Source organism: Sus scrofa, chromosome 6 (assembly GCF_054392235.1).
Source record: "Sus scrofa isolate SSC_HxYL_T2T_F1_AM1 chromosome 6, Sscrofa_HxYL_maternal_Yorkshire_Landrace_v2.0, whole genome shotgun sequence".
NCBI classification, from domain to species: Eukaryota; Metazoa; Chordata; class Mammalia; order Artiodactyla; family Suidae; genus Sus; species Sus scrofa.
The window spans coordinates 96,365,256-96,479,459 of NC_139388.1; the positions used below are offsets into that span (position 1 = coordinate 96,365,256).

Here is a 114,204-nt window from a genome sequence, read left to right on the forward strand (position 1 = left end):
AATGTCCTTCAGGTTTCCAGCCTGAGTGACTGGGTAGGTGGAGGTACCTTTTACTGAAATGGGAAACACAGGAGGAAGAGCAGATTTTTAGGGAAACCTAAAACCACCTTTTGGAGTTCCCTTGTGGCTCAGGTTGCTGCTATAGTGCAGGTTCAACCCTTAGCCTGGGAATTTTCACATGCTGTGGGCGCAGCCCCCCAGATATATATATATAAATTAAACCACCTTTTTAAAGATGTTGAGTTTGAGATGCTTATGAGACAACAGGCCTTTAAGGACTGGTCACAAAACATGATGCAGTTGTGGAGTTCCCATTGTGGCTCAGTGGTAGAGACTCTAACCTGACTAAGATTCATGAGGAGGCAGGTTTGACCCCTGACCTAGCTCAGTGGCTTAAGAATCCAGTGTTGCCATGAGCTGTGGTGTAGGTTGCAGACGTGGCTCAGATTTGGCATTGCTGTGGCTATGGCGTGGGCCGGCAGCTGCAGCTCTGATTTGACCCCTAGCCTAGGAACTTCCATATGCCTCGGGTGCAGCCCTCAAAAAAACAAACAAACAAAAAAACATGATGCACTTGTGATACTGATGAATCCATATGCTTGCAGAGTAGCACTCGACATAATACAGCCACATACATCTTCCAACAAGCCTCACAGTGACTCAGAGACAGACAGGAATGACTATCTTCATTTTATAGATATTAATGAAGGCTCTGAACGGTGTGATAATTTTCATTCAAACTTTAACAGGCAATACTACATGCCAGGCCTGGACACAAAGGTAGAAGACAATACCGTCCCAGCAATGATATAATCAGATAGTATCATGACAATATTCCTCCCAGAAATACTCTCTCCTATTCTTAGGTATATAAGCCTCAGGAAGACCTAAGAGTTATCAGATATTACTCTGGGAGATAAAGCCTTGAAATACTCACTCAGCCATTAGAAATTCTCAAAGTAGGGTAGTTTGTAGAGAAGCAGTCAAGAAGTTGCACAGGGAGCAGAGCACCTTGCCTCTACAGTGCTTTGGTGAGTATAACCTGATGTTTCATGGAAGAGACCCTAGTATGGCTTGTGCAGCTGTGGAGTGAATTAGCGAGGTCAGAGGCCTGTTTCAATCAAGTAAATATGGTTTGTCCCTATCCATCTCCAACACGAGGAGATGAAAGGACTGACGCTGAGCACCCTCATCCCAGACTCACGGGCTCTCATCCCTCCAAGTATGTGATTCCAAGCTGGTGAACCTGAGTCCTAGAAGGAGCCACAGCACAGGGCCTGGAGCTTCAGTTTCCTGATGGCTCAGGGCTTTGGGCACAGGGCTTAAGTCACGTCATGATTCTCCATGCCAGTTACAAAGATCAAGGCTTAGCTTGCCTCCTGACCACTATATTGACATGGGAAAAAGTGACCCAGAGCTTAAGACTCAACTTTTATTTCTCCAAAGAGTGCTTCCTTTCTGGAATCTAGAACAGAAATCATTTGCTCCTAGATTTCTCAGGCACAGATTTTCTTTTTTTTAATTATAGTTGATTTGCAATGTTGGCCAATTTCTGCCGTACAGCAGTAGCTCAGTCATACATATATATATACATTCTTTTTTTATATTATTTTCTATCATGGTTTATCCAAGGAGACTGGATATAGTTCCCTGTGCTATACAGTAGGATTTTGTGGTTTATCCATTCTAAATGTAATAGCTTGCATCTGCTAACCCCAAACTCTCTCCCCCTTGACACCCACAAGTCTGTTCTCCATGTCTTTGAGTTTGTTTCTTTTTCTTTTTGCTTTTTTGCTTTTTAGGGCTGCATCCATGGCATATGGAGGTTCCCAGGCTAGGGGTCAAATGGGAACTGTAGCTGCTGGCCTATGCCACAGCCACAGCAACGCAGAATCTGAGCCACATATGTGACCTACATCACATCTCAGGGCAATGCTGGATCCTTAACCCACTGAGCGAGGCCAGGGATTGAACCCGAAACCTCATGGTTCCTAGTCGGATTCATTTCTACTGCGCCATGACGGGAACTCCTCTGTGAGTCTGTTTCTGTTTTGCAGATAGGTTTATTTGTGCCATACTTTAGATTCTACATATACATGGTATCACATGGTATTTGTCTTTCTTTCTTCACAATAATGTCTAGCTGCATCCAGCTTGCTGCAAATGGCAGTGTTTCATTCTTTTGTACTGCCAAGTAGTATTCCATTGATATATGTATCACATCATTGTAATCCATTCATCTGTCAATGGACATTTAAGTTGTTTCCATGTTTTGGCTACTGTGAGTAGTGCTTCTATGTACATAGGGGTGCATGTATCTTTTTGAATTATAGTTTTGTCCAAATATATGCCCAGGATTGGGATTGTTGGATCATATAGTAAGTCTATTTTCACTTTTCTGTGGAAACTCCATACTGTTTTCCAGAGTAGTTGTACCAATTTATATTCCCACCAACAGGGTAGGAGGGTTCTCTTTTCTCCACATCCTCGCCAGCTCTTGTTATTTGTAGACTTGTGATAGTGGCCATTCTGACTGGTGTGAGGTGGCACCTCACTGTAGTTTTGATTTGCATTTCTCTAATAATTAGCAATATTGAGCATCTTTTCATGTGCCTACCAGCCATTTGTGTGTCTTCTTTGGAGAAATGTGTATTTAGAGCTTCTGCTTATTTTTCAATTGGGTTGTTTTTTTGTTGTTGAGTTGTATGAGTTGTTTATATATTTTGGAGATCAAGCCCTTGTCAGCTGCATTGTTTGCAAATATTTTCACCCATTCTGTAGGTTGTCTTTTTTTATGGTTGTTGTTGCTGTTTTTGCTTTTTACAGCCAGACCTGCAGCATATGGAAGTTCCCAGGCTAGGGATTGAATCAGAGCTGCAGCTGCTGGCCTATACCACAGCTCATGGCAATGCCGGATCCCGAACTCACTGAACACAGCCAGGGGTCAAACCTGCATCCTCATGGGTACTAGTCAGGTTTGTAACCTGCTGAGCCACAAAGGGAACTCCCTTGTTTTGTTTATGATTTCCTTTGCTGCATAAAAGCTTGTAAGTTTGATTAGGTCCTATTTGTTTATTGTTTTTATTTCTACTGTCAGGCACTAACTTTCTTATCCTCAGCAGTCAATTCCAATCCTTTTCTCTATCCCGCCCCCACCTTATAAAAGGATATGGGAAAGCAAGAGGGGAGAAACATCTAGCCCGCCTCCCTAGTTTTCTATTGACCAGCAAGGGCTGCCTAGCCTTGGGCACTGTTTAGAGTGCTAAAAGGGAAGGGCAATAATGCTCACCTTGGACCCAAGGCTGCCAATCGAAGGGCTTTAACAACAAAGGGTATCATTTTCTTTCTATTTTTTAAAGTGCCATACCCATGGCATATGGAGGTTCCCAGGCTAGGGGTTGAATCGGAGCTGTAGCCACCGGCCTTTGCCAGAGCCACAGCAACGCGGGATCCGAGCCACGTCTGCAACCTACACCACAGCTCATGGCAACACAGGATCCTTAACCCACTGAGCAAGATCAGGGATTGAACCTGCATCCTCATGGATGCTAGTCAGACTTGCTAACTGCTGAGCCACAACTAGAACCCCAATGGGTATCATTTCAATAGATTCTCCTCACCTGCACTGAACCCAAACTACTTGGTTAAGTTAATGCAATCAATTCACTGGAGCTGAGAAGCCAGTGAGGGGACAACAGCAATAGTCTCTCATTCCTGGCTTTCCCTGAGAGAGAGATACCCTGAAAACAAAATGCTCAACATCTGACCTAAGAATGGGCATTTAATCTGGACAGCAAATCCAGCCTTAAGGCATTGGGATTTATTGAAAAACTACATACATATTAAAACATCTTTATGTACATTTTCACCATTACAAGATTACAAATGTACAAATATAAATTCCATCAAAGTCAGCATCTTGCATATTAGAAACAACTGTAGAAAACCTATATCCTAATTCCATCAGTTAAACTGGTATTTCTTGTCTGCCAATAAAAAACTGGCACAATTTATCCAGCTTCCCAAGTCCAGCTTCTGACAGTGAATCCACAGTATTTACATGGAATGTTTTTCCAAAGCAGCAGTGGCACTTGGTTCTGAGGGGGGAAAATATCTGTATAAAATCCCGAGAGTCTCATGGAAGTTTGGGGGAAACTGGGATTCGTGGCAATCCTCCTAAAAATACTCTGATGAAACTCCATGATGGTCTTCTCTCAAAATAAGTAATGACGTATTAAATTGTCCTCCGACTGGTTGGAGCAATGTACTCAACCCAGTTGAATGCAATAAATAATGGTTATATAAGTAATTCTTCTAGTCAGAATGAGAAGGGAAGTCCTTAAGCAACGGTGTTTCACATCAAAAATTTAGTCCTAGGAGAGTGCTCTCTGTCCCATGGACAATCTAATGTGGACAGACACCAGGTATAACCTTTTATCTTCATCCTCACACTCCAGAAAGTTAGCTCTTTCTAACTTGGGTACAAGTTTGAGTCCATATATAAAGGAAGCAAAGGCTAACTGGAAATTTGAGACTGCCTTGGGAAGAGGCATAAAGAAAATTAAGGGGCAAGACTAATATAACAGCCCCTCTGTCAATCCCTAGGTCCTGTAAGAAGTCTTTCACTGAGTCCTGGTCACCACGGTGCAGATCTGAGGGGTGTGAAGGAGTCGTCCTGGTTTTGACATTCACTGCTTTCTGTAATTTTCTGTCACGCCGCACTTTTTCTTCCTCCAGCCACCCCTTTCACCAAAAGGTATCAACCCAGGAAGCTGCTAGGATAAAATGCCAAATATTTAATGGAGGATACCCAAGTATGCCAGAAGCTGATGTTTTAAACTACAGAATTAAGTTAGTAGTCAACCCAGGAAATAATAGAGGCCAGAGCCCATGCAGTGGAAAGAGCTGGAATCTCTGTCCTCAATCTTAATGCATTGATTATGAAGGACGGGGCCACGCGGGCATCAATTTCAACCTTCAAGCCCAGATACTTCTCAACAAAGTCTTAACATAGGTGCTGCCATCCGTGTGGTGTTAGCTTTCCAAATATCTGAAGATGCTCTGCTTCGATCCTGAAGTGCTATCATCTGTTTTGAGGCGCTTAGGTGAAGGGGATGTCATTAAAGATGGACCCATTCTCCTTACCTAGAGAGCAGAGGAAGAGATAGGACCAACTCAAGACTCTCATACAAGTACTTAGCTTCAATTAGCTCTTAAGCAGCTCATAGTTAAATCATGGATGATTAGGAAAAAAAAGAAATAGAAAATTTCCAGGCAAGTTTCAAAGCAGATTACTTAATGGGGATAGCAATCCCCTTGTACCTTATTGGGAGTGCAAGATATAACAGTGCAGCAGAAGCCTTTAAGTTATAAATATGCATATATTTTAAACTCAACTCAATTCATTCACTCACTCACTCTGCTTTGGAGAGTCACCCTATCAGTTCTCAAATTCCTTACCCGAGGCTTAGACAATTCCTTTGCTGCCTCAGCCTTGACAGGAGAAAGTGTGTGGAAGACAAAATTTCTTGAATTTCGGGGAGCACTGGGGTTGAGGTCAGAGAGGGCGGCCAGTTTCTGAAGCACAGCTTTGGGCTGGTTTAGCAGTGAGCCTGTCTTCCACTGAGGAAAGAAGAGTCATCTAGCATCAGATTCCAAGTGCCAAGGGAAGAAGAGAAGTCAGTTCCTCCCTGACTCTGCCAAGTATTGAGGGGACACACTCCCACCCAGCTCAAGCAGAAGAGAAACAGCAGGCTCCTCTGACATCTACTGCCATTTCCTGCAGCCACCTCCCTCCACTAATGACAGAGCTTCCCTTAACTTGACCTTTATGACTGCAAGATCATGACATCAGGTCCCCAACCAACCTGGCTGTCACTTCCTGGTCTGATGGCTTCAAAAGGATTTCTAAATAATGACTTTGAATCTTCAGTAACCACAGTGTGACTGACTGAAAAAAAGAAAAGACAGAGAGGTTTGTTATAGGCTAAGCTGGGGTAAAATCACTTTTTTTTTTTTTGGTCTTTTGTCTTTTTTTTTTTTTTTAAGGCTGCACCCACGGCATATGGAGGTTCCCAGGCTAGGGGTCTAATAGGAGCTGTAGCCGCCAGCCTACACCACAGCCACAGCAACGCCAGATCTGAGCCGAGTCTGCAACCTACACCACAGCTTACGGCAATGCCGGATCCTTAACCCACTGAGCGAGGCCGGGATAGAACCCACAACTTTATGGTTCCTAGTCAGATTCGTTTCCGATGTACCATGATGGGAACTCCCAGAATTACTTTTATTTTATTTTTTATTTTTTATTTTTTTGGTCTTTTTGCTTTTTCTTGGGTTGCTCCCGCAGCATATGGAGGTTCCCAGGCTAGGGGTCTAATGGGACCTGTAGCCGCTGGCCTACACCAGAGCCACAGTAACGCGGGATCCGAGCCTCGTCTGCAACCTACACCACAGCTCATGGCAACGCCGGATCCTTAACCCACTGAGCAAGGCCAGAGATCGAATCCGAAACCTCATGGTTCCTAGTCGGATTTGTTAACCACTGAGCCACGATGGGAACACCCTCTCAGAATTATTTTAAATCTTAACCAGCTAACAAGCTTTTAATAAGACCAATAAACTAGACCCACAGGAACTCTGATTACTTTTATTTATTTATTTATTTATTTATTTAGTCTTTTTGCCTTTTTCTAGGGCCGCACCATGGCATATGGAGGTTCCCAGGCTAGGGGTCGAATCGGAGCTGTAGCTGCCAGCCTATGCCAGAGCCACAGCAACGCAGGATCTGAGCCGCGTCTGCGACCTACACCACAGCTCACGGCAACGCCGGAACCTTGACCCACTGAGCAAGCGCAGGGATCGAACCCGCAACCTCATGGTTCCTAGTCGGATTCGTTAACCACTGCGCCACGACGGGAACTCCTGATTACTTTTTTTTTTTTTTTTTTTTTTTTTGTCTTTTGTCTTTTTTGTTGTTGTTGTTATTGTTGCTATTTCTTGGGCCGCTCCCGCGGCATATGGAGGTTCCCAGGCTAGGGGTCCAATCGGAGCTGTAGCCACCGGCCTACGCCAGAGCCACAGCAATGCGGGATCTGAGCCGCGTCTGCAACCTACACCACAGCTCACGGCAACGCCGGATCGTTAACCCACTGAGCAAGGGCAGGGACCGAACCCTCAACCTCATGGTTCCTAGTCGGATTCGTTAACCACTGCGCCACGACGGGAACTCCCTCCTGATTACTTTTAAACTGTAACTTGAAAATACAGTAAATGGCTATGAGATGACAGACAACTCAGTTGAACTTACTGACTAATTAACAGTAATAATAAAAAAAATAAGAGTGATAAGAGTGCTGAGAAGTGTTTAAGGGCTTCAGTTATGGGGTTAGATACATCTGAGTTCAGATTCCAGATCTAACACTTAAATATATAAGCCTGAGCAACTAAATAAAGAAGCCAGATTTCACGCCTCTGAGCTGCCTTAGAACATAAAGCAAAACCAGATACACACACACACAAGTACAATGTCCACTGCCCAACAGTCTAAAATCAAAAGAACACTGTCTCTCCCCATCTCCGAGGGGTCTCTTTAAGACAATATTAGACACAGGCCCGTGACTAAGCTGCAACAGCTCCTGAGGGCTGGAGTCACCTCCAAGGCTCCAGCACTAACAATCCAGGGAGCTAGATGCTGAGGAGGACTAAGAGCTCACCATTCTTCTGCAGAGCTTTGGCTGTAACTTTCTTGGCCAGCATCATAAACTGACTGTCTTCTCCAATTTCTTCTTCTTCTTCTTCAGCTGCAATTTTCCCCTGCTGTGCCTGAAAATAAAAATCAGACAGCATTAACAGAAGCCTACAGCTCTCCCAAATAATTAGCATAGCCTGGAAGCTAGAGTACTTGAGATATCATTTGTTTTCCTTCTTGCAACCCTTTATTGCTTTAGACCAAAAAAAAAGGGGGGGAGGGATTTCAGACAAAATTGCCCAAGGTAACCTTCTCAAAGCATAGAAGAAAATTCAAGGATTAAAAGGGACCATGATAGGAGTTCCCACTGTGGCGCAACAGGATCTCTGGAGCTCTGGGATCTAGGTTCAATCCCTGGCCTGGCACAGTGGGTTAAGGATCCAGCATTGCTGCAGCTGTGGATCCTGTAGGTTGCAACTGTGGCTTGGATATGATCCCTAGCCCGGGAACTCCATACACCACAGTGTGGCCAAAAAAAAGGGACTGCAATTTATTGCCAAAGATTTTAAAACTGTCATGACAAGCTGGGTGACTGAAGTGACCCTCATAACTGTGGTCGGAATAGGAGAATCTTTTGCAGGCTTCTTACCTGGTCTCGAAGCCACTGCTCTCGTTCAATTCGCTCCTTTCTCCATCTGGCTTCTGTCTCATCAAGCTGTTCTTCAATCTGATCATCATCAGAGTCTCTGTGAAACAAGTCCATCTGGGAAGCATCATCTAAAGCAAAGAGTTAAGGCTATTAGCATTCTGCAATCCCCAGGAGAGGGTGCCTGCAGACACAGGTGAACCCTTTCCATGTACAATATACTAACACAAAATTCTCCTATCCATTAATAGATAATAATGGTCACAACCAAGCCCTCCACAACCACTTGCTATAGTTGTGATTTCTTCTTTCTGTCTTAAATTACAGAAACATGTACCTTGTAGCATTTGCTTTTGAAGGCAACAATCAAGATACCTATGTTTTTCCATCGGAATTTCCTCATTCGTCCAGGACCATCACTGTGCAGGTCCCCATCAGCAAGGTACCTTTCTTGGTACAAACGGAGCTGTCGCTTATCATCATCCAACATTGTTTTCCTACAACACAAGAAACATGGTATTAAAAACCAGGACCATTCCTAGTTATAGGGGTTATAGGGCCTGCCTTAAAGCACATCCTATTACTTAGAAGGGCTTTTGGGGATACTGACATATGTATTTTCTTGATTTGATTCTGCAGTTCCTCATCAGAGGGAAGTACTTCGTCCATTACATCCTCTTCATATTCATCAAGCTCTTCTCCATCATACTCATCTTCACTCCCCACATCACTTCCTGACACTTCTGCTTCATCCTCCAGGTATTTCTTTAATCTCCTGGAAAACAATTTTTGAAGATTAGAAAATGCAACAATGAATATACACATAGAGCCATCTCTAATAACAATGAGATGGAAGCAATGAGAAAAACAGAAAGAACACTGAGCCATCTCTAATAACAAGAAGCTTAAATTGACGATAATAACATATTTTGATAATACTTAAAAGTCTTATTTAACATGTAGCTGTGCCAATAACTGCTTTGAAGCATTATTGCATTATCGAAGGGATTAATGCAATATTAATCCCTTCGATTCACAGTTGAAGGAACTGAGACTCAGAGAGTAAACAACTTACCAATGGTCACACAGCTAGGAGGAAGCAGAGCCTGGCTTCAACCCAGGTTGGTAACTAATAGAGCCAAAACTCTCAATCTTCTCTATGTATTTCAGACATACCTGCCAGAAGGTTCAAACTCTTTTGTTTTGTATTTAAGCTTACCAGCTTCAGGAGACAGACCTGGGATAGCATAATATAGAAAGACTGAGCCCACCAAATCTTGACCCTCAAGTTAGAGGTATGACTGAGGCTCAGAGTCAGTGGTAATCAAAACCACTACTAGTTGGTGAGTTCCTGTTGTGGCTCAGTGGCAACAAACCCAACTAGTATCCATGAGGATGCAGGTTTGATCCCTGGCCTCACTCAGTGGGTTAAGGAACCAGTGTTGCTATGAGCTGTGGTAGGTCAAAGACGCAGCTTCAATTCAACCCTAGCCTAGAAACTTCCATATGCCACAGGTGTGGCCCTAAAAAAGCAAAAAAAAACCCCCAAAACAAAAAACCCCAAAACACTACTAGTTAGTTTTATTGACTTCAGTTCACTTTGAGAACAAATCTGTTGTTAGCCTAAATTCAAAGTCCTGTTATGGTCATGAGTGGCAGAAGCTGATGGTTTTCTGAAAGCTGATTTTTTTTTTTTTAAGCTAGGCCTGCAGCATATAAAAATTCCTAGGCCAGGGGTTGAACCTGCACCACAGCAGTGATCACAGCCACAGCAGTGACAAAACTGGATCCTTAATCCTCTGCACCATAAGGTACTCCTGAAAACTGATTTTTACCAAAGACTTACATTTTTTTTTTTTTACAGATGAGTTACTCTAAATCCTAGGATTCCTGAAGAATCCCTTTAGGGGCCAATAACCACTAAGCTTTCCAATCTTCTTAAAGAGGGTACTCTTTGAACTTTGTGTGTGTGTCTATTTTTTTTTTTTTTTTTTTAGGGCTGCACACTTGGCATATGGAAGTTCGCAGGCTAGGGGATGAATCGGAGCTATAGATGCCAGCTTATGCCACAGCCATAGCAACGCCAGATTCAAGCCGCCTCTGCAACCTACACCACAGCTCATGGCAACGCTGGATCCTTAACCCACTGAGTGAGGCCAGGGATCAAACTCGCATCCTTATGGACTAATCGAGTTCGTTACTGCTGAGCCACAATGGGAACTCCTAGAGCAGTTCAACTTTTAGCTGTAATTCTTCATAACATTTCATTTGAACAAAGGACTCTGTAGTTAAATAAGGTTTAAGAACCATTGCCTTAGAAAAATTTATAGATGATCCAAAATTGTATGATACAGTAAACCTGATAGGTGACAAATTAGAACCCCAAACTGATCTTAATAGAATGAAATGATGGGCTAAAAACAACAAAATAAATATAATAGGGATCAATATGATGTCTTATATTTGAATTCTAAAAGTAATTCACACATAAAAACCTATTAAAATGGTTTTTATAAAACTTTCAGTATCATGGAAAAATGCTCACAGATGCGGTAAATGGGAAAAAAAAAAGCAACATGCAAAATTGCATATACGAAAAAACTACAGATCTCAACTAAATAAACATATATGCCTTTGGGAGTTCCCATTGTGGCTCAGTGGTTAGAGAACCTGACTAGCATCCATTAGGACATGGGTTTGAGCCCTAGCCCCTCTCAATGGGTTAAGGATCTGGTGTTGCCGTGAGCTGTGGTATAGGTTGTAGACACAGCTTGGATCCCACGTTGCTGTGGCTCTGGCGTAAGCTGGCAGCTACAGCTCCAACTGGCCCCTAGCCTGGGAACCTCCATAAGCCATGGGTATAGCCCTAAAAGACCAAAAAAAAAAAAAAAAAAAAAAAAATATATATATATATATATATGCCTTTGGTTATGAGATGATAACCACCACTTTCACAAATATTCTGGATGGTGGATATAGATGACTTTTTATTTATATCTTTTTGTATTCTTTCAATTATCCAAAATAAATGGTTTACTTTCATGATCAAAACAAAAACACGGAGTTCCCGTCATGGCGCAGTGGTTAACGAATCCAACTAGGAACCATGAGGTTACAGGTTCCATCTCTGCCCTTGCTCAGTGGGTTAACGATCCGGGGTTGCCGTGAGCTGTGGTGTAGGTTGCAGAGGCGGCTCAGATCCCGCGTTGCTGTGGCTCTGGCGTAGGCTGGTGGCTGCAGCTCCGATTCGACCCCTAGCCTGGGAACCTCCATATGCCATGGGAGCAGCCCAAGAAATAGCAAAAAGACAAAAAAAAAAAAAAAAAAAAAAAAAAAAAAAAAAAAAAAAAAACCCACAACATTAAAAAAAAAAATAAAGGAGGGTCATTTGCCCAAGACTAGGATGAGGAAACCTGAGATGACAGTAATTCACAAGAAAAGAGACAAGGGGAACTTTAGTTGTCTATGAGATCCTCAGGATCTACAGTGACCCCTTCTTAAGATCTTTGGTTACTTTAGAAGTGGTATGCATCCAGAACAAGGCATGTGGTTGTACCACAACATAGAGCAGTGGGGTCAGACCACACCTGAGGATAAAGAGAACATACATATGTGAAGAGTCTGGAAGCAACCTCACATGAGAAAGAGCTGAAGAGGTAGGGGTGTTTAGTATAGAAATCACTTGGGGAGGACACAGCCATCTTTGAATACTCAAGAGATAGCAACTAAATGAATCTCATTCAATCTGTGTTAACCACAAAAAGCAAATACAGAACCAGCAAATGTAGGTAAAATGTTGGCAAGCTACAATTCAACTGTTAGGAGAACTTGCTTGCAATGGAAGGAAGGGACATAACACCTACATTTGCCTTTTCAACTTCTCGGATTGCCGCAGGAGCTCTTCCTCATCCTCCTCCTCCTCATGGTCTTCTAGGTCTTCATGGGTCTTCATAGGGTCTTCATGGTCAGAGTCACTATGTTCATCCTGCAAAATCACATGCAGTTAAAGGAATAAAATATGTCCTCCACTGAGACAGGATTTACAAACTTCGACCCAAACATTTCATTCTAAGAAATTGCTTCTGAAAATATGACAAACAGAATTCTTAAGGACTCACTCTACCAAAAAACAAAAACAAAAATAAAAACAAAAAACCAAAAAACCATACAGCAGCAATACATGGAGTTCAGTCACGACTACTTTGTTCCCTCCAAACTCACCTCATTGCTATCAAACTCATCATCATTTGGGACAAGCCGGAAGTCTCCAAATTCCTCCTCTTCACCTTCTTCTTCCTCTCTAAAATGCAAACCAACAAATCAATAAATAAGCTGTTGAAAGCAAATTACAAGCAGTCAGCCAACTTAGGACTTGAACAGTACCACAATCCCTTAAGAAACAAGATATCTAGCCTTTAAATTTTTTTTTTAAATTGTGATGAAATACACACAACATAAAGTTTACTATCTTAACCACTTTAAGTGTACAGTTCACTAGCATTAAGTACATGTGCACTGTTATGCAATCAACCTCCAAGAACGCATTTCATCTTACAAAACCAAAACTCTACACCCTCTAAATAGCAACTCCCCATTCTTTCCTCCTCACAGCCCCTGGCTACTTTCTATCACTATGAATGTGACTACTCGAAGTACCTCATATAAGTGGAATCATACAGTATTTGTATTTTTTTTTTTCTTTTTCTTTTTATGGCTGCATCTGCAGCACATGGAAGTTCCCAGGTGAGGGGTCAAATCTGAGCTACAGCTGGGGCCTACCCCACAGCCATGGCCACACCAAATCCAAGCCATATCTGCAAGCTATACAGCAGCTTTTGGCAACACCAGATCCTTAACCCACTGAGCAAGTCTGGGGATCAAACCTGCATCCTCACAGAGATAATGTCAGGTCCTTAACCTGCTGAGCCACAATGAGAACTCCAGTATTTGTATTTTTTGTGATTGGCTTATTTCCTTCAACACACTTAATCCATGTTGTAGCATATATCAGAATTTTCTTCTTTTTTAAAGGCTGAATAATATTCTGTGTATGTATCCACCTGGGATGCTTCTACCTTTCAACTGTTATGAGTAACGCTGCTATGAACATGGGTGTTCAAATACCCATTAGAGATCCTGTTTTCATTTCTATTGTGTATATACCCCAAAGTGGAGTAACTGCTGGATCATATTCTACTGTTAATTTTTGGGGGAATTGCAATTCTATTTTCTTTTCTTTTTTTTTTCTTTTTTTTTTAAGGACTGCACCCGTGGCATTTGGAGGTTCCCAGGCTAGGGGTCGAATCAGAGCTGCAGTTGCCGGCCTACACCATAGGCACAGCAATGCCAGATCTGAGATGCTTCTTCAATCCACACCACAGCTCACGGCAGCTCCAGATCCTCAACCCACTGATTGAGGCCAGAGATTGAATCCGCAACCTCATGGTTGTCAGATGCGTTTCCGCTGTGCCACGAAGGGAAATCCTGCAATTCTATTTTCTGTAGCAGTGTTACCATTTCACATTCCCACCAGCAAAAGAAAGGGATTCCAATGTTTCCATATCCTCAGCAACACCTGTTATTTTCTGGGTTTTTTTTTGACAGTAGCCATCCTAATGAGTATGAGGTAGTATCTTATTATGGTATATTTCCTTAATTATTAGTGATGTTGAGCACTTTCACATTCTTATTCTTGCCTTTTTTACCTTGTTCCCTACCAATCAATTAAAGCATTATCATTTCCTTACTATGGAAACATGAGACTCAAACCCACTGCAAGACTCTCAGACAGAACCACAGGTATAGTGAAACATGAAGCCCCTAAGATGACCAGTTACTGCTAAGCCCAGAGAACCTACCCCAGAATTTTATCAGAAGGCCAGGCCTCCCAAATTCCCTCCAAGCACTTTGACTTACCTGTCTGTTGGGAAAGAGCCTGAGCAAAGAGCAAGTGCTTCCTCCATTGGATCACCCATGCTGCTCTCCTTCTCCTGCTTATTTAAATCTGATGGAGCCAGAGTGGAGACATCTACATCACAACAAAGAAAAAGATTTGTCACCAAGAAATGACAGCTTTATCCTCTTTCCCCAGCCATCTGAGGACATGCCAGCTCAACACAGTTTTAAGGTAAGCTTGCCAAAAAGAGCTCATCCTCCATTCATTCGACAAATCCTTATTTAGTGCTTACTATGTGCCAGGCAACAGGGAAACAGCAGTGAACAAAACAAAAATCCCAGCTCCCAGTTTACATTCTAGCAGGGATGTGAGGGGGTTAAAGGCATGTGCAGGTGGAAGTAATATGTTAGCATTTATATGAAATTTACTATATAGCAGGTACTGCTCCAGGCTTTGCACATATATTAGCCATAAATGACAAGTCATATGGCCCAAGTGAAAGCAGACTTAGATTGTTATTTCACCATTCTAAGAAAGTAAGAGCTCTAAATATCAGGAGCTAAGCAATGAATGCAATGTACACCCAAGAATCCACCACAGGTCTGTTTTCTGTGAACTCCTTTTTCCTTCTTTCTTTCTTTCTTTCTTTTTTTTTTTTTCTGTGAACTTTAAACCTGAGAGTAAGGAGCTTTTTTTTCAAGGATACTGACGTAAGATATTTGGCTGTGGTGAGCCTGATGCTCTCTTGGTTGATACTTACCTTGAGAAGTAAATTTTCCTGAACAAAGATCCAGAAGTTCCTCCATGTTCTCTTTCTTGTCGTTCTTCCTGGGCAGAGGTTTTTCACCCTGAGATGTGAACTTTCCAGTACACAAATCCAGCAGCTCATCCATGTTGGCATCCATGGCGTTCTCATCCATACTGGCCAATGGCAATCGAGGCTTCAAAGCTTGGTACTGATTCCTGTGGTTTCTGACATTTAGGAACCTACAAGCCCAATGAAGAGTGTCAAAAATACTCTAGGAAGAAAACAGAGTGGTGGATGAAAAAGTCTGAACTCATTTCCAATACCAAAGTTAGAAGCTGAATTCCGAACCAGAAGACAAAAGAGTCAGACTTTAGCCTCTTGATAATCTAAAGAGGAAGGGGAAGTTTATGAAAGAATAAAGGCTATTCAAAAGCTAAAGGGGAAGTTCCCGTCATGGCTCAGCAGAAACAAATCTGACTGGTATCCATGAGGACACAGGTTCCACCCCTGGGCTCGCTCAAGTGGGTTAAGGATCTGGCATTGGTGTGGCTGTGGCGTAGGACAGCGGCTACAGCTCCAATTCGATCCCTTGCCTGGGAATCTCCATATGCTGCAAGTGTGGCCCTAAAATTAAAATAAATAAATAAATAAATAAGGGTAAAGGATAATTTTTGGCTTTGGATGGTGCTAGGAGTTCCCATCATGGCACAGTGAAAATTAATCCGACTAGGAACCATGAGGTTGCGGGTTCGATCCCTGGCCTCACTCAGTGGGTTAAGGATCCAGCGTTGCCATGAGCTGTGGTGTAGGTCACAGATGCAGCTCGGATCTAGTGTTGCTGTGGCCGTGGTGTAGGCCGGCAGCTGTAGCTCCAATTAGACCCCTAGCCTGGGAACCTCCATATGCCTCAGGTGTGGCCCTAAAAAGCAAGAAAGCCGATGGTGCTAGAATAAGGCTTGGTGTTCTGGCCATGCAATGTGCCACAGATGTGTCGATTCTCAATCCCATCCAACAATCCTAATATAGTAGGATGGATACAGGGAAATTTGATTCCTTTATGAGAGCTATACATTTCAAACAAGACAGAAATTGAAGGATCAGAATGCCAGGAAGGCTATTTACCTTTTATTTTCTAGGGAGACTTTATTCAAACTTGTAGAATGCAATACTAATGATCTGTACACCTCTCTTTCTCAGAAGAAAAAGCACAGATGGAGTGACAGAAGCTCTCTTTATTTTTAAACAAAATTAAGCAGTACCCAGCGCTATTCCACCCACAGAAACATAAAACTACCTACCCATCTGCATCCAACAGTTGGCTCTGAGTGTCATCTTCTAAACAGAATTGGAAGTCTCCTGCTCCGAGGAAAAGTGTCTTAGGCTCTGGGGAGGCGTTATACAGATCCTGGGAATCCTCTATGGGAAGTGAAGGCTCTGACAGCTTTCCTGAACTCTGGCACCAAAACAAGACCAAACAAAAACAAAACGTTTTACAAATGTCATTCACTGTCATGACAACAACAGAAGTTGCTATTTGTAAAATTTAATCTATTCTCAGGCAACTGCAGTTGAGGAGGACAATGCATAGCCAAGAGAAGCATAAAGAATAATACCTTCAAGAAAGTAAGAACCTTGGGTGAGGCTTGTTTTTAATACACAAAGGGGGTGGATTTTTTAAAAATGAACATACATAACATGGTGGGAGTTGTTGGCTTGGACACACTTTATTTAGCAATGTGGGAAGCAAAAGGGAGAGATTAGAAAACTATTACCATCTTACCTTAGATGCTGAGCTGACCAAACTGGCTCTAAATAGCCCAGGGGAAGGAGATCTGAATCCTCCTGCTGTCGGGAAAAGACTGGTCCCACGGCCTGTTTGCCTGTTGCAAGGCTGATAGGACGGAATTGTGGAGCCTATCAGCTCAAAGCTGCTGTTGTGGCTGCTCTCCTTTGTCAGTAATGAGCATGAATCATCTTCATCTAAAGAAAGAGAATAACTTTTAAGTGTGTGATTCCAAAAATAAGTGAGATTTGTTTAAGAAGAAGAGTTGAGAATGAAACTGTCAGGGTAGGATCCACAGGCAAACCTCTCACGTTACATGCTCCAAAACAATAAGTTAAAGGTAAATTATGGTACTAAAATAGCATGATACGATCAGGGTTTATCACACTGAGCTAAGTGATACCTCAAAGTTCCTGTCTTTCTCTCACCCTGCCTGATGCCTATGATTACTTGTTCCATTATCCAATCACTTACACATCTCTTTGATCTACATATGACAGAAATGTTTCATGTTTCGCTCAATTAACACATACTCACTAAGGACCTTTACATGCTCATGGTCAACTGTAAAGAAACTTCATGCAAAGTTTTCCAAAATTGGACCAAATTGCCATTAGGTACAACTGGGAAAAGACCACTAGAGTTCAAAAAATGGAACCTTAAGAAATTATGGTCCTTAAGTGTCAAAGCTAGAGGATCAAAGAAAAGTCAAGTTCTATACAGGAGTCACTACTTACCTAGTTTGCTAGGCCTTTTGCCTGAGTTTTCATCTAGTTCTGATTTTTCTTCACTAGGAGAGTAACTACAAAATAAAAAGGTAAATTGTTTGAGTATCTTTCTGCTTCTTTTTTTGGGTCTTTTTAGGGCCACACCCACAGCATATGGAGGCCCAGACTAGGGATCCAATCAGAGCTGTAGCTGCTGGCCTACACCACGGCCAAAGCAACACCAGATCCGAGCCGAGTCTGCAACCTACACCAGAGCTCACAGCAACACCGGATCCTTAACCCAATGAGCAAGGCCAGGGATTGAACCTATGTCCTCATGGATGCTTGTCAGATGTTTCTGCTGAACCACAATGGGAACTCCCTGTTTCTGCTTCTTACTGTAGGGGCAAATACCAAGGAATCTTAATCTTTTCTTAGAGAGATTTACTTACTCCATCTTGGAAGAGCTGTCCTTAAATAAAAGGAAGGTAGAATCTGATGAGAGAGGCTTGGGAACAGAGAGAAGGCCAACTGACTTGTCATTTTCATCACTGCCATCATTGTTTTCTTTATCCATTTCTTTCTCATCTTTGGTTTCTGTTTCTTCACTATCGAGATGGAATTCTGCCATCTTTACCAAAACAAAATAATACAAGTCAAAAATTTTAAAAGCAAACACAGTTAGCCTGAAATATGCTGCTTGGTTACTAGTCACATCTTAAATCTGAAAAGGTTAACCTGAAGGAGGCTTGGTCTAACAATTGTCATTAATATAATTCTCCCTGGCACTTCTAGAGCTCTTTTATATCTATGTCATTTTACCTTTTACTCTCACCAAACCATTACAAGATTATGAAAAAAGACTGGATTATAATTTTATTGTGTCAATGACAGGTTACATGATTAGCCTAAGACTGCAAGACAACAAATGACCTCAAACCAACCACAGACTGTAAAATCCTGCCCAACTCAGCCATGGCTTTTCTCTTCCCTTTACTTAGGGTTAAACATTAATCAGCTCTTTCAAATGATTCCAGCATTCTGACAAGGATGCTTTTCTGTTTTCTAATACTAAAAATCCTATCATTTGTCTTCTATAGGTGGAAAACAATACTATGGAAATAAAGGCAAGAGGTCCTTTTACAAATACTCTCCTTAATGAAGAAAGAAATTAACTCAGGAAGGTCTTAGCTTGAGAATACTCCAGACCTCAACCTAGCCAAGGTTAAAAGAGTCCTTTTTTATTCTGAATAGAGAAAACAAGGAAAAAAGTCTATTCATACGAAGTCATTTTGATATTAGCATTATATTACAATGTGTAAGCCAACACGTAGAAGCCAAGGCTCTGGCTCTGTGAAATGTATGCACTAAAATTTAGATACATATGAGCTACATTTATCTCTGCCCCTGAAATCTCATACAACTGAATGTGTTCACTATACTCTTACTCAAATCTTATTTTCTCCTTCTCTTATTTACCATGACCTAGTAACAAAATCACATAATTGCCAGAAACCTCCTGATTGCCTTCTTCCTCCTCTTCCTCTTCTTTCTCCTCTTCTTCCTCTAATGCTTCCTCTCCCTCCTCTTCTCCATCTTCCTCAGACTCATCTGTCATTTCTTCCTCCTCCTCCTCTTCTTCTTCAAATCCATCTTCATTATCTAACTTGAGTAATGCCTGGCGCTTCTGGCGTTCTTCAAACCTTCGGAGTTTCATTGCTTCTTGCAGTTTAGCTTTCAGCACCTGAAGCTTTTCCCCTGAAGAGAAATATGAAGAGATGCTTTAACTGTAATGACTGACTACACAGGACAACAATGCAAGTGAGTATTTTAAGCAATTCCAGAAGTATTCTAGACACATCCCAAAAGGAAAGTCGGTGACCTCTAGGCTTTTCTTTTATTTTTGTTTGTTTGTTTTTGTTTTTTTTAGGGCCACACTCGAAGCATATGGAGGTTCCCAGGCTAGGGGTCGAGTTGGAGCTGGAGCTGCAGCTGCTGGCCTATGGCACAGCCACGTCAACACCAGATCTAAGCTGTGTCTGTGAACTACACCGCAGCTCATGGCAACACTGAATCCTTAACCCACTGAGCAACGCCAGGGATCAAACCTGTGTCCTCATGGTTACTAGTCAGGTTCGTTACCACTGAGCCACAATGGGAACTCCTAGGCTTTTGTTATCTTAACAAATGGGGATTAGGAGTTCCTGTATGGCTCAGTGGGTTAAGGATCAAGCATTGGGGGTTGGATGGCTGCTGTGGTGCGGGTTTGATCCCTGGCCTGGGACCTTCCGCATACCATGGGTGTGGCCAAACAAAGAAATGGGGATTATCATGAACTGAGTGTAGAAGATCACTTCCAGAATTATGTTCTATACCTCGGGATAATATATTATAGAGATTATAAAATTATTACTACAAAGAGAGGGAAGAGTGAGACTTCAAAAGTCTCTGGCACAACAAGGACCTACTATTTAGCACACAGAACTATGTTCAATACCTTGTAATAACCAGAAAATAATCTGAAAAAAAAAAATATATATATATATTTATTAACTGAATCACTCTGCTATACACCTGAAACTAACACAACATTGTAAATCAACCATACTTCAATTAAAAAAAAAGTCTCTGGGGAGTTCCCTTCATGGCTCAGCAGTTAATGAACCCAACTAGGATCCATGAGGATGTAGGTTCAATCCCTGGCCTTGTTCAGTGGGCTAAGGATCCGGCATTGCCGTGAGCTGTGGTGTAGGTTGCAGATGTGGCTCAGATCCTGAGTTACTATGGCTGTGGTGTAGGCCAGCAGCTGTAGCTCTGATTTGATCCATAACCTGGGAACTTCCATGTGTGGCCCTAAAAAGCAAAAAAAAAAAAAAAAATTAAATTAAATTAAAAAAAGTCTCTGGCTCAGAAGCCACAAAGGAAAATACTGATAAATTATCTACATTAAAGAAAAAGAGAAACAACTCAAGAGTAAAATGGACAAAGGATGTGAACTGGTAGTTCACAGAAAAATTAACACATATTATTAATAAACAAATTAAAATTTCTTAACCTCACTTTTCATTAAAGAAATATAAATCTAGGGAGTTCCTGTCGTGGTACAGTGGTTAACGAATCGACTAGGAACTATGAGGTTGCCGGTTCGGTCCCTGCGCTTGCTCAGTGGGTTGACGATCCGGCGTTGCCATGAGCTGTGGTGTAGGTTGCAGATGCGGCTCGGATCCTGAGTTGCTGTGGCTCTGGCGTAGGCTGGTGGCTACAGCTCCGTTTAGACCCCTAGCCTGGGAACCTCCAAATGCCGCGGGAGCGGCCCAAGAAATAGCAAGAAGACAAAAAAAAAAAAAAAAAAAAAAAAAAAAAAGAAATATAAATCTAAACAATGAGACACTATTTTTATACATATTTGGAAAAAATTAGGTTTGATAATATCCATTATTAACAGCAACTCTTATTACACACGGTGATTCAGAGTGTAAATTAATATAAGTACTTTGAAGGATAATGGGATAATATATATATATCAAAATGTGACTCATTGATTCCATTGTAAGGAATTTTGCCTCCAGAATTATCAACATATATCTAATACTAGGACACAACACTGTATGAAATTCCAAAAACTGGAACAAACAAGATGTCCATTAAGAGGAATACTGTTAAACGAATCATATTATATTTACACAATGGAATATTATGCAGCTCTTAGAAAAACGTCAAACACAATATGAGCAACTGAGCTCTTGAGTTAGGTGGTATGGATTAGGCTGCTAGTTCTACTATTTACTAGCTGTGTAAACCTGAGCAAGTTGTTTAAATGGTTTATCAGTTTCCTCATATATAAAATAAGGATACTAATGCTATTTCCTGTAAAACACCTAGAGGAATCCTAGCAGAAAGTGTTCAATCTCTCTCTTACACATACACACACACAATGATATGAATATGAAAATACATATGAATTTTCCTAGGACACAGATAACTGTTAACAGTTGCCTTCGGGAAGGCTAATTTTTCATTTTATACATTTCCCCTAAGTGTTTTAGTTTTTTTCTATGTAATATATTACTTGTATTTTCAAAGTGGGAGTGGGAACAACAGACCTGTCCATAATACACTGCTAAAACAAAAAAGCAGATTACAAAGCAGAATTCATGTATGGTCACGTTGTTGTTGTTTTGCTTTTAGGGCTGCACACTATATATATATGTACGTGTGTGTGTGTGTGTGTGTGTGTGTGTGTGTGTGTGTGTGTGTGTGTGTGTGTAGTCTTTTTAGGGCTGCACCCGAGACATATGAAGGTTGCTAGGCTAGGGATAGAACCAGAGCTACAGCTGCCAACCTATGCCACAGCCACGGCAACGTGGGATCCAAACTGCATCTGCAATGTACACCGCAGCTCACGGCAACACTGGATCCTTTACCCAGAGCAAGGCCAGGGATTGAAACTGCGTCCTCATGGATGCTATTCAGATTTGTTTCCACTGAGCCAAGATGGGAACTCCCAGATATATATTTTTTTTAAATAATAAGACAAAGGCTATTTTAAGAAATAAAGTCAGCTTACCCACCATTCTACACATCTAGGCAACGTGACACATGAATCACGCTAAAGGTGCTATCTGATCTCCAAAGTTTCCAAGGAAAAAGATTCTCTAACTTTTCTTTTCTTCTTTTTTTTTTTGTCTTTTGTCTTATTAGGGCTGCACCCACAGCACATGGAGGCTCCCAGGTTAGGGGTCCAATGGGAACTGTAGCCGCCGGCCTACGCCAAAGCCACAGCAACGCCAGATCCGAGCCGAGTCTGTAACCTACACCACAGCTCACGGCAACACCGGATCCTTAACCCACTGAGCGAGGCCAGGGATCGAACCTGCAACCTCATGGTTCCTAGTTGGATTCATTTCCACTGCCCCACGACAGGAACTCCAAGATTCTCTACCTTTTCGCTATAGGGTTTTCACTAGCCATAAGGACCTGTCAGGAGTTCCCGCTGTGGCACAACAGGATCGGTGGTGTCTTGAGAGTGCTGGGACACAGGTTTGATCCCCAGCCCGGCACAGTGGGTTAAAGATCCGGCATTGCCACAGCTGTGGCTGTGGCTTGGATCTGATCCCTTGCTTGGGAACTCCATATGCCACAGGGTAGGCAAAAAAATTTAATAAAATAAAGTAAAATGGAATTAAAAAAAAAAAAAAAAAGACCTGTCAGAGTACAAAGAGCAAAGCAAACCCCCTTTCAAAACCAAAACCAAAAAAAACCCCCATGAACTCAAATACCTGGTTTTGTGTGGCTTGCTTCATCCAGCTTCTCAGCTGCCAAAGTCACGGGTACCACATCTGCCTTGAGCTCTTCCTTTCCATCAGTGCCCACATCTTTCACTATGATGTTCACATTCACCTTCTGACCAACCCTGGGTTTGGCTGCTGGATTAGCATGCTTCCAGAAACGCTGCTTCAAGGCTTCCAGTTCTAAACCAAACACCAACCAGTATGTCAGTTTGTCTCTAAGATTTCAGTTAATAATTACAAGCTAAGTTTTTTAAGCTCAATAAAATTGTAGGGAAAAAAGATAAATCAAAAAACTCCTTTGCTACCAACACCTGTGTCCAATTTATATGCCTTAACCCAAACTGATGAACTGCTGCAACGGCTCTTCCTCAATATACTTCAAAACTTATTTTAGGACAGAAATTTATAACCAAAGCTTCTATATATGTGCAATTCCTTTTTAAAAAATGTATTGAACTAGTAGAAAAAAATACTATACTTCTCAATTATTCTAGGCCTTAATTTTTCATGGGTTTCGTTTCCTTTTTAAAAATTCCATATTTTGAACATTTCAGTATTAGCAATCTCACTAAATTGTGGACAAGGTCAATTTTAAGAAGTGGAAAAAGAATATAATGATCACTACAGTAAGGGATGTAATTCAGCAGCAGAACTGGGGGAAAAAAAATTTTTTTGGGGGGGGGCTGTACCTGCAGCATATAGAAGTTCCTGGGTTAGAGACTGAATCCTAGCCACAGCTGCAACCTACACCATGGCAGCGGCAATGCTGGATCCTTAACCCACTACACTGGGCAGGGCTTCAAAGCTGCATCTCAGCAGCTACCCAAGCCACTACAGAGACAACACAGAATCCCTAACCTGCTGCACCAAAGCAGGAACCCTGGAAAAGTTTTTTGATGAAACTTTTATACTGATATAGTCAGTATAATCAGAAAGGAAATCCCACTTATAGGAGTTCCTGTTGTGGCTCAATGGTAACAAGCCAGACTAGTATCCATGAGAATGTGGGTTCAATCCCTGGACTCCCTCAGTGGGTTAAGGATCTGGCATTGCCGTGAGCTACAGTGTAGGTCGCAGATGCAGCTTGGATCTGACGTGTGGAGACTGTGGTGTAGGCCAGCAGCTGTAGCTGTTCCCTAGCCTGGGAACTTCCATATGCCACAGGCATGGCCCTAAAAAGCAAAAAAGGCAAAAAAAAGAAATCCCACTTACAGGTAAGTCCTGTACCACACATTCAACTTGCTTACAAATGGGAATATATATTGTGTATACATATGTGTGTTATGTATACACACATACACACATGCACACACACGTATATACATAGATATTGGGAGTGAGTTCAGTGGTCTAATAGCAATAGGGCCTTTCTCCTCTTCCCCACTGCTATTGCTCAGAACTTTCTCTCCTTTCTCCCTCGGCCAGCTGCTACCTGGCACCATCCCCCACTCCCTCTGTTTAACGAGTCAATCAAACCACAGTGGGATCTGTTGTAAGAGAGCTGGCAGTCATAAAGAGAAAGGAAAGGAAAAGAAGAAAAAGTTCCTTTGGGGTTGAGGGATGCTGTCTATTTCTGCATACCGTGCCTTCTTTTCCATGTTAAAATGTCCAGGATGCTCCAAGTTTGGTTCTTTTTCTAAAATGCACTCAAATCATACTTTAGTAGTTTTGGGGTTAGCATCTAGATACTATTTTCCCTTCCCTGGAGGGTCTTAGTAGAAAAGGAGATGAACTGGAGGAAACCTTTGTGTTCTGAGTCCCTAACAGTATTTATTAGTAGCAAAAATCCAACTCCAAAGGATGGTATGTTCACATTGCCAACCAAAGAGTAGGGAGAGAAGCTGTAAGTTGTATCCCATTTTACAGTAGTTCAAGAAAGGTGGCAGTGGAAAGGAACAGAAATAGGCAGGTCATTATTGGTGCCAAGAGAATAAAAGAAAGGGGAGGGGAGGAAAACTATTCAGAACCTAAAATAAGTTAGGCAGGAATTGCCTTCACTCTTCTGGAGAAGGCCAGGTCCCTCAAATCCCTTCACCCCCCAACCCACTGGAGCACCCACTTTCCTTGCCCTTTACTACAGGACTCAACCACCACCCTCTTCACTAGAATCCCTGTTCAAGCTCCTCTCCCTCCATCAGTTGTTTCCCAGCACGTTTCATCTAAGAGAAAAGTCTCTGCTCCAGCTCACATCTACACCTTAAAGCCCTGCATGATCTGGCCTCTGGTGACCCACCCCCTTACAGGCCTCACTTCAACTAGCCAGAGCACTCTGTGCTTTCTCCTGCTCCGTGTCTTTTGCAAGTCCATCACCTCCACCAAGAAAGTCCTCCCTCACTTCTCTGCCTTCGTATCTCCTACTCAGCTTTCAGGACTCAGCTCAGGTATCAGCTCCTTTCAGAAGCTTCCCTGACTCCCTGTGAGGAACTCTTCCTCTAGGCTCAAAGTATGCACAACACTTAGCATCTAATAGTATAATGGTCTGTTTGCCTGCTTGTTACTCCTACTACACTTTCATTTTCTTGAAAGCAGGGACCACATCTTACAGAGCACCCAAAAATATGCTAAATAAAAATTTATTGCATAAGGAGTTTCCGCTGTGGCTCAGCAGTTAACGAACCCAATTAGTATCCGTGAGGATGTGGGTTCGATTCCTGGCCCCATTCAGTGTGTTAAGGATCCAGCATGGCCATGAGTTGTGGCGTAGGTCACAGACATGGCTCGGATCCCGCATTGCTGTGGCTGTGTTGTAGGCTGGCAGCTGTAGCTCCGATTTGACCCCTAGCCTGGGAACTTCCATACGCTGTCGGTACAGCCCTAAAAAGATTAAAAAAAAAAAAAAGTATGCATAAATAAATGAATGTTGACATGTGTAAATATACATCAACATTCATATTATATTATGGAACCGGCTGATCTGGAAACCCAACTTTCATGTTAAATATTATTTCTGAAGGAAAACATTCTGAGTTAAAAATAAGTGCCCATTCATGAAAAGATGCTTAATATTGCTAATTATTAAAGAAATGCAAATCGAAACTACAGTGAGGTACCATCTTCCACTGGTCAGAATAGTCAGCATTGGAGTTCCCATCGTAGCTTAGCACTTAAAGAATCTGACTAGCATCCATGAGGATGCAGGTTCAATCCCTGGCCTTGCTCAGTGAGTTAAGGATCTGGCGTTGCTGTGAACTGTGGTGTAGGTCACAGACACAACTCGGATCCTGCATGGCTGTGGCGTAGGCCAGCAGTTACAGCTTCGATTCAACCCCTAGCCTGGGAACCTCCGTGTGCCTATGTGCGGCCCTAAAAAGCAAAAAAAAAAAAAAAGAAAGAATAGCCAGCGTTAAAAAGTCTACAGGAGTTCCCTTGTGATGCAGTTGGTTAAGGATACAGCATTGTCACTGCAGCAGCTCAGCTCACTGCTGTGGTATGGTTTGATCCCTGGACTGGGAACTTCTGCATGCCATAGGCATGGCCAAAAAGAAGGAAAAAAAGTATACAAATAACAAATGCTGGAGAGGTGTGTAAAAAAGGGACCCCTCCTACACCTTTGGTGAGAATGTAAACTGGTATAGCCACTATGGACAACAGTATGGAGGTTCCTCAAAAAATTCTAAATACAAGTTGCCATATAATCCTGCAATCCCACTCCTTTTCTCCAGGCACATATCTGGAGAAAACTCTAATTTGAAAAGATACACACACTCCAATGTTCACAGCAGAACTCCAAGGTTCACAGCAACAAGCCAAGATATGGAAGCAACCTAAATGTTCATTGACAGATGAATAGATAAAGAAGATGTAGTATATATACAATAGACTACTACTCAGCCATAAAAAGGAATGAAATATTGCCTTCTGTAGCAACACGACCTAGAATTTATCATACTAAGTAAAGTAAGTTGCAAAGATAAATACTATATGCTATCACTTACATGTGGGATCTAAAATATGACACAACCGAACTTATTTACAACAGAAACAGACTCACAGACATACAAAACAAACTCATGGTTGCCAAAGGGGAAAGGAGGAAGGGGGAATAAATTAGAAGTTTGGGATTAGCAGATATAAACTAATATACATAAAACAGACATTCAAGGTCCTTCTGTATAGCACAGAGAACTAAATTCAGTATCCTGTAATAAACTATAATGGAAAAGAATATGAAAAATAACATATATAACTGAATCACTTTGCTGTACCCCAGAACCTAACACAACATTGTAACCAACTATACTTCAATTGAAAAAAAAAGTGCATATTTATGTGCCAGGCACTGTGCTAGTTCCCTCTATAAGCCAACCAAACTCTCCAAGCCTTAGGAGTTCCCATCGTGGTTCAGCAGAAATGAATCTAACATCCATGAGGACACAGGTTCAATCCTGTAACTTCAGAGATCTGTCAACAAAGGACCTTGTTATAGGTTAAGTTGTGTCCTCCAGAAAGATAAGTCCTCATCCTAACCCTTGGTATCTGTGAATGTGACCTTATTTGGAAGTAGGATTTTTGCAGGTATAATCAAGTTAAGATGAGGTTGGCCCCATTCCAACATGACTGGTGTGTACTTATACGAAGAGAAGGAGTTCCCGTTGTGGCTCAGTGGTTAACGAATCTGACTAGGAACCATGAGGTTGCAGATTCAATCCCTGGCCTCACTCAGTGGGTTATGGATCTGGTGCTGCTGTGAGCTGTGGTGTAGGTCACAGACGCGGCTCGGACCTGGCGTGGCTGTGGCTGTGGCGTAGGCAGGTGGCTACAGCTCCAAATTAGACCCCTAGCCTGGGAACCTCCTTATGCCGCAGGTGTGGTCCTAGAAAAGGCAAAAAGACTAAAATAAATAAATAAATAAAATAAAATATTAAAAAAAAAAAAGAAGAAGAAGACGGGACTTCCTGTCGTGGCACAGCAGAAACGAATCCCACTAGGAACCATGAGGTTGTGGGTTCGATCCCTGGCCTTGCTCAGTGGGTTGAGGATCTGGCATTGCCATGAGCTGTGGTGTAGGTCAAAGATGCGGCTTGGATACTGTGTTGTTGTGGATGTGGCATAGGCCAGCAGCTGTAGCTCCAATTCATCCCCTAGCCTGGGAACTCGCATATGCTGCGGGTACGGCCCTGAAAAGACAAAAGAAACCCCGAACACCTCCCCAAACCTCAGTTTCTTCATTTGCAAAATAATACCTGGGGCTACGAAAATTAAGATAACAAAAAAATCTGTCAGTATCTAATATAGTAGACACCCCAAAAAAAGTTTTCTTGGAGTTCCTGTATGGCTCAGTGAGTTAAGGATCCAGTGTTGTCACTGCTGAGGATCAGGTTGCTGCTATGATGCAGTTCAACCCCTGGCTTAGGGAAGTCCTACATGCTGCGGGAATGACAAAACAATTCTTTTCTTCCCTTTCCTGTTTCTTAGTCCAAGAATGTTTAGATAATTTCTGGTCCCACATAACAAAATTTCAGTGGCTAGTATAGAATGTACTCAAAAAAGTTTCTTTCCCATCTCCTAGTCTGAGACTGTTTACATAATTTCTTGTCCCATACAACAAAACTTTCCCTCCCTAATCTGGGCAACAGCTGGGCAACAGCTTATTCCCATGCTTCCTTGCTAACAGAGTTATGCCACACAACCCTTCCACCTCATTCCCAGCTCTGGTCAAACTGACTTACACATCCTCCCAATACGCACCCCACAGAGCTCTTTCTGTCCCTTCCAAGAATGTCCTTCTCTCCACTTACACAAAGTCCACCCATTCAATCAACAAAGACTCACTAAGCTTAATTTACACGCCAGACACTGACTGACCTAGTACCCACCAACCATATTCTATTTAATAAAGAAGAGACTTGATGTACATAATTTCACTAATAACAGAAACAGCAGCCACCATTTGAGTGTTTATTTATGCTCTTCGTTTATATGCACTATTTCAACAAATCTTCACTACTGCCCTGTGAACCAGATAGTGCTATTTCATTTTTTTTAAAAAGATGGCTTGGAGAGGTCAAACAGCATATTCAAGTTTAAATAGTGAGTAGAGAAGTCCAGATTCAAATCCCAATCTTGCTACAGAGCCTAAGCTCTTAATTATCATACCGCACCGCCTTGATGCCGAGGGAGCGCCCAATTTTACCTACAAGTCAGGACATTTACCCAATGTGGGTAGTATTTGAGTTCTCTGTTAAAGGATCATTCGTTCACTCATTCATTCAATAAACATGGTTGCCTACAATGTATCATCCATTTTGGAAGCACAGGGGATAGAGTAGAGAGCAAGCCAGAAGATCCCTACTCAAGGTATAATGGGAAAGGTAGTGCATCAGTAATTACACTCACTCACTCTTCAAGCCTTCCTTTAACCACCTATTATAAGAGGCTTACTCCTTCTCTGAACCCCCAACATACTTTATTCTTAATGTTCCTTTCAGCAAAGAATACGCTTCCCTTTTCTCTATGTTATTTAATTTTTTCCAATTATAGTGACATATTCAGGATAGATGTCACTTACCACTTTATCTTTTGTATTACTGTCATTTGCATACTTCTTATCTCCCCTGTTAGAGTGCAAGTAGCTTAAAGTGTAGGATAAATGTCAGATTTCTCAAGCATGCCTTATAGCATCTTGCATGCAATGGATAGTTTAATATTTGTTGAATGAGTGAAAAAAAAAAAAAAGAAAAGAAATTCAGTTTTGCAGACAATTTGCTGAACCAAAGTGCTTCCAACTGTGACAAACTGAATAATGCTTTTACCAGTGTCATGCCATAACGCAATGTACCCTCCTTTGTACATTAACTATCAACAGGTTTCCATTTTAAACAAGGTTTAGAACATTCTGATACCCTGCCAAGTGTATCTACATGAGATTCTACCTGTGATTCATCTGTAGAATAAGACCATGTGTGGTTATTCGTTTCTCCCGTGTTCCTTATCCTCCACAGCGGCAAATAATAGAAAGCTGACAGAATAGATCACTCTAGAGAATCTCTCCACAATTCAGAGCATTACCTCTGTTGGTTTCAGGTTCTTCAAGTATCACAAAAGAATCTTTGTCAGCACCCAGCCGAGGTTTAATGAAAACATCTACTCCCAGCTGCTTAAGTCTATCCACAGTGAACCTCCTAATTTTGTCAGGTGGCACTACTGCTGCTGATTTAGTTTGCTGGCTGGGCTCTTCCACCTTCTCATCTGCTTCTTTTGTTTCTTTCAGGTCTTCTTCTCCCTCCAGGGCAGGAGGTTCAGGTGCCACGAGCCCTCCAGCCCGATACTTCTCACTGTCCTTGTCCCTAAGGAAGCTGCATTCTTGTGCCACCAAGATGTCTCCAGGTGAAGGTCTAGCATCACTTTGTTCCTGTTCCTTGGGAATTTCTAGCTTTTCACTTCTCATCAAATTCTTACTGCAAGATTCATCTGATCCAGTAGTGGTCTGTGGTTCGTTTGTAACTTCAAGGAGCGCGTTGGTTTCCATTTCATGTTCTGCACCTGTTGTCTGCTCGGAATCTTTGCTATGGTGGTCATTATTCAGCTCAGTTGTATTCACAGTATCGGTGACTTCTTTGTGATGGCTTGCCTGATACTTAGATGACCTAGAGGATGGGAAATAAGTCGGGGTTGAAAATTACCCTAAATCTGAAATATTCTCATCCTTCAGCACATAGTGAACCAGTTAACATTAGTTTTAAGGGAGGGGGGAATCTGAACTCTTTATGCAAAGTATTTGTCTCAAAACTGAACATTTATGAAAATTATAATCACAAGGAAAAAAGGTTCTTACTTCAGTAGTGCCATTGCATTTCCCTGGCAAGTGGGCCGGGGTTTACGTTTGTAGAATTCATGAATGGTTTTATTCTCAGGCATATGATATGGAAGATTAAGTGCAGACTCTATAAAATGGAACAAAACAAGCAAATACATATACTGTATATTCTGAAATGTCGCTTCATGTTCAGTTAACTAAACAATAGAACCAAAGCCATCACCAGAAATAGAAAATATTTCTGCCTTTACTAAAAACAGGATCTAGGAGTTCCCGTCGTGGCTCAGTGGTTAATGAATCCGACTAGGAACCATGGGGTTTCAGGATCGATCCCTGGCCTTGCTCAGTGGGTTAAGGATCCCGTGTTGCTGTGAGCTGTGGTGTAGGCCACAGATGCAGCTTGGATCCTACGTTGCTGTGGCTGTGGCGTAGGCCGGTGGCTACAGCTCCAATTTGACCTCTAGCCTGGGAACCTCCATATGCTGCAGGAGTGTCCCTAGAAAAGGCAAAAAAAAGACCAAAAAAACCCCCCAAAAAACCAAGATCTAAATACAAAAGAATTCCCTGAAGACCAGTGGCTTTTAAAAACTAGTTGTGAAATCAAACTGATCCAGGAAGTCTTTTAAAAATACAGATTCTGGGGTCCCATTTCAAGCCTACCGAATCAGAATTTCTGTAGGGCATACAAATTTATAAATTTGAAAGGTTTGTATAAGGGATCCTGATGCAGACAAGCCAAAGACAACCATTTTTAAAAACTCTCTTCTGGGAGTTCCTGTAGTGGCTCAGTGGTTAACGAATCCAACTAGGAACCATGAGGTTGCGGGTTCGATCCCTGGCCTTGCTCAGTGGGTTAAGGATCCGGCGTTGCTGTGAGCTGTGCTGTAGGTTGTAGACGTGGCTCGCATCCCACGTTGCTGTGGCTCTGGTGTAGGCTGGCAGCTACAGCTCCTCTTTGACCCCTAGCCTGGGAACTTCCATATGCCACGGGAGTGGTCCAAGTAATGGCAAAAAATAAATAAATAAATAAATAAAAACTCTCTTCTGTTTTTGTTCTGTTTTGTTTTAGGGCTGCACCCGCAGCGTATTGGGGTTCCCAGGCTAGGGGTCGAATCAGAGCTGCAGCTGCTGGCCTATACCACAGCTCACGACAACACCAGATCCTTAACCAACTAAGCGAGGCCATAGATTGAACCCTCAACCTCATCGTTACAAGTAGGATTCATTAACCGCTGAGCCACAAAGGAAACTCCAAAAAACTCCTTTCTCATAACCACTACAATTCTGGAAATTTTCTCAGTTTATACTAATGATCCAGAGGTTTTAGAATAACAGCCATTCAACAATGTCAATTCTAAACATGATATTATAATCCCATTCATATTAGGATTGTTTAAAAAAAGTAAAGTCCCCAACATCCAAGTTGAGCTTACAAAGAAATAATGTGATTTGCCTCAATGTTTACCATACTGGTTTATATTACCTCGAATAAGGCGCTGAGTCTCGCTATGCAATTTTTTTAATGCTTCCTTACTTAACTTGGCTGCCTTTCTTTCCTTAAAGAAAACAAAAGGTGAGACTATATTAATGCTATTATCCAGAAAGAGAGTCATCCTTAAGAGTCTACTTCCTCCAAGAAACAAGGATGGAGAGGGAAGAGTAAATACCTATAAGCTTGATATGATATAAACTTCAAGAGCTCACTTATTTGCAAGTCTCATAGAATTAATTCAACCCAACTCATATTTGTGTCCCGACTATGTACAAAGCAATATTCTGGGTATCAGGAAAATACGATGGACATGATGGAATTCCTGAGAAACCCACAGTCTCCAGGGAAAAGAGCTCAACATGACAACTATATAGGGCTCTACTTCACCTTCCTTGTGGTGCCTTTTGGTAATCCACTTTCTTCTTCAAACGAATAGTCCCCACTCTCCAAAGACAATTCCTTTTTCTAAAAGAGAAGATTGCACATGGATAAACAGGGACAAAAATTAAACTGACACAAGAGGATGTTGCTTAGTCAAAGACTGCTTTTGCACTCCAACAGCCCATCATGCTACATTAATAATAAATCAATAATTACTAAGTATAGATGTTAGACACACAGTATCCTATAAAGCCTAGGAAACAAACTGGATGTCTTAAATGGAGCTTGGGCCCTCATTTCTTACACCCCTGCATTTAATCTTTCCCTCAGGAGGGAAAACGACCCCCAGGGAACTAAAGATAATCTTAGGAAGAACAATTATGCTTCCAAACATTCAGGACAATAATGCTTTGACAGATGCTTCTCTCTGATACCCTTTCTGAAACCCTATAGGTTCATTTCCTAGAGGCTACTAGATTATAAAATTCACATCTCTGCCCCATTATTTCTAACCTGCTTCCTACATAAAGTATCCTACTTTCCCCCTCAACATTCCTTTTAGGACAATGAAAATACTAGTTTCCAAACAAGTTAGCATGTCTACCGCTTGTACTGCATGATTCCAAAATTAACAGCTGAAAACATAAATCAATTGACACGTTTTTCTTCAGTTAAAAAAAAAAAATTAAGATTCCCACAGCAATTCAGAACAAAGCAAAGGTTAGAAGTAATGGGTTAGCTTTTATTGCAGTCATCTTTTACTTGCCTTGTGTTTTTTTACTTTGTTTTTCATAGCTACCCTTATTGATTCTAATGACTCTTCATCTTCCAGTGGAGAGTTACTTTCCTCCTCCAACCCAGTTTCAAAAAGGTCTTTATCCACAAGTAGACAGCCACTGTCATTAAATGGCTGTTTCATATCATCTTCCTAGACAATACATAAAGAAAAAGCAAGATCCAATCATTTTAAATCCAGTATTTTACAACATCATACAGCAATTTGCATCAGAACAAGAAAAAGCGCAGGCTTCATCAATAGACAAGTATATCGCATCCTACAACATTCTCACTGGTTCCTAATCCACAGTCATCTTTTGACGTTCACACTGTGATTTCATGCAATTGTCCAAAACTAATGTAAAAAACAGTACATGTCATGGCGCAGTGGTTAACGAATCCGACTAGGAACCATTAGGTTGCGGGCTCGATCCCTGGCCTGGCTCAGTGGGTTAAAGATCCGGCGTTGCCATGAGCTGTGGTGTAGGTTGCAGATGCGACTCGGATCCCCCGTTGCTGTGGCTCTGGCGCAGGCCGGTGGCTACAGCTCCGATTGGACCCCTAGCCTGGGAACCTCCATATGCCACGGGAGCGGCCCAAGAAATAGAAAAAAAAAACAAAAACAAACAAACAAACAAAAAAATTTACTAAGAAACTAGTTTATAAAACTTGAAGATAGTTTTTCTAGTTAGCAAACAAGTCTTTTGACTGATGGATGCATGAAAAATCCTCCTGTGAAAGTTAATTTTCTTCAGATCAGAAGCAGCAATAAATAACTCTACATGTTCACAAAGAATATCAGAAACCCATTTACTTGGAAGTGTCCTTATGTACCCCAAATGGAGAATGAGACCAACAGGTATGAAATCGCAAACCTCATTACTTGCAATGCAAAACAATCAACTCAGAGCTATATTCTGAGTGCAGAAACAATCTCAAGAACTAAAAACTTTTTATAAAATGTTAATCTGCCTCAGAAATAGCAAATTTTGGAGTTATCATTGTGGCTCATCAGGTTAAGAACCCAACTAGTATCCATGAAGATGTGGGTTCAATCCCAGCCCTCACTTAGTGGGTTAAGGATCTGGCATTGCCACAGCCTGTGGCATAGGTCACAGATGCAGCTGGGATCTGGCGTTGCTGTGGCTGTAGCGTAGGCTGGCAGCTGTAGCTCCAATTCAACCCCCAGCCTGGGAATTTCCCTATGCCGCAGGTGCAGCCCTGGAAAGAAAAAAAGAAAAGAAAAAAAAAAAAAAAAAGAAAAAAGAAACAGCAGATTCTTCTTTTAAATGTACCTCAGTTTTTGTTTCCTTCTTTTTCAGTCGCCTAATTTTCTCCAGCTTTCTCTCTTCTTTCTCAAGTCTTCGCTTTGACTTTACTTTTGCTTTTCGCCCAGATTCTTCTCTATCATATATGGGCTTTTTGGAACTCTTTCTGTCAACTGTAAATTCCAGAGAGTTTTCAGATTGGAGACCCAGCCCTACGCAAGGTGTCGTTTGGGTTTCAAGATTATCCTGATACAAAGACTCCTCGATGTCACTTTCATCACTGTCCATCGGAGTTTTGTACACCTTTCTAACTTTTCTATTTTTCCTGGCATATAAGTTCTCTTTATCTTCCTCCTCAACGTTGTCATTGCTAGTTTTCTCTGGAGAGGCATTTGCATTCTCTCTTTCAGAATCACTGTCTTGTAGCACCTTCCTGCTTTTCAGTTTCTTACTCACAAATATCTCTTCATCTGAATCTGGAGGAAACAAAAAAATTTTTAGAGGTCTACTGTCACCTGGCCTTCTTCCTAGTCCCACTACTCCTTAAAAACATATCCAATTATCCAAGTGATACCTTGTGAAATTATGTAACTAACACTAAGAACTGACTGTAGCAAAACAAATCTAAAAATACGTTTTGAAAAAGATCTTCCCTGGAAAAATACCTCTTGCTGAGAAATGTAATTATACATATTTACAACGTGTAAAGTTGTTCTGATCCTTCTGGCAGGTGTTAAAAATCCTTTTATTATAGAATGAATGCATTCAACCAGGCAATGTGGTAGTTTCTAGTCATTTAATACATTCAATAATATGATAGGAAAGGTTATTTTCAAAAGATTGCAAGCACTACTATTTTGCTTTTATAATAAATAAGTTAGGTATTATTAATTTAATAAATCAAGAGAAAAATGAAATTAATCCTGTCCACTTACAACCCAAGCTCCCACATTCTATTCCTGAAATATAAGTTCTGACTATTACAAACCTCCTTCACTCAAGGGCCCAATTGTTTCAGAGCTGCCCTGTCCACTGTCTAAAGGACTATCTGCTTCTTCTTGTGAAATGAGTTTTGAATCATTGATTTCTAGATGAACCTAGAAAATAAGAATATACTTTGCATTAACCAGCAGACGACAGAAAGCTCTAAGTACACAAAAAAACACAAATCATCTTGGGATCATCAGGCTGAAATAAGGAAAAGAAACAATTCAATGATCTAACAAAAGAATGACATTAAGAATTACTGTACAGGAGTTCACGTCGTGGCGCAGTGGTTAACGAATCCGACTAGGAACCATGAGGTTGTGGGTTCGGTCCCTGCCCTTGCTCAGTGGGTTAACGATCCGGCGTTGCCGTGAGCTGTGGTGTAGGTTGCAGACGCGGCTCGAATCCCGCGTTGCTGTGGCTCTGGCGTAGGCCGGTGGCTACAGCTCCGATTCAACCCCTAGCCTGGGAATCTCCATAGGCTGCGGGAGCGGCCCAAGAAATAGCAACAACAACAACAACAACAACAAAAAGACAAAAGACAAAAAAAAAAAAAAAAAAAGAATTACTGTACAAAAAAAGCCGACAGAAATTCATTGTTGACCTTTGAAGGATACTATAGAACAAACTAGTTTGAGTAACAGCAAATAAATTTAAAGAATCAAGCATTTACTGTGTTTTTCTGTGTGAACTGTTTCTCAGTGTATCCAAATGACAAGTTAAATAACATCACAGAGAGGCAATTTGTTATGTGGGAAACTCTATAGTATGAACTGTATGGTTTCTTTAACAGTAAATTGCAAGAAAAAAGAGGGAGGGGGACTTACAAAGAGAGTTAAGATACACATATACACACATATATCAAGGACTGCAATATGTAGGTTTTATTTGGATCTTGATTCAAACAAACTGAAACTATATGTATGAGTCAAAGAAACATGAACACTGACTAGGTATTTGATATCAAGCAATAATTCTACATTGTTAGGTGTGGTAATAAAATTGTAGTTATCTTTTTTAGAAAGCCCTTACCTTTTAGAGATGCATAATGAAATAGCTGTGGATGAAATGTGTGGAATTTGCTTCCAAATAATCCAGTAAGGTGGAGAGTCAGGGGGCAGGGGTATAAACGAAACAAATTTGTATGATTTGATAATTGTTAAAGTTAGGTGGTGGATTCATTACAAATTTTCCCAAAAAACAAATAAAAAATAAAAGTCACAAGTAAAAAAAAATCTAAGAAGGTACATTACGTAACTTGACCAGTTAGTGACCAAGCTGATCCTAGATACCAGGTCTCCTACCTCCTTGCTGTAGGTAGGACCATGAATCAACTTATTAACAAGGCAGAAAATATGAATATCTGTAAGGTAATATGGCACAAGACTTCACCCTAATGGTTTCTCAAGCAACTAATAAATTGATTTGAATGTTTAGTACAATTTTTTTTTTTTTTTTTTGGTCTTTTTGCTATTTCTTGGGCCGCTCCAGCGGCATATGGAGGTTCCCAGGCTAGGGGCCCAATCGGAGCTATAGCCACCGGCCTACGCCAGAGCCACAGCAACGGGGGATCCGAGCCGTGTCTGCAACCTATACCACAGCTCACGACAACGCCGGATCCTTAACCCACTGAGCAAGGGCAGGGACAGAACCCGCAACCTCATGGTTCCTAGTCGGATTCGTTAACCACCGCGCCACGACGGGAACTCCAGTTTAGTACAATTATCAAAAAAATAACCAAGAAGTTCCATTGTGGCACAGAAGGTTAAGTATCAGGCATTGTCACAGCTGTATCACAGCTGCAGCTCGGATTCAATCTCTGGCCTGGGGACTTCCGTATGGCACAGGTGCAGCCAAATAATAATAATAACAAAAAATGACACAAACTGAGGAATCACTGAGGATCATAGAAATATATGATCTGAAATCCAATCCAAAGCAGTAAGATATGGAAACTGAGTTCAGGTAACCACGAAGCTCAATACATGGTGATGCTCTTAATCATTATTCTAAGCAATATGCAGCAGAACCAGAAACAGGGCCCGGAAGAGGGTGGGACCAGAATGTTTTGAACATTCAATAATCAAAATATTTTAGTGCAATATTAAAAGAAAAAAATCAAATTGGCAAATTATAGCTCATGAGGTCAGCCACCTGCTTTTGTAAATTAAGCTTTTTGGAAACGAGGGCCAGGATTAGGGTAAGGTGAATGAAACAGAGTAGTGCAAACACAGGGTCAGATCGCCTTTATTTTAAAGTTTGATATTTTGCACAAAATCTAATCATGGATTTTTTTACCTTAATTTTTTTTTTACCTTAATTTTTTTAATGCTGCATTAAAACACTATCTTGATTACTAAGTGTTTTGGCGCCCCCTTAACCTCTGCTCCCAGGACGAGTGCTTCACCCTAATCCCAGCCTCAGAAAAATAACACACATCTGGAAAGAGACGTCGTCTCTACCTCCAATTCCGATAGCGACCAGCCAGCCACCACTAGAGAGGCTCAGAGACTGATAATTTCCCCTCTCGGCGCTGTGCGATGACCTCAAAAGGCCTCTTCCAAACCCAATTTCCAATTCCCTAAGACTTCCACCGTCCATTTACAGAGATAGCCCGTTTCGGCCTGGTCCTTCCTCACTTTTGGAGGCGCTGTTAGAGGAAGAGCTCCCGCCACGGGAAACGCGCCAAAGGTGCGGGCAGATCAGGCTGAGCAGGGGCAGGCGGCTGGCTGCGCGCGCGCCGCAAAGATCAGGGGCAACACTGCCGAAGGGACGAAGGCGCCGGGAACTCAACCGCGGGACCAAGGAGTGGAGCCGCGAGCGCGCCAGGCCAGCGGGTTTATCTCCGCGGGGCCGCGAGGCCGAGCCGCCGCGGTGCACGCCGGGAGCTGTAGTCCTCCCACCCTCCGCGACCTGCTCGGCCCGGTTCGACCACTGCGCCACCCCACCCCACAGCGCTGGGCCTCCACAGCCGCGGATGGAGGCGAGTGCATGAACTCACTGCGGAAATCACTTCGCCCGTCATGACTCCGACCTCTTCAGCCCACCGCTCGGGAAGAAGCAGTTCCCGGCTTCCCACACCCGGGGTGCGGCCGCTCCCGCCGTCTCCTGCCCGGCAGCGGCGTTCGAGCTTTCGCGCCCAGCAAGCCTGGTGGCCCCGCCCTGGGCGATTTGTACCAATCCGGAGGAGGCTTTCTACGTGAGGCCACGCCCCCACCATGTCCTACCAATCACGAAGCGCCTTCGGCCCGAAGTACGAATACAGTCTGGGTTGCGTTGGCGGGTCGCGCCAAGTCTTGTCAACTGAGGCTGAGGGAGGCTGGAGGTGTTCTGGCTGCCTGGCTGCCAGACCCTCTGGCCTTGCGAGACAATACCCTGAGAGTGGTAGTCTTTGACCTTTGACCTTTGCCTTAGCGCGACAGTTCCCATCAGGCACAATTTGAGGAGTAAGCCCTTCAGACGGGAAATGAGCTGGGAGAAGATCCCTGGGCACCTGGGGGCATCCCCTGCGGGGATTTTCTCCAGGACCTCCATTCCTGGAGCAGCTGGATCCTGCCTGCTCCTTCTCGTACATGGCACTCATGCCACTGGACATCAAAAAAGAAAAGTTTTGTGGGCTGCTCAGGTACCAAAGAATATCCTTTATAATTTTATTTACTCTTTATAATATTATTTAAGTTTAATTAGATTATGCAGAAAACACCCATCCATCCCACTCCTATACTCTTTATTTATTTTTTCTCTTTTCTAGGGCCGCACTCGCCGCATGTGGAGGTTCCCAGGCTAGGGGTCTAATCGTAACTGGCTTAGGCTGGCTTAGCCGCCAGCCTAAGCCAGAGACACAGCAATGTGGTATCCGAGCCGCGTCTGCGACCTACCACCACAGCTCACGGCAACGCCGGATCCTTAACCCACTCAGCGAGGCCGGGACCGAACCCTCAACCTCATGGTTCCTAGTCGGATTCGTTAACCACTGAGCCACCACGGGAACTCTTTCTTTCTTTTTTTTTTTTTTTTGTCTTTTTGCTATTTCTTGGGCCGCTCCCGCAGCATATGGAGGTTCCCAGGCTAGGGGTCGAATCGGAGCTGTAGCCTACTCCAGAGCCACAGCAACGCGGGATCCGAGCCACGTCTGCAACCTACACCACAGCTCACGGCAACGCCGGATCGTTAACCCACTGAGCAAGCGCAGGGACCGAACCCACAACCTCATGGTTCCTAGTCGGATTCGTTAACCACTGCGCCACGACGGGAACTCCTTTTTTTTTTCCCCCCTATCTTCTTTAGACTAGGCAGGATAAAGAAAGTCTGGAGTCAGACTAATTCCAGACAATTCTAATCCCTTGTCACTGTGCTTGTTACGATCCTTTTGCCCCTCCAGCTCTGTTCTCTGTCTTTCCTTATCCTGCTCTGTCCAGGTAAGGCTGACTTCTCCCCACTGCTTGATTTGAGCTCCCTTACCCTCTAGATTTTTCCTGAGTCAAGCTACTGGAGGGTACTTTGCAAGATTACTGTAAGGAAGAGATGAGAGCTCCAAGATACAAAGCTTACGGCGGTTACTCCCCCCCCCCTCCCCTTCACGCACCATGATTCTATCCACTGATGAGGTAACCTACCCAACCTAGTTTTCTCAGGACTTTCCCAGTTTTAGTCCTGAAAATCTCACCTCCCAGGAATCTCCTAGTCCCAGGCAAACTGGGGTGGTTAGTCACCCTATCCTGGCCTCCTCTTCCAAGTTTCCAGCTTTAGCTGGGTTCAAATAAAAGTTCTCTCTTCTCATCTTCATTTCTTCACCACTCCTCAACCGACTTTTACTCCCACCAAGATCCCATCATCCATCCTCTTCTCTCACATCTCAATCCATCCAACTTTTTATGCACTTTATGTCAATTTCTACATTGACTATTCCGCAATATACATCTACCCACTCCTCCCTCATATTTGGAGGACTAACATTTATTGGGGGCTTAACCTAGGACAGAAAGAGTTGTGAGAATTTTGCAGTTGTTATTTAATCTTTAGAGTAACTTTGTAAGTTGATATTACTATCTCTATTTTACCAGAGGAGGAAACAAAATATTTAAAAGGCTGATTGTGAGACAATTATACTTTTATAATAATAAAATAAAGTACACCTTATCCCCCCCCCAAAAAAAAATAAAGGGCTAGTAACTGGTGGAGCCAACATTCACACCCCGTTCACTCTGACTCCCGAGCTCACACTCCTCAAAGGGATCTTTCCTGGACACCTTCTACATTGTCCTTCTGTCCCCTGTACTGGTTTCCCTGGTAGCACTCACCTCTAGCTAAAATTTTATTTTTGTCTATTTGTATATCATTGCTTCAAAAGAACAAGCATTGTCCAGAGTGCCCTGGTGGGCAGAGGGGTAAGGATCCTGCATTGTCACTGCTGTGGCTAGGTTATTCTATCCCTGGCCCCTGGCCCTGGAACTTCCTCATGTTGTAAGCATGGCAAAAAAATAAAAAAATAAAAAAAATAAAAGAGGACAAGCTCTTTAACACCACATTTTCTTTAACACCATATTCTCATTCTAGAATAGTCGTTCTTTAATTTAAACATGCATCTGAATGACCTGAAGGCCTGGTAAAAACAGATTGTTGGACCCCATTCCCAGAATTTCTGATTCAGTATGTCTGATGTGAGGCCCAAGAACCTGCATCTCTAACAAATTCTCAGGTGATGTTAATGCAGCCGGTATGGAGAGCACACTTTGAGAACCAAGGGCTTTCCTGGCTCATAGTAGGGAAGTCAGTCAAGTCAGTTTAATTTGTTAAACATTAACTCACTCACTTGACAACTATATTATTCTTCTTGTACACCCTCTGGAAGTGAATAAATGAGATGATACTTCTGATATTAGCATTTCCAGAACTAATTAGCATTTTCCTCTCTTTGGGGAGCACCTCTTCAGTCACCAGAGAAACAGAGAGAGAGCTCTGATTTGGACAATAGGTGGCAGGAGTGAACTGAGAAGGGGAAATCTTTTGTTCTGTGTATTAACTTGGGCCAAGCTAAAGTGGGTCTGTATTTGAAGTTAGCAATCTGTATTCCTAATTTTGGTGAGAATAGAGCGCCATAATCCAATTCACCAGTTCAGAAATCTGGAAGTCACTTTGACTCCTCTTTGTCTCTTGATTCTCAAGGTTAATCATCCAACAAGCTCTGTTTATGAAGTTGATAGAGGGAGGTGAAGGTAAGGTCTGGAGTGTTCACTTGGCAGGAATTAGCCTTGAACCTCTTCCATAAATGGCTTTGTGATTTTAGATAGGACATTTAGCTTCTCGAGCCTTGTTTTCCTTATCTGTAGTTAGGAAACATTGGATTAGACCATGCCTCTCAAATTGGCTTGATTGGCAGAGCACCTGAAAGTATAAGAATACAGGAAATAGGAGTTCCCGTCGTGGCGCAGTGGTTAACGAATCCGACTAGGAACCATGAGGTTGCAGGTTTGGTCCCTGCCCTTGCTCAGTGGGTTAACGATCCGGCGTTGCCGTGAGCTGTGGTGTAGGCTGCAGACGCGGCTTGGATCCCGCGTTGCTGTGGCTCTGGCGTAGGCCGGTGGCTACAGCTCTGATTCAACCCCTAGCCTGGGAACCTCCATATGCCGCGGGAGCGGCCCAAGAAATAGCAAAAAGACAAAAAAAAAAAAAAAAAAAGAATACAGGAAATACATTTCAATACTGACACATTTATTTGGGTCATATAAATTAGGAAATGTTTTCACTAGTAGGATCTATAATTATATCACAAAAAATCAATACAAAAAATTAATTATGAAAATATTGGTGTTCCCATTATGGCTCAGTGTTAACGAACCCGACTAGTATCCATGAGCATGCAGGTTCAATCCCCGGCTTCCCTCAGTGGGTTAAGGATCCTGTGTTGCCACGAGCTGTGGTTATGTCATAGACTCAGCTTGGATCCCGAGTTGCTATGGCTGTGGTGTAGGCCGGCAGCTGCTGCTGATTTGACCCCTAGCCTGGGAACTTCCATATGCCACAGGTGCTTGTGGCCCTAAAAAGACAAAAAAATTAATTAATCAATTACGAAAAAATAAGCTGTGTAATTTAACACATTCAGCCCATTCCAAAGTTCTATTTATATTTGCTTGCTGGCAGACAAACAAAAACAGATTCCAAAGGCCTAAGAAAGTTTGGAGGGATAAAGTTGAGCAAATTATGTCTTTTACTTCATCTTTTCTGTGAATTGAGAAAGTCTACCATGTTAAATTTTTAGTACTCTTCCCTGTCTGGAATTGAAGTGTGAGAAATGTTTGCTTTTCTCAAGGTCTTGGCTGCTAAATCTTCATCCCTGGAGAAGCACTGCCACCATGTGACAGGGCTTGGTCATGTCAGTCCATCTAGTGCCTGTAGTTACTCTATCCTAAAACCTTTTTCTTCTTTGCTTCATTTTAAAATTATTCAACGAATTGTTTAAATTTTCCTTTGGAATAGTGAAGTAATTACATCTTCTAGAATCTGCTTTCAAAAACAATTTTGTACTGTAATTCCATATAGTTATAAAGCTTCTCCAGGAGAATGCCTGCTTAGAGGCCAGAACTATTTTTCTTGCTTGATGTGGTGTACTCCCTGACCTTTAAAAATGGCACAGGACCTGACACATAGTGGATGCATAATAAATAATTGTTGAAAGAATGATTAAAATAAGCACAAGGAGTTCTCTAGTGGCTCAGCGGGTTAAGGATATGCTGTTGTCCCTGCTGTCGCTTGGGTTCCTGCTTTGGCACTAGTTCAGTCCCTGACTAGAGAACTTCTGCATGTCATGAGCACAGCAAATAAAATAAAATAAGCCTAAAAAATGAAACTAAACAAAATACCAGGGCCTTTTCCTGAGACGTGATAGCACACACACCATCAGCTATTTTGTAGGCAGAAGCTCCTTTACTGTAAATTTTGGCAACCTAAAATACATATCAAATATTCATCCACTCATTCAGCAAGACTTGAGTCCCTATTTTAAGCCTAAGCTAGACACAGAGAATACAAAGATAAATAAAATACAGTCTAGTTCTCAGAGAGCTTCCCATTGCTGTTTGAAGTTAGGCAAGTAAAAAGGCATGTGTAATAGAAATGTATACAAACAGCTGTGGGGGCCCTGATTTTGCCTGGGGCAATTCAGGGGGAGATGACTCCTAAACTGAGTTTCAAAGATGGATTGGAATGTTCCTGGCTGGCACAGGAAGAAGGCATTCCAGGTATGTGCAAGGGCTTGATGAAGCATGTTGTGTTGGGGAACTGAAAGTAGGTCAGGGCAGCTAGAGCACGGGGTGTGTGTTTGGGTTGTGGCGGGGGGTGGGGAAATGGCCAGAATTGGGAAGGCTAAAAGTTAAACAGGGAACAACAAGTCTGGAATGCTATGCTTAGAGCTTAGTTTTTAGACAGTCTGAATGGGCAGCTGAGGGTAGTGGTGGTGGAGGGAGTTATTAAGAAGGAGAGCAACATGGTTAGATGTATGCTTGAGAAAGATTATTCTGGCAGCATATGAAAGATGGATTGGAAGGGGATTAAACTGCAAGGAAGACCAGTTATCTAGGTGGGAGATTATAGAGACCTGAACTAGGTCAGTGATAGTAACAATAGAGAGGAGGAGATGGATTGGGGGAAAAGAGGCAAAATTGACAGGGCTTGTTGATGAATAATCTTGAGGGGCAAGGGACAGTAGAATCAATGTAAAACTAGTAACTCTCAGGTTTCTGGACTGGTGAATGCCAGACTAGGATGCCAATCACCAAAATTGAGAATACATACAGGTCACTAAATCTAAATACAGACTCACTTTAGTTTGGCACAAGTTAATGCAGAATAAAAGATTTCCCCTTCCTAGCTCACCTCTGTCTGCTCTTTGTCCAAATCGGAGCTCTCTCTCTTGGCTTTTCTGGTGACTGAAGAGGTATCCCGCAGGCACAGACCCTTCTCTTCTTTCCAGTTCCAAACTTCTATGTATGCAGCTCCCAAAACATTAACTCAGCAGCTATTAGTATCTCCTTCATATGTTTTTTCTTCAATTCCCTTTTCCTTTTCTGGCTACCTACCCAGGGAAAAAAAACATATATGAGAAATTCCTCTGGCCTGCTTTATTCAGTTTCCCATACAGCCTTATTCTTCAGTTTTTGTAAAAACTCAAGTGTTTTCACAACTCAACCCTCCCTCAAGCTTTATAGAAATTTGATGGCTTACAGTGAGAGTAGTGTTGGTTTATTTATTTATTACTTTTTTTTTTCTTTTTAGGATTGCACCCGAGGCATATGGAACTTCCCAGGCTAGGGGTCCAATTGGAGCTGCAGCTGTAGGCCTATGCCACAGCCACAGCAACACTTGATTTGAGCCCCATCTGCAACCTATGCCGCAGCTTGCAGAAATGCGGGATCCTTAACTCACTGAGCGAGTATCAAACCCACATCTTCATGGACACTATGTTGGGTTCTTAACCCCCTGAGCCACAATGGGAATTCCGAGTAGTGTTTATTTAGATATTAGCATCCCCAGCACTTGGTCAATTGTATCTCAACCACATATGCCTCAGCTAGTCTAGGGAGAATTTACCCATATATGTATGTTTGGAGGAAGGAGATTCTATCACAGAAGGACAAAGGGGATCTGCTCCACTCCTACTTTCTGTTCAGTTTCAGCACCTCCTTATGGGTAGTCTAGTGCCTGACCTTCTTCAGACAAGCCATGTGATTCAACTGTACCTAGAAGGGCAGAGTCTGATAGGAATATAGTAACTTCTTTAAGAACAATATAGTTGGAGTGGGGAAGGAACACTTCCTAAAACAGGAGGTGGTACTGGACAGACAAAACAACATCATTCCCACTGTAGGCCCAAAGGGTGGTCTTACTAGGGATGTTCAACCAGGGGATGTATCATGGTTGTCATAATGACCCTGCCTCTACTGAAATTTAGTGGGTAGGGCCAGAGTTGCTAAATGTCGGTAAGAAACACTGAAATAAGCAAAAAGAAAGAAGGAGAATATTTTTAGGTGGGAAAAATGGAGTGGGTAAAGGCATGGAGACAGGAAAGATCATAAGAGTTTCAGAGAATTGACTTAATGATGGAATGGAAGGTAGGGGATAAGATGTCAAGGTTGTTTAATTAAATTAAGCTCATTACAGAACTATAGAGTGTCTCTTTGGAGCCTGAATATCTGCTAGATACATTGAGAACAAAATTTCTGTTCTTATAGAGAACATAGATTATCTTGTAGCAGAATATAGACAGTAAAAAATAAGAAAATATGTGTTCTCCGTGGCACAGTGGGTTAAGGATCCAGCATTGTCACGGTGGTGACTCCAGCTGCTGCTCTGGCACTAGCTCAAGAGAACAAGATAAGATACCTTTGAGGATAAAACACACATACAAATAAATTATAGAGCAGATTGTGATGTGTGTCAGGAAAGAGATGAGATTCGTGCTCTGGAAACAAGATCATAGCAGACCTAGAATATGAAGCACAGAACTTTTTGTTTTGTTTTGTTTTCTGGGTTTTTTTTTTAGGGCCACATCTGTTGCATATGGAGGTTTTCAGTCCAGGGTTCTAATCAGAGCTACAGCTGCCGGCCCACACCTGTGACAGCAATGCCAGATCTGAGCTGCGTCTGCGACCTACACCACAGCTCATGGCAATGCCAGATCCTTAACCCACTGAGTAAGGCCAGGGATCGAACCTGCAACCTCATGGTTCTTAGCTGGATTCGTTTCCTCTCTGCCACGACAGGAACTCCTGAAGCACAGGACTTTAGACACAATATAATTTGTTCATTCTCTTCACAAGCCTTTATTGTGCATTGTGATAGACTGTTAGAATAATCATAGTTCATTGTATCCTCTCCATTTTTCATTGTGATTTTTCTGCACCTCTTATCTCATTCTTGATCTTTTCAATCTGAGTTGTCCTTGTTACTTACCTTGATCAACAGAATGTATGTAGTGAAGGTAACCTTGTATAGATAGTTTCTGAGGCTAAGCCTTAAGGAACTTTGCAGTTTTCACTTCTATTATCTTAGTACAACTCTGTCACCATTTAAGAAACAAAAATGTCTTAGATGCACCACATAGAAGAGAATCCTGGAGTTCCCGTCGTGGCGCAGTGGTTAACGAATCCGACTAGGAACCATGAGGTTTCAGGTTCGGAGGTTCGGTCCCTGCCCTTGTTCAGTGGGTTAACGATCCGGCGTTGCCGTGAGCTGTGGTGTAGGTTGCAGACGCGGCTCGGATCCCATGTTGCTGTGGCTCTGGCGTCGGCCGGTGGCTACAGCTCCGATTGGACCCCTAGCCTGGGAACCTCCATATGCCGCGGGAGCGGCCCAAGAAATAGCAACAACAACAAAAGACAAAAGACAAGAAAAAAAAAAAAAAAAGAAGAAGAGAATCCTGCAAGACTTGACTATCTTGGATGTTCCAATCTTGTTGAACCTCCAGATGAATGCACCCATGTGAGGGACCAAAGGTGAGACAGAGAAGAACCCACTGACTAAACCCAGCCAAGTTTCAGAATTGTGGGCAAATCAATAAGCCACTAAATTTTAGGAGTTCACTGGTGTACCAGTAGGTTAAAGATCCGGCATTATCACTGCTGTCGATCAGGTCACTGCTGTGGTGAAGGTTAGATCCCTAACTCAGAACTTGTACATGCCATGGGTGTGGCCAAAAAAAAAAAAAAAAATCCATTACTTTTTAGTATGCTTTTCTATGTACAAAAAAATAATCAAAATATTGGAGTTCCCATCGTGGCTCAGTGGTTAACGAATCCGACTAGGAACCATGAGGTTGCGGGTTCGATCCCTAGCCTTGCTCAGTGGGTTAAGGATCCAGCGTTTCCGTGAGCTGTGGTGTAGGTTACAGACACGTCTTGGATCCCGAGTTGCTGTGGCTCTGGCGTAGGCTGGTGGCTACAGCTCCAATTTGACCCCTAGCCTGAGAACCTCCATATGCCATGGGAGCAGCCCAAGAAATGGCAAAAAGACAAAAAAAATAAATAAATAAATAAATCAAAATAAACTCTTTCTGTGGGTCAGGCATAGAGACTAGAGTTTGAAACAAAATTTCTGTTCTTATAGAGAACATAGATTATCTTGTAGCAGAATATAGACAATAAAAAATAAGTAAATATGTGTTCTCCGTGGCACAGTGGGTTAAGGATCCAGCATTGTCACGGTGGTGACTCCAGCTGCTGCTCTGGCACTAGCTCAAGCCCTAGCCCAGGAACTTTCACATGCCACAGGAGCAGCCAAAAAAAAAATAATAATAATAAATAAATATATAATGCCAGATAGAGATAAGCGTTTTGAAAAAGAAAAGAATGATAAAGGGTTATAGGGTGGACCCCAAATAGCCAAAACACTCTTGAAAAAGAAGAAAAAAGCTTGAGGCATCACACTTTCTGATTTCAAACTATGTTACAAATCTATGATAAGTATGGCATTGTCATAAAAACAGACACATAGATCAATAGAACAAAATAGAGAGCCTAGAAATAGATCCATGGATATATGGTCAATTTACAACAAAGAAGCCACGAATACACAATGGGGAAAGGAGAGTCTCTTTAATAAATGGTGTTGGGAAAACTAGATAGCCATACGCAAAAGAATAAAACTGGACCACCATCTTGCACCACTCGTAAAAATTAACTCAGAATGAATCAACAACTTGATCATAAGACCTGAAACCTTAAAACTCCTAGAAGAAAACATAGAAAGTAAGCTCCCTGACAGCAGTTTTGGTGATAATTTTTTGGAATTGGCACCAAAAGCAAAGGCAACAAAAATAGACAGGTGAGACTACATTGAAACCACAGCAAAGGAAACCACCATCAAAATGAAAAAGCAATCTATGGAATGAGATAAAAATTTGCAAATCACATATCTGAGAAGGGGTTAATATTCAAAATACAAAGAGGAGTTCCCGTCGTGGCGCAGTGGTTAACGAATCCGACTAGGAACCATGAGGTTGCGGGTTCGGTCCCTGCCCTTGCTCAGTGGGTTAACGATCCGGCGTTGCCGTGAGCTGTGGTGTAGGTTGCAGACGCGGCTCGGATCTTGCGTTGCTGTGGCTCTGGCGTAGGCCAGTGGCTACAGCTCCGATTCAACCCCTAGCCCGGGAACCTCCATATGCCACGGGAGCAGCCCAAAGAAATAGCAAAAAGACAAAAAAAAAAAAAAAAAAAAATACAAAGAACTCATACAACTCAATAGCAAAGACAAAAACAAACAATTTGCTTTTTTTTTTTTAAATGGCCAGAGTATTTGAATAGACATTTTTCCAAAGAAGATATACAGATGGTGGACAGGGACATGAAAGGTGCTCAATATCACTAGTCATCAGGAAAATGCAAATCAAACCACAAAGAGATAGCACCTCATATCTGTTAGAATGGCTGTTATCAAAAAGGCAAGTGATGGAGTTCCCGTTGTGGCACAGTGGTTAACAAATCCGACTAGGAACCATGAGGTTGAGGGTTCGGTCCCTGCCCTTGCTCGGTGGGTTAACGATCCGACGTTGCCGTGAGCTGTGGTGTAGGTTGCAGACGCGGCTTGGATCCTGCGTTGCTGTGGCTCTGGCATAGGCCAGTGGCTACAGCTCCGATTCAACCCCTAGCCTGGGAACCTCCATATGCCACGGGAGCGGCCCAAAGAAATAGCAAAAAGACAAAAAAAAAAAAAAAAAAAAAAAAAGGCAAGTGATAACAAGTGTTGGCCAGGATGTAGAGAAAAGGGAATGCTTGTACACTGTTGGGGATAATGGAAATTGGTACAGCCACTATGAAAAACAATATGGTAGTTCTGTATTGTTTGAAAAAAGCAAGAACCATATGTTCCATCAATTGCACTTCTGGATATTTATCTGAAGAAAATGAGAATACTAACTTGAAAAGATACATGCACGCGTATGTTCTTTGCAGTGTTATTTATAATAGCCAAAATATGGAAATAATCTAAAAATCCATCATTGGGTGAATGGATAAAGAAAATGTGCTATAAGTATAGATATTTACAGGAGTTCCTGAAGTGGCTCAGCAGTTAACGAATGCTACTGGTATCCATGAGGATGCAGTTTCCATCCCTGGCCTCGCTTAGTGGGTTGAGGATCCGGCGTTGCTGTGACCTGTGGTGTAGGTCACAGTTGTGGCTCAGATCTGGCATTGCTATGGCTATGGTATAGGCGGGCAGGTAAACAGCTCTGATTTGACCTCTAGCCTGGGACCTCCATATGCCACGGGTGTGGCCCTAAAAAGCAAAAAAAAAAAAATATTTTGAAACCAAATTTATGGCTACCAAAGAGGAAGTGTAGGGGGGAGGGACAAATTAAGGGGTTGGAATTGATATATACCCACTACTACATATGAAATAGGTAACAAGAACCTACTGTATAGTACAGAGTAAACTATTCAATACTGTGTAATAACTCATATGGCAAAAGAATCTGAAAAGGCATGGATCTACGTATATGAACAACTGATTTACTTTGCTATACACCTGAAACAAACACAACTTTATAGGTCAACTATACCCCAATAAAATTTATTTTAAAAAAAGAAAAAGGTTAAGGATCCAGAGTTGTCACTGCTGTGGCTCAGGTCGCTGCTATGGTGCAGGTTCAACCTCTGGCCTGCAAGTATGGCCAAAAAACAAACAAAAAATCATTTTATAACAAGTTCTGGTTCCTCAAAAAAACAAAATAGATGATCCAACAATTCCACTTCTGGGCATTTATCCAAGGAAACATTCAAAATGATATATTCATACACACATCCCATATTCACTCTGACATTACTTGTAACAGTCAAGACATGGAAACAACGTAGGTGTCCTTTGATGGATGAATGGATAAAGAAAATGTATAAGATATATATGTATTCTTTAAAATTTCTATATCCATACATATATACATATACATATATACACATGCGGTATATATGTATATGCGGTGTGTATATATGTATACACACACACATAGTGTATGCACACACACACGCATATATATACATACAGATACGTACAATGGGATATTATTCAGCTCATAAAACGAAGGGAATCTCTCCCTGTGAAGAAACATTCACAGTCTTACCTCCTGTCCTAGTCCCAGAACCTGTAAAGGTGACTCCACTGGGGCTGGCTGGGGGAGAAGAGGAAGGCTTGTTCCAGAAGGAACTGTCTGAGGGAATCATAAGAATTTCTAAACTTGGAAAAGGGGGCTAAATTACTCACTGAAAAATTAGTGCGTTTTTTTTCCCCAGGTTGGAATAAAGAACACATACTTAACACAATGGAATCCAACTCTTGGAGGACATCAGAAGTGGAATTTTCTTATACAACCTAGCTATTCAAATTAGCATACAATCTTTTTAGCCTTTCTAAATAAATAAAGGGGTTTTTTTTCCAAAAAAAAAGGAAATCTCACCATTTGTCACAACAGGATGGAACCTTAAGGACATTATGCTAAATGAAATAAGTCAGAGAAATACAAACACCATATGATCTCACTTATGTGTGAAATTTAAAAACAAACAAACAAAAATCAAACTCAACAGTTACAGAGAACATGTTGATGTTTGCTAGAGGCAGGGATTGGGGAATGGGCAAAATGGGTGAAGAGTCAAAAGGTACAAACTTCCAATTATAAAATAAATAAATCCTGGGTATGTGATATACAGCATTGTGACCACTGTTAACATTACTGAATTGCATTTTTTTCTTTTTCAGCCATACCCACAGCATATGGAAGTTTCTGGGCCAGGGATCAAATCTGAGCCACAGCCACCACGTACACAACAGCTGCAGCAATGCCGGATCCTTAACCTGCCTCACCACAATGGACTCTCTGACCTACCTCTTAATGGGTGAAATGTCAAAGAATGTGTAGCCATGTTTTAAAACCACCACAAGTTCTCAGGTCAAATGTCTCTGTATCAGAGTGGCTATTCCTTCCCACTTTCTCTAAAATTGCCTCCCCTAGGTACTCAATTTCATTTTGTTTATTCTACAACTCTCATCATAATGTGTAATTATCTATTCTTTTGTTACTGTTTGTTATTTTTTTATCATTAATCTCATTTCAAGACTACGGACTCCATAAGGACAGGAATCCTACTTCTCTAGCTCATCCTTGTATTCCCATGATCTGTGCTAGCACAGGGGCTAGCACATGGCAAGTACTCAATAAATAGTTACTGAGAAAACTAACACATAAGTCAATAAATATTTTCACATAGCTTAATAGATTCTTATCTTTTCATCATCTCAAACATGCTTGAACACCCCCAGAGCCTGGACCTCACTACCTCCTGGAAACCCTTCCTTCTTTGGACCACTCGGTTATAAGAAAAATCTTTTAAAAATTAATTATTTTCCCCAACCTACAGATAAAGGAGGCTTGTTCAGGGCTGAGGAGGAAGTCAAAGGGAGTGGGCATTTTTTGAGCCCTTCCTAAGTGCCAGGCACTGTATGAGGCACTTTCCATTCATTATCTTTTTTGATTCTCTCAATAACACTATGAAACATCCATTTTGCAGATGGGGAAAGCTGAGGTGCAGAGAGGTGAGGTGGCTTAATGTCACGTGGTCTACAGAATTGAATTTTGAGAATTACAATACAGAATTGGAATTCAAATCCAGGTTTATCTCATTCCCTAATTCATTCTCTTTACTCTGTCTTGAAGAAGAGAAAGAAAAATCAATCATCCTCATTAAAAAGTGTACTAGAAATTAGGGCTGAAAGTAAACATAGTAGTCTATATGTTTATCAAACCCTCGTGCATTGCCCTCCTTGCTAGCTATGTCATCTCATTTAGAGAGATGGCAAAATCAAATATAGTTGCCAAGTCTCTCTATTCCTGACCCCTAGACCGTGAATATGTAGAAAGTTGCCTGCAAAAGACACAAGAGGGTCGCTTCTATTCAGTATTGTATTGGAGGTTCTAGCCAGGGCAATTAAGCAAGAATATAGAAAAAGCATACATAGTGGAAAAGAAGTAAAATCAATCTCTATTTACAGATAGCATGATCTTATATATAGAAAGCAGTAAAACATACACAGAGACAAGTATTAGAGGTAAGAAAAAAATTCAGTAAAGTTATGGATACAAAGTTAATACTAAAAATCAACCAACTATAATGGAAAAAATAAAAATCATTAAAAAAAAATCATTGTAGGGAGTTCCTGTTGTAGCGCAGCGGAAACAAATCTGACTAGTATCCATGAGGAGGCGGGTTCCATCCCTGGCCTCATTCAGTGGGTTAGGCTTCCTGTGTTGCTTGAGTTGTGGTGTAGGTTGCTCAGATCTTGAGTTGCTGTGGTTGTGGAGTAGGCTGGCAGTTTCATCCTCTAGCCTGGGAACTTCCATATGCTGCGGGGACAGCCCTAAAAAGCAAAGTGGGGGAAAAAAAAAAAGCAATTGCATTTTTGGAGTTCTCCTGTGGTGCAGTGGGTTAAGGATCTGGCATTGTCACTGCCGTGGCTTGGTTTGCTACTGTGGCTTAGGTTGGATCCCTGGCCCTGGAACGTCTATATGCCATGGGTGTAGAAAAAAAAAATCGGGAGTTCCCGCTGTGGCGCAGTGGTTAAAGAATCCGACTAGGAACCATGAGGTTGCGGGTTCGGTCCCTGCCCTTGCTCAGTGGGTTAACATCTGGCGTTGCCATGGGCTGTGGTGTAGGTTGCAGACGCAGCTTGGATCCCGCGTTGCTGTGGCTCTGGCGTAGGCCGGTGGCTACAGCTCCGATTCAACCCCTAGCCTGGGAACCTCCATATGCTGCGGGAGCAGCCCAAGAAATAGCAAAAAAAAAAAAAAAAAAAAAATTGGTTGTATTTCTATACATGAACAATGAAAAATTAAAAATGAAATTAAGAAAACAATTCCAACAACAACAACAACAACAAAAAAAAGACAAAAAAAATTCCATCTACAATAACACCCCCCAAAATAAAATACTTAGGGATAAATTTAACCAAAGAGGAGTTCCTGTCGTGGTGCAGCAGAAATGAATCTGACTAGGAACCATGAGGTTGCAGGTTCAATCCCTAGCCTCTATCAGTGGATTAAGGATCTGGCGTTGCCGTGAACTGTGGTGTAGGTCACAGACACCACTCAGATCTGGCGTTGCTTTGGTTCTGGTGTAGGCCTGCAGCAACAGCTCTGATTAAACCCCTAGCGTGGGAACCTCCATATGCCACAGGTGTGGCCCTAAAAAGACAAAAAAAAAAAAAATTTAACCAAAAAAATATAAAATCTGTATCCTGAAAATACTGTTGAAAGAAATTAAGGAAGACCTAAATAAATGGGAAGATATCCCATATTCACGGATTGGAATACTCAGTATTGTCAAGATGGCAATACTCCTCAGATTGATTTACAAATTAAATGCAATCCCCATCAAGATTCCAACTGCCTTTTTTTTTTCCAGAAATAGACAAGTTGATCCTATAATTCATATGAAAATGCAAGAGACCTAGAATAGTCAAAACAATCTTGAAAAAGAAGGACAGTTAGAGGATATATACTTTCAGATTTCAAAACTTTTTACAAAGCTACAATCAAGACAGTGTGAGGGAGTTCCCATAGTGGCTCAGTGGTTAACGAACCTGACTAGTAACCATGAGGTTTCGGGTTCGATTCCTGACCTCCTTAGTGGGTTAAGGATTTGGCATTGCCGTGAGCTATGGTGTGGGTCCCAGACGTGGCTTGGATCACACGTTGCTGTGGCTGTGACATAGGCCAGCAGCTGTAGCTCTGATTGGACCCCTAGTGTGGGAACCTCCATATGCTGCAGGTGCGGCCCTAAAAAAAGACAAAAGATGAAAAAAAAAAAAAAGGCAGTGTGATAATAGCATAATAATAGACATAAGATTGATAGAATACAATTAAGAATCCAGAAATAAACTCTTACATTTACAGGCAATCGATTAATTTTGACAAGGGTTCCAGACCATTTGTTGGGAGAAAGAACAGTCTTTGACAAATGATTCTTGGACAATTGGGTACCCACATGCAAAGGAATGAATTTGAATCTCTACCTCACTTCATACACATAAGTTAACTCAAAATACATAAGAAATATAAATGTAACGCTGACACCTATGGTCAATTAATCTTTGACAGAGGAGGCAAGAACATAAAATGGGAAAAGAAGGTCTATTCAGCAAGAATTGCTGGGAAACCTGGACAGCTGCATGCGAATCAATGAAAGTAGAACACACCCTCACACCATGCACGAAAATAAACTCAAAATGGCTTAAAGAATTAAATATAAGACAAGACACCATCAAACTCCTGGAAGAGAACATAGGCAAAACATTCTCTGACATCAACCTTATGAATATTTTCTCAGGTCAGTCTCCCAAAGCAACAGAAATAAAAGCAGAAATAAACCAATGGGACCTAATGAAACTGACAAGCTATTGCACAGCAAAGGAAACCAAAAAAAAAAAAAAAAAAAACCGAAAAGACAACTTACAAAATGGGAGAAAATAGTTTCAAATGATGCAACTGACAAGGGCTTAATCTCTGGGATATACAAGCAACTTATACAACTCAACAGCAAAAAAGCCAACAACTCAATTGAAAAATGGGCAAAAGACCTGAACAGACATTTTTCCAAGGAAGATGTATAGATGGCCAACAAGCACATGAAAAAAATGCTCAACATCCCTGATTATTAGAGAAATGCAAATCAAAACTACCACGAGATATTGCCTCACACCAGTCAGAATGGCCATCATTAATAAGTCCACAAATAAATGCTGGAGAGGGTGTGGAGAAAAGGGAACACTCCTGCACTGTTGGTGGGAATGTAAGCTGGTACAGACACTATGGAGAACAGTATGGAGGGACCTTAGAAATCTATACATATTGGAGTTCCTGTCATGGTGCAGTGGTTATCAAATCCGACTAGGAACCATGAGGTTGCCGGTTTGATCCCTGGCCTTGCTCAGTGTGTTAAGATCTGGCATTGCTGTGAGCTGTGGTGTAGGTCACAGACATGGCTCGGATCCTGCATTGCTGTGGCTATGGCGTGGGCTTGCAGCTACAGCTCCAATTGGACTCCTAGCCTGGGAACCTCCATGTACCATGGGAAGCGGCCCTAGAAAAGGCAAAAAAGCCAAAAAAAAAAAAAAAAAAAAAGAAAGAAAGAAAAAAAAAAAGAAAAGAAAAAGAAAAAAAGAAAGAAACCTATACATAGAACTACCATATGATCCAGCAATCCCACTCCTGGGTGTATATCCAGACAAAACTTTCCTTAAAAAAGACACATGCACCCACATGTTCATTGCAGCTCTATTCACAATAGCCAAGACATGGAAACAACCCAAATGTCCATCGACAGACAATTGGATTAGGAAGATGTGGTATATATACCCAATGAAATACTACTCAGCCATAAAAAAGAACGACATGGAGTTCCCGTCGTGGCGCAGTGGTTAACGAGTCCGACTAGGAACCATGAGGTTGCGGATTCGGTCCCTGCCCGTGCTCAGTGGGTTAACGATCCGGCGGCGTTGCCGTGAGCTGTGGTGTAGGTTGCAGATGCGGCTCGGATCCCGCGTTGCTGTGGCCCTGGCGTAGGCCAGTGGCTACAGCTCCGATTCGACCCCTAGCCTGGGAACCTCCATATGCCGTGGGAGCGTCCCAAGAAATAGCAAAAAGACAAAAAAAAAAAAAAAAAAGAACGACATGATGCCATTTGCAGCAACGTGGATGGAACTAGTCTCTACTCTCATACTAAGTGAAATAAGTCAGAAAGAGAAAGACAAATACCATATGATATCACTCATATCTGATACCTAATATATAGCACAAATGAACCTTTCCACAGAAAAGAAAATCATGGATTGGAGAATAGACTTGTGGTTGCCCAGGGGGAGGAGGAGGGAGTGGGAGGGATCAGGAGCTTGGGGTTAATGGATGCAAACTATTGCTCTTGGAATTGATTTACAATGAGATCCCGCTGTGTAGCACTGAGAACTATGTCTAGATACTTACTTTGCAGCACAACAATGGGGAAAAAATTATGTATACATGTATGTGTAACTGGGTCCCTATGCTGTACAGTGAAAATAAAACAAGAAATCTTAAAACTTCAAAAAAAAAAGAAGTATAAATGTAAGAGCGAAAACTATAAAACTTAACAACTTAGGAGTTCCCTGGTTGCCTAGTGGTTAAGGACTTGGCATTGTCTCTGCTATGGTTTGGCTTACTGCTGTGGCTCGGGTTCAATCCCTGGCCCAGGAACTTCCACATGCCACGGGCATAGCCAGAAAAAATATATATCTTATATATAAATCTTCATGGCCTTGAATTAGGTTTCCTAGATGATGATAAAAAAGCACAAGCAATCAAAGTTGAACTTCTAAACTGAAAACATTTGTGTTTCAAAGGACACCATAAAGAAAGTTAAATGACATCCCACACTATGGGAGAAAAATTTTACAAACCATATATCCAATAAGGGACTTAATATCTATGATGTATAAATGACTCTGATAACTCAAGAACAACAACAAAAAAATGATAAATAACCCATTTTTTTAAAGGGCAGAGGATTTAAAAAGACATTTTTCCAAAGATATACAACAGATAAATAAGCCTATAAATAGATGCTCAAGGAGTTCCCTGGTGGTTTAGTGGGTTAAGGATTCAGCACTGTCAATGCAGTGGCTCAGGTCACTGTTCTGGCATAAATTTGATCCCTGGCCCTGGAACTGCCACATGCCATGGGCATGGTCAATAAATAAATAGATAGGTGCTCAACATATTTAGTCCTTAGTGAAATGCAAACCAAATCCACAATGAGATACCACTTCATACCCATAAGGACAGCTATAAATTTTTTTAAATCTGAAAATAAGTGTTGGCAAGAATGTGGAGAAATTAGAACCCTTATGCATTGCTGATGGGAACATAAAATAATGTAGCAACTGTGGAAAACAGCTCCTCAAAAAGTTAAACATAGAATTAGCAGGAGTTCTTCTGTGGCTCAGCAGGTTAAAGACCCGGCTTTCTCACTGCCATGGCTCTGGTCACTGCCAGAGTGAAGGTTTGATCTCTAGCACAGGAACTTTCACATGACATGAGTGTGGTCAAAAAATTAAAAATTAAAAATTAAAAAAAACCCTATAGAGTTACCATATAACCCAGCGATTCTATTCCTAAGTATAACCAAAACAATTTAAGACATATATCCTGAATGTTCACAGCTGCATTATCACAGCCGAAAAGTGAAATAACTCAAATATCCATCGACTAATGAATGGATAAACAAAATATGGTGTATACATACAAAAAATACATACAATGGAATATTATTCAGCCATAAAAACAATGAAGTTCTGATGTCATGGCTTGGATGAACCTTGAAAACATGCTAAATGAAAGAAACGATACAAAAGATCACATATTGTATGATTCCAATTACATGAAATGTCCAGAATAGGCAAATTCATAAAGATAGAAAGTAAATTAGTGATTGCCAGGGGCTGGGGGTAGGAAGGCATGGGAGTGACTGCTAACGGGTACAGGGTTTCTTTCCAGGGTGATGAAAATGTTCTGGAATTAGATGGTAGTAATTATTCCACAATCTGTGAATATACTAATAACCACTAAATTTTACACTTTAAAATGGTGAATTTTACAGTATGTGAATTATATATCTCAATTATTATTATTATTTTTTAGGACCACACCTGCTGCATATGGGGGCTCCCAGGCTAGGGATCAAATCAGAGCTGTTCCCGCTGGCCTATGCCACAGCCACAGCAATGCCAGATCCAAGCCTCGTCTGCAACCTACACCATAGCTCACAACAATGCCGGATCCTTAGTTCACTGAGAAAGGCCAGGGACCAAACCTGTGTCCTCATGGATACTAGTCAGATTCATTTCTGCTGAGCCACAATGGGAAATCTTATATCTTTATTGTGATTATTATTATTATTTTTTTTTACAGCTGCACCCACGGCAAATGGAAGTTCCTGGGCTAGGGGTTGAATTGGAGCTGCAGCTTCCAGCCTATACCACAGCTATCCAAGCACCAACAGATCCAAGCACTGGATCCAAGTCCCATCTTTGACCAATGCCACAGCTTGCAGCAACGCTGGCTCCTTAACCCACTGAGGTAGGCCAGGGATTGAACCTGCATCCTCATGGAGGTTATGTTGGGTTCTTAACCTGCTGAGCCACCATGGGAACTCCTATATCTCAATTATTTTAACTGCAGAAGAGCAAGGCTGCTGATGGAGTGGGAGCAAGTGGGCAGAAATTCTACTGGGATGCCCTGTGTCTCTTGGCAAGCTAGTCTAGTTCAGTAGTGTGCAATGCAGGTCCCTGTCCTCAGCCAGAGTGGCTCCACTTCAGCTCCCACTTAAGATTTTTGTTTAAATAAGGGGTCCCCAGCTAAAGAAGAGTGAAAGCCTCTAGTCTAATTGGCAGACTGCCAAGAAGCTCCTCCTTGACTTCTAAGCTCCAGACTTGTGGAAAGACAATATGAGGAGAGATTGGGGAGTCAAAACACCAACAGAGACCAGCAGTCTAGAAAAAGGTTGGAGTGTCACAAGCAGCGTGGGTGGCTGGACCTCTGCCATCTGTCACAATGTCCACTAGCAAGGCTCCCTCTGGTACAATCTGGTCTTAGGAGAGTACTGACACCAGAGTAAGTCCAATTCCATTCATAACCAAGCATCTGTCATCCTCAGATGGTTGTGCCAAGTCCCAGTCCTCAGGTGGCTCAGACATACAGTGTGTAAACATGCTTGGTCCCTGATGACTCTGCTCCACTCTCTTGGACTGAGCCAAGATCATGAGCTCACTGTCTCAAGAGATAGCCAGACAGCAGTAGAGGAGCAGCTTTCAGCTGAGGGAAAGGAGGAAGGAAGAAAATTAACTATTGGGCACTTACTCTGAGCCACTGACACAGGAACATGTACCTATATGGTTTAGCATGCTCCTCACAGCATCCTTGAGCTGTAGGTGAAGGGACTTATTCCAGGTACTTAGAGCTAGTATGTTGTGGAACTGAGATTTGAACTTGGCATCACCTGATTGGAAAGTCTGTGCTCTGGAGAAGTTGCTAGTTCACTCAGAGTTTTTCCCATAGGCCCCTCCACTGGACCATTTCTAGCTCCCATAGTTTACACCTAACTTGTACATTGATTCGTTCATTCCATAAATTTCTGAGTAGTATTTGGTGCTGGGTAAGGTGTTATGCAACAGAAACACAAACCCGCATACCTGAATAAGGCATAAGTCTGCCCTCAAGGATTTACAATATAGTGGGAGCCAGGCTGAACTGAGACATAAGACCAGGAGCTGAGTTAATTATAACACCAAGGGAGGCCCAGTGGTAGTCTGACCAGATGGCTAGTAGTTTTAATATGAGAATGAGAATTCAAAGTTTGGTGCAATGGGGGCCAATAGACTGCCAATTCTCTACCCATCCTCCACCCTGTCTTGTAGATTGTGGGGCGTAGGAGAAAAGCAGCCACCATCAGAGAGAGCTGAGGGGGAAGTGGTATTCTGGGGCACTGCTTCTTATTAGCCACAGCAGGAAGTGGAGGGAGGGCTTGCCGAAGAGGCTGAGTTTAGGAGAGCTTATTCACTAGAGAACTTTGGTTTGGGAGAGCTCAGTCACCCCCTCGGAAAGGGGGTGTGAGTGCCTAGTGGGAGTGAGTTTTGGAAGGAGACTGTAGATCATCAGAGTGATCAAGAGTGACAAATGTGAGAGACAGGGATTAAGGCGTTGTAGTCCTGACTACGGCATAAAAACATGTCATACTCAGGTTTCTGGGGCTATTTTCAGTACAGGAAACAAGCTATGGTCTCTGCTCAACACATCAAATAGATTATAAGGGACATTTTGTTAGGAAGTGAGAGGGGGAAAGTCAGTCTCAAACCAGATTAGAAGGCATCAGCACTGAGTAAACTGTGGGAGGAATTTAGCCTGGAGTGGAGAAGGGAGGTGGCTACTAGGTTTAACTCAAAACTTGAACTTTAGTTAGTTTTTCTTATCCTCTAAACTGTCCACCAGTCTGTTCATTTAGTGAATACTTCCTTTTCTTCAAACTTTCTGTCCCTTTCATTGTTTCCAGTAAATATTTGGTTTAACAGAGAAGTAGTATGGCACTATGGAAAGAACTTGGAGTATGTTATCAGTAGACTGGAACCAGTTACTTGATTAAAAGTCCCAATTCCATAGCCAGCCAAGGCTGGAATCAGCTAGGAATAGAATGCAGGATTTTATTTATTTATTTTTTGTTGTTGTTGTTGTTGTTGTTGTTGTTGCTATTTCTTGGGCCGCTCCCGCGGCATATGGAGGTTCCCAGGCTAGGGGTTGAATCTGAGCTGTAGCCACCAGCCTACGCCAGAGCCACAGCAACGCAGGATCCGAGCCGCGTCTGCAACCTACACCACAGCTCACAGCAACGCCGGATCGTTAACCCACTGAGCAAGGGCAGGGACCGAACCCGCAACCTCATGGTTCCTAGTCGGATTCGTTAACCACTGCGCCACGACGGGAACTCCTATTTTTATTTTTTATTTTTTTGTCTTTTTAGGGCCGCACCCACGGCATGTGGAGGTTCCCAGGCTAGCAGTCAAATCGGAGCTACAGCTGCTGGCCTATGCCACAGCCACAGCAACTCGGGATCTGAGCCACTTCTGCGACCTACACCATAGCTCATGGCAATGCTGGACCCTTAACCCACTGAGCGAGGCCAGGGATCAAACCTGCAATTTCATGCTTATTAGTTGGGTTCGTTAACCACTGAGCCAAGATGGGAACTCCTAGAATGCAGAATTTAGAACTCAAATTTTTCCATGCTTTTCTGTCCTATCATGCAATGCAGAGCCTGACTTTCTTAGCTTCCCTAAGTTTTAGTCTCCTCATCCATACTGATAACTTTCTTAATAATATCTACTTTATAGGTGGTTGTGAAGATTAAATGACATGTGAAGCCCATAAGACAGTGTCTGGCCACAATGTGCCCCTAATATTTTTTTAATAATTTTTATCATACAGAAATTACTTGGCTCTATGTCTGCACACGGAAAGTGTTCAAATGACTATCTCACTCACATGTTATAGGCTGAATTGTGTCCCCTCAAAATTCACATGTTGAAATCCTAACCCCCACCCCATTATTTCAGAACTTGCTGTATTTGGAGACAGGGTCTTTAGGGAGGTAATTTAATTAAATCGAAGTCTGTAAGTTGAACCTTAATCCAGTATACTGGTGTCCTTATAAGAGGACATTTGGACACAGACAGGTACAGAAGGAAAGCCATGTGAAAACACAGGGAGAAGACGGCCATCTATAAGCAAAAGAGAGAAATCTTAGAAGAAACCAACCCTTGATGTGGGATGTCTAGCCTCCATAACTGTAAGAAAATTAACTTCTGTTGTTTAAAATCACTCAGTCTGTGGTACTTTTGTAATAGCAGCTCTAGCAAATGAGTACAGCATATGCATTGTACCTTTTTATCTGGTGGACAGAGATCTGTCTCATTCTGAAGACTATGTTCTTCAATTTAAAGTCCCAACTAAACACCCCAGCTGGCTCTGCCGGGCTGACCATGCCATCTTGGAGTGGGGTTTTGCTCCTTTGGCTCTTGGCTGCTAAGGTGACGTCATCAGAGATCGCAAGTCATCAGAGAAAGCAAGACTTTTCAGTGACTAGTGACTTGCTGAGCAGAGGTGCTCGTCATCGTCTGCAAGAGAATGCATCGTTCATCATAGTCCATTCCCGTGGTGCTTTCAGCTACATGGGTCAGGACCGGCACCTCAGTGTACAGTCTTGGATGAAGAAGTGGAGGGAAAATGCTGTGTCTGTGGTGACCCCGGTGTTTTCAGTCCTGGGACACTCACTGGAGAGAGAGAAGACAGAGGTGAAAGAAGAGGTCTGAAGTGGGAGATCTCGGGACCCTTTCCACCGACAGAAGTGGAGAGCTGTGTCTGTGGATCCGGGGTTCTGGAATCCCCATCTTTCGCGGAGGCTCTGGGAGTGTAGCGTGTAGGGCCCCACGGCCCTTCGCCCAGGAAGGCCGCCCTGGGCCACAGGACAGTGCAGGCGGGCGCGCGCGCACTCGACACATCCTCGGGGTGCTGCCCTCTCTGGGCAAGCGCCCGCCCCCCTCTCCACCCTGCCCCTGCCCCCCGCCGGGCTGGGTGGACCCGGCGTCCGGGGCCGCGCACGCCTCCTCCGCGAGCCAGGACCCCGGGCCGCGCGCGCCCCACAACCCGCGCCCCCTCCCCGCCTGGCGGGCGCGCGCCCCGGCTCCCGCTCCCGCTGGCAGCGGCGGCGGCGGGGATTGTTTTTGTTGCCGCTGAGGCCGGAAGAGCCGTGGGAGCCGAGTCCCTGTCCCCCGGCCGGGCGCCGCCGCCGCCCCCTGCCCAGCGCCCGCGTCTCCGCGGCGCCCCCCCAGCGCCAATATTCCGGAGATCAAGCGTTACGCGGCGGCGGCGGCGGGGCCCGGAGCGGGAGGCGCCGGGGACCGGGGCGAGGCGGCCCCCGCCGCCGCCATGGAAGCAGTGGGACCCGGTGAGGAGCGCGCTCGGTCTGGGACGGGGACTGCACCCCGGCACGGGTGGGCAGGAGGGCCGGCCGCTCCCTGTGGCCCTCATCGAGTCGCGCGTACCTGGGTTGGGCCATTAGGCCTGGGGGAAGGGGACTGGTGCCCCATGGCACAAGGCAGAGGGAGCTGACCTGGGCCTCGGGGCGGGGGGGCGCGGGGACCGCGCCCCAACAAGGAGAGATGAGCCAGTTCTTAAGGTCTAAGAGAGGGAGGCCCAGGAAGGTGACCTGCGTACCCAGGTAGAGGGGAGACCTGACCCAACCTCAGAGAGCTGTGCTCCACGGTGGAGGCGAGGCCAGTTTGGGCCTCAGAAGGGACGATCTGTGCGCAGTGGAGGCCTGTACCGGCAAGGACTACCCCACCTACTACCAGGAGTATTTTTGGCTTGGGGCCGCACCCCTATTTTTCTTTGCACTGGCAGGCAGTTCAGAGCCCTCAGATAAAGAAGAAAGAGAACTTCCCTTAAACACTTCTCATTACCACCGAAGGCCAAGGGGCAAAGTGCCCACCCTTTCTCAAAGGCCCTGAAATCTTGGGGAATCTACTCCTATGCCTCGGTCTGTGAGTCTGTGTCACAGACCCAGTGATCTGTGCTAGTGCCTTAGTGACGGCCGAGTTACTCGCCAGCGCGCGCTCCAGCAGAAGCTTTAACGCCCCAAGTGTCTTCTAATTGGGTTATGGGTAGTTGTGAGGATCAAATGAAGGAGAAAGTGCTTTGGAAACTGTAATTCCCCATCATTGTGAATGGCCTCTGGTTATCTCCCCAGTTCTGCCCAAAGCGGGGGAACCATTCCTGGTTGTAACCAATACCCTGCAGATTGGCATCTGGTGTTCTTACTTGGAACCCCAACAAGTTTCTAATGTCTTGGCTAAGTAGGGCAGGGTTTAGGGGCTGTGTTAGAATTAACTTTTAACGTTATACCTTGTCTACACAGTGGACTTTGTTGTAAAGCATTTCATTTTTATAGTGTGTAGAAAATTCAGTCTACCATTTGAGCTTGGAAACTTTGCAGGTTTGTTTACTTAAAACTTGTTTACATAGCTGAATGGTGAAACCCCACCTTAATTTGCTACTTAAAGTATTTTTTAAAGGCCCTCATAATCAAATTTCACATGCCTTTTAAAAATAAATTGGTTTTGTCACAATATTATTTGATCACCCTCAATGTGAGTATTACACTGGGCTATTTCAGCTATGTCCCCCGGCTAAAGGCATGATCAGGTCTTTAGGAATGTGACAGACTTCTGTTCAAATCCAGTCTAGTAATTTGATAGTTGTATAACCTTGGGCAAATTACTTAATTCCTTTGAACTTTCATTTCCTCATCTATAAAATGAGGGTAATAATAATTATGTGCTGCAAGATTGTTGTGAGAATGAAATAAGAATGTATATGAGAAATCTTGTTGGAGAGAGTAATGCATTATGGATACTTAACAAATGGTTTTTCCCTCCCTTCCCTGTTAGTAAGTCATAATTGAATCAACTGTTGCATTTATGAGCTGATATTGAAAGAGACTTCAACTGTTGCATTTATGAGCTGATATTGAAAGAGACTATGTAACTGTGTATACAGATGAAATTCATGGGAAAGATTGCCCTGACTCTTGGTGCGGGGGGAGCTGATTTTAGCTTTTGCAGATTGGAGGGCTTATCAGTTCACCTTGGATTGTGGAAAATTAATTCTCACTAACCATATTTATAAGACATTAATGAGTCAGCCAAAATGTCGCATAGATCTTTTCTGTTAACTGAGATATTTTCTTGTCTGCTGTCTAGCAGACTCCTTTTTTTGGTGTCACAGTACCTTGGAAGCCCAGTTCATAGCAAGAAGCTGCTTGATGAGTCTGGAATCAGAGCAAAGGGATTTTCTGGTCTTGTGGGATATTTCATCCAGGCTAAGAACCTAGAGAAGCTTTCCTGCTTCTTTGTTAAAGCACCTGTATCTAGTGCTCTGTTCCCTCCACTCTTGCACAATCATTGAAGCATGTTCAGTCTTGCTATTGCTGTCTGTCCCTCATTCAATTTTGATTTCTGACAACCATAACTTGGAAATAAATATATTTAATTAGATTACCATGTATTTTGCTCTATTAATGATAACATTTATTTTCACAGTGCCTTATAGTTTGGAAAGTGCTTTCATAGCTGATAGCTCATTTGATCCTCTGTGAGGAAGGCAAGGCAGGTGTTAGCCCCATTGTACAGATGAGAAAAAGTTCAGAGAGCTTATCATGATTTTATCAAGGTCTCAAGGCTGAGTGGTGAAGTAAGGATAATGCCCTCCTCTTTTAAGCTGACTTTATCCAATCTATGTTGAGTCATACTCCTTACCTTTTTGGAAGATAAGATTCTCTGACTTTGTCACTAAATTTTGGAGTTGCTTCCAATATGAAGACCTTTGAGCACTGATATAACATTTATGTAAGTGAAATCATAATAGCTAACATTTATTGAGTGCTTACCATTATGAGCCACTGTATTCAGCCTTTTCTGTACATCATATCATGAGATCCTCACAAGAGCTTTATGATATAGATGCTATTATAATCATACATTTTCCATTTAATAGATAAGGAAACTGAGGCACAGATTGGCTAAGAAATTGGCCCTAGGTCATGCAGTTTGAAGTAATAAAACCAGGATTGAAACATAAGGAAGTGGAGTTCCTGTTGTGGCTCAGCAGTAACAAACCTCACTAGTATCCATGAGGATGCAGGTTCAGTCCTTGGCTTTGTTCAGTGGGTTGAGCATCCAGTGTTGCCATGAGCTATGGTGTAGGTTGCAGACACGGTTCCCATCTGGTGCTGCTGTGGCTGTGGCTATGGCGTAGGCCAGCACATGCAGCTCTGATTCAGCCCCTAGCCTGGGAACTTCCATATGTCATGGGTGAGGCCCTAAGAAGACCAAAAAAAAAAAAAAAAAAACTAAATTCCTACAGTGTGCTCATCTTTGAATTAGGTATTGAGGTAACAATGAACTGGAACTCCATTTCTTTTTCTTTTTTCTTTTTTCTTTTTGTCTTTTTGCCATTTCTTGGGCCGCTCCCTCGGCATATAGAGGTTCCCAGGCCGAATCAGAGCTGTAGCCGCCGGCCTAAGCCAGAGGCACAGCAACTCGGGATCTGAGCCACGTCTGCAACCTACACCACAGCTCACCACAACGCCGGATCCTTAACCTGCTGAGCGAGGCCAGAAATCGAACCCGCAACTTCATGGTTCCTAGTTTGATTCGTTAACCACTGAGCCACGACAGGAAATCCTGGAACTCCATTTCTGATAAGAGTATACAGTCCAGTGGAGAAAGCATTAATTTAACAAGTTGTTTCTAGGTACTTGCCCTCATCTTCCACAGAGGGTCTGGGGAACCCAGAAGATGCATTCCCCAGTCTGGGAGATTCTGGAAAGGTTTTCTAAGGAGGTGGCACTTGACTTGAGTTTTGAAGGATGAGTATAACTTAGGGAAAGAATGAACAATGAATTTAGTACATGAAAAGATTTTCAGTACTTTAAGAATGTGGTGAGAAAAAAAAAAAGAATGTGGGGATCTGTCAACACAAATTTCGTTAAAGTGTTTGCTTTGATTTTCCTAAGTGATGTTGGGCCAGAACAACTTCTTGGTTCAAAATTTTCTCTCCTCAGTGAATCATATTTGTTCTTGATGAAATACCATTGCAACAAGAGAACTTGTTGTAACTTTCCTTTGTAGTCACAACCCACTTTACTCAACATCTGTTCATAGCAGAAAGGATGTTTATTTTTTAGGCCAGTGTCCATTTGACATTTTCATCAAAAAGGAGTAAGGTTTTCTGTAGACAGATAATTCCCAGCTTGCATTTCCTTAAATCTTTATCTACTGAATATTGATAGGATGTTTTATTTTATTTTATTTTATTTGTCTTTTTAGGGCCTTGATCATGGCATATAGAGATTCCCAGGCTAGGCATCCAATCAGAGCTATAGCCTCTGGCCTATGCCACAGCCACAGTAACGTGTGATCTGAGCTGTGTCTGAGACCTACACCACAGCTCATGGCAACACCAAATCCTTAACCCACTGAGCAAGGCAATGGATCAAACCTGCATCCTCATGGATGCTAGTCAGATTCGTTTCTGCTGAGCCATGACAGGAACATCAGATGTTTGATTTTAAAAACAGAGAGAGAGAGAGCTCGTGTGTGTGTGTGTGTGTGTGTGTGTGTGTGTGTGTGTGTGTGTCTTTGTTCTGAGGAAAAATAAGTTGGGTAAATGATGAGTTAAATGGGTTTATTTATTACATGACTTGTTAGAGAATTTAATATGATAATATGTATTGTAATTTTAAGAAGGGGAGAGAGTACACAGTTTCTTTAGTTTATGGAATCCTCTTTATGGAATATCTTGTGAATCATCAATGCAATAATTTGAAGTGACTGCACTGTCTAGACGAAGGATTCTCAGCCTCAGTAGTATTTGATACTTTGGACTGAATACTTCTTTGCTGCAGGGGCTGTCCTGTGCATTGGAGGATGTTTAGTTGTAACCCTAGCCCCTACCCACCCCATGTCAGTATCACTCCCTGCCCCTGGAGTTGTGACAACCAAAAAGTTCTTCGGACATTGGGCAGATGTTTACTGGGGGACAAAAGCTCCCTCGAGGTTGAGAACCACTGGTCTAGACTAGAAGCTCCTTTTTTTTTTTTTTTTTTTTTTTTTTCCATTTTTGGTTACCCCACAGCATATGGAGCTCCCGGGCCAGGGATCAGATCTAAGCCACAACTTCGGCAACACCAGATCCTTAACCCACTGTGCCTGCTGGGGATGGAACCCGAATCCCAGTGCTCCCAAGACACCACCTATCCTGTTGTGCCACAGTGGGAACTCCTTAGACTGGAAGTTCTTGAAGGCAGAGGTTCTGTCTTTTTCCTGAGTCCACAGTACAGATTAGACATGGAATAAATGAATAAATGTTTGTTGAAGAAATAAACTAGACCTTATGATCAGGAAATACCAGATTGTCCAGATTTTTTTTTTTTTTTTTTGTCTTTTGACCTTTTTAGGAGGTTCCCACCTTAGGGGTTTAATTGGAGCTGTTGCTGCCGGCCTACGCCAAAGCCACAGCAATGTGGGATCCAAGCCGTGTCTGCGACCTGCACCACAGCTCATGGCAACACCGGATCCTTAACCCACTGAGCGAGGCCAGGGATCGAACCTGAAACCTCATGATTCCTACTCGGATTTGTTTCCGCTGTGCCACGATGAGAACTCCTCAGACTGTCCAGATTTTTTAAATATCAGGTTATAAACAAGAAAGTCTAGCATGATCGGTATTGTATTACAATCTAATTTAGCAATTAAATTGATAAATACAGCTGCTGTTTAATCTTCCACAATCTGTACAAACAAAATAATGTAGGCTACAGAAGTTTCCTTGTGGTACTCCTGGTGTTGTCACTGGAGCAGCCCAGGTCACCGCTGTGGTGTGGTTTCAATCCCTGGCCTGGGAACTTCCATATGCAGCAGGAGTGGCCAAAAGAAAAAAAAAATAATTCAGGCTAATTTGTGGAGGATTAATAGATCATCTCTAGCCTGGTGATGGACTCGAGTTTAGAGATGGTTTTTTTTTTTTTTTTAATGAATATAATTTTGTAAGGTTAACTATAGATCTACTGATGCTGATAAAAGATTTTATACAGTAGACTCTATCTCAGAGTTCATCATACTGTATCTAATGTTGACATCTCCCATGTTCAAAATAATAGTGACATGGAAAAATACTTGGAAATCTAGAGGCTCTTAGGTCAAAAGATATTCCAAACTTTACATTAGAGTATGTTCAGTAAACAATAAGATCTCAATAATTGTAGCTGTCGTCATGATCATGAAAGGAATATCATCCTTCGTGACCAAACAGCACATCCAATGTCTTTCACCTTCTTTAGGACCTCCAACTAGCCTGTTTCAGCCACCTCGTCGTCCTGGCCTTGGAACTGTCGGAAAACCAATTCGACTGTTAGCCAATCATTTTCAGGTTCAGATTCCTAAAATAGATGTGTATCATTATGATGTGGATATCAAACCAGAAAAACGGCCTCGTAGAGTCAACAGGTAAGGATTACAAAGAGTAGACGTCTCTATATATTTAAATACATATAATTTATTTGTTACAAATCATATTGTTCTCAAAATTATTTTTAACATGTAGGCTTTATTTTTCTCTGAGATGGTAAGTTTCTTTTTTCTAAGATTTTTTTGTTCTTTTTAAAAAACTTTTGTTGGAATATAGTTGACTTACAACGTTGTGTTAGTTTCAGGTGTACAGCAAAGTGAATCAGTTATGGAGGTACATACATCCATTCTTTTTTCCCCTGTAGGTTATTATAAACAGATGGTAAGTTTCTTATAGCAGGTTTGCTGTCTCGTGCTAGATTACCCTCCACAGATTCTAGCAGAGTGCTGGATACATCGTTGTTCAATCAGTAAGTAAATACTTAATGAATGAAGAAGAAAAGTCACTCTTTCATTGAAAGGCAGCAGAAATTTATAAAAATAGGTGAAGACATTGGCGTATATGGAAAATACTACTAGAACTATCTGGAAATTCAGATTTTATTATTGAGTATTGGTATTAGACATGAGAAAAATATAAGTATAAAGATATCAGGACCATTTTGGGGTATTGAGGAACATAAGCTCAGAGAGAAGTTCTGTTTAATTCTAGCATTATCCAAGTGGGGTCTAGATAGGATGATCTAAGCACTGTGATCCATATGACAGCAGTTTGCCAAGAGTGAAGACATAGCCCTATAACAGATACTCTTCCCCCCCCCCCGTCTTTTTTTTTTTTTTTTTTTTTTGTCTTTTGTCTTTTGTTGTTGTTGTTGTTGCTATTTCTTGGGCCGCTCCTGCGGCATATGGAGGTTCCCAGGCTAGGGGTCCAATCGGAGCTGTAGCCACCGGCCTACGCCAGAGCCACAGCAATGTGGGATCCGAGCCACGTCTGCAACCTACACCACAGCTCACGGCAACGCCGGATCGTTAACCCACTGAGCAAGGCCAGGGACCGAACCCGCAACCTCATGGTTCCTAGTCGGATTCGTTAACCACTGCGCCACGACGGGAACTCCCCCCCCCCCCCCCCGTCTTTTTAAGGCCACACCCGCAGCATTTGAAGGTTCCCAGGTTAGGGGTCGAATCAGAGCTGCAGCTGCTGGCCCACACCGCAGCTACAGGAACACAAAATACAAGCCATGTCTGTGACCTACACCCTAGCTCACAGCAACACCGGATCCTTAACCCACCGAGTGAGGTCAGAGATCGAACCTGCGTCCTCATGGATATTAGTCAGATTAATTTCCACTGAAACACAGCGGGAACTCCTGTAGCAGATATTCTTTTGATGTGCTGAGATCACCCACTTCCCTCTTCTCTGTTTCCACACCAATATTTAGGCAGTCTTTAATATTACAATTCTTGCTTTTCCAAGGATGCTGCTTCATTTTTTTTTTTCATTATAGACCAATAATTTGGCTTTCTGGTGTAGTTCAGTCTCATGCAAGCTCTTAATTATTTGGCTATTTATAACTGAGATCAGTAGTAATAGAAGTGGTGGTAATGGCTAACATCAATCCATTCACTGTATATTTTATTGGGTACTTATTTTATGTCAGGTATTGTTCTGTGTTCTTTTGTCTGTCTGAGAACAAGACAGGCAAAAGTTCGTACCTTTGAGGAACTTATACTGTAATTAATGAATAATAATAACCAAAATTAATGAATAAGCAAACAATACATATTATTTGTTAGTTGGTGATAAGTGCTGTGAAGAAAAATAAAACAGGAACAGAAGAGGGGTTCCCTGGTGGCCTAGCAGTTTAAGACTTGGCATTGTCACTGCTGTGGCTTGGATTTGATCCCTGGCCCAGGAACTTCTGCATGCTGTGGGCATAGCCAAACACACACACACACACACAAACAAAAACAGGAATAGAAGATAGGGAATGGTGGGAGTGAGCCACTGATTTTATGTGTACACATATAAAAATGTATATAATGACATTTATATTATGTAAGATATGTGTGTATATATAATATATATATGTTCTAATAAATGTGTGTGTATATATGTATATAATGTTTTAATAGTATGGCAATGGAAGGTCTCACTGAAAAGTGACATTTGAGGAGAAACCTAGAGGAAGTGAGGGATATCGACATTGAGAATCCCAGGCAGAGGCAGCAGCTTGGATGGTATTTTCAAGGAACAGCAGATAAGGCCTATATTGCTGGGGTCAGGGGGAGAGTGATAGATAGAGAAACTCCAAAGGACCCTATCATGCAGGATCTTGTAGGCAGTCATAGGGCTTTAGTTTTATTCTGATTAGATGGGTTTTGAGTAGATATTTGATATGAGTAACTTATATTTCTTTTTTTTTTTTTTTTTGTCTTTTTGCTATTTCTTGGGCCGCTCTGCGGCATATGGAGGTTCCCAGGCTAGGGGTCGAATTGGAGCTGTAGCTGCCAGCCTACGCCAGAGCCACAGCAACTCGGGACCTGAGCCGCATCTGCAACCTACACCGCTGCTCACGGCAACGCTGGATCGTTACCGCACTGAGCAAGGGCAGGGACCGAACCCGCAACCTCATGGTTCCTAGTCGGATTCGTTAACCACTGCGCCACGACGGGAACTCCAACTTATATTTCTAATGGATCATTCCGGCTGTGGTGTTGCAAGTGAACCCTAGCAGGTAAGGGTGAAAAGCAGGGAAATCATTTAGGAGGCACTTATAACGAATCGGGTGAAAGCAATGGCTTGAACTTTAGTAGTAAAAATGGTAGTGATAAGAAATGGTCAAAGTTTACTAGGGTCAACAGGATTTGCTGATGGATTGAACATGAAGTATGAGAGAAAGCAATGAGTCATGGTTGATTCCAGGGTTTTTGTCTTGAGCAAATGGAAAAATGGAGTTGCCATTTATTGGGACAGGGAAATCTATGGGAGAATCCAACAAGGGTGGCAGATCCAGAGATACGTTTTTTGGACATGTTAGGATTGAGATGTCTCTTAGACATCCCAGTGGAGATGTTGAGCAGGAAGCCGAGTACGTGAGGTTGGACTCAGGGGAGAGGTCCAGGCTGGAAGCAGACATTTGAGAGTCAACAGCATATTGGGTAAACCCATGAGTCTGGCTGAGAACACATAGGAAGTGAGTATGGGTAAAGGGAATACAACTCCGAGATTGAATCCTGAGGTAACCCAGTACTTAAAAACTGGGGAGGTGAGGAAGAATCAGCAAGAAAACTGTCATGGAGAGGCCACTGGGACAGGAGAAAAACCAGGGCAGAGTAAGGAGACAAGGGAAGAAGGTGTTTTAAGTTGAAAGAACTGATCACCTGATGCTCAGGGGACAAGGAATTTCAAAACATAGCGCTCCCTGGGGACCTTGCTAAGAGTAGTTTTGGTGAAGGAAAAGCCTCACTTGAGAAGATTAAAGAGAGGAGGTCCTGTTGTGGCTCAGTGGTAAAGAACCCAACAAGAATCCACGAGGACGTGGGTTTGATCCCTGGCCTCGCTCAGTGGGTTAAGGATCCGGCATTGCCGGCATTGCCGTGAGCTGTAGTGTAGGTCACAGACATGGCTTGGATCCAGCATTGCTATGGCTGTGGTGTGTGGTGTAGGCTGGCAGCTACAGCTCTGATTCGACACCTAGCCTGGGAACTTTCATATGCTGCAGGTGTGGCCCTAAAAACCAAAAAAAAAAAAAAAAAAAAAAAAAAAAAAGGAGAGGTTAAAGAGAGAAAAGAAGAGCAATTAGAGACAACTCCTTCAAGGAATTTTGATGCAGTGGGGAGCAGAGAAATGAAGTGTTCAGACGAGGAGGAAGGAGAATCGAGAAAGTTTAATTTTTTCAAGATGAGAGAAATTATACCATAATTGTATGCTGAAAGAAATAATTCGGTAGAGTTGGAAAATTTGATGACTCAGGAGAGAGAAAGATTCCTAGAGCGATATTTTTTGAACATACCAAAGTAAATAGGCTGGTTAGCAGATGTTTGGGCTTGTCTAAAACATCCATAAGATATTTGGTGCACATCAGAAGTTCCCTGAGGAGTTCCTGCTGTGGCACAATGGGGTCAGCAGCATCTTGAGAGTGCTGGGTCGCATGTTTGATCCCTGGCTCCACACAGTGGGTTAAGGATCTGGCATTGTTGCAACTGTGGCTTAGCTTGCAATTGTGGTTTGGATCTGATCCCTGGCCCGGGAACTCCACATGCTATGGGGTGGCCAAAAATGAAACAAAACAAAAACACAAAAGTTCCCTGAAATTTGGTCCTATTCAAAATGTCCATGAGCACTTTCAGCCCATGCCAGATGGTTTTGGACAAGACTGAGTGTCAAGGACCTTTTGGTGTGGAATAAATGTCTCCATGGATTTTTTTTTTTTTTTGTCTTTTTTCTATTTCTTTGGGCCACTCCCGTGGCATATGGAGATTCCCAGGCTAGGGGTTGAATCGGAGCTGTAGCCACTGGCCTACGCCAGAGCCACAGCAACGCAGGATCCGAGCCGCATCTGCAACCTACACCACAGCTCACGGCAACACCGGATCGTTAACCCACTGAGCAAGGGCAGGGACCGAACCCGCAACCTCATGGTTCCTAGTCAGATTCGTTAACCACTGCGCCACAACGGGAACTCCCTTTTTTTGTCTTTTTGTCTTTTCTTGGGCTGCTCTCACGGCATATGGAGGTTCCCAGGCTAAGGGTCGAATCAGAGCTGTAGCCACCGACCTATGCCAGAGCCACAGCAACTCGGGATCCAAGCTGCGTCTGCAACCTACACCACAGCTCACGGCAACACCAGATCCTTAACCCACTGAGCAAGGCCAGGGATCGAACCCCTAAACCTCATGGTTCTTAGTCGGATTCGTTAACCACTGCTCCACGACGGGAACTCCACCATGGATATTTTGGACAGGACAAATATGGCCAAATATCAAGGACCTCTTGACGTGGAACAAATTTCTTACAGACCAAACATCTTATGGATGAACAGGACCAAATGTCCTGCAATAAGGAGGCTTATTGTATGGCAAACACTCTTCTAAAGATTCTATATGGGAGTTCCCGTCGTGGCGCAGTGGTTAACGAATCCGACTAGGAACCATGAGGTTTCGGGTTCCATCTCTGCCCTTGCTCAGTGGGTTAACGATCCGGCATTGCCGTGAGCTGTGGTGTAGGTTGCAGACGCGGCTGGGATCCCACATTGCTGTGGCTCTGGCATAGGCCGGTGGCTACAGTTCCGATTCGACCCCTAGCCTGGGAGCCTCCATATGCCACAGGAAGTGGCCCTAGAAAAGTCAAAAAGACAAAAGAAAAAAAAAAAAAAGTAAAGATTCTATATGTATTTATTCACTTAATATAACAACTTTTGTTGTAGGTGTTATAATTACCATAATTTTACAAATGAAGAAACAGTTGTAAGAGATTAAGTAACTTGTCTGAGGTCATACAGCTCTGCCACTTAATCATTGTGTGACTGGGGCAGGTCACTTGCCCATTCTCAATTTTTGTTTTTTCTCTTCAATATGAGGTCAATAATCATTGCCCTGCTTGTCTCACAAGGTTGTTTTGAAGATTGAATGAGAATAGAGGTGAAAATGTGTTTTTACTGTCAAACTTTATGGTCATATTTTAAGAATGTAAGGTGAAAAATTACCCTTCCAGTCTGAAAATATACTGTTCTTAACTCAGCTTGTTAAAATTGGGAATGTATGAGACCATTTGTCCCTTAAATTTTTTTTTCAGGTGCATGATTTGGTTTGAAAACATGTGACTTTCCCACAGATTTCATTTGTAGGAACATTAATGCCTTAGCTAATTGTGATATATTTTGGCTTTTAAAACACAGATCCCGGAGTTCCCGTCGTGGCGCAGTGGTTAACGAATCCGACTAGGAACCATGAGGTTGCGGGTTCGGTCCCTGCCCTTGCTCAGTGGGTTAACGATCCGGCGTTGCCGTGAGCTGTGGTGTAGGTTGCAGACTCGGATCGATCCCGCGTTGCTGTGGCTCTGGCGTAGGCCGGAGGCTACAGTTCCGATTCGACCCCTAGCCTGGGAACCTCCATATGCCGCGGGAGCAGCCCTAGAAATGGCAAAAAGACGAAAAAACAAAAAACAAACAAACAAAAAAAAAACACAGATCCCATACATGGGGCTCACTAATGTTGGTAAGACATAGCACCTGACTTTTTATTGACTGTAGCATTCCAAAATCTCACACTCAGATCTGTCCATCTTAAACTATAGCCGCTAGTTTCCCTACAGCTGCATTTATTTCAGGGTCTGCAGACAGTGTGATCTGGCATATCTGCAAAAACAAATAAAGCTATTCATGCTTGGTTGAGAGAAAGGTTTTCATTCCACAAGACAAGAAACTGCATGGGTAATCTTTATGGAATGAAGATATTTTATGACATTCCCTTCTCTATACTACTTGGGAGCAGTTTGGAATATAACAAGTTATATTATGCAGAATAATAAATTAGTAGCACTAGTCAAAGGGGTTGATTTATTCCTTTGAGTATGGTGCATCTTAGATTTATTTGGAATTTCTGCCTACTCTCTTTTCCAAAACCAGAATACTTGAATAAGGATGCTTATTTGATAACAAACTTATCATTGTTCAATTATGAACATGCCAAACTTAGATACCTAAGATAGATTATTATTATTATTTTGGCCATGCCCATGGCATGCAGAAGTTCCTGGGCTGGGGCTTGAACCCATGCCATAGCAGTAACCAGAGCCACAGCAGTGACAATGCTGGATCCTTAACCCACTGAGCCACTAGGGAACTCCAGGCTATTCATATAAGGCTCTACTCGTTATAGTAGAGGACTTCGGAGAGTAGGAATTTAAGAGGATGCTGTAGGGAGTTCTCATTGTGGCTCAGTGGAAACGAACCCAACTCATATCCATGAGGATGTGGCTTCAATCCCTGGCCTTGCTCAATGGGTTAAGGATCTGGTTTGCTGTGAGCTTTGGTATAGGTCGCAGACATGGATTAGATCTGGCGTTGCTGTGGCTGTGGAGTAGGCCAGCGGCTGGAAAAAAAAAAAGGATGCTATAAATTTTCTTTTCTTTTTCCTTTTATTCCCCCCTTCCATTGTCATCTCATAGTTGCTTTTGTGCACTCGTCTACTTTTCTTTAGTTAACCTTTTTTTTTTTTGGCTGCGCCCATAGCTTGTGGAAGTTCTGGGACCAAGGATCAAACCCTAGCCGCAGTAGTGACAATGCCAGATCCTTAACCCGCTGAGCCACCAGAGAACTCCTAGTTTAAATTACTGGAAACAACTATAACTTTAACTCTTACTTTTTCCAAGGAGTTTTGAACTGAATTTTGATGATTAAGGTATTCCTTGCTGTTCACAATTTCGAAGAGTTAACCTTCACTATCTCCGTTATTGTTAAGGGAGGTAGTAGATACAATGGTGCGGCACTTTAAGATCCAAATATTTGGTGATCGGCAGCCTGGCTATGATGGCAAAAGAAATATGTACACAGCACATCCACTGCCAATTGGACGGGATAGGGTAAGTGTTAACAGCAAGAAATGTACATTAGACCTAGGACATTTAGTAATAATTATATAGGGCAAAAATGTTCCTGTTTCTAATAACAATTCAGTTCTTAAAGTTGTTTCTCATGGTGATGATAGATTTGTTATTCTGTCCATATCCTTCTGTCCCTTGGTTAATCAATTAATTGAGCATTAGAATTTAGGTTGATTAGGTCACCTTTACATATATTCCAAATTTCTCAGGTGTTAAAGTGCCGCCTGAATCTGAACAGTGGAATTTTTTAAATAGGCTTTTATTTTTTTGTATTATAGTTGATTTACAGTGGTCTGTCAATTTCTGCTATACAGCAAAGTGACCCAGTCAAATATATATATAGTATATATGTACATTCTTTTTCTCACATTATCCTCCATCTCGTTCCATTGCAAGTGACTAGATATAGTTCCCTGGGCTATACAGCAGGATCTCAGTTGCTTATGCACTCCAGATGTGATAGTCTGCATCTACTAATGCCAAACTTCCAGTCCATCCCTCTCCCTCCCCCTCCCCCTTGGCAAACACAAGTCTGTGCTCCAAGTCCATGAGTTTGTTTCTTTTCTGTAGATAGGTTCATTTGTGCCATATATTAGATTCCAGATATGTGATATCATGTGGTATTTGTCTTTCTCTTTCCGACTTATTTCACTTAGTATGAGAGTCTCTAGTTCCATCCAAGTTGCTGCATGAACAGTGGAATTTTTATATAACTTGTAGAATATTATATAACACCCACTTTTAAAAATATTTATACTACTACAATACTTTTGAAGACATTTTGTTTCTTTTTTGGCCACTCCATGGCATATGGAGTTCCTGAGCCAGGGATCAGATGCAAGCTGCAGCTTTACCCGAGCAACTCCTTGTTGTATTGTGGTAAAATATATAACATAAAATTCACTATTTGAACCTTTTTTTTGTGTGTGTGTCTTTTTAGGGCTGCACCCACAGCATATGGAGGTTCCCAGGCTAGGGGTTGAATCTGAGCTGTAGCCGCTGGCCCACACCACAGCCACAGCAATGCAGGATCTGAGCCGCATATGCGACCTACACCACAGTTCATGGCAACGCCAGATCCTTAACCCACTGAGTGAGGCCAGGGATCAAACCTGCATCCTCATGAATCTGCGTCCTCATGGATACTAGTCAGATTTGTTTCTGCCGAGCCACAACAGGAACTCCTGAACCGTTTTTAAGTGTACGATTCAGTGGCATTACGTATGCTCACTTTGTTATGCAACTATGACCACTGTCTACCTCTAGAACTTTTCATCATCCTAAACTGAAACTCTGTTCCCATTAAACAATAACTCCCATTTCCTCCTCCCCTATTCCTGGTAGCCGCTATTCTATGTTCTGTCTTTATGAACTTAGCTATCCTAGGTACCTCATATAAGTGGAACCATATAATATTTGTCATTCTGTGTCTAGCTGTTTCACTTAGCATAATGTCTTCAAGGTTCATGCATGTTGTAGCATCTACTTTGTTATTAACCATTATATAATATTCAATATTAAATGATTCCCCTATTGATGGAATATAGGTTGTTTCCAATATTTTGCAATTATAGAAAGTGTTAAATATACATATACTATATTGAACATTCCTGAGATCTCTCAGCCTTTGTAAATATGTATGTATATGTATTTTTCCTTAGGTCGATATGGAAGTGACCCTTCCAGGCGAGGGTAAAGACCAGACCTTTAAAGTGTCTGTTCAGTGGGTGTCAGTTGTGAGTCTTCAGTTGCTTTTAGAAGCTTTGGCCGGGCACTTGAATGAAGTCCCAGATGACTCAGTTCAAGCACTTGATGTTATCACAAGACACCTTCCCTCCATGAGGTTGGTACCTTAGTTTGAATTATTTGCCACAAATGTCAGACTTTTCTGCTAAGTTGCATTGGAGCCATTGAAAGTTTTCTGCATAAGTCATAGTTGAAACTTGGTTTCAGTTCACAAAGTTGAGAATGAAATGAAGGCCCTTTCAAGTTTTTATTGTGAAACATGCAAACTCTTGTTTCTTCAGGTACACTCCAGTGGGTCGCTCCTTTTTCTCACCTCCTGAAGGTTATTACCATCCTCTGGGAGGAGGTAGAGAGGTTTGGTTTGGCTTTCATCAGTCTGTGAGACCTGCCATGTGGAATATGATGCTCAATATTGATGGTAGGATGGAACTCTCTTCACCCTGTACTCTTTTGGCTAGTTTTTTGGTCCTTTTCCTTTCCCTGAAGTTAATCAGCCTTCTTCTCTGTTTGTTAGTATCTGCAACTGCTTTCTACAGGGCTCAGCCTATCATTGAGTTCATGTGTGAGGTTTTAGACATTCAGAACATCAATGAACAGACCAAACCTCTAACAGACTCCCAGCGTGTCAAATTTACCAAAGAAATCAGAGGTAGGTATTCGCATTACTGTGATCTTGGAGAGGCAGCTCAGCATGGTGCAAGGAACACAGTTTTAGAATCAGACACATCTGGGCTTCCATCCCTTCCCAGCTAGTTCTATCATTGTGGCCTTGAGCAATTTACTTAACCACTGTGAGCCTTAGTTTATTCATCTGAAATAATAATATGTGTCTTGTAAGAGTTAAATGCAGCCAGATTATAAAGATTCCAGCACAGTGCCAGGCACATATCAGGCACTTAGTAACTATTACTCTTACTTACTTGAAAAGTCCCATTTTAATAAAATAACACAAGTTCATTTAGTCTCCTCTTAGAATTTCTTTTTTTGGGTTTTTTTGTTTGTTTGTTTGTTTGTTTTGGTATTTCTGTCTTCCTAGGGCCGCACCCATGGCATATGGAGGTTCCCAGACTAGGGGTCAAATTGGAGCTACAGCTGCTGGTCTACACCACAGCCGTAGCAATGCCAGATTCAAGCCGCATCTTCAACCTACACCACGGCTCACAGCAACGCCAGATCCTTAACCCACTGAGAGAGGCCCGGGATCAAACCTGCAACCTCATGGCTCCTAGTTGGGTTCGTTAACCACTAAGCTACAACAAGAACTCCCACTCTTAGAATTTCTTTTCTTTACCTGTTATTAGCTATTTCTCTCATACCATAGGCTTCACTAGGGCTATCTACAGACAATACAGTTGATGCTTAATAGGTGTTTATAAATGAAGTAATACATCAAAGTAGGTTTCAAATCTTAAGTTGTCTGGGTTCTAATTTATTCTGCTTGGCTGAAGGTTTTTGCCGGTACATGAGGATATTGTTCCTATAGCCTTGCAACTTCTGTCCTGTACAGTGTCATGCCTTTCTCTTTTTTTGGCTGCCCCGAGGCATATGGAGCCCCAGGGCCAAGGATCAGATCCAAGCCACAGCCACCAACTAAGCTGCAGCTGTGGCATCACGGGATCCTTAACCCACCTTACCAGGCCAGGGATTGAACCCATGCCCTAGTGCTCTTAAGACACCACCAATCCTGCTGTGCCACAGCAGGAGTTCTTGTCGTGTCTTTCTGAAAACAACATTCAAATCTTTTTTCTTTTTTTTTTTGTCACCTGTGATTTTAATTAATACTGATATTTTGACTTTCTTTTAATTTCAGGTCTTAAAGTTGAGGTGACCCACTGTGGACAGATGAAACGCAAATATCGAGTTTGTAATGTGACTAGACGGCCAGCCAGTCATCAAACGTATGTTAGCCACATCTAAAATTATACCATTCCATTTTTGGTAACAAAATAAGCTACTATAGTCATATGAGAAATCGATACCCCATATTGTAATTTTAAAAAATCACCTAGAGGAGTTCCCTGGTGGTCTAATGGTTAAGATTTGGCACTTTCATCACTGCAGCTCAGGTTTAATCCCTGGTCTGGAACTAAGATCCTACATCAAACTGCTTCATGCTACAGCCAAAAATTTTTTTGAAAAAAAATCACCTAGATCTTTACTTTTAAGCACCAAACTTTACACCATGTTTTAAATATTTTTGATAAGAGATATTTGTAAAATGTATTTCCTGCCTTTAATTTATTTCACCTCTTAAACAGAGTATGCTAAACATAGATCAATTTTATATAATTATGCAAAATCATCATTATGAGCATCATTTATTATATTGTTGTAATTCTCAATGCATGGCCTGAAGGATCTATTAAGGCCTGTAAGTCATAAAAGCTGTCATGGGAAAAGATATATTGCCTGTGTTTTATGTGGATTTTTCTTTCCTCCTTTTGTAGCTAGCTGTCGCTTCTTCCATCTGTCAGTGTATATGGCATGCCTCCAGCAACACACTCATTTTTACTTTCCCAATCTCATTTTTCTAATCACCCAACTTCTAATCCACTGTGAACTATGCCTAGTGAAAAGATATATATGAAAGTAATTTTTAAATTACCATATATGTAAGTTGTATTCCTATAATAAAGATTATTAAACTCATGTCTGACATAAATATGAATATCGGCTTTCCTAAGTGAAGAGCATAAACTTAGCTATGTAAACTTTATTTAGAAGACTTTTTCAAGCAAGTGTACGTCAGAATAACCTGGAGGGCTTTGTTCTAGATAACTGAAATTTTGGGGTGACCTCTGGATAAATGTAGTATATTAATTTGGTCTGATTTGAATAAATTCTTTAGTCTGAACTTATGTTCACATCCACATGAGTTTCTTTCTTTCTTCTTTCCTTTCTTTCTGTTTTTCTTTCTTCCTCTCTCTCTCTTCTCCCCCCACCCTTCCTTCCTATGGCCTCACCCATGGATTGAATCTGAGCCAGTGCTGTGGCAATGCCTGATCCTTTAACCCAGGTCACCTCCGCACTGACCCAAACCACTGCAGTTAGGTTCTTAAGCCACCGTGCCACAGGGGGAACTCCTCACATGAGTTTCTTGAGTTGTAAAGTGATATTCCATGTATTCTTCATGTTATACCACTGACTTCATTCTCTAGGGGAAAAAAATGTTACCAATAACTTATGTGCTACTGTGAATTGTAGCACTTGTTTCAAAAAGAATTTTGTCAGGAATTTCCATTTGTGGTTCAGCAGGTTAAAAACTCAACTAGTATACGTGAGGATGTGGGTTCAATCCCTGGCTTCACTCACTGGGTTAAGGATCCTGTTGCAAGCTGCAGTGTAGGTCACAGATGCAGCCTGAATCTGGCATTACTCTGGCTGTGATGTAGGGCAGCAGCTGCGGCTCCGGTTTGACTCCTAGCCTGGGAACTTCTACATGCTGCAGATGTGACCCTAAAAAGCAAAGAACATAAATAAAAATAAAAATTAGTGAGTTCCCGTTGTGGTGCAACAGAAACGAATCCGACTAGGAACCACAAGGTTGTGGGTTCGATCCCTGGCCCTACTCAGTGGGTTAAGGATCTGGCGTTGCCGTGAACTGTGGTAAAGGTTGCAGACAAGGCTCGGATCTGGTGTTGCTATGGCTGTGGCATAGGCTGGCAGCTGTAGCTTCAATTAGACCCTAGCCTGGGAACCTCCATAAGCCGTGAGTGTGGCCCTAAAAAGAAAAAAAATTAATTAATAAAATAATAAAAAAATAAGAATTAAAAAAATTGGAGTTCCTGTCATGGGTTAGTGGAAACGAATTTGACTAGTATCCATGAAGACACAGGTTCCATCCCTGGCCTCGTTCCGTGGGTTAAGGATCCAATGTTGCTGTGAGCTGTGGTGTAGGTCGCAGACACAGCCCAGATCTGACGTTACTATGGCTGTGGTGTTGGCCAGCGGCTATAGCTCTGATTGGACCCCTAGCCTGGGAACCTCCATGTGCCGCGGGTGCAGCCCTAAAAAGACAAAAATAAATAAATAAATAAATAAAAGTAAAATAAATTTTAAAAATTAAAAGAAGTTGAAGATATTTCTAAAAAATTTGTTCTCTTATAGTTTTCCCTTACAGCTAGAAAACGGTCAAGCTATGGAATGTACAGTAGCTCAATATTTTAAGCAAAAGTATAGTCTGCAGCTGAAATACCCCCATCTTCCCTGTCTCCAAGTAGGACAAGAACAAAAGCATACATACTTGCCACTTGAGGTAAGCTAAACTAAATTTTCTTCTGCCAATCTTATGAATGAGTTAAAAAAAAAAAAGACATGTTCTAGACTAGTATTAGAGTTTTGTATTAATTTCTAAAATGTTTTGAACAGGTAACTTCACCATATAACAGAATTTTCTCTTTTTTTTTGGAAATGGAAGATGTAAGTTACAGTTCAACAGGGGCTTAAGATATAGAAGCTCGTTACACAACCTAATTCTTCTTTGCCTCTTGGTAGGTCTGTAATATTGTGGCAGGGCAGCGATGTATAAAGAAGCTCACGGACAATCAGACTTCCACGATGATCAAAGCCACAGCACGATCCGCTCCTGACAGACAGGAAGAAATCAGTAGACTGGTCAGTAAGGCATGGTCTTTAAGATAAGCTAGCTTTCAGATGAAAAAACAAAACAATAGATAATGCCTAATGGGACACAGTTACTCCTTGGTTTTTATATATGCAGGCTTTCCTGTTCTTTAGGTGAAGAGTAACAGCATGGTGGGTGGACCTGATCCATACCTTAAAGAGTTTGGTATTGTTGTCCACAATGAAATGACAGAGCTCACAGGCAGGGTCCTTCCAGCACCAATGCTGCAGTATGGAGGCCGGGTAAGCTTTTTATTTTATTCGGCAAGTTTCTTCCTACAACCAGAAAAAAAGACAAAGCCAGGGTTTTTCCACTACACCACACTGAATTTACCCATAGTTTTGCTGCTTATTGCTTTTTGTCTTTTGGCTAATACCAAATAGAGTTTTGTTTATCCCCTCATCAACTTTAAAATGGCCTTAGATTGTAATGTCTTTTCTCTTTTCTTTTGTTTCTTTTTGTGTTTTTTGTTTTTTTAAAGAATAAAACGGTAGCCACACCCAACCAGGGTGTCTGGGACATGCGAGGAAAGCAGTTTTATGCTGGCATTGAAATTAAAGTTTGGGCAGTTGCTTGTTTTGCGCCTCAGAAACAATGTAGGGAAGATTTACTAAAGTGAGTATCTTCATATTTTCAGCTTAGTAATATCCCTTTCAGATATGAAAATACCATCTTTATGTGAATGTGCTGTGTGCACTGGCACTGAATCCCTGACTTCTAGAGTGACACCCTCTGCCTATAGGAAAAAGGTCTTGTTCTTATAGTAAATTGCAAACTTGGGAATTAATGTTAAGCATCTGACTCAGCTTCCTACATTTAGAGCAGAACTGTGTGATTAACAATGTTGAAACTCAAATTCTTGAGTTCTTAGTGAAGCTTCCTTTGAGATTAATTGTATCTTTTCAGTTAAGATTAAAAACTAATTCATTCTTAATCATTATAATTTACTAGCAAAATCGTTTTACTGCAGGGTCACTGACTGAGATCATTGGTTCACATCTTACAGATGCAGTTATCTGTATAAAGGAAGGTAGTGAGAAGGGTGGAAAAATCAAGATAGGAAAAGGGAACTGGAATGAAAGAAGGTATCCTACAAAATATTAGCAAATGCACAAAAGAAATTATTGTGAAAGCTCTATACATAGATTGAAGTAACTTCTCAAATCCAAAATTTAACACTTGGCAATGAATTTTGCTTTTTCTTAAGTGACGATTTCTTTTGACATTGTTATTGAATTATGATCTGTTCTACAAGTTTGAATGTAATCCTAAATATGCTGATTTTGTGACAGTATGTTTCCATGTTCTAAATCAAACACAAGCTTACCCAACTATTCTTGTACCAGGCTTACCATAATATACATGACCTGAAATTTTGACCTTTCTTTTTTCTTCAGTCCAGAATTACTGACTTGAATGTTTAAAAAAAAAAAAAAAAATCTTTGAACAGAATGCTATTCTAGGCCCTGGGGTCCAGATGAGGCATAATTATCTTAAAATGCAAACTAATAATCTGATAGTTTAATAATACAGATTCTTCTGTATTATAATTATCAGTGATACAACCGCCAGGCTATTTTTGGCAACTAAAAAACGGGGGGGGGGGGTTGTTTATTTGTTTGTTTTTAATTTTGGCCAAGAATTTACAGAACTGAAAGAAATATCTTAGACGGAAATAAATACTACAAATGTGCTCTGAAATGAAAGCACTGTACCACTGGTTCTATTTTAACAGGAGTTTCACTGACCAACTCCGTAAAATCTCTAAGGATGCAGGAATGCCCATCCAGGGTCAACCATGTTTTTGCAAGTATGCCCAAGGTGCAGACAGCGTGGAGCCCATGTTTAAACACCTGAAAATGACATATGTGGGCCTACAGCTAATAGTGGTTATTTTGCCTGGAAAGACACCAGTATATGGTATGGACTCCTTTAATGTTGATTGAGTAATGATTTCAAGTAGTGGGTGTAGCAGTCAGGATAAACTCGGTTTTGCTGCCATATGTTATATCACAAAAATCTCCAACTCTCAGTGGCTCGAAGCAACAAAAGTTTATTTTTGCTCTTGTTCTATGTCCATTGAGGGTAGACCGAGGCCTCTGCTCCAGTCAACATATAATTTTCACTCTGGAACCCACTTGCTATTTGGAATGTTCCTGGCCCAGTGGTAGAAAAGTTGGGCTCTGGAGGGTCCTCTTTTTTTTTTTTTTCTTTTCTTTTTAGGGCTGCACTGGTGGCAGCATGTGGAAGTTCCCAGGCTAGGGGTCGAATTAGAGCTACACCCGCCAGCCTATGCCACAGCCACAGCAGCGTGGGATCTGAGCCTTGTCTGTGACTTACACCACAGCTAAGGGCAACGCCAGATCCTTAACCCTCTGAGCAAGGCCAGGGATCAAACCTGCATCCTCATGGATGCTAGTCCTAGTCCGGTTCATTACCTTTGCAATTTCTTAGCCACAACCAGCTGAATGGCCACCCAGCCTACACGGGGAGGAAGTAGAGTCAGGGCAGGAAATGCAGTGGGCATGAGGTCTAGGGTATGCATTCAATTCTGTAGTCCCCAAAGCAGGGAGAACTGGAATGTCTGGTGAAAGCACTTAGGAATATCAGAGTGCAGGAGACTTCCAGAAAAGGAGCTGCTTAGTTTGTATCTGTTACAAGAAGGATGATACAAAGTTCTTTTGGCTGTCAGTAAGTCCAGGATTTGGAAACTACAGAGATCAGTCATTTGAAGTTTGTAAAACTTCTTCAACCCTCTCAATTTGTTTCTTTTGTTGCCTTCTGTTTGTCTGTTGTGTTTAGCCAAAAAAAGTGGGGGAAGGAAAGCCTTAGAATTCAAAGGGCTGGTGTGTATACTGAGAAGGAGGAACTGGGGAGGTTGGTTGCTTTATCAGACTAGTCTTGTGGGCAAAGAAGCCTTAGAGGACTTGAGTGAGTGGTGGAATAAAGGAAGTGGAAGAATAAAGGAAGTGGACTAGCTTCAAGGCCTGCAGAAGGGAAGAAACAGAGAGAGGGAGGGGTAAGGCCTATCCCAACTCAAAAAAGAAAAAGAAAAGAAAAGAAAAGAAAAATCGCCCTGGTGTTTAACAGATGACCACACGTGAGAAGCATCTAGCACAGTATACAGTGTATAGTAGCCACGCTGTAAAAGTTAATGTGTTGGGTTTTTCCTCTACTTTTAGTAATTAGGAGAATATAAAATTAAATTTAAATGTAATTAATAAACTCATTTTTGTAGCGGAGGTGAAACGTGTTGGAGATACTCTCTTGGGTATGGCTACACAGTGTGTCCAGGTAAAAAATGTCGTGAAGACTTCACCTCAGACCCTTTCTAACCTTTGCCTGAAGATAAATGCAAAGCTTGGAGGAATCAACAATGTGCTTGTACCTCATCAAAGGTAAGATCCTGAACTCTGTGTTTCCATTTTTTTTCCCTCTTTCTTTCCTTCTCTTTCTTTCTTTCTTTGTCTTCTTAGTAGGGACGCACCTGCAGCATGTGGAGGTTCCCAGGCTAGGGGTCGAATTGGAGCTATAGCCACGGTCGGCCTACACCACAGCTCACAGCAATGCCAGATCCAAGTCTCGTCTTTGACCTATACCACAGCTCACGGCAGCGCCTGCTCTTTAACCCACTGACTGAGGCCAGGGATCGAACCTGCGTCCTCATGGATGCTAGTCAGATTCATTTCTGCTGAGCCACAATGGGAACTCCCTTTTTTTTTTCTTATTTTGCTTTTTTTGCTTTTTTAGGGCCACACCCGCGGCATATGGAGATTCCCAGGCTAGGGGTCAAATCAGAGCTGTAGTCACCAGCCTACACCACAGCCATAGCAATGCAGGATCTGAGCGGCATCTGTGACCTACACCACAGCTCATGGCAATGCCAGATCCTTAACCCACTGAGCAAGGCTGGGGATCAAACTTAATGTCCTCATGGATGCTAGTCAGATTTGTTAACCGCTGAGCCACAATGGGAACTCCCGCATTTTTTCCAAGATCTAGCTTATAGTAGAGCGTACAAGTCTCAAGTATGCATCTTGATTTTTCTCATATGCATATGCACTCATGTAACCACCACACAGATTAAGATATAGAACACGTCCAGCACCTCATCAGACGTCCTTGTGGCCCCTCCTGATAGATACCCCCAAAAGATAGCACTGTTCTCACCTCTAGCACCATAGATTAGTTTTGCCTCTTTTTGAACCTCATATGAATGGAACTATACAGTTTGTACTCTTTTGTGTCTGTCTTCTCTTCCTGAATATTATGTCTCTGAAGTTAATTAATATTGCTGTTTTAGTTTTTTTTTGTTGTTGTTGTGTATTATTTCATTGTATGATATACCACAAAAATTTAGATGTTCTTATACGTTTATCATACAAGTCTTCTACTTTTTTGGTGAAATTAAGTACTTTTTCTCCTGTGTATATACCCAAGAGTGGAGTTGCTGACTTAACAGATAATATATGTATTTAACATTGATAGATATTATCAAATACAGTGGTTATCTCCCCCATCCATGGTTTTTACTTTCCCTGGTTTCAGTTATCTGCAGTCAACCTCCATCCAAAAATGTTAAGTAAGGAGTTCCCGTTGTGGCTCAGCAGGTAACGAATCTGACTAGTATCCATGAAGTTGCAGGTTTGATCCTCAGCCTCCCTCAGTGGGTTAAAGATCTGGCCTTGCTGTGAGCTGTGGTGTAGGTTACAGACAAGGCTTGGATCTGGTGTTGCTGTGGCTGTGGTGTAGGCTAGCAGCTCCAGCTCTGATTTGACCCCTGGCCTAGGGACTTCCACATGCTGTGGGTGCAGCCCTAAAAAATTTTTTTTAAAAATGTTAAATGAAAAATTCTAGAAATAAACAGTTCCTCAATTTTAAATCACATGTCATTCTGAGTAGCCTGATGAAATCTCAAACTGTCCCTCTCCATCCAGCTTTGGGCGTGAATCATCCCTTTGTCTGGCATATTCATGTTATATATGCTGCCTACCCATTAATATAGGAAAACATATAGTATATGTAGGTTTGAGTACTATCTGCAGTTTTAGACATCCACTAGGGATCTTGGAACATATCCCCGGCAGATATGGGAACTACTGTAGTTTTCCAAACTGGTCATACCAATTTATATTTCCACTGAGAGTTCTACTTGCTCATATTCTCACTAATACTTCATGGTGTCAGTCCTTTTAATTTTAGCCTCTTTGGATGGGGCTAAGACTGTCTCATTATGGTTTTAATTTGCATTCATCTGATGAATGCATATCGGATGAGTAATCATATTGAACACATTTTCTTATGCTTATTGGCTCTGTGGACATCCTCTTTTGTGATGGGCCTATTCAGTCCTTTGCCCATTTCCTAATCAGGGATGCTCTTCATTAATTTGTAGTTTCCTTATGTTGAGATATCTGACTTGTCAACTCTAAAATTTTTTTTATGCGAAATCCTGTATGTGAGAGAAATTTAGAGAGTTAAATCTGGGTTGTGATACTAGTCGTTGCCATACTTGAGAAAAAGATGAATTTAAGTGTCTTCCTCTTACGTAGTCATATCACAGTTCTCATTTTCCTCTTTGATTGAAACTTCTAGGTAAATAAATCCTTCCCGCCACATTGTTAGATGAGGCCTATACAGGCCATAGAATGGAAGTTAACCAAAGGCAAGTTTTAATTTTACCCCAAACATTGTAGCATAGTGGCATAGACTACATACTTTTTTTTTTGGTCAGGCTTCTGGGTTTAGATTTCAGCTTTATTACTTCCTAGCTATGTAATCTTGAACAAGGTCCTTGTCCTCTTGTATCTTATTTTTTAAACCTGGAAAATTGAGATAATAATTGTATCACCCTTGGAGTTCCTGCCATGGCTCAGCAGTAAGGAACCCAACTAGTATTCACTAGGATGTGGGTTCAATCCCTGACCTCACTCAGTGGGTTAAGGATCTGGCATTGCCATGAGCTGCAGTGTAAGTCACAGATGAAGCTCAGATCCCGCATTGCTGTGGCTGTGATGTGGTTCTCAGCTACAGCTCCGATTTGACCCCTAGCCTGGGAACTTCCATATGCTATGTGTGCAGCCCTAAAAAGACGAAAAAAAATTTTTTTTACCACCCTCATTGTGGTAGAATTGTTGTGAGGACTAAATGAATTTATACATGTAAAATATTTAGCACAGTGGCTGGTACATAATGTTTTTAGACTATCTGTGTGTATATATATCTATGTTTTATATATACATATATATATGTATATGTATGCCTTTGCTCTTATACCTTTCTGTGCCAAGCCCATGTTGTAAATACAACACAGTCTGTGTCCTCATGGATCCTCATCTTTTTTTTTTTAATGTTGTCTTTTTAGGGCCACACCTGTGGCATATGGAGGCTCCCAGGCTAGGGGTCAAATCAGAGCTGTAGCCGCTGACCTATGCCCCAGCCACAGCAATACCAGATCTGAGCCACGTCTGTGACCTACACCACAGCTCATGGCAATGCCAGATCCTTAACCCACTGAGCAAGGCCAGGGATTGAACCCACAACCTCATAGTTCCTAGTCAGATTTATTTCCTCTTCGTCACGACAGCAACGAAGACATACTTTAAAAATCAATATTCACAGGAGTTCCCATTGTGGCGCAGTGGTTAATGAATTCGACTAGGAACCATGAGGTTTCGGGTTCGGTCCCTGGCCTTGCACAGTGGGTTAAGGACCCAGCATTGCCATGAGCTGTGGTGTGGTTGCAGATTCGGCTAGAATCCTGTGTTGCTGTGGCTCTGGCGTAGGCCGTCGGCTACAGCTCCGATTAGACCCCTAGCCTGGGAACCTCCATATGCTGCAGGTGCGGCCCTAGAAAAGGGAAAAAGACAAAAAAAAAAAAAATCAATATTCACAGTCCCAAGTTGTATCTTTAAGAATTTACCAGAGAATTGATGCTTGCATGATATTTTTCTTCTTGATTCCTTATATGGAGAAATTAGTGCCAAATAAATGATTTCATTCTCTTTTTTTGATTTTTTTTTGGGGGGTGGGTGCATATGTGGCATATGGAGGTTCCCAGGCTAGGGGTGGAATTGAAGCTGAGCTGCCAGTCTATGCCACAGCCACAGCAACGTGAAATTCAAGCCTCGTCTGTGACTTACACCACAGCTCATGGCAATGCTGGACCCTTGACCCATTGAGTCAGGCCAGGGATTGAACCTGCTTCCTCATGGATGCTAGTTGGGTTCGTTAACTGCTGAGCCAGGACAGGAACTCCTGAATTCATTCTTTCAATAAATATTAGTTGAGTGCCAACTGTGAGCAAGGTAGTGTATTCTAGGCACTAGGAATACAGCAGGGAACAAGACAAAGCAAAACAAATTTCCTGCCTTCATGGAGCTTACAATTGTGTGTGTGTGTATGTAAAATATGTGGTAAAAGTGATGGAGAAAAATAAAATAGGGAAGGAGAGAGACTTTATTCTCTTCCCTAAGTCTCACATGTGGGGGGTTTTGTCCCAGTACCATGTACATTCTGCAATTCAGTATCCTTTGTAGAAATCCTAGGATCTCAAGAGAGCCTATTCTGGGAGAGTTTTCCCTTTACACATAGAGGTTTTGTTAAATTTGGGTCAAGTCCTCTTCTTCTTCTTCTTCTTCTTTTTTTTTTTTTTTTTTTTTTTTTTTTGTCTTTTTGCCTTTTCTTGAGCCACTCCCGAGGCATATGGAGGTTCTCAGGCTAGGGGTCTAATCAGAGCTGAAGCCACCAGCCTACGCCACAGACACAGCAACTCAGGATCCGAGCCAGGTCTGCAACCTACACCACAGCTCACAGCAACGCTGGATCCTTAACCCACTGAGCAAGGCCAGGGATCGAACCCGCAACCTCATGGTTCCTAGTTGGATTCGTTAACCGCCGCGCCACAATGGGAACTCCTCAAGTCCTCTTCTTGACTCTTCCCTTCCTACTGTTGCAGAAGAACCATGTTGGCTTCTTCAGTCAGTCCAGGTTCAAGGTACTAGGGGGCACAGTGAGTTCTCTCGCAGTGGGCCCAGGTCTTTATTCTCTCTTATAAGATTTATGTCTGTGATTGTATCTAGGGCGCTTGCTAAGCAAAAACATTTTCCTCTGTATGTCTGAGTGGCAATGTCTCCTTAAATCTGAGCAGGCCTTCGGTGTTCCAGCAGCCTGTCATCTTCCTGGGAGCAGATGTCACGCACCCCCCAGCAGGGGATGGCAAGAAGCCTTCCATCGCCGCTGTTGTTGGCAGTATGGATGGCCACCCCAGCCGGTACTGTGCTACTGTTCGGGTGCAGACCTCTCGCCAGGAGATCTCCCAGGAGCTCCTCTATAGTCAGGAGGTAATCCAGGACCTCACTAACATGGTTCGAGAGCTGCTGATTCAGTTCTACAAATCCACACGCTTCAAACCCACTCGGATCATCTATTACCGTGGAGGGGTATCCGAGGGACAGATGAAACAGGTACTCTCATCCTGTAGTTGCCCTCTGGGGCTTTTGGGTGTCCGATGGAGCTTCCTCCCATCTGCTACCCTGGGTAAATCATATCTGAGAGATAGGTAAGTTCTCAATTAAACATCATTCCATTTCTTACTCCTAGGTAGCTTGGCCAGAACTAATAGCAATTCGAAAAGCATGTATTAGCTTGGAAGAAGATTATCGGCCAGGAATAACCTATATTGTGGTTCAGAAAAGACATCACACAAGACTCTTCTGTGCGGATAAAACAGAAAGGGTAAGAACACATAGGATAAGCTTTATTATCTGATGCGAGTGAATGTGGTTTTGAGTAGGCATACATACAGTTGTTTTTCTTTTTTCTAAAAGCAGAGGTGCGTAATAATAATTTAATAAATATACTAACTCCAGTTGTGTTTAGATAGCAATTCTGAATGATACAGATGATTCAGTCAAGACTGAATATTTCTCTTGTGTGACAGAAATACTGATTTTTAGAGTTTTTAGTGGGGGAAGTAAAAAACATGCCAGGTAAAGGAGTTCCTCTGGTGGCTCAGTGGTAATGAACCTGACTGGTATCCGTGAGGATACAGGTTCGATCCCTGGTCCCACTCAGTGGGTTAAGATTCTGACATTGCTGCAAGCTGCAGTATAGGTCACAGACGCAGCTCAGATGTGGCATTACTGTGGCTGTGACTGTGGCCGGCAGCTGTAGCTCCAATTCTGCCCCTGGCCTGGGAACTTCCATATGCCTCAGGTTTGGTCCTAAAAAGAAACAAAACAAAACAAAACATGCCAGGTACACTATTGACACAGGCAACCTCCAAAGGGAAGGTTTATCTATTTGGACTTTGTTGCCATTTGTTACTTTTTACTACCAGTGCCTAAGGCATGGTTCTAGGGAATAAAGAAGAATTCCTCTCCCCAGTGATTTTATATCAGTATAAGGGATTCTTAGGGTGCACACTTTGAACATCTGTGATGTCGCACTTACTAATCATGGGCAAGTGAATTTCTCAATTGTAATGTGTGAGAAGAATAGTACCTATCTCACAGGGTTGTTGTTAAGGAATGAATTCGTAAATGAATGTTAATTTGGGGTAAAATTCCCAGCATTTCTAGGCATTTTGTATACCTTTTTTATAATCTGATAATTATGTATAAGCTAGGCAAATTCTAGGTACATAGTGCAGGGTGATGTTACTTCTATGGTCTTTTCTATGACTTTACTCCATCTTTTCTAGGCCCTCCCTGATCTACCCCAGACAGACCAGTTCTTTCTTTTGCGTAATCTTGTCATCTTGTAGGTCACTTCCACTGTTTTCCTTCTTTCTTTTTCTTTTTCTCTTTCTTTTTTTTCTTTTTTTTTTTGATCTTTTTAGGGCCGCACCCATGGCATATGAAGGTTCCCAGGCTAGGGGTCAAATCAGAGCTGTAGCTGATGGCCTACACCAGAGCCATAGCAACTCGGGATCCAAGCCAGTCTGCGACCTACACCACACAACTCACGGAAATGCCGGATCCTTAATCCACTGAGCGAGGCCAGGGTTCAAACCTACATCCTCATGGTTGCTAGTCAGATTCGTTTCCACTGAGCTGTGACGGGAACTCCGATCCCACTGTTTTCTAGTACACTCTTAATTTTTGTCTCTCATCCAAGGTTTAACTGTTTCTTCTTGTTTTTGGAATCTTTAGAGAACTGAGGTTTTTTTCCTTGGGCCCCAGGTCCACCAATCAGCTCAGATTCAAAATACTGTCTTCTTAATGTGAGACAAAAAATAATTGTCTTCTAAATTGCCCAAACTGACTGGGTAATATTTCCTAGATTCTGTTAATTCAGATTCTCTGAATTCTTACCCAAGCTCTGGGCACAAAACATCCTACCAGCCCTTCCTTAACTGCATAGTCACTCTCCATCCCTCTGTCAACTTGCTATTCATGTAACTTTAAGACCTAGAGTATCTTTCTAAAACCCCAAGCTGTCTCATAGCTTTGTTCTTGGCCATCCAGTGTCACTCCTTGACCTTTAAAGATTGACAGTCTCAATCCTTGGTCTACTCTGCACCCCTGACACTTAACAGTGTCTTCAGTTCTCTAAACATACCTCTTGTCAGTCTCCAACTCCGAATTAGTGCACCCGCCTATTTCCTTTGATTCTTCTCTTGGGCTGATAGAGGTTGCTGAGGGGGAAAAAACTCATTTCTTTAATAAGGAAATATAGGAGTTCCCATTGTGGCGCAGCAGAAACGAATCTGACTAGTATCCTCAAAGATGCAGGTTCCATCCCTGGCCTCGCTCAGTGGGTTAAGGATCCAGTGTTGCCATGAGCTGTGCTGTGGGTCGCAGACACAGCGGGGATCTGGCCTTGCTGTGGCTGTGGCAAAGGCCGGCAGCTGTAGCTCCAATTCAACCCCTAGCCTGGGAACCTCCATATGCCATGAGTGCAGCCCTAAAAACCAAAAAAAAAAAAAAAAAAAAAAGCCAACAACAACAAAAAACTATATCACAGGTTCATGATAGCAAAACCTCAGCCAGGCCTTTGATGCTGCAATTTTTTTCATTTATCCTATTCCTCATAGCACCTGTTCTAAACCTTTATACTTTTCTCACATCCCCAGGCCTATCCACGACACCTTCATTGCCAACAGTTTACATTGCTGTCAGTAGAAAGTTGCCAACAACCTGCTATTTCCTCCAGAAAACAAAATCTGGAAGGTGTGAATTTTCTCAGATTCCTCTCCTCTAGTTTCAAATTTAACTAAACTTGTGTTTTCTTAGCCTGGTCCTTGAATCTCAAAGGCTAACCTCTCCACCTGTACTTTCTTTCTCCCCACCTATGCTTTTTGTTCCTAATCCTTTCTGCCTTCTATATTATTATTACCTATTCACTTCATTATTACCTATTCTTTTTCTTTTTCTTTTTATTTTAGGGCCGTACTCAAGGCATATGGAAATTCCTAGGCTAGGGGTCTAATCAGAGCTATAGCCACCAACGCCACAGCCACAGCAATGCAGGATCCAAGCCATGTCTGTGACCACCGCAGCTCACGGAAGTGCCTGATCCTTAACCCACTGATCGAGGCCAGGGGTCAAACGCACATCCTCATGGGTACTAGTTGTATTCGTTACCACTGAGCCACAACAGAAACTCCTTACCTATTATTTCTCAAAATTTCAATTTTCCCCATTCTACTGCCTCCCTCTCCTCACCCTTTAAAGTTTTTCAATTCTTCCTCAGTCCCCCCAAAAGCTTCCTTTCACTCTGTTTACCTCACAGCCTACTTGCCATCTTTTCTTTCCTCCTTCTTATGACTAGTCTTTTGGGAAAAAAAAGGACTTGAGGAGTTACCACTATGGCAAAGTGGGTTAAGGATCTGGTATTGCCATAGTTGTGGCATAGGTCACAGCCGTGGCTTGGGTTTGATCCCTGGCCCGGGAACTTCCATATGCCGCAGGTGCAGCTGAAAAAGAAAGAAAAGACTTTTCATATCATGCTCCAGTTCTCTGTAGCCTGACTTTGATTTCAGTGACTCCTCTTGAAGTTGTTCTCTTGATGACTTCTCATTTTGAATCCAGTGATAACCTGTCCAGTTCCCATCCTGACCTCTGCAGCATTTATGGACAGTTGTCTTCAACACTGACATTTCATAGTTTTCTCTATTCGCTTCTCAATTTCAACTCTCTTTAGTCTCACCCACTTTTCTAGATCCATTTATTTGCTTATAGATTCTGAAATCTGTATCCCCAAGTTTTCTGTGTGGCTCCTGATCTGCACTTCTGATTGTCTACCAGTTTACTTAGAGGCTCTGTAGGCATTGTATCAGTCAAGATAGGCTGGGCTGGGCTGTGGTAACAAAAGACTCCAAAGTCTTAGTGGCTTACAAAGATTTATTTTTTGCTCACGTTACACATTCACTGTGGCAATGCTGCAGCTGTGACCCTGCTATCCTCCCTTTGGAACCTAACAGAGAAGCATCTACCTGGAACATAGCCAGTCATTGTAGCAGAGGGGAAAAAAGATACATGACAAGCCAGATGCTGGCTCTTAAAGCTCTTGCCCAGAAGTAACACATTTCAGGCCACATTTTGCCAGCCAAAGGAGGTTACATGGCCACTCCTGAGTTAATTGGGTGGGAATGTATAATCCTCCCCCAGGGAGGGGCATGGGAATATTTGGCACCACCGATACAATCTACCACAGGCATTTCAAACAAAACACATCTAAACCTTCTTATTATTGTTTTATCCTCATCCAAAAGCTATTCCTCCCCCAGTTCTCCTGTTCTTCTGTTATTTGGCATCACTGTATATTAGCCAGCCATGCTAGAAACTTCAGGTTGTCTTTAAATTCTTCTCCTCTATTCCTGTCTCCCCCGCCCCTTCCCATGTTCAGATAGTCAAATAGTCCTCTGTGTTCTGCTCTGAAATCTCTTGTCTCATTTCTTCCTCTTGTGTGTTCTATCTGTCCTAGCATTGCAGGAGACTCCTGAGAGTCTCCTCGTCTCCATTCCTCCTTCACAGATGCATCCTCCACCTACTGTCAGGGCTAGGTTTTTAAGATGTAGGTCTTTTCCTGCCACTCCACTGCCCAGAAGTTTTCACATTTCCCCTAGTGGTTACCAAATGCTGTCTTATGGTGGTCAGTGTTTTCCCAAGGTCACCAAAACACAACTTCTTCTTTTCTTTTTTCTTTTTTTTTTTTTTTTTTTTTTTTTTTGCCTGCGCCCTCAGCATACAGAAGTTCCCAGGTTAGGGATCAAACTGGTGCCACAGCAATGACAACACCAGATCCTTAATCCAATAGGCTACCAGGGACTCCCAAACATAGCATTTTAGTTTGGTCTTTCACCACACCTCCATACACCTTCCATTAGCAGTATGACTGTTTTCATTTCCCACATACATTGTGTATTTTTATCCTCGGAGTATCCACACCCAGCCCACCCCTTTTCTCCATTATTTTTGTTGAGATATAATATGGACACAGTAAATTTCACAATTCTAAGTATACTGTTCTGCAAGTTTTGACAAATGCATATAGTTGTGTCACCACCACTTTAATATACAGAAGGAGTCCATCACACACAGAACCTCTCTCATGCCCTTTTGTGGTCAATGCTTTCCCTTATCTACAGCCCCTGACAATGTGTATTCTGTCCCTATAGTTTTGTTTGTCCCAAGATGTCATAAGAAAAGAAGTCATAGCCTTTGGTCTGGCTTCTTAGCATAATGTTATTTGATCTTTTTTTTTTTTTTTTTTTTTTTCCTTTTTAGGGCTGCACCTGTGGTGTATGGAGGGTCCCAGGTTAGGGGTCTAATCGAAGCTACAGCTGCCAGCCTACCCCAGAACCACAGCAACACCAGATCCGAGCCACATCTGTGACCTACACCACAGCTCACAGCAATGCCGGATCCTTAACCCACTGAGTGAGGCCAGGGATCGAACCCGCAACCTCATGGTTCCTAGTGGGATTCATTTCCACTGCACCACGATGGGAACTCCAACATAATGTTATTTTAGATTCATCCAAATTATCATGTGTATCAACAGTTTGTTCCTGTTGAGTTCCCATTGTGGCGCAGCGGAAATGAATCAACTAGTATCCATGAGGATGAAGGTTTGATCCCTGGCCTTGCTCAGTGGATTAAGGATCTGGCATTACCATGAACGGTGGTGTAGGTTGCAGATGCGGCTCAGATCCCACGTTGCTGTGGCTGTGGCGTAGAATGGCAGCTACAGCTTTGATTCGACCCCTAGCCTTGGAACATCCATATTCTGTGGGTGCAGCCCTAAAAAGCAGCAGGAAAAAAAAAGTTTGTTCCTTTTTATTGCTGAGTAGCATTTTATGATACGGATAAACCACCATTTGTTTATCTATCCTGACTTTAAGGGATATTTGGAATGTTTTGCATTTTCATTCCACCTCCTCTCCTCCTTTCAACCCCTACTTATCCTATAAGGTATGGGTTAGCCGTTTTCTCCCACCAGTTTTTCCAAGTGCCTTCCATAAGGCCTTTATTACGTTGCATTGCTGTTGCTGCATATGGTTCTTTTTTTCTTTCTGGCCACACTTGCAGCACATGGAAGTTCCCCAGGCCAGGGATCAAACCTGTGCCACAGCTGTGGCCCAATCCACAGCAGTGACAATGCTGGATCCTTAACCCACTGAGCCACCAGGAAACTCCTGCATGTGGTTCATGAAGGGCAGGAGGGCAGGTTCATTAGTTCTCTCTGTGCCTCTGTCTCTTATCCATAATATCTACTACAGAGCCTTACATGTGGTACTCAAGCAATAACTATTGAAATGAACATACCTGGACTTCCTTTTGCGCAGAGAAGCACCTCTTTAAGCTCTCATCTGTAGATTTAAAGAGATTATTTATTTTTTATTTATTATTACTTTTTTTTTAGGGCCACACATGCAGCATGTGGAAGTTCCCAGGATAGGGGTAGAATTGTAGCTGTAGCTGCAACTGCTGGGCTACACCACAACCACAGCAATGCAGGATCCTTAACCCACTGAGCGAGGCTAGGGACCCAACCTGCATCCTCACGGATGATAGTAGGATTCATTACCACTCACGCACAGTGGGAACTCCTAAGAGATTTTTTAAAAGGGATTCTGTGATCAAATAAGTTTGGGAAATGCTATATACTCTATCTCCCTCTTAAAGATTATACATTACTAGGTAAAGATTCTGAGAAGTTATACAATAGAAAAAACTTTTAACTTTTGTTTCACCCAGTATTACTCAAATTTATTTGACGATTAAACACATCTTACAAGACTAATATTCTTAAAGTATACACTTTGGGAAACAATGCTAGAACAATTGTAAATCAGTTACATTTCCTCTTGTTCAGCTAGGTACCCAAGGTCACATATGAATTTGATGGAATGAGACTTTTCTGTACTCATGTATGTTATTATATGCATTGGTGTGTGATCTTCAGCTGAAGTTAACAGTGGTTAGAATGGAGCCAAATAAATTTCCATCAAATTTGTGCCAATATGCTAAATAAACTTCCTTCATATAGAGCCCTTCTGTGCAGCAGAAGTGGATGAAAATTGACCAAATAGCAAGATTGAATTCCTTTCCTTATAAATGTGTTTCTGAAGTTACCCTTTCTGTTTTTCTAGAAGTTGATTTCAGAGTTTGGCTATAGAAAAACTTTATAATTTTAGAAGTGTAAGAGATCATTACCTAATATTATAGATAATTAGATTGAAACCCAAAGATATTATGCTTTGTTTAAGTATGTGGTTGCAAGAATGGGCTTAGAATTGAAACTCTCTTTTCCTAATTCTCATTTCAATGCACTCTTCCTGATAATGCATGTGACAGTGAATGCTCTTACTGATTGTTTAAAAGTATTAGTTTAGGAGTTCCCGTCGTGGCGCAGTGGTTAACGAATCCGACTGGGAACCATGAGGTTGCGGGTTCGGTCCCTGCCCTTGCTCAGTGGGTTAACGATCCGGCGTTGCCATGAGCTGTGGTGTAGGTTGCAGACGCGGCTCGGATCCCGCGTTGCTGTGGCTCTGGCGTAGGCCGGTGGCTACAGCTCCGATTCAACCCCTGGCCTGGGAACCTCCATATGCCGCAGGAGCAGCCCAAGAAATAGCAACAACAACAACAACAACAAAAAAAAAGACAAAAAAGACCCCCCCAAAAAAAATTTAAAAAAAGTATTAGTTTTGTTGAACCTAGTGAACCAACTCAAATACTTTTACTGAAAGTTGTGTTTTGTTTTAACTTCAAGTAAGAAATAAGACTGGGAGTTCCCACTGTGGCGCAACAGGATCCACAGCGTCTTGGGAGTGCTGGGTCATAGGTTTGATCCCTGGCCCAGCACAGTGTGTTAAGGATCCAATATTGCTGCAGCTTCAGTTTAGGTTGTGACTGTGGCCCAGATCTGGTCCCTGGCCCAGGAGCTCCATGGACAGCCAAAAATGAAAAAAGAAAGGAAGGAAGAGAGGAAACTTATTTTTTTCCTTGGGAATATTATCCATCTTAAATGTCTTTTTACCCCCCTCTGTGAACATACCAATGTGTCACCCATTATGTAGATGACAATAATGTAGCCCAAAACCACAGGTAAAATCATTCTCTATCTGCTTTCCCTTAGAGAAACAATGGAGTATATTTGCTTGGGAAAGTATGAAAGGACAAAATAGTTGGGCTAAGGGAAAGTTATAGAATATTCAACTTCTCGAATTAAACTTGTTTTCAAGAGTCCACTTAAGAGCAGTTTACTAACTTGTTACTAATGACCTGAACCCAGTTTAGCATTTTGATGACCAACTGTACTTTTATTTTTTTGGTAGGTGGGGAAAAGTGGCAACGTACCAGCAGGCACTACTGTGGACAGCACCATCACACATCCATCTGAGTTTGACTTTTACCTCTGTAGTCATGCAGGAATTCAGGTAATTTGGAAGCTGATCCAGATCTTTGATTTGATAAGGAGGTGTTTGCAAATTCAGCACCTAGCTTGAGTAGACTTGTTATTAAACACTGCACATAACTTTGTTAATGCTTGTACCCTAGAGCTGTTATCTTTTGGTCTAGATATCTGCTTGTAGGTGTGCTGGGCAGGAATATTTCTGAATTTAGGAAGTAGGTTTCAGTCCTTCTCTCTTTTTTTTTATTTATTTTTATTTTATTTTTTTTTAATTTTCCCACTGTACAGCAAGAGGGTCAGGTTATCCTTACATATATACATTACAATTACATTTTTTCCCCCACCCTTTTTTCTGTTGCAACATGAGTATCTAGACATAGTTCTCAATGCTATTCAGCAGGATCTCCTTGTAAATCTATTCTAAGTTGTGTCTGATAAGCCCAAGCTCCCGATCCCTCCCACTCCCTCCCCCTCCCATCAGGCAGCCACAAGTCTCTTCTCCAAGTCCATGATTTTCTTTTCTGAGGAGATGTTCATTTGTGCTGGATATTAGATTCCAGTTATAAGTGATATCATATGGTATTTGTCTTTGTCTTTCTGGCTCATTTCACTCAGGATGAGATTCTCTAGTTCCATCCATGTTGCTGCAAATGGCATTATGTCATTCTTTTTTATGGCTGAGTAGTATTCCATTGTGTATATATGCCACATCTTCCGAATCCAATCATCTGTCGATGGACATTTGGGTTGTTTCCATGTCTTGGCTATTGTGAATAGTGCTGCAATGAACATGCGGGTGCACGTGTCTCTTTTAAGTAGAGTTTTGTCTGGATAGATGCCCAAGAGTGGGCAGTCCTTCTCTTAAGTAGTCAACCCGTATCAGAGACATTAATCATGTAACTCTTTCTCCAGGGAACCAGCCGTCCGTCACATTACCAGGTCTTGTGGGATGACAACTGCTTCACTGCAGATGAGCTCCAGTTACTAACTTACCAGCTGTGTCATACTTATGTGCGGTGCACACGCTCAGTCTCTATTCCAGCCCCTGCCTATTATGCCCGGCTTGTAGCATTCAGGGCACGGTATCATCTGGTGGATAAAGATCACGACAGGCAAGTTTCTCAAGCCAAAAAGAAGCACGACTTTCTATCTGTGTTAGCAGCATGTTAGAAAAAAAAAATGAGCTACTACAGAAAACTTCTTGGAAGAGTTAAACTTCCTTTTAGGATTTAAATTTCAAGGAGAAAATGAAATTGCCTGTACCTTTGAGAGATGATAATGTGACTTTTGGTTCAAGAAGTGACAAGGCTTGTTCATTCTTATATGATGTGTCTATAGTCTGCCTTCAGGGAGTTCCCGTTGTGGCTCAGTGGTAACAAACCCAACTAATATCCATGAGGATGCAGGTTAATCCCTGGCCCCAATCAGTGGGTTAAGGATCCATTAAGGATCCAGTGTTGCCTGAGCTGTGGTGTAGGTCACAGATGTGGCTTGGATCTGGCATTGCTGTGGCTGTGGCACAGGTCAGCAGCTATAGCTGTGATTCGACCCCTAGCCTGGGACTGTCTGTATGCTGTGGGTGTGGCCCTAAAAATAAGTAGATAAATAAAGTCTGCCCCCCAACAGGAGTTCTTATTTGGAACTGCCTCTGGTTTTCCCATAGAGCCAAATGCATTTCAGGTCTGCTCAGGTCCTAAGCAGCCTCAAAAAGTGTCTAGCCCAGGAATTCCCTTGTAGAGCAACAGGTTAAGAATTTGGTGTCACTGCAGTGGCTTAGGTCACTGCTATGGTGTAGGTTCAATCCTTGCCCTGGGAACTTCTGTATGCCACGAGTGTGGCCAACAAAGAAAAACAGTGTCCAGGCCAGTGTTCTGGCTCCAGTCAGAGCAGTCCTAGGCCTGTGGATTCTACTTCATGCGAGGGGGAAGTCCTGATCAGTTCCGTTTGCTTTCAGTACAATCTGGGAGAATGCACCAGAGGAAACCTGGTGTGTGTTCAGGGAAAGGTGGGGTACCAAACCATTCTCATCCCAAAATAAGGATCTCTAGAGAATCTGACATATTAACTTGTTACTGGGCTACTATTAAATAGCTAAACAAGCTCAATGTGTTAATTTCCCCCCCCCCCCAAATGACCATCTGTGAAGTGTAGCAGTTTCTGGGCTCTTCCCCAAGTCTGTATTCAGCTGCTAAATAGTAGACCTTCCACTGCAAGTCTATTTCTGTATGGGTTGAAAGTATGCTATTATGGAAAATGCCCAGCTGTGGCTTTGTACCTTCCATTCCATAATATACACATTTATTCAACACATTTATGAAGTTGTGTGCCCAGCACTGTGCTAGATACTAAAACCTTTAAGTTGAGGAAGGCATGTTTCCCGGGATTTTATGTTTCAGTATGGTAGACAGTACAGGCAAACATATAACTGACCATTTGCCCAAAGCAGTGTAGATGAAAATGCAATTGGACATCAGAGTAAAGTCTGTTAGAGATTTCATAGCTGGATGGGTAGGTGGCTCTTTGAAGAAAAGAAAAGGATTTTCCAGGCAGAGGGAATAATGGACACAAAGAAGAGAAGACAAGTAACATATTTGGACGGTAGCAGATTTTTTTTGTTGTTGTTGTTTTTTGTTTTTTGTTTTTTGTTTTTTTTGGCTGGAGCATTTCAAAGGGGAATCGCAGGCATGAGGGTGGAAAAGTGTATTAGAGCAAGATTATTTTTGTTAAAAGCAAAAGGCTGTTCCTGGGGTAAAATAGATAGTATTCAACAGTTAATTGGATGTGAGTGGCAGAGAGGAGGATGAAGTAAAAGATGACTAGGACTTTGAGCCTAAACGATAAGGGTAATAATAATTTAAGTAGAAAAGTCACAAGAGGGATGGTGATTTTCCATTTACTAAGCCCTTTATATCACATGGTGCCCTTAAGAAATATGTTTGGAAGTTGTTATTGTTATCCTAAAAGGTAAAAGTTCAGAGGAACTATTACTTGTCCAAGGTCTATAGCTAGTGAAGGGACGATGAGAAAGACTTGTGGCATAGTAACATTTGCTGAATATCAATTTTGTTCCACACTGTGTTCCAACACTGTGCTAAGCATATTCATTCATTCATTTACCCATTCATTCATTCGTTCATTCAACAAATAGTTATTGAGGCAGTACTATGTGCCAGACACTAGGGGTTCAACTGTGAGTAAGATAGACAAGGTTGCTGCTTTCTTGGAAGTTACATCCCAATGGAGAAGTAAATAATTACCTAAATAATAATCTTCCTAATGAAAAGTAGAGGATTCTGGGAAATTCCAAGTGGCTCTGACCTAACTTGAGAGTCACGGAAGATTTCTTTGGGGGAAAATAACATTTGACTGAAGCCTAAAGGACAGGTAGGCATTAGCCAGACAGTACAGGCAGTGGAAGTCCTTATGTAGGTATTGTTAAAGATTTGGGTCTTTGCAGATATTATTCTATTTAACGATTGCCACAGTCCATTAAGTAAGTTCTGTGTATATTTTTCAGTCAGGCAAACTGACTGTTTAGAGAGATGTTACAAATTATTTAAGGGAAAAAAAAAACAAAAAACAAATTATTTAAGGGCCCAGGTTCTATTCGTGCTATCTGAACCTTGTGGAGTTTTTAGTAGTCTTTTCTTTCTTTTTCTTTTTTTTTTTTTTTTTTGTCTTTTTGTCTTTTTGCTATTTCTTCTGCCGCTCTCGCGGCATATGGAGATTCCCAGGCTAGGGGTCTAATTGGAGCTGTAGCCACCGGCCTACACCAGAGCCACAGCAACACGGGATCCGAGCCACGTCTGCAACCTACACCACAGCTCACGGCAACGCCGGATCGTTAACCCACTGAGCAAGGGCAGGGACCGAACCCGCAACCTTATGGTTCCTAGTCAGATTCGTTAACCACTGCGCCACGACGGGAACTCCAGTAGTCTTTTCTTACACCTGGTTTTTTGCTTTCTTTTCTTTACAGTGCGGAAGGCAGTCACGTGTCAGGACAGAGCAACGGCCGAGATCCTCAGGCCTTGGCCAAAGCCGTGCAGATCCACCATGATACCCAGCACACGATGTATTTTGCCTGAGAGTCTCAGAAAAAGAACTCAACCAATTGACACCCCATGCAGCCTCAAAATGTTTCAAATGCCTACCGCCTCTAGAGAGAGCCAAGCTGACTTCAGGTGGTCTTCTACCAGCAATTCGGAATGGTTGCACTGAATCTATACTTCACAGCACTGTCTGATGCATCAACAAAATTGAGCCATTTTTTTTAAAGTAATAGATACTCATAGATTGTCTTTTCTGATGCACTGGACTGAATTTTTACCTCATCATGCAAAGGCTGATCAGCCTGAACTTTCTAAAGGACTTTACAAGAAAGGTTTCTATGGACTATTTTGCTAGCTGTGGTGTTCACCGCATCCTTCTAGTCTTACAAGAGAGGATTATTCCTTTTTTCTGTATTCATCGAGTGGGGTATGTGCATAAATGGGAGAGAAAAACCAAACAGTCTACTTCGGTTCAGTGTAACTATTTAATTGTGTGGGTCCATAGACTTTTTAATGGAGATTTCTGACTTCACCACTGTAAATGCCTTTAATGAGCATTAATTTTTGAAAGTTTTACAGAGTTTTATTAGTTTTACTACTTTATCTATTGATCTCTACAGACTTGTGCTGGTGTAAGTACAGGCTGCCAGGCAAATTGCACTATATTCGGCTGCAGATTCAGGCAGGCAGTTCTCTTATTTGGTTGACTTTTGTGAATGTGTAACACAGACAGATGGAATGCATGTCACAGCGACAGATAACACTGCCATGGTCAAAGTACTCATGTTTCCCCCTTTTTGAAAAAAAAAATTAGCTTTTAGTATTTTTCAAAAGTGCCCATTTTATGCTGCTGTGTGGTTTGTTAGATCTAAATGATTTTTAAACTTTTCTCATAGAAAGTTAACTTTGGCAATAAACATTTTTTAAGGTCCCTTCTCTTCCTCCTCCTGACAATGTAGTTTTTTAGATGAGATTTCAGTATGATTTTTATCAGCTATTTCTTACTAGATCATAGTCTGGCAATTTCTGAACCTGGTCAGAAAAGACATATATTTCCATGCCTTTTTTAAAAATTATTATCTGTTTTATAGTCACAGTTGATGTCCTGTCACTTTGTTTTAAAATAAGCTAGAACCAGGATGCTTCCTTATTGGATAGGCTTTGCCATCCTTAAGGTACATTGAGTGATGCTGCAACTTGCAAAAATGTACCAGCATTTAAAACTTTTTTTTCCCGGGAATCAAGGTTACTCACAGAATTACTTGCAGTGCAAAAATTTTGCTTCTCTTTCAACCTGAAATGTATTTGGTGGGGATTCCTTCCTTTTATTAAACTGAAACTACATAGAAAAGGTTGATTTTTCTTAATAGATTCTGGATTCCGTTCACAGGGAGACAGGATTCCTTTCTTGTCCAAACAAAGGAAGTTGATCTAAAGTAAGCATCAGTGAAAATGTAGGGGGAAATGTATTTTGTATTTAGTGTAGATAATACTTTGTGAATGGACAACAGTTACATAGAGTCTTGATAGTTCCAGCCAGTGTTTCCCAGTCCAATTTTTACTGACTTAGAATTCTCTGTCCTGGAATCTCAGGAGTGAGAGCTGGAAAGAGAGATTAAAGTCCCAGAGCCACTCCATATGGCTGGGAGGAGAGATAGACACCATGTGGTAAATTGATTTTGCCACCTATGTCTGGAAACTGCTGGTGGGGGAAACACTGGATCTAATGGTGAAGGATGTTTGCTCGAACTCATTAGCCAGTCCAAATCTCTTAAACTAGCCTTCTCAAAATCCCAGCAATATAAAGCACTGTTTTTCTTCAGTCTTTTAAAGAAGCTTGTAAATACATTAAAGTTTACATTTCCATGTGCTGTTGATCAGCGGCGCCACCAGTGTTTGCTGAGACTGGTCTCTGAGAGTTTTATAATGTATATGGAGTCCTAAAGCTCATTAAGATACAAGCGCAGACCTCCTTATTCTCTCCATAGAGTGGGATGAAAGCAAGCTCTGTAATAGAGGCACAACATAGGTGGGAGTGAAGAAGATGGCAGATGTTAATTAATTTCTTAAGGTTTTCCTTTTTTGCAAATACCTCACTTGGACACTACAAATCAGGACATGTTGGTGAGGGGCTGGCTGCTGCTTTTTATTCATACTTGTTCAGGGAGAGCACAGAAAATACCCTTCAGCTTGGCCACCCTGGACTCAAAGAAGGAAAAATGGAAGATTTTTTTTAGGAGAAGGACTTGCTGGAGTCCAGGCTGTGAAGAACTCTTGGTGGCTGGCTGGCTGGCCAGCAGGCACCACATCTGCATTTGAGTGCCTCAGACTTGCTTGTTAACAATGCACAGAAGAAGTGTCACTTCTCACCATCTCCTGGCATGTATGGAGCAGGGAGTGAGGCGGAATGCCAGGAAGCCCTGACTCGCTTGCCTGCAGTTGGGCTATCCGCTGGACCTTGAACTGTAGTTTGTATGACCTCAGTCAGTCCAAGTACACTGGGGCAAATCAGCGTTGTGGTGGAGGAAAAGCCGGGAGGCCTATTTTTCTAGGAAAACAGTACCTTTAAGGGTGCAATGCTGTCATTTTGGACAAATGAAAAGAAATACAGAACTAGGATTGTTGGAAAACACTTGCTGAGGGGTGAATCTTTAAAAGGTAATCACTGCAGAACCAGAGTTGCAACAATACTACTTCGAGCAAATCTGAATGCAGTTTTAATTTGGCTTGACAGTGTGAACACAGTAGCCCCTTGGGACTGACTGAATCCTTATGCATGTGTCAATCAATGGGAGGTGTGCATTCTCTAGAAGTAGCTTTAGGCTGTTGGGTTTTTTTTAAATGCAGCCTATTTAGGCACTGTCATGTGGTGTGAAAGATTTCAATGTAGCAATGCTAAAGAGTAACAATTTGGGAATAAGGGGCGGGGATATTAAATGGTGAAGATCCAAATGTTGAACCAATTATGTTTTGTTGTTGTTAGCTGTAAAGTGAACTAGCTGGCTTAATACAGCCAGTTGTCTGGGCAGGCAGAACATACTCTTTCTTACTGTAAATTCTATTTGCTGCTTCCAAAGGTGATGATTTATAAGCAGACATATTCTACATGGTCTGTATTTTAGGATCTGGTGCCCAGGCTATATCAGAGCTTATCTAGCTGGCTCAGCAACCTACCCATCCTGTGGGAAAAGGTAATCCACTGTTTAACAAGGCTCACCCTCTCTGCCCTGCTCTAGAGACCCTTTGTGAATGTGCTGTAAGATTTTCTTGCTCAATAGCAAGGTGGTAGCTCTGCTTTCATTTTAAGGAAGTGGAGACTGAGGGCATTGTATCAATACTGCTTCAACTCCAAGGATTTTTCCTTGTAAAATTAAAGGGAAGATCTTGTTATAGATTAACCATTTTCTTATCCCTTGCTATTGACATATTCATGCTCCTTCTACATCTAGTGGCTAAAAATGTTTGCATTTGTTCATTTGACTAATGGTGTCATTTTTTGTTTCTATATTGTTACGCCTGTAATGTTTTCAAATGTATTTTATTAAATTTGGACTGGATGTATGTCTCTAGCAATACGAGGTACTTGCTAAACTATTAAGGGAGGGGTGGTAGCCCCATGTTGAGATAAGATAATGGTTGTTTAAGTTTCAATTTTTTTTTTTTTTTTTGGCCTGCAGGGATATTTTGTGTTCATGTGTCCAAAAAAAGAATAAATTGGCATTCTTGTGCCAAATGTTTTTTTGTGTCAAATGTCTAATAAATATGGAGTATACTGTAATAGCAACACACATGATTGCTTTTTAAAAGAAATTCTTCAGTGTAAGAAATTTGAGAAAGAAGAACAATGGGAAAATTTTGTGTTCTTAATTCCTGGGTGTCCCTCTTTTTAGAAATTGTTATTTGGGAAATTTAGAAGAGCTTCTTGCAACATTTCACAAGTGAAAACAAAGTTTCATCAGGGATGTGGGTGCATCTCTTAATGGGAAGATCTATTTCAGTGATGATTTGAGAAAAATCTGCAGTCTCCAGAGGGCAGTATGGCCTCATACTTTATAAGACTGACTTCTCCAGAGGAAGAGGTGCCCAAATTCACCCATCCTAGGGCTCTCTAATCTCCTGTATTTCCAAACCAAGTACTAACCAGGCCCAACCCTGCTTAGCTTCCAAGATAGGTGAGATTGGGTGTGTTCAGGGTAGTGTGGCCACAGACTAATCTCATGCCTTTTAATTCTTGCTAGCCAAGCCCTTTTGTTAAGTCATGGCAAGGATAATGCAGAGATTTGTACATGTGGCCCTTATACTCGGGGAATTAAAAGTTTAGCAGAGGAGGAGTTCCCACCATGGCTCAGTGGTTATCAAATCTGACTAGCATCCATGAGGATGCAGGTTCGATCTCTGGCCTTGTTCAGTGGGTTAAGGATCTGATGTTGCCATGAGCTGTGGTGTAGGTTGCAGATGTGGCTTGGATCCCGTGTTGCTGTGGCTGTGACTGTGGCTGGCAGCTACAGCTCTGATTTGACCCCTAGCCTGGGAACCTCCATATGCTGCAGGTGTGGCCCTTAAAAAAAAAAAAAAAAAAAAAAAAAAGCAGGCATTCCCATTGTGGCACAGCAGAAACGAATCCGACTAGGAGCCATGGGGTTGTGGGTTCACTACCTGGCCTGGCTCAGTAAGTTAATGCTGTGAGTTGTCATGTAGGTCACAGATGCGGCTCGGATCTGGTGTTGCTGTGGCTGTGGTGCAGGCCGGCAGCTGTAGCTCCAATTCGACCCCTAGCCTGGGAACGTCCATATGCCGCAAGTGCGGCCCTAAAAAGCCAAACCAAAAACAAATACATAAATAAATAAATAAATAAATAAATAAATAATCCACATGCCAAAAAACCCATTGTCTGATTTGATGACTAGTATATGTCAGTTACCTTATTATACCAACATCTTTAATCTCAGCAATAGTCCTTTGAGGTTGATAGTAGTAGTCCCATTTTTGTTGTTTTTGTCTTTTGTCTCTTTAGGGCCAAACCTGTGGTATATGGAGGTTCCCAGGCTAGGGGTCAAATTGGAGCTACAGCTGCTGGCCTCACCACAGCTCACAGCAACGCCGGATCCTTAACCCACTGAGAGAGTCCAGGGATCCAACCCTCATCCTCACGGTTCCTGGTCAGATTTGTTCCTGCTGCACCACGATGGGACCTCTGGTATTCCCGTTTTTAAAGATGAAGAGTCAAAGCTAGAATTTGAATCCAGTTTTATCTAACTTCATTATACCTGCTACTGAGCATGAAATTATAGGAACTTAAAAGAGGAAAAAACAACTTTTGCCATGTGGGGTCAGGGAAACTTTACAGACTCATGAATTTTGGGATAGATCATAAAGCATGAGGCATACTTTGCCAGGTAGACAAGGGGGGGATCAAGGGGATTCTAGATACACTGTTGCGTTATAGTAGGTTATAGTGGCTGTCATTTTCATCTACCCAAATGCTTTCCCGTATTACTTCTTTGGGTGATAAAAATCTCTCTTTTTTAATGGGAACACTTATTTTATGTATTTCAAGTGAGTCCAAATGTCCTTCTCCCCACTTCATCCCCCACCATTTGTGTCATGTTCATGTCCATCCTTGAATCAGTCACTGGGGGATGTGTTATACCAGCAATATTGGCTCATGTGTCTACTTCTGTGTCAGAGACATGGCCAGCAAGCAGAGAGGTCACAGACTGATCAGCATCCTTATAAACCATGTGCCTCTTCTGTGTCTCTTTCTCCATCTCTTGGCTCTGATTTCTTCTATGTAGATTATTCTCCAGAAGCTATTGGCAAATCTTTAATGCAAAGAGGGACAAAAAACTATATTACAAATTGACTGGAGGAAGAAATAAATTATTTTAGTTTAACATCTCTGGAGCTCCTATTATGTGCTAGGAAATATAAAGATGAGAGACGCAAGTTCTGACCATTAAAATGTTCACTTGTAAACTTGGGGGCCACATATGTAACAAGGTAGCATTGAGGGTTAGGTACTATGAGAAATGTTAGAGAGGTTTCTAACTCAGCCTGAGGGATGAAGGAAATCTTCTTAGAAGAAATGGCATTCTAGGAATTTTTTTTGGGGGGGGTCTTCTTTTAGGGCCACACCCTCAGCATATGGAAGTTCCCAGCCTAGGGGTTGAATTGGAGCTATAGCTGCCAGCCTATACCATAACCACAGCAACGCCAGATCTGAGCTGTGTCTGCAACCCACACCACAGCTCACTTCAATGCCAGATCCTTAACCCACTGAACGAGGCCAGGAGTCAAACCTGTGTTCTCATAGTTACTAGTTGGGTTTGTTACCACTCAGCCACAATGGGGACTCCTCTGGGAATCTTTATGGGCAAAGGCACGGGGGTGGGGGAGAGATTAAGACTAGTTAGGATGAATTACAAGTAATTTCAGTACTTTCAAATTATAAAGGGATATAGGGGGAAATGGAAATGATAAGGCTGGACCACAGATGAAAGCACCTCTCCCTGACAGGACTGGGCTTGAATGGCATTCTAAGGAGTTTAGAGTTTGTTGACAGGCCCAGGGGAATTGCAGAGTCTGATTTGTGTTAGTTATGTTGTCTGTAGTGTTGTGGGTAGGTTGCAGCTGAAGTTCTGATAAAGGGAATTTAGAGTTGCTTTGCAATAACTCAAGTAAAAAATGACGAAGCTTGAACCTGAGCAGTGACAGAGCAATTGGAGAGAAGGAATGAACACAAGAGATATAGAGAAGGTAGAAGAAGCAGAACTTGGTGAAAGTGAATATGGAGAGTGTGGGGAAGGAAGCAGACTCATTAAGAGGGCTTGGGTAGCTGGGTAGATAATAGTGCCACTGAGAGAATGAACACAGAAGACAGCAATAGACATGTGATTTGTGAGAAGGAGGAAGGTGGTAAATTCAATTTGTAGGTCCAGTTTGGACATAATAGATTTGAGAGTGGTATATACAGACGGGAGAAAGGGATTGGAAACCATCAGTACATCTGTCTGTCTGTCTGTCTGTCTGTCTGTCTATCTATCTATCCATCCGTCCATCCATCTACATCTTTATCCTATTGGTTCTGCTCCTCTGGGTAACCCTGACTGGTACAGGCTAATCTTAATTTTTGTTTTTGATTTTCAACATCATTACTTTTTTTTTAAAAGACTGCACCTGAAGCATATGGAAGTTCCTGGGCCAGAAATTGAATCTGAGCAGCAACTAAGACCTATGCAGCAGCTGTGGCTATGCTGAATCCCTTAACCCACTGTGCCAGGCTGGGAATGGAAAATGTGCTTCCATAACAACCTGAACCGCTGCAGTTAGATTCTTAACCCACTGTGCCACACTGGGAACTCCTCAGTACCGTACTTTAATAAGCCTAGATATCTTTGTATTTATCTTGCTTAGGACTTTGTTTTATCTGTCTTTGTGAAAACAGCACACAGTGTCTGGCTTATAGATAGATGCCCAATAAATGTTAGCTAATATTATTACTTGAGGAAATTCCTGAACATGAAAGTCAGAGAACAAAACAAACGATAAACACAACTCAAGGAAAATAAGGACCATGCAGAAGGAACATTAGAAAACTTCTCTCCAAAATTGTATTTTATATTCTCAGGAAGATAAAAGGAGATACTGTATTTGTTAAACAAGAGGAGACTGTAACAGGAATAATTTAAATTAAAGGATAATATTAAAGTAGCAAACATTTTCAAATTCATGCACAAACCAAATGAAATTCATAGACTCCCACAGATATTTAAGGAAGCCATGCTTGAATACCCCTCCACCCTAAACTTTGCTCTCCTGTGACTCTGTCTCATCTAATTCTGAACTCCAGTCTCTGTGATCTCTTTCCTTGACCCTACTTTTGCTCCACGACTGGCATTTGGATTTGTCCTCTCATGTGTTCAGTCCTGCTTTCTCTAACTGCCTCTACTTGGCTGGCTTCAGAGTCAATATCCCATGTGACATTGAGCCCCACCCCCAACCTGTGGGTGTTATGTTGGGGGTGGGGGTTGCAATTCAGATAGGAATAGTGAACAGTTTTTAAATTCTTGCTAAAAAGACACCAAATACAGGAGTTCCCGTTGTGGCTCAGTGGCTAATGAATCCAACTAGGAACCATGAGGATGCGGGTTCGATCCCTGGCCTCGCTCAGTGGGTTAAGGATCCAGCGTTGCTGTGAGCTGTGGTGTAGGTTGCAGACATGGCTCGGATCCCGAGAGTTGCTGAGGTTCTGGTGTAGGCCGGCAGCTACAGCTCCAATTCAACCCCTAGCCTGGAAACCTCCATATGCCATGGGAGCAGCCCAAGAAAATGGCAAAAAGTCAAAAAAAAAAAAAAAAAAAAAAAAAAAGACACCAAGTACATTTGTTTTACAAAGTAAAAGTGATTTGTTTTACAGATCATTTTTCAAGACATACATATTTTTATTTTATTTATTTTTATTTTTTGCTTTTTAGGGCTGCACCCACAGCATATGGAAGTTCCCAGGCTAGGGGTCAAATCAGAGCTGTAGCTTCCAGCCTACACCACAGCCACAGCAGCGTGGGATCCAAGCCATGTCTGTGACCTACACCACAACTCAAGGCAACGCTGGATCCTTAACCCACTGAGCGAGGCCAGGGATTGAACCCACATACTCATGGATCCTAGTCGGATTCGTTAACCACTGAGCCATGACGGGAACTCCGCATATATCTTTATATAATCTTAATGCATATATTTCATCAACTATTACACAACAAAGTTATCCTTTTTCAAGACTGAAGTCATGTCATTTTGCGGTCATAATAATTTATTAGGCAAACATTTGTCGAATACCTATTGCCTGCCTGACATTGTGTTAAGCAGTGAGGTTTCAAAGATAAGTATGGTTTTTCTTTGTGCTTTTGGGACTTTTACATTTCTAGAAAAAAAAAAAGGAGGAGGAAGGAGAAGGTCGTATTGACAAAGGAGAGCAGCTAATGTTGCCACATGCATCACAGGAAGTGCAAGCAGGGACACTGGGGAGGGAATGTCAGGAAGTTGTCATGAACACAGGAAGCCTTGAACTGAGTTTTGAAATACAAGTGGGTTTCAGCAGTCAGATGGAGGAGACGTTGAGGTTTTAGGGGGTTAATAAATCATACTCCTTTCCTTACAGCAGTTGAGAACCAACTGAAAAATAGCCATAGATATCAGATAGTTGGAGGAAGAGCAAGATGTCAGCTTTGTTGCTGCTAAGACTTAGATAAGAGGACTTGCTTAGAAGTGCAGGCAAACAGGTGTGTAATATTTCCCTTAACATGTTTGCCTTCCTAGTCACAGCAAGCACAGGACAACCTTGGTTTTCCACTCAGTCTACTTTTCCAAAATCTACTTTTCCAAATTCATTGATTAAGCACTTTAGAATAAAATGGAAAAAATTTAAATCCTATTTGAATAGCATTGAAAATAAAAAGTGTTGGGAGTTCCCTGTCGGTAAGAATCCAACATTCTCACTGCTGTGGTATGAGTTCAATCCCTGGTCTGGGAACTTCCATGTGCCCCAGGTGCAGCCAAATAAATAAATAAATAAAAGGTGTTTAGGAATAAATTTGTAAAAATATGCAAGATCTGCACATTGGAAGGTAGAAAACATTGATAACAGAAATTAAAGAAGACCCACAAAAATGAAGAGATGCACTATGATCATGGATCGGAAAGCTTGATAGTGTTAAGGTGTTATTTGTACCCAAATTGATCTATAGATTAATTCCAATCAAAACTTCAGCAAGCTTTTTGGTAAAACATTATTGCTAATTCTAAAATTTACATGGAAATTGAAAGGACCTGGAATCGCTGAAAACAACTTTGAAAAGAAAAACGTGTTTAGAACTTATACTTTCTGTGGCGGATGGAGTCTAAAATGGCCCCATGATCCCCAACTCCTGGTGTTAAGTCCTTTGTATAATCCCCTCCTCTTCAGTGTGGACAAGGCCTGTGCTTCTAACAAAAAATGGCAAATGGGATGTGACTTTGTGATTATGTTAATTTATATAATATTCTGTTTTGGAGTTCCTATCCTGGCTCAGTGGGAATGAATCTGACTAGTAACCATGAGGATGAGGTTTGATCCCTGGCCTCGATCAGTGGGTTAAGGATCCAGCTTTGCTGTGAGCTGTGGTGTAGATATCAGTCATGGCTTGGATCTGGCATTGCTGTGGCTGTGGCATAGGCCAGCGGCTACAGCTCTAAATCAACCCCTAGCCTGGAAATCTCCATATGTTGCAGGTGGGGCACCCCACCCCTAAAAAAAGACAAAAGATTTTAT

At 42.1% G+C, this 114,204-nt stretch overlaps 2 protein-coding genes, 1 long non-coding RNA gene and 1 other non-coding gene across 19 annotated transcripts; 2 read left to right on the top strand and 2 right to left on the bottom strand.

Moving 5' to 3' along the window:
* Window positions 1-3,798: 3,798 nt before the first annotated feature.
* CLSPN (claspin) lies at window positions 3,799-38,571 on the bottom strand. 4 transcript variants are annotated; one of them, XM_021095922.2, is made up of 25 exons: window positions 38,424-38,571; window positions 35,424-35,532; window positions 34,463-34,911; window positions 33,157-33,318; window positions 32,397-32,474; window positions 32,001-32,073; window positions 30,536-30,644; window positions 29,770-30,347; window positions 22,750-22,941; window positions 18,987-19,228; window positions 17,923-18,101; window positions 17,501-17,565; window positions 16,761-16,960; window positions 16,279-16,433; window positions 14,993-15,219; window positions 14,253-14,364; window positions 12,558-12,636; window positions 12,200-12,321; window positions 8,947-9,111; window positions 8,712-8,833; window positions 8,340-8,467; window positions 7,716-7,824; window positions 5,868-5,950; window positions 5,461-5,622; window positions 3,799-5,145 (listed from the first exon to the last, which is right to left on the bottom strand). In XM_021095922.2, the coding sequence occupies exons 1-25, from the start codon at window positions 38,445-38,447 to the stop codon at window positions 5,035-5,037; spliced, it is 4,035 nt and encodes a 1,344-aa protein (XP_020951581.2). In that variant the 5' UTR covers window positions 38,448-38,571; the 3' UTR covers window positions 3,799-5,034. The 4 variants fall into 4 exon arrangements, with proteins under 4 accessions (XP_020951581.2, XP_084819957.1, XP_084819958.1 ...); XM_084963831.1 differs by lacking the exon at window positions 38,424-38,571 and adding an exon at window positions 37,885-38,305; XM_084963832.1 differs by lacking the exon at window positions 38,424-38,571 and adding an exon at window positions 38,062-38,254.
* Window positions 38,572-41,669: 3,098 nt separating this feature from the next.
* Window positions 41,670-62,558, bottom strand: LOC146402670 (uncharacterized). Its single transcript, XR_014807457.1, has 3 exons — window positions 61,925-62,558; window positions 44,294-44,492; window positions 41,670-41,806 (listed from the first exon to the last, which is right to left on the bottom strand). It is a non-coding gene; the product is annotated as an uncharacterized LOC146402670 (long non-coding RNA).
* LOC146402671 (small nucleolar RNA SNORD22) lies at window positions 50,503-50,627 on the top strand. The gene has a single exon (XR_014808715.1). It is a non-coding gene; the product is annotated as a small nucleolar RNA SNORD22 (small nucleolar RNA).
* Window positions 62,097-107,635, top strand: AGO4 (argonaute RISC component 4). Of its 13 annotated transcripts, none has more exons than XM_084958173.1 (18): window positions 62,097-62,347; window positions 68,941-69,106; window positions 76,383-76,592; window positions 78,275-78,456; window positions 78,641-78,777; window positions 78,874-79,008; window positions 80,170-80,257; window positions 82,467-82,614; window positions 82,854-82,973; window positions 83,097-83,225; window positions 83,465-83,598; window positions 84,719-84,903; window positions 86,222-86,381; window positions 91,133-91,448; window positions 91,585-91,719; window positions 99,770-99,871; window positions 100,759-100,958; window positions 103,826-107,635. In XM_084958173.1, exons 3-18 carry the CDS (start codon window positions 76,488-76,490, stop codon window positions 103,932-103,934), a joined length of 2,385 nt encoding a protein of 794 aa, XP_084814299.1. In that variant the 5' UTR covers window positions 62,097-62,347; window positions 68,941-69,106; window positions 76,383-76,487; the 3' UTR covers window positions 103,935-107,635.
* The last annotated feature ends 6,569 nt before the right edge of the window (window positions 107,636-114,204 follow it).

Excerpts from the sequence above, each read along its gene's own strand:
- AGO4 (XM_084958173.1), top strand. The coding sequence starts at position 76,488 with ATGGTGCGGCACTTTAAGATCCAAATATTTGGTGATCGGCAGCCTGGC. Across the intron at positions 76,593-78,274 it reads TGCCAATTGGACGGGATAGG|GTCGATATGGAAGTGACCCT; the intron begins GTAAGTGTTAAC and ends ATTTTTCCTTAG. Across the intron at positions 79,009-80,169 it reads ATTTACCAAAGAAATCAGAG|GTCTTAAAGTTGAGGTGACC; the intron begins GTAGGTATTCGC and ends TTTTAATTTCAG.
- CLSPN (XM_021095922.2), bottom strand. The coding sequence starts at position 38,447 with ATGACGGGCGAAGTGATTTCCGCA. Across the intron at positions 19,229-22,749 it reads AGCAAGCCACACAAAACCAG|GGGAAAAGCTTCAGGTGCTG; the intron begins GTATTTGAGTTC and ends ATTTCTCTTCAG. Across the intron at positions 18,102-18,986 it reads AGGAAGAAGGCAATCAGGAG|ATGGCAGAATTCCATCTCGA; the intron begins GTTTCTGGCAAT and ends GTTTTGGTAAAG.